Source organism: Syzygium oleosum, unplaced genomic scaffold, assembly GCF_021117445.2.
Source record: "Syzygium oleosum isolate NSW1041296 unplaced genomic scaffold, Sole_v2.1 Sole_v2.25, whole genome shotgun sequence".
Lineage (NCBI taxonomy): Eukaryota > Viridiplantae > Streptophyta > Magnoliopsida > Myrtales > Myrtaceae > Syzygium > Syzygium oleosum.
The window spans coordinates 2073940-2213853 of NW_026607509.1; the positions used below are offsets into that span (position 1 = coordinate 2073940).

The window sequence follows — 139914 nt, forward strand, 5'->3', positions numbered from 1 at the left end:
ATTTACTTAACTTGGCAGAGGGTATTTTTTTCTTCATATATTTTCAAGAATACTCAGAGATCGTGGATGAACTTTAAGGGTCTAATCAACTAGAAAATTAAAAAGCTGCGAAAAGATATTTCGGTTTTCCTTCAAATAAAATATTATATATGATTTTACATGTCAATATTTAAATATTTTGAGAGATTTTGTTCAATTGTTTTGTGTTAAATAAAAGCCAGAGTCAAAGTGCCCCAAAATCAACGAAAAGTCAAGTTTGAGAGTAGATGGACATGGAATTCCATGTGCTACTAGTACATCTTATCTTCCCACAAAATTTCGTCCTGCATTTCCGATAAATGTAGATAGTTCCATCAAATATATTATACCACTTCAATACTAACCAAGGAAGAAAATTTGTGATGCCAGTTTAAATGGACTAGGCACTATGACCAAGACAGGGTGAATAGGTCGTCTTGAGAAACTTGAAACTTTTTTTTTGTGAAGACGTAATGGACAATGTGTAAAAGGTGCACATGTGCTATATAATCGTATGTACTTATGCAGAATCACAAATCTTCTACAAGCAGAAATTGACAAGAGTATTTATAGTGGTTTTGCTTTCTACTCGGCCTACTCCACTTTTCGCTGCTCTTACAGCCTCAACAAGGCTGAAGTCCATTATGTAATCCGATGTTACAGCCTATACAGAATGTGCTACTTCCACTCGAAACTTTTGGAGTTGCTTCTACGGGCTCGAGCACCGCTCACAATGCCGTCTCATTTTCATTCCAGATTACAAATATCCATGCCCACTATAGTGATTCACAATCATAAATCGCTCTGTTTAGTAGTCTTTAACTATTTAGTCATCTTCAAAATATCATGGGAAATCTTCCGAAAAAAATGAACTAAGCCTAAACCCTGAAAGTGGCCAAAACAAAGAGTGATTGTCATGGCCCGGAAGGAGGGAAAAGTGCCAAAAAAAGTCCTAAACCTTTTGCATTAGTGCCAATTTAGTCCTAAACCTTTTTTTATGCCAATTCAGTCCTAAACCTTTTGCATTGGTGCCAATTTAGTCCTAAACCTTTTTGTGGTGTCAATTAAGTCCTAAACCTTTTAAATTGGTGCCAATTCAGTCCTAAACCTTTTGTTTTTGTGCCAATTTAGTCCTTCCGGTCAATTTTGATCGGAATTTGCCGACGTGGACGCCTGCCGGCCGGCGGCCGGTCACTAGCGCCGACGTGGCGCTGACGTGGACAACTTTAATAATTTTTAATTTTTTTTGAATTTTTATTTTTTTCCTTTTTTTTCTTTTTTTTCACTTTTTTTTTTGGTCCCCCCCTCCCCAGTCGGGCCTCGCCCGACCAAGGCGAGGCTAGCCCTCGCCGGGGGAGGCCACCGCCCTCGCCGGACCGGCGACTGGCCAGAGGAAGGAGGGGAGGACCAAAAAAAAAAGTGAAAAAAAAAGAAAAAAGAGGAAAAAAAATAAAAATTCAAAAAAAAATTAAAATATTATTAAAGTTATCCACGTCGGCGCCACGTCGGCGCCGGTGACCGGCCGCTGGCCGGCAGGCGTCCACGTCGGCAAATTCCGGTCAAAACTGACCGAAAGGACTAAATTGGCACAAAAATAAAAGGTTTAGGACTGAATTGGCACCAATTTAAAAGGCTTAGGACTTAATTGGCACCAAAAAAAGGTTTAGGAATTTTTTGCACTTCCCCGGAAGGATCGTAATCAGAAGACTTCATGGGATGTCCTCTTTTCACATTTTGTTTAAAGAGGGGAGCAACCGCTTTGTCAAAACTGTCTCGGGTGGCAGTAAATGAATCGGTCAAAGAATCCACTTGTATATCCACTCTAATCTCGTGAAACGGCAGATTAGTTAAGTTAGAAGCTTGGCCATGTAAGAGCATTTCCAGATGAATCCTCATTTGTCGTAGAGAATTCACTCCGACATTGCCCAACCAAAAAGGAAAATTGCTACTAAAAATATCTTTTTTTTCATCATAATCTAGATTCGTCAATCGACTAATCACATCAATTAGCGAAACATTGTTAGTCACACTGTCACTCGACAAAGAACATCGTAGGATCTTGTGAAAAACATAGTAGAATGGTGAGTTAATTAGGACTGGCAGTGGTACGTTTGCTGAGACCCAAATAACATTATAGGATCTTGTGAAAAACATAGATAAGCAAGGTTTGCTTATCTGCACAGTTGCACTTGGTAGCATTAATTGTTGGACGTTTTCTGTTCATGGGTACATTCAAAGCGAGTTAATGCAAGTCTCTCGTAACTCTTCTTCGCTAGATTGTGTTGAGTATGAGTTTCTTTTGATCCATGTAACTCCCTCTCTCGGAATGAACGAACCTTCAAGACGGTGACGCCTATATAAACAGCCGAAGCCCCAGCTCACGAAGCGAGAGCAGAACAAATCAGGCACGAGCTTCAGCAAAAGCAAGGAATAGCTTTTAGGCTAAAACGGTGGCGGCACAACGGGCATCGTTGCTTCTGACCTTCGCGGTGGCCGTGATGGCCATCGTCACGCCTGCTCTGTCTCAGGTCCCGGGCATTGGCCTTCCCGGGTTTCCCCTTACGAGTCCATTGGAATGTTGGAAGATCATCGACGGCGTGGAGGGGTGTACCGAGCAGCTCCTCAAGTCGGTCAAAGAGCTGAACGTCAAGTTCTTGCCCGACTGCTGCAAGGCCATCGTCGGCATCCCCATTACCTGCGCCCAATGGATTTTCCCCTTCGGTCTCTCCTTCGGCGACCAGGTGAACAAGTACTGCAACAATTTACTTGGAACAGTGCCTCCTCCTGCTTCCTAGATATTTGGCAGCAGAATTTGATCAAGGAACTTCTGAGGTGTTTCGTATTGTGGCATTGTTACCTTTCGAGTAGCGTGGGTTTCGGGCCGTTGGTTGAATGAATAAACAATAAGATTTTTCTAGGATTTTAGCATTAGAGATGACGGTTCGTGTCGCGTCCCATGCTTTCGTGCCGTTGATGTAGATGTTTTTCGTGATACAGATATCTGCTGCTCGCTTTTTCGACATTACATGCTACTTCCCCATGTTTTTTGGTACGCATGCTTTCCCCGACGATATGCTTGCAATAGCAGCGCTCTGTTATCGCCATCTGATCAGATTCAAACAAAAAAATCCGAAAGTGCAATATGACAGAGGATTTTTATTAAATCCACCGCCGTTGAACAGGGTATTACGATTTTGTTCAATGCGGATCATGGCTCTGTTTTTTTTTTTTCAATCGGTAAATAAACGATTTTGTACGTATACTCTCTCGTGTACCAGAATGCAGTATCAATTCGGGCGTATATTCCCTCGCCTTCGCTTAAGAAGATAATTATGTTGAGAGTCAGCTAAACCTAAGCATATGCAACTTTGGTTCCTTCAGACCATCTGCTGATTAAAACACACTCCCGCTTCGACAAATAAGGCAGCAAATGCAAGGATTTATCAAAGGATTACCAAACCGTTTCAAGTCGAATAGGAGATTTCAACATTTCGCGATTGCTCATTTTCTCCTTCAAATGTCGTAGAGGATGAAACCCGCCTCCGCCTTAATGTCATGAGCACGACTATGTCACAGTCATCAACTAATGCAAGAAACATACCATGATGTGAACGCGTAGTATCATTTGCCGGCTCCACTGTAACAGAGTAGTTTTCTGTAGCATCCTCCGCCGTCTTTACAGCACCAGAAAAGGAGGAGGAAGAAGAAAAGTGCAGAAAGTAACATCCTTGGGTGGTTTTCCGTCTGAAGCTTACCAGTGAGAGTGAAGCACCATGTGAAAAAGGTAGAAAGTTCATTGTGGAGGAAGCTTGCAATAGTAGGTACAAAAACACAAGCCGTCGCTTCTGCATTTTCCGACCCCATACACTTCTTTAAAGCACACATCGATGCATTTCTGGGGGCTGCACTTATGGAAACTGATCAGCTTGTAGCACGTGTGCTCCGGAATCCTTGCTGCATGCGCACCCCGGGCCGCCATGGCCAGGAAAAACTCGGCTGCTCGAGGAAGAAGACTGAATGAGACAGAGATGATTACGTTCGACTGATCTATGCTATTCAGGGTATATTTCCATGGAAGAGGGTGTGACTGATCCATGATATTCAGGGGATATGTTTTCATGGTTTCTTCCCTATGATTTCTTCTGCAACTAACAAAAAGTAATTGAAATCTTGTGCGCTACTGCATCGTTGTTTCTTTTCTTTTTGTTTTCTATCGGGCAAGATGGTTAAGCAGTTCAGAGGACCAACGAACCGCCTTCTACAGACCGTGAGCACGGCAGAATGGGTTAACGCGAAGCAGTTAACAAGACGATCATGTAAAGAACACACACACTTATATGAACAAAATACAAAACCTGAGAAAAGAAGCAGCAGAAGAAGACATGGGAATGCCAGAGACTTCTTCATCAATGAGTTTCAAGTTAGCGGTCCAGCCCTGGTTAGCTCCCTCTCGGTCTAAGGACTCTTGCAGTTTCACGTCCCCACGGGTGAGCATCTGAGTGCAAGTTCATCCCAAGTCCATGGCGAACCGACAAACGAACCAGAAAATCGGGAATATCAATTGGAAAGAGACGAGAAGAAAGTGTTCTGAGATGTCCCGTTAGTGAATTCAACGCGGAACCTCATATATCAAGCAGAGAGTGTGCGGGTAAAGCTAACTTTTGCTCCGAGTCACTGAGAAGCCAGAGAGCAGTTTCCAAGCTTGTGATAGACTGCTTACTACAGCACATATACTTATCTTTACACACACTTCACTGATCATGTTCATGCCTATCAGTGACTATTTGAAGGTAATCAGCAAGCAATGTCGATTCCAACCGACAATTCAATTCCGTTAATCCAAATCTCTGTGTTTAATAATTGAGAATCTAACCAAAGAAAGTAAAATTTTGAATAATCCAATAACCATATTCCACCAAGAAGATTCTATAGACCAATCATGCAGCATGAGTTCATCGGGGACGAAGGATACCACAAGATCAGAAAGCAGATTCTAATAGTCATGGCTGAATCAGACAAAACACCTAAGAATGATTGGGGAAATTATCGGTAGCCTTCAAAGGGGCATTGGAAATAAAAAGAAAGACGACTCAATAGTAGTTCTTAATTTGATACTATTGCTTCTGCAGCATTCAAAGAACAGCTCGAAACAGATAAAAAAATCCCCCAAAAAAAATTGAGAAGCAAGTCAAGAAAGAAGACTCGGGATTTAGATCATGAATATAACTAAACCAGCTACCACATGTATGTGGCTCACAAATCACAAATCAGAGCTAACCAATACAGATCAGCTCTAGTAACCACCCTTAAGGTCATTTACGACATCATACGGGATAGGAGTAACAGTTTCGAGGGTTGCCCCCTCCACCATGAATCCTGGTTTGGGGCCCTCTGGCTGCCTCTTGGTGCTGATTTTCTCGCCTCTTGCCTTGGCCTCAGCTTTCAGCTTATCGTTCTGGATCTTTCTCAAACGGAAATCCTCGGTGCATCTTGAAGGCTGAACATGTTCGATGCGCACATGGATCCTTTTCCTGATTATTCTATTGCCCACCTAATTCGTGACAAAAGAAATTGCATTTCAGTAAGACAATAAACAACCATACTAGAGTACAAAGTGAACCTAGTTTAAAAACTAACTACAGCACCATGTCGAGACATGGAAAACAAGTAAAACATCCACCTAAATAAACCACCACAGAATTAAAAATGGCAAAGTCAAAGCATATCAACTAAAATGGCCTCTTTCTCCAATGCAAAGCACATCAAGCAATTCCATGCAATCTCCAAAACGAATCAAAATGAGACATGAGCACCACAATGACGAGAGTAAAGTAGCAGAAGAATTCGAATCGCACACGAGTTCTATACATGCAACTGGCTCGACGTCTGATGTAGCAATGCATAATTTCTTCGTTTCGATAGACAATCGTTATTATGTCATCAAAGTCGAAATTACTACCTACGCAAATATGAAGGCATGACACGAATTGCCACCCCTAGGACTGGGCTTTATCTAAAATGATATACAAGCAGCAGACAATAATGGCGAGATCAGCACTTTTCCAGGCGCAGGAGAATTAGGTCTGAACTTAAACAAGCTCGAGGGGGACAATGCGGTTGAAAAATCCAACAGTTGGAAACCATCCAAACGAATTGAACTACCTCAGTCGAGAGACGGTTTCAATGCCCATCACCAACCCGGCACAGATAATCGCAGGTGCAAAGACCGAGCAACTCAACATAAGGCACGGAGGAACATCGATTCTTAATATGACCACAACGTGCCACGAAAAGAAACATCATTCAGACACAAATGGCCAAAGCATGCCACCATTTCCGCGGAAATCACACGAGCCAACAACTATACCGCAACAAATATCCAGACTTTCCATCACCAACGCTTCCGTCGACCACGATTCCATCGCCGGATCACACAACAGAACGCGAACGAACCGTGCAATCGAGCTCGAAAACAAAGAAAGAAAAATTGCAGTACCCACCTGCTTGTTGACCTCGACGCCGATGGCGTGCTTGGTGACGTTCCAGATGCGGCCGGTGCGGCCGTGGTAGAACTTGTGGGGCATGCCCTTGTGGACGGCGCCGTTGACCTTGACGTCGACGTGGTCGCCGATCTTGTAGGTCCTGAGGTAGGTCGTCAGGGGGATGTACCCCTTCTTCCTGAACGGCCTCGAGAACGAGTCCCTCGTCCGGCACCGCACGCCGTGACCCGCCGGCATGTCTCCGCGAGCTGCTTCTTCTCTTCACGAGGTTCGGCTGCGCCGCCGGCCTGGCGTCTCTGCAAGAAGCCGCCGCTGGAAGCGAAGAAAACCCTAGCGAGGAAGATGGGAGGGGCGGAGACGAGGGTGGGTTTTATACGGATGATCGTTGGAGAGCTTGGGCCGTTGGGCCATTGGGCCTCTGTGTGGTGCGGGCCGGGAATTGGGCATTGGATTGGGCCGGGTCGGATCGGTTTGCAATTGGGTCGGGCAGTTCGGATGGCTGCTCTGGGGCCCTCTAGAATTAACAAATTACCCTGCCTCTCGGCAAGTTTTAAGAATTTTTGTGCACTAATCTCTATTTTCTAAAGCAAAATCGAATTTAATTTGATTATCTTGAAATCATTGGTTTGAATGGAAATCGACGATTGTATTATTCAATCTGCTTTTGTTTGTTCTGGGCGATGGTATGATCAATTTAGTTAAAAAAAAATAATTCCTTGATTACGTCGGTACGATAATAAAGATGCCTTTTAGAATTTTGTTTGTTCCCGCCACCGCCTTGTCAATTAAACCACCCGATTGATTTACATCTCTAATCATGCTTTGCGAAATCTTTTAATATTATGATGTTAGAACGAATGAATATAATAAATAAACACGAATCAATATAGTGTCATTCATAATCAAATTCGTACTTTCACTCGTTGTTATTATCGAATAGAGAAATCGATAGTACTTAATGATCAAAACGACTCGATTCCCTAAACACCAACACGAACCGTTTGCAATGATGAAAAGCGCAGAGAATCACTTAGCTTATAAATCAGTATAGCTTGCTAAAAAAACACAAGACGACATTTTTAGCACCTTCAAATCATCAAAGAGAAAAAAAAGGACATTCACAAAATTAAAATTCAAAGATCACCCAAAGATCTGATAAAACCATAATCTTAAACTTTATAACATCAAAGATTTATATCTGATTTTGCGAAATACATCTGTACCTACAGCTGCCCCTACACAAGTATACGTACACGTACACGTATACGTACACGTACACGTATACGTATACGCCCTCCCCCGAGTAAAAAGTCCACCAACAGTAGGAGCAGCACCGCCACCGCGATCAGTCGGCACTCGGCAGCAGTAGCGGCAGCAGCAGCGGCAGGCGCACGTACTCGCAAATCCCATCAGTATCACCACCACTCCTTGACTTCGCTCCTTCCCTTCCTTCCCTTCCTTCCTTCTTCCCCCCCTCTGCAAAACCCTAGAAATCGAACCCCCCCCCCCCCTCCCTCCCTCTCCGATCTCCTCTTTCTCCGTCGATCCATCGAATCCAGCCCTCGATTCTTTCCCCAATCTCTGGCACATCGAGAAATCGCGCGCGTCGCGGCGGCGCTTGATCTCGGGGCTGCGGTTGTTGCCGCCTACGGTTCCGCGGGCGCAGGAGGGAGAGAGGAGGAGGGCTTGCGGGGGGAAGGTCGGATAAGGCTGGCGGGTTCCGGGGCCTCGTAAATGGCGGATCCGCCGCCGCCGCCGGGTATCCGCCGCCGGGTGAAAGACGCCGCCTTTGTTCGATCGGTTTCGCCAGAGTTCGAGCGCCGTGACAACCCCGAGGATTGAAGTATGCTGAGCGTGCTCCGCGTGCACTTGCCCTCGGACATACCCATCGTTGGCTGCGAGCTCACGCCGTACGTGCTGCTGCGACGACCCGACAAGTCCCTCTCCACCGAGGATGTCCCCGAGTCCGCTCCGGTGGACGGCCACTTCTTGAGATACAAGTGGTAAGTGAGTTCGGCGATGCTGAGTGACGTGTTTGGAGTGGCAATTGGATTTATGCTATTGGGAATTCCGTAGTTCGTAGTTCTTTTCTATTTTGGTTTTTTGAGAGGCAATTGCATCGCACCTACTTGAGCTTGAGGGTTGTTTGTGCATTAATAGTTTTTTAGTTTATTTGTTTCTCTGTCCCTTTTTGTTGCACTGAGTGGATCATCTGGTCTTATCTATGAGATGCTGGTTTGCTTGGTTTACTTACTTAAAGTGACATTGCTAGCTTGGGGTATTCAAATGTGGTGTAGGAGTTTGTGAACATTGATGTTACAGTTATTATATTCCTGTGGCATAGACTTTCCAAAAGCAGTTTTTGCTCAGTTAAATATCCTCCCTGTTGGCGCAACATGAACGTTTTCTTCTGTAACTTCTGGAAGAATAGGACGAGCCTCCTGTGTTGGGTTGGCGTCCCGAATTAATCTTTTTCGACACGTGGCAGAAGTGTTTGTGAACATGGTGGATTTATCTTGTACCTGCCATTTTTGTCTGTTTGGTTACAAAAAGGCACGTGTGAGCCCCAAATGGGAAGGAGTTAGCCACATCCATCCTGTTAACAGTTTAGTCGAATGTCTAATTATCGGTGTAACCAGAATGAGGCAGCTGTGATGGCTGTTCTGCTTGTCGTGGCAGTCTTGGCTTGCTTGGTGGGCAAAGTATTGGATTTTTTAGGCGGATGGAAAAGAAGGTTACAAGCATGTAAAATTTATGTCAATTTGTCAAGTGGTAGGTTTGTCTCGTGATGTATGGCTTTTTATGGGTTTGCGGTTTGAAGAAATTGTGCTGTAAATTAGTATTACTTGTAATGAAGATTTTCAAGACTTAAAGTTCTAAACTTATGAGGTGAAGCAGGTCAGAACTGTGGTTTTTTTTGGCTTTGTTGGCAATAATTAGCCAGCTATCTATCAGTTTGCATTTATTTTTGAACAGCACGCATTGAGATGCGAATAGATTAGATCTTTATTCTTTACAGGAATTAGGTACATTACGATATCATTTAGCATTCTCATCACTTTGTTGTTAACGTCAGGTTTCTCTTAGTTCATTATGCATTATTGATGCAATGGCTGGGTAAACGTGTCATAAAATCACCATCGTAATTAGGCATGTTCTATTGTGAAGTGTGAAGTCTTATTTTGGTTGATCATCAGTTATTGATGATCCCCTAGTATGAGCGAATTTTGGCATGGTTACTGAAAAATGCGGATTGTAGACTGAACCTTGAAAGTGATTCACAGTAATGTTAATGAGGTTAAACAATGTTTTTACTAGAGAAGTGACAAGAATGAGCGATTAAGATGAAGGTGAAGAGCTCGCTTGTGATGTTAAATCCTGGGGAAAGACCATGCAAGAGAGGCTGTTAAACTCTATGCTTATGAAAAACATTACATTATGTGAAATGTGATGGAAGGATGTTAAGTACACGTAAAACTTTTAGAATAAAGCTAGAGATGCAAACAATAATTTACAAATCTGGTTTACAGAGTGATGCGGTGAGCTCTTGCCATCTGGATGTGTATGCTCCACTTGTTTAATTACTCGGTTATAATGGACCAAATCACTTAATAAATTAATTCATAAATCAATTTTAGTATCTTCAGCATACTCAAACTTTCAAATAATGTGAAATGGCAATGAACAACAAATAGGAAACAACATATGTTTAGAATCAGAAGCATTAGGACATGAAGAGAAACGGTAAAAGAAAGACATTTAATATGGCGAAGAGAACATCGAGTCAGTTCTCGTTAAAACAAAAAGGAAAGGGTAACATTTTCTAAATTGATATTTCCTATAAATAAACTCTACTAACTTTGATCAAGATCTAATTACATCAATACCAGGCATTGTTGCTACTTATTTAAAACAAATGGAAGAATGAAGTAGGTGGGGTGCATATATATATATATATATATATATATATATATATATATATATATATATGTGTGTGTGTGTGTGTGTGTGTGTGTGTGCGTGTGTGTGTGTTTGTGTGTGTGTGTGAGAGAGAGAGAGAGAGAGAACATGCTGCATCCTAAAGTGGACCTTAACGATCTCTCGAAGAATAGTAGAACGTGCCATAAATTGTTTTTTGCTGGAAAGTGTCAAAGAAAGGCCCCCTATGAAATTTCGGGAGATCGTTAAGGTCCTCTTTAGGATACCTATGAAATTTCCCTGCCTTTCTGTTACAAAGAATGGTTAAAAATTGTAACTTTTGCATTTCATTTAGCGTCAACGCACTTTGCCTATAAGCTTAAATAAGGCGAACATCCAAAATGGTAAACATGTATCGGCTATGTCTGACCATATATTCCACCCACCCAATGGTACAAACCTCTCTATTTTAGTCCAAACCAAGACTGTGTATTATCCTAGTTTGCCTAGCCAATTTAAGGACTGTTGAACTTTCTGTGTATAGCCAATCTGGTTGGTAGCATAGTATTTTTAATCTCATCTAGCGTCCAGGCCCCCAAAAAAAGTTTCATGCATTGTAGTGATGTCCTTTCATAAGGACAGGCTCTCTGTCGCTTTTTTTGCTCTTTTGTCGTGATTCATTGCATTTTTTTGTTTCTGTTGAATAAATTGCTAAACAAAAGTTGTTCCCGGACACTTTTGTCCTAATTAATAATCTCCAATCATATAATGTTTGAAGATCTTAGACCAGTCATCCGCAGGAGATTGTGCCGTTAATATTCTTCAGCCAACAAGACTCATCACTGGCAAACTAGTTTTGATTCTTGATAGCATTATTTACTTTTTGTTAGATATTTAGTTGGACAATGATCTGAAAAAAAAAATGACTGAATTGTGAAATGAAATGGCGTCAGTGGGTTCTTTCTTTCACTTGCAGGTATCGGATACAAAGCGATAAGAAAGTTGCAGTCTGTAGTGTACATCCGTCTGAGCAAGCCACGTTGCAGTGCCTAGGTTGTGTTAAGGCCAAAATACCTGTCGCTAAAAGCTACCATTGTTCGCCTAAGTGCTTTTCAGATGCATGGCAGCATCATCGAGTTCTGCATGACCGTGCTGCAAGTGCTGTCAGTGAGAATGGGAATGAGGAGGAAGAGTTATTCGGACGTTTCAATAGCTCAGGATCTGGAGTTGTTAATACTGCTTTATCTGGTTCTTTATCTAGTTCTACCTTGACAAATGGATCAGCGCCTTTGTATCCGCAGACAGTTACACAGAGGAGTGGTGGTGTTACTTGGATTGAGGTAGGACGCTCTAAAACTTATACCCCAAGCGCAGATGACATCGGTCATGTCCTTAAGTTCGAGTGCGTGGTGGTTGATGCGGAGACAAAACTTCTTGTTGGACACGTCAACACCATTTTGACTTCTTGCGTCATTCCTGCTCCTTCTCCTAGTCCACGACGATTGATCCCTGTTAGTGGAGTTGATATGGTGGGAAATGTAGATTCAGATGATCGTGTTTCCTCTGGAACATTTACTGTGCTTTCATACAACATTTTGGCTGATGTTTATGCCTCCAGTGAGTTTTACAGTTACTGCCCTTCATGGGCTCTTTCTTGGCAATATCGCAGACAGAATTTGCTACGGGAAATAGTTGGTTATCGTGCAGACATCGTCTGCCTTCAAGAGGTACACGAGCGCTTTCTTTAATGTTACTTCTTGATGTCTTGTCGGACTGATAGCTGGAGTTCCATCATAATTCTCTGGTATACATTGATATAAAATCTTGCTCTCAATGGAAGTTCCAGGTCGCGGACATCTTAGTTTCGTTGTTCATGTAATCAAAGCAAAAAAGCCCTTTGTAGATAATCTAGTTTCTTTCTAGATGAAGCTGCTAAATTACTGTTTTTGTTTAACTATATTAGCCGTTGTGGTAGATTCTTTACTTTGTAGACAGAGTGATGGGAAGGGATTTTATAGTAAGAGGATGTATGTTTATCAGATCTACTTTGTTTGGAAGAACAAAACGTTAACTAGGCCTCCTCCTCATGCATCGATGGAGATTGGCTATAAATTTGTTGTTGGAAAGAAGAAAGTTATCGACATGATTTATCTCCTTGCCTTTTGGCTCATTTGGAAAGGAGGAAACAAGAGGGCAATTCAAGGCATCGTTAGGATTTTTCTTACGTTAATTGGTTATACACTCTTTACTTTTCTTACAGCGGGACAGTTCAATTTCATTCTTCTAGTTATATGGAAATGTTAGAAGCAATCTTTTATGCATAATTTTTTCTATTTGGGTGGCTTCCCTTCTGGAGCTAGTATGTATGGGGGCTGTGTATCCCCTTAGTACCTTCTTAATGGATCTTTGTTAAGTTGGAAACAAAAAAGACAAATTAAAAGGACATTTTGTCCTCCCTTTTGGCATGTTTGGTATATAGGAATTTAACTTAATGTGTCCCAAATGGGATGAAATCAATTCATAAAGTGCTCGGTATAGTCATTCTCGTTTCTTTTCCAGGTTCAAAGTGATCATTTCGAGGAGTTTTTCGCCCCTGAATTAGACAAACATGGTTATGAAGCTTTATACAAGAAAAAAACAAGCGAGGTTATTCATAGACTTCCCCTTTTGTGTCGTTTTAGGTTTCACCTCATTTCATTTATTTATATGTCTGTCGTCTGCAGGTTTATGGTGGGAATATCAATACAATAGATGGTTGTGCTACATTTTTTCGCAGAGACAGATTTTCTAATGTAAAAAAATACGAGGTATAAGAGTTTCTGCATTTGATGTCTTCTCCATCTCCCTATCATCTGAAGCTAAAGGCTTCAATGTGTGTATGCAGGTTGAGTTTAACAAAGCAGCACAATCCTTGACGGAAGCATTGGTTCCAAGCACCCAGAAGAAAACTGCTTTAAATCGATTAGTTAAGGTGGTGGTGGTTTTTTTTTTCCCTGTTATTTCCAATTGCGTTATGCTCACATTCTTTGCCTTTTTTCCGTTTATCATTTCGGACTCTAAGTGCTTCTTCCATATCCCACAGGACAATGTCGCTTTAATAGCTGTTCTGGAAGCAAAATTTAGTAATCAGGGAGGTGATAATCTTGGAAAAAGACAACTTCTTTCCGTGGTAAGTGCTTTCATTCTCAATTGAGGATCAGCTTGAACATAATTATTGTTTGGATCCTTTGGATTATATTGCGATTTGTAAATACCTTCTGAGCCTGTTCTAAAACTTTGGTACCCTTGATACTGTCGGCTTGAGTCTTACTCCTTGTCTCTGCCGTCGTTAGATAAATTTTGTGGGCTATAGGGAGGTTTCTGTCATTTATTAGGCCAGATACCTCTGTTGGCCTGGAAAATTGAAGTTTGAGACTAGTGGAATTCCAGTAACCTCATGTCACATGTATGTCTGTATGTATGAATGTATGTATGTATGTATGCATGCACTTGTGAGTTTTTGCTGGAGACCAACTGAAGATAAGCCTCATTCCTCCTCCTTCCGCCATTTAACTTCATTTGACCAAATCCTGTTTGCGGTGCTTTTTGTCGACAGGCGAATACACATATTAATGTCCCACAAGAACTAAAGGATGTGAAGCTTTGGCAGGTTCTCACCTCTTTCTATATTGCATCATTTGGTCAATTTATCTGTTCCAGCATTGACGTTTATATCTAATTTTGCAATTTTAATATGTAAATCAGGTCCATACCCTTTTGAAAGGATTGGAGAAGATCGCTGCCAGCGCTGATATTCCAATGTTAGTCTGTGGCGATTTTAATTCAGTCCCAGGAAGGTTTGTCATGATCTCAATTTGGTTCAGAGTTGCAGATATCTAAGGCTGGTCATTTGTGGACCTGCTTTCTTTCTTTGGTCATCTGATGAATCTGGTGAACATAAATGCAGTGCGCCTCATTCACTTCTTGCTATGGGAAAGGTTGATCTGCTGCATCCAGATTTATTGATCGATCCCTTGGGTATCTTGCGCCCTCCTGGCAAGCTGGCCCATCAGTTACTATTGGTAACATCTTTTATTTCTATTTAAACATTAGCCTAGTATTTCTTGAAGAGATTGCTTAAAGTAGTGAAGTGAGCAAGATCAAGCTCTTACTGTTACCTTCCAGAAGTCTTTTGGCTGTTTTTGACCTCCTGGACGTTACAGGTCAGTGCCTACTCATCCTTTGCGAGAATGGGTGCTGGTCGTGGTTTGGAGCAGCAAAAGAGGAGGTTGGACAGCACAACAAATGAACCTCTGTTCACCAATTGCACCAGAGATTTCATCGGCACATTAGATTATATATTTTACACCGGTAACGCTCTCTGCAGAATTTTTAAGAAGGCCATATCAATCATTTTAAGATAGATCCATGTTGTATCCTTTCACTTATGTTGCTGCTGATTTGTCGTTGTAGCGGACTCTTTGACGGTGGAGTCTTTACTGGAGCTCTTGGATGAGGATAGCTTGAGAAAAGATACAGCACTTCCTTCTCCAGAGTGGTCTTCTGATCATATAGCTCTTTTAGCAGAATTTCGTTGCAAACCAAGACCCAGACGTTGACTCTTCAGGTGGCAACTGTCTTCTCTATTTGGTCTGATGAGTTAACTCTCTCCCTCTTACTGTAAAATAAGACATGAAGCTAAAGAGAGAAATTTTACATAGGGATCCAACCTAAGAAAAGTTCTCAGCATGCTGTCAAAATCAATGTCATCTGAACCGTAATTTCTATGGAACAAGAATTTTAGTCAAACAAAACATCGGAAGAGACAGATGGTTGGGGCGTGGGTATCTACTTGTCATTTTGCAATTTCGTCTGTGAGTAAAGCTATTGATGGCTTTCAAATGCTAAGCACAGGGAAATACTTCTTTGAAATGCTGTAGATCTGTACTTCCCCTTCTCTGGCTCCGTTCTTTGCTTGAATTGCTCATATACTTGCAAGTAACCATCTGCGAGTTGAGTTCTTACACAAGGATGATATCTCGTAGGTGAGGGATGGAGACACCTAAGGCCACGGAAGTACAAGTTAATAGATAAGGATGAAGGTGTTCCCAAATGCATGTCCTCTCCTTTCCAGGTAGATCCCTGTGGGATCCTCACTATGATCTCTGCCCGTGTAATGTCACCTTTGTCACATAAAAGAAAGTGAAACTGACGTACTGAGAGCGTCCTCTTTTTTCTTTTTAACCTTTCCATCCATAGAAATTTGTTCAGCACCAGCCTCAATAGAAGGTAGTCATTATCCTGTACTCTATTTTATCAGCAAAGCAAATGGTTGACGGACTGCATTTGCATGTCCTTTTTACAGTGTTCCTTATATTTACTCAGTTTCTTCTTTTGATCCAATCGGCCTATCGCATCTGAGCTAGTCCAGCATGTTTGAATGATATGGAGCTGAGCAATACGAATACGGATTTGCCTCTGCTCTCTGTACAATCAACTGTGCATCTTTCTTGAGATACTATGTAGAGTAACCGGCTATCATATTATTATCGCACATTCATTGCTAGCTATACGATAATTATTAGCACATTCTACGTGGTTCTATCATACCTTTTGGATATTGCTGATCATGGATAATCAATGCGTGATTTCATTCATCAGTGAATCACTAGACTAGAATAGACCGACTCAGGCCACTTTCCTGAGGAACCTAAAGTGTACCGGACTTGAGCAGCCCCAAGGTGGCAAGAAAGAATCCACAATATAAAACATGTTGCGATTACGAAGTTCAATTTTAAGACTAACGAACACACCGACTGTCCGTGAAGCCAAATGAAACCAAGTGAAAATGTGTCATTCATTTAATGAGCGTAGAGTCGTCTTACTTGAGCTGTTGAGACATTCATTTAACGAAGTTCTTTTATGCAGGACAACCTTTCAAATTTGAAGGATTATGTGCAAGGGACAAAATGTAGATGTACAAATTTTTCATCATACAATATATGAATCTTACAACATATATATAATTCATCGTCGTGATTTCTCAAATTCACGGTACTTAAGCCCATAGAAATGTTAAGAGATATATTGTGTGACACAATGATAGCTAATAATCAATGATAAGATCTTGGATTATCCGTGTCCTTCTAATATGTGGTCATCCCATGTCCTCATGACATGTGGGGCTGTACCATTCGTTGATCTCCCTATGATAAGATTGCCACTTGGTAAGATCTCGCTCGCTTATCATATTGACCACATTTCTATTGTCACTCGGTAAGATCTCGCTCATTTACCATATTGACCATATTACTATAAATTCCTCACTTGTTATTCTTTTAAGGAGGGTGAGTCTTGGACTTGTTAATTTTTATATTTAATAACCACCTTTTTTTAGATTATCAAAACATATCCCATCTTTTGAACTTTTATCAAATCTAACCCCTCCAAAAACAAACAATTAATCCTCTCTTTTTTCCGTCAAATGGTAAGGGTTTGACGACAATCTTGAAAACGTGATTAAAAAAACAGATGGGGACAAACATGATGGTCTCCATTGATTGACCGGCCAATGGTGAAAAGAAAGGGAAAAAAAGAACAAAAACTTTAAAATTATAAAAAATATCGATGCAAGTGCTGGCCATGCTACATAGGTCACCGACATCCACGTCATCGATTTTCGGACAAAATTGTTCGGAAAAAACTAAATTGACTGCCTTACATGCCCCTCCTTGCTTAAAAATCAGATGTTTTTCGTGATGTTCCCTATTTAGAAGCTGTTGCCGATGCAGACAGAGCAATCGAGTTAGATAAAGCATCCTTCCACATGGCTTATTTATGAACTTGAAAAGTAGACACTGCCAAAGCAGCATTGGATAGGGTTCTTCTCTTGCTCTTGCAAATGCAAGTTTCACCGATTTAATTAGAAAGTGTGATGAGTATATTGCAGATACTGAACTAGCTAAATCGATAATGATGAATAACTCTACACAAATGTGTAATTAAGACAAGTAGACGGGACAATATGATATTGAAACTTGACTATAGAAATAAAACTTGATCGGAGACAAATAAAGCTTGATTTTTGTTATCTCGAGGTTTATTCTGTAAGATACTCGCTCAACTTGTCTCGATGGATTAATATGAGCTTGAGTTGAGCTCAAACTTGGGTTCTCACCTAGTTATGCTAGTGAGAAGAAGTGTGATAGGAATGTTTCATTCATTCATAGGTGAAAATCTATTTAAAAGAGATCATAAACCTATCAATTGATTAGGTGCACGAGCTGCTTGAGGATTACGAAAAAGTCTAGCTAAAATTTTCGTGTGCCTTGCGTGTGCCGTGTTCTGTGCTCATCTTCTAGAATGGATAATTGTTTTGAGAGGAGAGCATGGGTTAATGTTTGAGATGATTTTGATGTTCTCGACATAATGAATAATATTTTCCAGTCGATCTACGCGCCTACAAGGGCAAAGAGCTTAAATGGCTTCAAGTTAAGTTGAAGGATGATTTGTGTGGGAAGAAGTTTTTTGTGGTTTAAAACATGGCTCTTTTAGGGCGTGAATGATAATCATTCTGTTTTTATGTTTTTCTATTTTTTTGTTTCCAGGAACAAATTTGGAAAAGAAATCATTTTGGCAACGCAATTTCATTTTTCTACTTTCGGGATATATTTATAGCTCAAAAATAGGATTAGAACAAAAATAATAAGTATAAATTTTTCACATTTCAATTTCTGCAACAGAAACAAAAATAACAATTCTTTTCAGAGCTTGCCCTCACCGCCCAGGCTTGCTACCTGCCGGCGGCCGCCATCACCCATTGCTGCCACAGCCGCCTGTCGCTCGCCCGCTGATGTATGAATTTTACATCAACGCTATCAAATGAACTTCTGTTCCGAGAACGGAAATTGTGTGTCGTTATCAATTCTACTTTCTGCTCAGAAACTCGTCTAATAAATAAAAATATAAATTTCTTGCCAGAAATTGGGTCTAGGAACATAATGATTATCATTCGCGCCCTTATAATTATTAGAGGGCTTTTTAGATGGTCGAAAAGCAAGGAGAATATCTCAAGATTAGGATAGAATTACTTCGATGAGTTAGTAGTATCCATATCCTTTTACCAACAATCAAGTACTAACACATTGAAGTTCTCGATGCACTAATGTTTGAATGACCTAGCAAAGTCAATTGCAGATGCGACGTCCTTTACCTCTAGGGTGTCCGGTTGTTGGGCAATGAAAATGATACCTCTCTTGAAAAGAAAACTCGTCATGCATCATTGATCTGACCTCTATTCGTTACATCAAAAAGCTTGAGAGGATATGGTGAAATGAAGATACTAATGCTATCGAAAGTTGGATTTCAGATAGGAAGATTCCACATTTCCATCAAGGTGACACATGACTTGCTAACAAAATTGAAGTACTTGAAGGTATTTCCGTTATGTCATTGTTCCATCATTGTATTGGTGAGTTAAAACATTTTTGATATTTTATACACTAATATCGAAAGGCTATTTACGTATATTGGTGCCTTGTGCAAATTATGGTTGAGCGCATAACCACTCTTTTTTGCAATAGCCATGGTAAAGCAAATATCAAATGAGTTCACTTGGTAAAGTGATTTGTTTAACTTTAAATGAATACTTAAGCGAGTTATATTTAAAAATCCGACAACTCTTCGAAAATTTCATTTTATACATAAAATTTTGCTAACCAATCTTATATTTCTCGTATTATTCAAGGGAGAAATAGCATGTGATCAGCCTCTACTGACTGATTAATTGGAGGAATTGGATCATTGAAACCAGGAGGGGCAAAGAGAGCTCCCGCCAATTTTGCAGGTGGTGACAATTCCCAAGAGAATGGCAAAAAGAGAGCCTCCACGAGAGACTAAATAGGGGCCTGAAGAAAAAGCTTCAACATTTACCTAACTCTGATCTCCCATTCGCTTGAAATGCATTATTTTTTTCTCTTCCTATAAAACCAAATCAAACCCAACTCTTATCTTATGAACAGAGTCTGTTTACTTACTAAGCTTTTCCCTTTAGTCAGAGTGTGTGTAGCTCAGTTTCAAGCCAACCAACTTCAACCTGACATATCAAAGTCTGCCATCATTCTTTTGCATTTGGAATTTTCTCATTCTTTGAGCTAAAAAAATGGAGGCTGTATCCTTCAATTCTCTCTCGGTTGCGCTGGATAAGCTAGCAAGAAGAGTGTCGTGTAAGCATGACCGGTACTCATTGAGCAAGAAGAAGAGTCTAACATGCTGCCAAGGCAGTGGCAATGCAATCAAGTCCACCGTTCCGAAAGACAGGTCTGTGTCGGTTTGCGCCAACCAAAGCAGTGCTCTGATAGATACAGGAAGCATGGTTACGTCTCCAAATGGGAAGAGTCAGGCAGAGATTTGTGTGAAGGATTTGGCGCCTTATGCTGGGCACACCCACTCTTTAGTGGAGATGGATGATGGCATTGGAATTGTCAGATTTTTTAGAGGGAAGAGATTTTTCATTACTGGTGCAACTGGGTTCTTGGCAAAAGGTGAAAAGTGAACCTTTTTCCGAGCATATACCTCTTGTTTGTAAAGTTTCTCTGTTCTTTTTTTTGCTGGAAATTGTTAAATATCTCTATTGTTAATCATTCTCAATGTACTGATGTCCAGTTCTTGTCGAGAAGATCTTAAGGACCGTCCCGGATGTGGGTAAGATATTTCTCTTGATGAAAGCGAAAGACAAGGAAGCTGCGATGGCAAGGCTATCAAGTGAAGTATGCCTCTCATGCTTCTGAATTGTCTAAAGTTACAGCCTACATCTTATCAACCATATTTATGTTATTCTCTAAAGATTAAATTTTTCGTGCATGGTTGGGCGCAGATAATATATTCAGAGCTCTTCAAGGGCCTTCAACAAACTTATGGAAAATCTTATGAACCTTTCATGCTGAGCAAGCTAATACCTGTGGTTGGAGATATTTCTGAATCGAACCTTGGGTTAGGAGATGAGTTGGTTGACTTCATTGCAAATGAAGTGGATATCATTGTAAATTCAGCTGCGAATACCACATTCGACGAGAGGCATGTGATTTCTCTTTTTTTTCTCCTTCAGCCTCTTGGTTACATGGATCCATTGATAATGTCATCTACTGGCAAATTTTTCTGCTTGGCTGAAAAAAGGGGGATAGGAAAAGCTATACACGGCACCCTTCCCCTTATAAAGCGCCAATGAAATGATCCATTTCTATATAATCCTACAGGTACGACATTGCTATCGACGTTAACACCAAAGGCCCATACCATCTCATGAGCTTTGCAAAGAGATGCAGCCAATTAAAAGTCTTCTTGCAAGTTTCTACAGGTAAATATTGTCGGGACGACTTTCTTGGTGTAACAGTTATGGCCTAAGCCTTTTCTGAACATTTTTAAGGTGTATCTAAATAGTTAATTGATATCTTTTTGGTTAATAGCATATGTCAATGGACAAAGGCAAGGGAAAATTATGGAAAAGCCATTCTGCATGGGAGATAGCATAGTCAGAGAAAGTTACAGTGCTGAACCACCAACGTCTCTTCCTCAATTGGATGTGGAAAGTGAAATTCATTTGGCTCTAGAGTCAAAAAAGGCTTTGGAAGATCACGCAGTGGCTCAAAAGATGAAAGAACTGGGTCTGAACAGGTGATTTGTAATCATCTTCTGCTTGCTACTTAACTCTTTCGCACTTGATTTATGCATGACAGACAGATATCAATGAAAAGTGATTGCTTTAGGACTAGGAATCCGAATGACATTGTTATTGATTTATGACAATGGCCAAAATCAGGGCGAAGAAGTTTGGATGGCAAGATACTTACGTGTTCACCAAAGCTATGGGAGAGATGCTTATTGACGACATGAGAGGAGAGGTTCCGGTCATCATAATCAGACCTAGTGTCATTGAGAGTACTATAAAGGAGCCATTTCCAGGATGGATGGAAGGAAATAGGTACTTCATCATCTATTCAAATTATGGGACTGTTCTGTTGATGCCATATCCCCCAAAAACAAAAAGAAGAAGAAGCTAATCTTTGTTATTAAATTTCAGGATGATGGATCCCATCATCTTGTACTATGGGAAAGGACAGCTCACCGGATTTCTTGTCGACCCGGATGGAGTAATCGATGTCGTAAGCAATAGCAACCTCTTTGATGATCTCTCCAGGACTCCTAAAACTGTCAAAACATTCAAAATAGCAAGAAAAAAAAGAATGGTCGTTTGTTCACATGATACAGCCATTACACTTTGCTAAGAAAAAGTTGTGTTAACAAGAGCTAATATGACTTGGTTTACAAAGTTCAAGGCCAAAAACTGTCATAGAAAAACTGCCAAAAATGCTAGCTTCTTCACTTATTAGGAAATGTTACATATCTTTGACATACTATTAGTTGAAACATTAACAAGGGATGTCTACCATTCTCAAGGTTCTTGCAGAAATCATCGTTGAAAAACATAACTTAATCAGTCTAATTGGCCAACCGGTGATGTTTCTGCTACTAATCTTTTAGGTACCGGCTGATATGGTAGTCAATGCTACCTTAGCAGCCATTGCAAGACATGGAATGGCCGGAAAGTCAGGAATTAACATTTATCAGATCGCTTCATCGGTCGTGAACCCACTTGTTTTCCAAGATTTGGCTAGACTGCTCTATGAGCACTACAACACTTCGCCGTGCTTAGACTCAAAAGGTAGACCAATCCCGGTCCCATCGATGAAGCTATTCACTTCCATGGACAAATTTTCAGCTTATCTTAGTGGAGATGCTAGTCAGAGAAGCGAGTTGAGAGCCATGACCTCAAACTCAAAGCTGTCCAAAAAACTTGAAATTGTGTGTCGTAGATCGGTGGAGCAAGCAAAGAAATTGGCCAACATATATGAGCCCTACGCATTCTACCGCGGAAGGTTAGTAACTCAAGCTCTCATAGTTATATTAATCAGTGATGAAATCAACTACATGTTGGTCAAGGACAAAAAGGATAGTTTTTAAATCAGCCAGCCCAACTCTACATTTTATTCCACTATTTTCCCCTAATGTGCATAAAAAGAAATTTTTTCTTATCTTCTTTAAGAGAATGCACTGAACTTAACGTGGATTTCATTTCTACCTTAACAATCCCAGGTTTGACAACAGCAACACTGAGCGACTGATGGAAAAAATGTCTGAGGAAGAGAAGAGGAGATTCGGGTTCGATGTTGGGAGCATTGACTGGAAAGATTATATCATTAACGTCCATATTCCGGGTCTGAGATGGCACGTGATGAAAGAGAGAAGGACGTTTAGTTAGAAGGAACGGCACACCAGGTTCTATAACAGTATTTAATGTAATAAAATGGGTGTTAATTACATCTGAAAAGCAAATGAAGACAAGAAGTAGTCAATTTTTACCATTGCTAGACTATGGTCCATCCGTTACAGACACTCATGTGGCCATTCTTAAGTACTTCTACTAGGATCACTCAATTATGTTTCACAATAACAAATAATTGATTATGTTTATGATGTCATCCATTGGATAATTGGCTACTGAAGAGAATCATATCAAACCTATACCCATAGTTAAATCTGATGATCTCCTGTTCTTTGCAACAAGCACAATGTTATTGAAATAAGAGCAGAAACAGAACTGCACAAGGGGGACTTCACTAAATTTAAGTTGCTCGAAAGGCTTTTAGTTTTACTGAAGTTGCATGCAATGCCTAGACTTTTGCGCAAACTGAAAGATAAAAGAATAGCAGCAGAATTATCGCTAATGAATGCGAGAGAGTAGGAAAAATCTCATCTCCTTTGCCAATATTTCATATCAGAAATCCTTCTAGTCTCCAGATAAACACCGAGGGCAGTCACACCTGAAGCCAAACCCTTGGGACAGAAGACTTTGCCGTGCATCCCGATCAAGACTTGCATCAATGTAGCAAATTCTAAGTTCTTCGCCTGCAAAATACCCTTCTAAGATTGCAACACAGAATTGACCTTGCTAAAGAAGAACCAGACTGGGCAACATAACAACAGTCAGCTGGACAACTAGCCTGTTATTTCCCATATAATTGTTATCATAATAAATTATAGTGAATTGTAATAGATGAAGCCAACAGTCTGACACATGACCACAATGGACAGTCTAATCTCAAGCTCCATCACGAGACCCATAAAACTATAATTGCTAATCCATTCATCTCATGAATTACATAGCAGGTACACGGGTAATATTCCATGCTTTTCTACACCATGATTATATCCTCCCCGTTTGGACATGATGATGGTATCAGATCAGACCATCCATCGACATACTCTAGCCTCCTTGTCCTTGCAAATTGTCAAATTGCAAATCGAACGCTTTCTGTACTAAATGCCCACAGACTCACAAATGGCCCATATGCCAAAGGAACTGATGAATTTGGACACTATATAAATACTGTCTCAGGCTCTCCGCATCTTCATACCCAATGAAAATACAAAATCCCCCTTTTCATGCATTGTACGAGATAACTTGGCAGTGCATGGGCTGCACTTTCAGGAAACTGACAGCCCAAGGGAAAGCTACTAATGGCTAGAGTAATAATACAATCTCCTCCAATAACTTACTAATCACAAATGACGCCAGTGGAAACTAAGATACTATATGGACTCGGACAAGAATGTCCATTTGAGCGATAAGCAAGAAAGAAAATGCAATATACTAAAGTGATGCTGCATAAATTTACTGTAAATGAGACAAACCTGGCTCAATATCTCGAAGGGCCTTCAATCTTGCAACTGCATCTTCTAACCATATAATATGCGTATTTGGATCTGCAAGGAAAACAATACAATTCTTCTAAATAGCTGATTACAAACAGAGGCCAAAAAAAGTTCAGTCGCTCCTTGGCAAAACTTTATCCCAGAAAACTCCAGTTTCTAATTCAAAAATCAGACTAAAAACGCACTTTTTTTCACAGAAACATCAAAAAGCAGAGGCCAAGAAAAGCTCAATCACTTCTCTCATCATTCTGCCAAGGTGCATGTATATCGTTTTTTCCTCAGTAGCATGTAAATTTATTATTTAAATTATCAAATTTTTATACGAAAAATCTACATTTGCTATTTTTTTTTTTATTTTTTTTTTGGGTCAAACATTTGCTAATTCAAAAGTCATGATTAACATACACTTTCTTTCACGGGAGTTGGGACTTATGTGGCCAGCCATCTAGGGGCTAATTGATCAAACATCCACCATCGTCAAAAGCGACCAATTTTGAATATCTCTCTCTCTCTCTCTCTCTCTCTCTCTCTCTCTCTCTCAAAAGTTTGTGCTGCACCGCTGCAACAATTATCAGGAAAAGGAGCAGGGAAGTACCACAGTCATGATTGTAGAATGAAGGAAGCATGTAAACCGCATTTCCAACAGCAGCTTCAGCTTCTACAGATGCCGCGGCCATTGAAAGTAAATCCTCAAACAATCCTCCAACCACCTCTACACGAAATGCATTTATACGAATCCGTGCAAGCAACGCAATGTACCATTGCTTAGTCAGAACTAGAAATGTCAAAGACAATCATTCTCATAAGAATGACAAAGCGTAGGATACGAAACAAAGAAGGAAAAATGAAAATTAGTGTTGCATGAAGGATACATGCTATCTGCTCATCCTTCACATGAGCATCTGTGAAGGCACACTTCAGCAATCTGAACCCTTCCTCCATCTAATCACATTAATTCGGAAGTCAAAGGAAGTCCCACAAGATTTCCTGCTAATTGTTAGTCGATAAATTCTATACATAAGCATTGAGAGTATAGAAAGTGAGTCTTCCTTATTGTTGTTGCAACTATCTTATGATACAAATAAAGATACAATCTGCAGCATCTCTAAATCTGATGAATTCTTTTTTCAAATGTTGAAGACAATTTCCAAAATTGGTCTTAAAAAGTTTCAAACTTGCACCTTACAAATTCATAAAGGAAAGCACATTATGCTTTTCATGGAAATGGTAACGCTGCACATAGCCTTTTTGAGAACCAAAACAGCACCAAACAAATTTAAAGAGAAGCATTCAATTGTCAAGGGCTAAGGCTTTTCATTAAAGAAGACACGTCAACAATATGATAAAAGGCTCCCATGCTTCTAATTTAGTCCCAAACATTATTTATTACAATAAGAAAAATCAGTGCAGAAGAGGAAACATTATAACAGTTTAATAAAAATTTTATAATAAACCACACATCTACAGACTTGAATTTTCAGATTAAAAGAAGTCAGCTACAAGGTTCTCACCTCAGATATCATCTCAGGAGACAAATAAGCAGGTTGAAGTATGTCAAGGCAGTCGCTGGATGTTGCGCCTGATATAATCATACAAGCTAGCCGTTTTACCAGGAGGGGATATTTCAAACCTTGGGTGCTTTGCAGAGCAATAAATTAAGTTATAAATCAAGATGATAAAAACCCCTTAAGAACTCGAGCTATTTCATCACAAGATAATAATACCAACTTAACTATTGAATGCTATTGAATGCTCTTCGACCAAAAAAAAAAATATTGGATGCACTACTCTGAAAGGAAAGTTTTTCCACTCACACAAAACATAAAAACTGGTGCTTTGATGGTCTTTGCTTGCTTTCAAATTTCATAGAGAGGAACGAAACCATTAATTCTTTTGTTAAGAGGTTGGACTGTAAACCACGCTTAACCAAAATTTAAAGCAACTCTAATTAGGAAAAAGCCATTGAGGCTTTGACAGATCAGACTAAAATCCACCGTGCTTCTTTTATAACAGCTTAAATGAGACCCTTGCATGGTCGCTTTTGCTAGATATGGGCAATTACTTTTCATGAATCATACGAGAACCAGCATTGGGTCCCAGGAAAAGCACCTGGGTTGATGAGATTTCTAAACTGTAGTTAGTTCTCTTCTGTCAGCAAAACACTAACCAAGACCATACCAGATTTTTCTGCTACAACCATGAAAGATTGACACGTGACCTGCACATGCAACCTCAGCAGCATATGCAGTCAAAACAGGTGAACCTCAATCAGGATGCAGATAGGCAGACAGAAAAGGAACAAAAAGTTCTCGTGGTGGCTTCTGTCTGTTGCCTAGTCGCAGCCACATGTAGTACAGCGTGCGAGTCACCATAACTGGCTGGTGATGGAATCTACTTCTGGAAGCCAACAACAGCAACAAGACTAGAGATACTTCGTACCGACAATAACCATCGTGGAGTGACCAGTCTGCCCTTGTCTCGACTTCATGAAATGCCTGTGCACCAGTATCGAAAATGATATCGCATAAGATTCATTAGAGCGACGAAATGTAAGATAAATTCAAAATTTAAAGCCGTTCTTTTGTAAGTGAACCACAACTTGCTATGAAGACAGTAAGACAATATATATTGCGATTAACGTCATGACCATCCACGTATCAAAAGTCCCTCCCCCCAGCCCGGCCATGCGAGAACCACTCTACAGCCGACTCGCCAATTTACACAGTCACTAGCCGTTCAATACGTCTTGGCAAAACTACAAACAGCTCGCGCGCGGTCTTTCGAACAAGCGAACTTATTTGGCTCGACTTATCGACTGCACGCACAACCAAAAGCTTAAGCAGCCACTATACCTGGGAGCGTGCTCTGCAGTCATCGCTGCAGAACGACGCCGCACGAGCCGGAGAGCGCGAGCTGTTCAGTTTCCTGAGGCAGAAGTAGCAGACGGCGTGGAGAGAGTGGAGAGAGGGGTGAGACACGACCGGTTCGGCCGTGTGGATGAGCTCGCCGGCTCCGATCCGCCGAGCTGCGTAGACCCCTCGGCCGGCCGACTCGGTGAGCCCGACCCGTACCGGAGGCGGCCCGGGTCGAGCCGGAGTGCGGGCGCCGGGCGAGCCCGCGGATGCGGCGGAGGAGAGGGAGGCGAGCCGGGGGAGCGCGGTCGGAGAGCGCAGCTTGTGCGAGCGCGAGTGAGCGCGGCGACCGTAACGCGACAGCAGCGACATTTCGTTCGCGACGTACGCGGAGCGACGGAGCGACGGAGACGGAGACTGCTTGCTCGCTAACTGACGTCGCTCCTGGTCGTTACTTACTGTTTTCTTTCTCATTTTTTGTCGAAATGTGCCTGATTCGCAAATGATTAGTACAATGATACCTGAACTTTTAATTTATTTAATGTGATCCTTAAAATTTTGGTGCACGTTCAATTTAGTCCTTGCATTTTATAAAAATATTTAGTGTTATCCCTAAACTTGATTTAATGGAAAGAAAATATTGAATATTTTCATATAGTTTATAAATTAAATTGAACATATATCAAAAATCGAGGGACCGTATTGAACAAACAAAAAGTTCATGGATCATATTACATATTAGGGTAAAGTTTAGAGATCACATTTAACAAATTAAAAATTCATGGATTACATTGCACATTATACCAGAATTTATGGACCATTTATGTCATTATCTATTTAGTATTTAGCAGGCAAAATTATACATGCGCTCTTCCAAATAGAATCGTTGAATCGAGGGTCGCATCTCGGTCTCTTGCATTATGTTCTCAACGTCCTAAGAATTCGAGGATCATATGACTATATAAGACAGATACGCCATCTCACGTGAACACTCACTTTTAAAGGATTGGTTTTTAGTCTTCACATGCCATTAATTTATGACGTAGACCATCTTATACACAGGATCCATCCACATAGCGGCAAGTACAGAGCATACCTGCGGAACCAATCCTTCTTGTCGGACCAAAGGTGTTAGTCTAAACTTCTAGAGGCATCATTCGGTCGATCGAAACTCGTGAGATTCGATGATACGACTGTACTTTTCGTCCTGAAATTTGAATCGATGCGGGTTATCCATTCCGGAGGAGAATGATTCCTATCCCGACCAACGAATGTCCCTCGTGTGGGGGAGATCAGCTGTCTAGGGGACCGACGTAGGAAACTGAAAGTCGGGGAAAAGTCGAGCAATGGTGGGTACAAAAAACGGGTGGTACCATGAGGGCGGGCAGCAGTTTCCAAAGCAAAAGCAAAAGAGAAAAGAAGTGGAGGAGGAGGAGGCTGAGCGGACATGATTACAAAGACAGAGAGAGATGTGGATGCGTGACCCGCATTGCCTCCCTTCCAAGTTCCCTCCTAAGTTTTCTCTCCACCTGAAGTGAACCCAGAACCGGTCTTCGATGGAGACCGGAGGAGACCCAGGTAAAACCCTTCCCCCACGCGCTCGGCGGCATCTGCCACTTACCTTCTTCGTTCTTGGTCCCGAGTGTTTAAAAGTGTTGTCTGCAATTTGCACGCCTAGAACCAGATTAGCATCACCACTTGGCGCAGAAGAACCATGTTTTTTGGCCCAAAAAAAAAGAGATAGAAGGGCTCAAGGAATTGAGTTGAAGATGCTATTCTCTAACGTGACCAAGTGCACTTTTGTGGTCATTTGGTTTTTGATCGCTTTGGTGTTGTCTGAGATGGGGAATGAATGGGAAGTTTCCATCTCAGTCATTCCCGTCCAAATGTGGAGAATTCTTGACCTTGCACCGTTTTGCGTTCTTGGGTGGAGATACTTTCGGACCTCCGGATGGCCGAGGGATTGGGATGACGGGTTCGTCAATCTCCGACGTTTGAGTTTCGAGTGAATCGATTGAGCCGTGGCTCAAATCGAATATTAAGAAGCAAATGTGAGATCCTTATAATAACTCTAAAGAAAGTACTTAAATTATTATATTTTGGTTCTCTCTCTGACAACCTACACTTGAGCATGGTGAGGGTCATCAAATATATTTGAAGATAATATTCGATAACCCATATTTAGGCTAGTAATTTTCGATAGTGACTCTTGACAAAACATACAGAGAAGAGTACACATGTTAATGCACTTGTATAATCTCAATCATGCTGAATAACATGCATGTAAACTATGAATTGACCATTTTATCCGTTTATAACACGTTTGGACTGTTCAATTAAATAATTCAAAATGTTCCTTGCATGTAACCAGAAATAAGTATTTTTATATATAATAGCATATCTTAAATATATTTGTGTTGTTTAATCCATTGAATTAGCATGTTATGTTTGGGTTTTAATGCCATGGCATAATCAATTAATCTTTTGTGTTGGGATTAAATCTAAATTTGACATAACCCAAAGTATATGAACGAAATTGACCAATAATAATGATAAGTTCTGAACTAAATGAAATATTCTTTTCATGTCAGCAAGTTCCGTCAATACTTTTTAATGGAAGACCACATCAAACCGCTGAACCACTTTTTAAAAGTTCATAAAAGGCAGTAAACAAAAGAAAAGATTATAAATGACATAAACAATACATAAATGGTCAAGGGCTATTAGTGTTATTACCCCTATATATTAATATCGGACATTATTTTTTTTAAAGTGTCAAGTTATAGAAGATTATGTACCGGTGGTATCGTGGTCACCAAGTGATACCAAGCTTTTTCGTAAGTGTTTTGGGGGCATCTCGATTTAAGATTTCAATCGCAATAAATTCTCGATGTTAGAATAACCTTCGTTAATCTGTAAATATGGATTAAGTTAGCGTTAAGCTTGCAACTCCGTACGCAAGCACTTATATCATGATGCGATTGTGTTTACGGATTTATCCTTTCGATTAATAGTTCTGGCTTGCTTAATTTTTGTCAATTATCATGAGGGGAAACCCACACCCTCCTCGCTTGCGCTAGTAGCGGCGGGTGTGGATCTCTCACAGAGTGGTATGGGGGGCTCAACCCCTAGCTTGAAGAAAGTTTGAAGAGCAATGCATGTCGAAGGAATCGAACTCGTATCGGGATTCAAATCAGCACCGCCAACTGCAACGCACCTCGCGGGCCTTCTCTTGTCAACATGCCTGATTAATAGCTTCAAGAAAAGAGCAAATCTCGCTCTCAGATCGTAAAATCTTGTAGTTTTTGGTACTTTATGATATTTTTATACGGGTGTTACCGAAAATATAAGTAGTTACCAACTTAGCACCGGTTACGGTCGGACGAATGAACTATGTCACCGTAAAACCACGGGCTCTTGAGTGTATAAACAAGTAGTGCTGCGAAAGAGAAAGCTGCTCACCAATGGTGCGCCCATTATCTTTTCTGTATAGCCCCCCCCCTTTTATCACCATTGGAAAGCAACGTGACAGCCATCATTTTGATTCCCTCCTCCTCGCTAGAAAAGCCATTCTGGTCAAGTCGTTTTTTTTAAGAGGCAACACTGTTCTAAGGTAAAAAGAGAAGATTGCATTTATAAAGAAAAGCTCTCGCTCCTTTTTCCTGAGACCGTGTGAACTGATGGTCTGCAACCTTTGCCAAATTCCCCAATTAGCAAAAGCTCCCCACTTTTCTCTGCTTTTTTGGCTTTACAGCCACCAACTCTACTGAAGTGCACGCGCCAGTAACTGCGTTTTGTGCTCTGAAAAGCCTCTTGACTCTCTCTCTCTCTCTGCCTCTCTCTCTCTCTGTCAAGTACTCTCCTTCCCACTCGGTTTCTTTGAGGATCCCACGGTTTCCCACAAGACAAGCGCACACGCGCACTGTGTCTCGGTCTCCGTGCAAGGAAGATGAGTCGTCTCGCTCCGGTTTCTGAAGAGCCCGTTGACGAGGAGAGCACCAGGGACTGCTCCAAGAGAGGCCGGTCATGGAGGGGCTGGCTCAGGACCCACCTGTCTTTTGCGTTCAGCAAGAAGACCAACCACCTCAAGGTCCTCCTCAGCGTCCTGGGTTGCCCTCTTTTCCCCGTCTCCGTGCATCAAAGGACGCCGGTCAATGAGGTGAGTTGACTCGACGAGTCGTTCCTCTTGCTGTGTTTTCCTCTGTTGGTGGTGTACTCTGCGACTGTAAACATGGCATTGCATGTTTTCGGAAGGCAAAGGTAGGATAGGCAGGATTTTTCTTTTCTGATGGCATCTTTCTTTTTTGTGTTTCCCCTCGCTGAAATGAGAAAAAGGTATTGCTTTCTGTTTGTGCGTTTTACACTTTGATCAGTAAGAAAAAGTTCTCGTGTCCCATGAAGAATTACTGAATCTGAATCATTTTAGCGAGCCAAAATTCAGATAGGCGGCCTAACATGGGTTGAATGCAAATCAATGCAATTGTGACAGAAAGCAGGGGAAGGGGGAAAGAATCATAAAAAGGTCTCGAACATTTTTGTGCTGCACTCGAAAAGTACTCCTGCTAAGCAAAGAGGGGTTAAACGAATTGTCCTGTCTTCTTCTTTTGTGAAGCTTAAATTGGAGTCCTGAGCTTGAGCATTGAATTAGGATCAAGTTGGGACGAACCTGACTAACTTCCTGGATGCTCTCTGGTCAGCAATTGAAACTTTGAAAGCTCGAATTGTATAAATTTTCGTCCGCTTGTATCGACTCGCATCATATTGGGACTGACTGAACTAAGCAACAGACATGGTTTTAGTTAAAGAGCTAATGTGGATTGATATTGCTTGGTTACCAAGTATTTCTCAACAAACTCCGAAAAATGTTTTGAGACTTAAATGTCACCAAGAGACCTTCCTTTAATGTCAGGCAAGGATAAGTCATTTCTTCTGAGATGACATTTGATGCATAATGTATATTGCCGTGCCCGTTAGGTGTCGTCCTCAGCACAGTACATCGTACAGCATTTTACGGCCGCTACAGGCTGTCGGAAGCTGGATGGGCGAGTGAAGAACATGTTCGCCACGGGAAAAGTCGTGATGGCGATGGCCGAGGAGGTTGGGCCAATCGGGCCGTCAGCAGCCGCCGCCACTGCTGCCATGGCGAGCAGTGTCTCGCAGCAAAAGGGGTGCTTCGTGATGTGGCAAATGTTGCCCGACAAGTGGCTAATAGAGCTGGTGTTGGGCGACCAGAAGGTCGTGGCCGGCAGCAACGGCAGCATGGCTTGGCGGCACACGCCGTGGCTCGGCACGCACGCCGCGAAGGGCGGGGTCCGACCTCTCCGGCGAGCTCTTCAGGCAAGTTGCTAAAACCGACACTGTTTCCTTGAGTGCTAGCTTAGCTCTGACCCAACCGTACTGAAAATATTTAGAAAATACTTTTCTTCAAGATCAATATTAGGTTCGGATCGAATTACAGATTAATATGACGAAGACAAAAAAATAACGGTGGACATGCATTTGCATTGCTCAACATCCTATGACATCTAAATACAGAATTGAAAGTAGCTCGCGTTTAGATTAAGGTTATATGACAACTCAATTAAGTGCCGAAATTAAAAATTCGGTACATTATGAAATTAAGTTATGAGAGGTTACTTAATTCGTTCGGTAATAAGAATAATTGATGGTAATAAAATCTTGTCAAATATATTAATAAAATCTATCCGTAATGGTCATTTTTTTTACATTTATTAAGAAATTAATGATATTCAGCTATAAGTTTTCAATTATCAGGCCGGAATATTCTTCAATAAACTTGTTGCATTTCTTTGATGTTGCTCTGCATGTGTTTTTTCCGTACTCGGTCGCGATGATCACCATGAAATCAATTAGGACGTACCGATGCTCTGTACATTGTGTCCACAAAAGTCAACACTTGAAGGAGATCTAGGTCCCATGTATCTATGGCCATGACCAAGCCGGGACTCTCCTGCACTTTGAATTAAATTATAGTGGGGGTTAGACATTATTGTGCCGCTGTCAGAAGTGGTTAATTTCTGCTAAAAGAACATAAAAAGCTACCAAAGTTGTTGCCACAGCACAGTACTAGGGTTTGGACCAGTGAATGTCATGTCTCAGAATAATGAATGTTCATGTCGTGGCTGTATATAATTTGTATATCTGTATTCAGTTGAAATTTAAGTAAGTACTTTTACTTTTCTAGCCTAATTTAATCCATTATCTGCCGGGCGCGTTTTCCAAAAAGGAAAAAACTCTGCTTTTCGTCCGCTGCTTTTTTTAATCAAGTCTCTGCACTTTCGATTTCTCTGATCGAGTCTTTAGGTTTATACAAAATGTCTAATCAAGTCCTTACAATACAAAATCCGGCCATCTCCCAACTGGCAAGTCTGGCATGGCCGTGGGTGGATGCCGAAGTATGACTTAAATTGTATATTGCTTACATGACCGTAGGTAGAGAATGAGTGGAGGATTAAAGAATTTAAGCAAATTTATTATACATGCCCCGTTGTGGGTGTCCATAGAGGCAATGTTTAATTCGCGTCACATTCCGGCGTCCTCCGACGGCCATGTCAATTGGATTTGGCCAGAATTTGTGTTACAGGGACTCGGTTAGAAATTTGTACAAGTATAAAGACTTGATTAGAAAAATCAAAGTTTTAAAAGTAGTGATAGCACATGTTCGAAAAGGGAAAATTTCCCCTTTTTCCCTAGTACCTCACTGTATGTAATTTGAGGAAGTGCTCTGTGTCTGTATCAGTTCTAATTTCCCACCGAAGCATCAGTCAGTTCAAGTCAATAGAATTCAGCTTTGTTGAACAACATGGCTACTAATGGCCATAAATGCACATGGGTATTATTTCTTTTTAGATTTTTTTTCCTTTTCTTGATGGACCCCTCCTAACTTCCACAGAACCTTTTGTACTGATTTGCTACATGTTGAAACGTACCTACAATTTTTGTCTAGATGCGCAATAATTTTGACATGTACCATTGAATTTGGGGTCTTGACTTCTAGAGCCAGATTAAAATAACCATGGAAAGGAAGCGGACAAGCTAAGAAACTCTGAGGACATTGGTCAGCTCAGCCCAATAGCGTTTCGGGAAATCGAAAGCAGCCTAAATTTGACAGATGAGCACTGAGTTCGGGATTTGAATGCAACCTCTTTCGAGTCGGACCAATGTTTTTACATGGGAAAATTGACAGCCTGAGCTACATAGTGGTCCAAAAATCACCTTCACCTAATCCTGCCGAAGTCAATATCGTTGCAGCCAATATAGCGGATCATGTCTCCTAGGCCCAGTACCATGCATATCCTGGTCTTTAATCTTTGAAAACAGTGCGCAAATGATAGGAGTTTTCAGCGCCATTCGTGTAGAATATTTAGTGTGTGTATTTGTGCGTCTTCGCCTTATATTACCATGTCTGTGTGACATAGCGTCCCTAAAACTTGGGGAGGAATAAATCATGAATTCATGCAGGGACTAGATCCAGTAACGATAGCGGCCATATTCTCTACGTCGGAATACATGGGAGAGAAGAAGATTGGGGATGCGGATTGCTTCGTCCTCAAGCTGTCTGCAGATCAGACGGACCTGTCCAACCGGAGCGACAGCACGGCGGAGACAATCAAGCATGCCGCTTTCGGCTACTTCAGCCAAAAGAACGGACTCTTGGCGTACTTGGAGGACTCTTACTTGACAAGGATACAATCCCCTGGGACACACCCCATGTACTGGGAGACCTCGATAGCCACTCAGATCCGGGACTACCGCGAAGTGGACGGCGTCATGATCGCTCACTCCGGCCAATCGAGTGCGATCATCACACGTTTCGGGGATGATAATCTACGGGCAGGCCCAGCAGTCACTCGGTTGGAAGAGACGTGGATCATCGATGATTTCGCGTTCAACGTGCCTGGTCTATCCATGGACAGCTTCATTCCACCCAAGGACGTGAGGAAGGACCATTTTCCGTCAGATGATGATTGGAAATCACCATTAGACTGATACATGTTTTTTTCTCTTTTGCCTCTTTATGATCAGGAGTTAGTGTTGATGCAAGGAAAAAGGGAAGGTGCATCTTGTTTAGTGTCATTGACCGACAAAATTGAAAGTCTAATTCATTTGGGTGTATATGGAGTATAGCGATTGTGTCCAAAACTGCTTCCAAAGCCTTTTTTTGGTCCTGTTTTGGTGCGTACCCAAATCATAAAGCAGATTAATAAGATCACTAGCTCTTAGACAGATACGCATGATACTGTTCCGCTGACACTAGGGACCGCTGTTGGCGTTCGGACAGGCAGCGCAAGGGCAAGAATGCACATGCTTCCATTCTTATATGTTTTGTCAATCATGCATTTTGCCAACATTTGGTGTATCAGTGCGTCTGCACGGAAGCATCGAATCAATGATCCTAAGGCTTCCTATTGCTTTAGAGGATCCAGATCGGGGGATTTCATGCTAACTCAGGAAGACGTTGCTGCATTCTTTCATATGACCACTAAGATGTCTATGCAACGGGGAAGTGAAACTGTCCCTTCAATTTGTTCAGACATTTGCAATGGGGACAAGTTCCTAAGAAGTCGGAATTTGACGAAGGGCGACAGGAAGTATAAGATTGAAGTAACCGTACAAACTGTAGGTGAGCAGGATCTAGATGACTTCTTCATATATATACATGTATAAGGTACCACCTATAAACTTAAGTTATCAAGATGAACACGGAGCTCTCAATCTGAATAAACATTTAGGGTTTCGATACTGCTTTCCCAAATCAAATGAGTACCCAATCCTTGAGGTTTTCTACACCAGCCCGAATATTATGCGGAAGGATGAAGACAACTCATGGGTTGAGCCTGAAAAAGAATAATGCCTAAGAAAGTGATGCGGTTTACACGTCAAGATGCAGAAAGTCTACCTAAGGTTGGGAAGAAAAGGAATACGGGGCTTATTGCAGAACTCCCATATCTTGATTTACTTTTAAAGCAAGATACAACAGAGAAAAGATCAACAAGATGGCAAACATGAAAGCAGGAGCAACTATTAACGATGAACTGTAAATGAAGACAGGTACGCCTCCATGTAAAAATAACACTAAACAAACCGCACTAAAGTTGAGAGAGTATAATACGATCCTACGAAACAAGAAAAGTTTTAACATGGATCATACCTCAACCAATACATTACACTGTCTCTGCTGACATTCGTTAATAGGTCTTACACTACTTAATTACCTAGAATAGTCAAGACTACAGCTCCTGCTCCTGCTGGAGCTCCAGCTGCGACTCTTTGAGCGGTAAGGTGAACGTGAATAAGATCGACCTCGGTCTCTTCGACCTCTTGGTGATACTGACCTGGATCATCAAGAAAACTTCTTTAAAAAATTGATGAAATAAACTAAGCTCCAAAGCAGCTTGGTGGACACAAAACAAACAACTAACAAGGAAAGAAAAGATTATACAAAAGCAACCGAAACTCTGAATACCTTGAGTAACAATGACGCCTGGGAGAAGGTGAATTATAGTATGCATCCTGTGAGTAAGTGCGTGCATCTGATGGAGATAGAGAATAACCCCGGGGAGAACGTCTCCTATCATACGAACGACCCCTGATAATAGCACAATCAAATTCCCCGTGAATCTCAGCTTCTACCAGGAAACTCCAATAGCCCGTTACATAAAGGCTTTTAATTTTTAGTGATGCAATTTAGCTATTCCAACCATAAAATTTCCAGAAAAGAAAGTGCAAAAACTGATTGTGGATAATAAGCACAGCCTAATGTTGCCATTTTCTAGTCAAATGAAGATAAGAAAATAGTAAATTGCTTTCATCGGTCAGACGTCTACTCGACAAAATCACATAAGGAACCCAATCATCCTCAATAGATTAATGAACTTTCGAAGCAAAATCAAGGGACTCTTATGAAACCCATGCATTAAGAATATGATAATACAAGTAAACTAACGTATCACCAAATATATCAGTCAACCAAAGGACAAAGAACCTTCAGGAAAGGGGCAAAAATGAAAACCCAATACTGTAACAGCCCTGTCGGAACCCCTCCCTGGTCATGCTCAATAACTTGAACTACTACCGTAACATGATACAGATTCCCCACATCGTTAAACTCATCATCTCATCACAATTAACACAAACTGCCCTTGCAATGTTATTATTTCACAAACATTCCGTGTAATTGACAAAGAATATACTAGAATTCTCTCACAAAACAACCACCTTCATTGCAGTGGCATACCTCTAAGCACCCCAATACAGTTTCCAACCACACATTTGGCCCCAGCTTAAAGTACTATTGCAGCCTTGGAGAAAGTTCCTATATATAAGAACTATGTTCTCCCATGCCCTCCCACACCCACAACATAAGCATGTGCTCCTACAACCTCCTATCCTACGTTTAGGGTAAAAGCATCATAAAAGCACACAGAATTCATGTTCGATTGTCAGGAAAAATCCTTAATTACCTGAAGCGGTCTCTCGCTCTCATTTCTGAAGGCTTCTTCCTATTTTCCTCAGCAAAAATCACTCTCATTTCACGGCCAAGAAGCACTTCACCATCCATGTAACGTTTAGCATCTGCAGCATCTTCTGGGTATACATACTGAACAAAGCCAAAACCACGGGGTTCCCTGCATCAAAAACAGATCATCAGCCACAAACTAGCAACGAATGCCAAGGACACAGGTGAATTTGCAAGTCATCTTTGAAGATGAAGAATCACGACAGGAATTCTGCCCACATTCCATTCAATTCGAAAAGGCAGTCATGCAGCTGCTCACCTTGTGCGAGCAAATCTTAATTTGTTGAAATTCTTCAAGAATTTGCACTTCTTCATAAGAAGTCAAATCCACTTTCTTCAAATCTTCATTGACATTAAGACAACCTTGAACGATACTCTTACCATTTCGATAGGTGTCTTCAACAAACTTTCACCTCATTACTTCACTGGTGTCTTCAAAACTTTCAATGACAAAACCAAACTCTCATAAACAACTGATGAAAAAGGTAACGATCTTGACAAGAGGCCAAACACATATAGATGGAACAACCACAGGCATTATTTTATTTTATTTTTAACATTTTTTGAGTAGTTGCTATATCATGAGTACTTAAATTCATCTAGGAACATTAACCCACACAATAAAGAAACCTCAACCTATCTCTCCAAAGGTTGTCATGACTTACCCTGTATAGTAATCACGAGGCAAATAAATGTCCTTGAGAGGACCAAACCGCCCAAATGGACCACGTAGGTCTTCAGCCCTGCATAAGAAAATTTTGTTTTTAACTTTGCTTAAATAATAATTTTTCTGCAATGCGGCGAGATAATGAAAATCAAGCTACCATGCATCACAAGGTTATAATATCCTACAGGGGGTCATTCATTTACTAACAGAAGCAAAGCATCTTATTCTTGCCTCACACAAATCCTAATCAGCAATTCAACTATGATAGCGGTAATTACCCTGCTAGTACTCTGATATGCTAACTTGATTAATTCCATCTTCTGAAATGTAAAGAGAGAATATTTTGCAAGAAGCATAGTGCCGGTGCTACAAAGCATATACCAAGGAATGCATGAATCTGACCTGCAGTCACGTTGGAGGTTGCGAACCAGAAGGCTAGTAGGAAGGTCTTGGTCACGACCGCCATATCGATCCCTAGGACTAGGGCTTCGGTGCCTCCTGCTATAACTCCTTGGTGGAGATGGACTGTAGCTATAACTTCTTCCCCTCATTGGCACCAAAACTTGAAGCCCACTACCTACAAAAGAAGAGCATTTGATCCACTCGAAGAAATATTGCTTTGGAGCAAAACCACTTGACTTGCTAACTATTAACGTGAAGAGCATCTAAAAGTAAACCTTATGCACCGAAAGAGTTTTTTATGCCGTGAACTGGTATGCAAACGAGCCCCCACTAACACTCTTAAGGCTCCACAGCCACTCCAAATATAAATGCAAAGTATCAAAACAATAACTTTCAAGCCTTATCCACTCATATATCAAGAGAATCCACAACTTAAAATCTTCATCTAATTAAAAAAGAAAATCCTAGATAACACGATTCTGCCACCAATGATCGTGGTGCCAGAACAATGAAACCTTGTTTTAACACCAAAGCCAGTGAAATAATTCCAACTTCAAATTGTGCAGAGAGGACCATTCTCACCCTGAAGGATTTCTAAAGTTCCCATACTGTCTTAGAAGAAGTCTGAAATTTAAAAAAAGAAAAAGAAAAGATGAAATACAATAAAAGAGTTAAAGTGTAAGGTGAAGTTGACAAAAAATCTAACAAAAGCAACCGCTTTTAAAGCCGCTTTTAAAACATTTTATTCATACAATTAACTGGAAAAACAAAAGGCACGAACTTCTCATCTGCAAAGAAGGGCGCTCCTAAAGTTCGGTTTGGAAAACACGGGTAACCGGTAACACCTTCTAAGATTCATCTAAAGGAAGACATTTTTCCATTGGACGTATTCTACAAGGGACTGACCCCGTAAAATACCCCGCCGGACCTTAGATCTATCCCTGCAAAGAAACACGACCACGCGCCACCGTTTCCCCCAAGAATCACCACGCACCCTTGCCCCGTTCAACCCCGACTATTCAACCGACCACGCGCGAAGCCTAGAAATCGACAATTCCAAGCACGAGATCAAACGACGACGACGACGACGACAACCTCGAATCGAAACATGACCGAGGCGAAGAGAATCCGGCAGCGTCAACAGACGCCGGACCCACGGGAGAACGTCGGAGCTCCGCGAACTCGACACGCTCATCGACGGGATCCCGTCGCGCCGGCGCCGGAGCTAGGAGACCGAAAAGGAAACGCATTCACGAGCGCATCGGAGGGGGGAATCCGTACCTGCAGCGCCGGCGAGGCTCGGCTCGGCTCGGCTGGTTTCGATCGTTCTCGCGCGCTGAGATAGAGAGAGAGAGAGAGAGAGAATGAGCGAAGGTGATGAGGCCGGCGAGGTGGCGGGTTTATGAACGACGCCTGCGGGCCAAATGCGTTCGAGAAGGTTCTCACGGTTATTCGAAGACCGGGGGTTTTATTCGGTGCGCGCGATGACATGCTTTTCCATTTGGGCTTGCGGATCTAACCGTTGGTGGATTGGATGATGGAAAGGATGAGATGACGGAGGCCCTGAAAGCTGAAGGCCAGGCCCATGACGAAGGCGAAATGTGGAGGCTGTTTGGTTACATTTTGCATAAGTAAATTTTTTTTTATATTGAACATTAAAAACTAGCACGTGAAAATACATTTAAATTGGGTATAGATAAAAGTGGCTTTTTTTTTCAAAAATAAAAATCAACACATTTCATCTCCTTAAGAGCAAGAGGCTTGTTACGTTTACATAAAACCATTTATTTGAAGCCGTTTATATAAATGTAGGCGAGCGACACTTAGAAATTTTTCTTATTTTCGTAATGAGAAATGCGAATTTCATTTTGTCTATTTTTAGATTATTGCAAAAAAAAAAAAGCATTGGCGCAAGAATCCTACAAATCACTTACTAAATCGAATATGTACCAAAAATTCGGTAACGGCATCGAACAAATCAAAAGTTCATGGACAAGGTTGTATATTGAGCTAAAGTTCAGAGACAATATTGAATTAATTTAAAGTTGATGGATCAAATTAGACATTGACTCAAAGTTTATGGTCCATCACCAAGAAATAGGAGCCGAAACTCCAACTTGGGCCCCCTTATCTGTTCAGGATTGACAAGACTGCGTACCTTATTTTAACGTATCGGTATTTGCACGCTTAGCCCACTAATCAAGAAAAAAGTTTTCCTTTTTTTTATCCAGTGTTTAATGTTCCGAAATTAAGACGAAATAGTTTAAGGATGCACTCAGGTCTAAGCCTTCCAGGTCATGCTCAGGACCAAATTTTTGCATCATCATCCCATGAAAGAAAATTTGGCCCATTCGGACCGAGCACACAACCCGACCCGATCCACGCCCCGTAGTGCCCTTCCTAAAAGGTGAATTACCAAACAGGCTTGGCCTGAAGCCTTGAGGTCTCTCTCTGCTCTACAAAAACCCTTCCAAAGCCCCCCCCCCCCCCCCGAAGCCTCTCTTCCAGAGCTTCATATATAGCTCCACCACCACCGCGCTCAGCTTCCCCCCGCTCCGCTCCGCTCCGCTCCAATCCAAGCAAAGAGACAAAGGGGTCGTTCGTCTCTCCGCATCGTTCTCTCGAACTAGGCCGCCGGCGAATTCTTTCCACCCCCGAGAAAACGATCCGTCGGCATGGCGGCGCCCAAGTCCCGGAAGGCCCCGTCGCGAGACGGCCCGAGGCTGTCGAAGGACTCCAAGAGACCGTTCAAAGCCAAGAAGAAGTCCGGCGAGGCGACCGGGCGAAAGCCCGCCGCCTTGCAGCTCGAGGACGACGTGCCCGATTTTCCCAGAGGTTAGAGGGCTCCGGCTTTCCCTTTTTGTGTCTGTGGAGGTTTCTCATTCGTCGGAGAGGACAAGGAAGAGTAACGCGAGTCGTCTCGAACTGCTTCTTTTTTCTTTTCTTGAACTGTCGCGGTACGGTCGGCGCATTTGTGATGGGAGCTTGGTGTGGATTGTCGTGGGTAATCTAGTTCTAGGCCTATTGTCGGAAGATGGGTTATCTTCTAATGTGTTGAGGTTTAGGTACATTTGTAAGTTGTAACTATCTGATGTCCCAAGAGAGGAACTTTGGCTGTCAATTTTTTCTCTTCGAAGCTGTCTGATTGGACTTCTCCGCATTTCTGTTGATAAAACAAAATCAAGAAGAAAACTTTCGGTGCATTTTGATGGCTAGTATCTACCCTGATCCAAATCATCCAGTTCCTATGCCTCTGAGTCATTTCATCACTTATCAGCCTTTAACAGTTTGTTCACCGTCTTCATAATTTATTTTTGGCTGGATCCTATTTGATTGAAATAAATGGCAACAGTAGCGTTGGATAACTGCTCAAGGTTCTTTTAAATGTTGTTTGATTTGTGTCTTCAGGTGGAGGAAGTTTTCTCAGTCGAAAAGAACGTGAGGAAATTCATGCGGAAGTCGATGCACAGTTTGAGACTGAGGACAGGGAGTCAAAGAAAAAGAAAACGAAAAGGATGCAGAAGAGGGGGCCTACTTCAGAAGATGATCTGGGTTCACTTTTTGGGGATGGAATGACTGGGAAATTACCTAGATTTGCAAACAGAATCACTTTGAAGGTACTTGTCTCTGTTCTCTTGTTGTCCGTGTAGTAGTAGTTAGTAAGATATATATGATGCTCTTTAGTTTGATCAAAAACCCAAATACACATTACGTTTCTTCACAGAGAAATTCCTCAATTAAGAATTGTCATGGCTCTGGAAATAACTTTTGCACTATTAGTGGGCAAGACTGTGAGAGCTATTACCATGTCAAGCTTCTTGTGACGTACACATTTATATTTCGATAAGCCATTGGCTTAATGTGGCCTTTTTTCCCTGACTCCCTTTCTTCAGCCGCTCCACCACCCAAATGCAATTCCACAACAGTGGGCTGCATCTTAGTCATCAATCCTTGCATGAATTTCATCAAGGCTATATTGACTAGTTTAGGTTTAGTTTCATGGTATCCAAATTATTCTTTCCCTCCCTATTGTTTATTGTACACTTTCCTTCCATGCTCCTCGGCCAATTTTGGTGGACAGTTTTCATGTAATATTTGTTCATCCAGAATATTTCTCCCGGTATGAAGCTTTGGGGAGTCATCAGTGAAGTCAATGAGAAAGATCTTGTTGTTAGTCTTCCTGGGGGATTACGTGGTCTAGTTCGGGCATCAGATGCAATCGATCCTGTTTTAGATGGTGAAACTGAGGTAATTGTTGCGTGTTGTTGACTTTTATGCATTTCCTCAATTGCCATGGCCGTGGTTTTTGTTATTTTAATAATTTTGTGCACCCCTGATACTTCACCTTGTCTTTTCCTTTTCTCCTGTAGGAAAGTGAAAATAATTTACTGTCGAGCATGTTCAGTATAGGGCATCTTGTATCTTGTGTAGTAATGCAAGTCGATGATGATAAAAAAGAGAAAGCAAAACGAAAGATCTGGCTCTCGTTGCGTCTCTCTTTGGTGCAAAAGGGATTTACACTAGAAGCCATTCAAGAAGGGATGGTAAGCTTTCTGAAATTTCTTAAAAGACAGGTGAAAGGAGTTGATTTTGAATATTCGTCAATGGACCATCTTAATCTGAACCATGAACAAAATAAAAGTACTGGACTGGCATTTTTTTTTACTTACTTGGACATTCTTCTCGAGTGCAAATATGTCAGCATGCATGCCCTCAAACTTCAGGCGAATAAATGGGAGCAATATATCTTAGCATGCAATATGTGAGTCATCATAGTTTAATTGTTTTATGTTAAAACATTCCCAGCTTGGATGGATTATTCAGCTATACACTGGGAAAAAATGTAAGCTCATTCTTTGTGGTTTACAATCTCATGCTTGGTTTTTTTAATCATTTTTTATTACTTGCCCAGCAATCATAGTTCAGTATTGGGCTGACTCATACGCATACAATAATTGTTTTATCTCTCTCTCTCTCTCTCTCTCTCTCTCTCTCTATACACACACACTATATTTTTTTTAGCGATTAGCGATATGTAAAGAGTGCATTAGGCTTTGCTGTTCAAATCGGTATTGCGTGTGTTGGACTTATATTTTGATTGTAAACTTGTTAAAATGGAATCAATACTTTGTCATACAGAGGATGACTCGGAAATAAATGTATATGCAGAGGATGAGTCAGAAACAAATGTATACTATTGCTGCAAGCTTGTTATCATGAATTTTTTGCCATTCATGTGGCATACTCAAGGCATCATATACTATTGTTGCAATGGTGATTTTTTTTATGGATACCTTTACTCTCTTTTTTTAACTAGCATATTGATGTTCAATTAGGAAAGTATTTGAAGAGTCTGTCCGGCATATGTCAATATAAAATTATGGAGATTGTTGTTTTATGTCTGTAATACCATTAGAATTGCGTGGCTTTCTCTTTGACCCTTTTGACAGACGAATAAATAATTGGTCCAAATTGCATGATCATTAAAGTAAAATAATGCTATTTGTATGATATTGGCAATCATAATGCGGTTATTTGGCTCAATTTTGTTATCGCTAGGGATAGCAAGTGTCATTTTTTGAGGCAGCCATGCTTATCTCTGGGTGGTGGTTTTCTTCATAGACCGGCTGGCTCTTCCCAGATTAACTATCGATCAGAATTGTATGCTGGAACTAATGTCCCTGGTTGATATTATAGGTCCTCTCAGCATACATTAGAAGTATTGAAGATCATGGTTACATTCTCCACTATGGCTTGCCTTCTTTTACAGGATTTTTGCCAAAAGCCAGCGAAGATGGTATTGCCTCTAAAACTTTTGTTTTTGTTTGTTGTTCTATCTTGTTCATGTAAGCTTCTTTGCTTTTACAGTTTTCGTTGGATACTATGAAGTAGGTACTATTATTGAAGTATCTGATAATTACAAGGCAGTCTGATTTTCACTTTAAACGCATCTTCATTGCACAAACATTTCTAGGAGCAGAATTGACGAAAGTTTGCATTATCTGACATGATTTAATAGCAGCAAGAACTTGACACATTGCATATGACAGGAAGTGAATCTTCCTGACCTATGTTTGAAACAATCCTTCTTTAGAGTTTGCAGTGGTTTGGCAATCTCACAGAGATTGAAATGAATTAAATGAAAGGGGAATATTGGCTCGAGTAGCCACTTGCAGAAGAAAACTTTAAGGCAACCCCTCGCCATCAGTTAGTGAAACTTTTGAGGACATTCAGAATACCACAAATTGGATAGCATTCTGGTTTAACTGAAAATAGTAAATAGTTAATTTATCAGGGCTAGGAATGATGTCTATGTCACAAGCTTTAAAAGTATCAAGCACCTCTACCACTTTAGAAGTCCTCATTCTCTATTTCAAGCGTTTTAGCTGCATTAATGTTACTTATGTAGGCTGGTCAACTGTGGCTATAATGTCACTTGCGTTGACTTATAGCATTTGACATTCATAATGATTTAGTTTGAAGTGTATATATTACCTATGTAACTCACCTGTGGTGGGCATCATTTCAAGATTCTTTCAGATAACATATTTCCTCTTTTCCTTTGGCAGAGGTATATATCTGTAGAAGTTTGAAAAATGACATAGTTAGACGAATTGTTTCTCACAAAAGTTTGTCATCTTATTATATATATCTAGCATAGTTATCAACGCTACCCTCTTTGTAAGCCGGGTTTTATATGTAGAAGACAAGATTAAATAGACAACTCCAGACAGAAATTTATAACAGAATTAATTAGACAGAACAACAGGAAGAGGGAAGTTAAGATTTGAATGTGTAACAGTACTCTGATACCAAATTCTGCAAACCCCTTTTTTCCCAATAAATTAAACTGTTGTATTTCTAGCTTGCTTCAGTGAAGTGCGCTTCTTTGCTTTGGTTGATGTAATGGAGATTTTGGCTACAGTATTTCTTCCTTTGGGTTTTTAGGGCTCGTGTATATATGTATTATAGTTCTTTTTGCATCAATTGTTGCTTCAGTAATGTCTCCCATATGTGATTCTCATGTGGCTTTGATGTATCTTCTTTCATTTTTCACAGAGAATAAGGGTTCTGAATTAAAAGTTGGGAAACTTTTGCAAGGAGTAGTCAAAAGCATTGATAAAGCTCGAAAAGTTGTTTATTTGAACCCTGACCTGGATATGGTGTCAAAATTTGTGGTAGCTATTTCTTCATCATTCATTCCAAACGAGTTGTCAACCTATCTTTCATTCGAAGGTGATTTGCTTTTGCCCGTATTTCATATTGGTATTTACACAGACAAAGGACGTGAAGGGCATCTCAATTGATCTTCTCGTTCCTGGTATGATGGTTAATGCTCGTGTACAATCAACCATTGAGAATGGAATCATGCTATCATTCCTCACATACTTCACTGGAACTGTGAGTTTTATGGTCATTGGTTCTCTTATTGTCGAGCACTTAAATTATTTTTGACTAAATGAGCAGGGTTTGGTATTTTATGAGGGTAGTGAGTGCTTCTTGTCTGGTTACGTGTCATTTTATTAATTTACAGGTTGATATGTTTCACTTAGAGAACGCTTTACCTACAAAAAGTTGGATGGACAGTTGCACTAAAAATAAGAAGGTTTGGTCACTCCTCTTTATTTTCACTCTTGTTGTGTAATTATGTCTAAGCTCGTGACTGTTCCTTTTTTTGTTCACTCTTGATTGTTGCCTTTTGACAAAACTTTTAACAACCGTTATATGAGGACATAATCTTAATGTTGCTGATCATGTCATATTTTCTGCTGAGTGCATGTCTACTTATGCTCTCCCTAGCACATCAGAACTTCCTAATATGCCGGTAGCTTTGTTTTTGCGAGCTTCATTTGGACGGGAATATTGCTTTGATTCTCAACCTCTTACTTGGACATTGGGTTACATTGGGGGGTTTTCCAATTGTTTGATATTTCTGGTGTGGAAAGATTGTCAACGATACTTTTAGTTTCTTGTGAGGAGTATATATTCTTAAAGATCAATAACTATTTGCACTGATATAATTACTGTACTTGTAGAAAGAACAAATAATTGACCAAGACATCATTAGCTACTCTTTAGATGTTCATCTGCATAAGTAGTTTCAGATAAAGTGAAGACTATCCTGATAGACAAGGTTGGCTATGGAAGACTCTGATATCAGCCAAAGTATCATGGATTGACATTTAAGTATTGTAAGCTGACTGTATGAGACAATGACATTCTAAGTTTCCAATGCTGTAAGCTGACCGTGTGAGACAGCGAACTTGTTGACGGTTTTATTGCTGGAACTTGCATTTACATCCTCCTTCAGGCTTGGTGAGCATGCTGCCTATTTTGGCATGCTGGGTGCTTGGTTTCTCCTTCATAGCGCATTTATTGATATGACTGCTGGCATTGAAATTGGTGTCGCCAGGGTTGATGGGACTTTTGACATATGATTGCTTGCCAATGATGAGTTCCATGGTTTTATATTATTTGTACCACATAATGTGCTGGCTTTGGCTATATTAGTAGTTGCAATTTATGTCTACGAAGTTCTTTATCCTCGAAACTTGTTGAGATCTGATCAATGACCTGTTTGGCCCATTATATTTTCAGCATGTTAACACGTTGTAAGAACAATGGGATCTGGTCCTATCATCTTTCTTTGTTACTAATTTGGGCTGTTACCTTGCTGTATCAGGTTATTGCTCGGATTTTATTTGTCGATCCTTTTAGTAGAGCGATCGGTTTGACTATGAATCCGTATCTTATTCAAAATAAGGCTCCTCCTTTGGTAAGCTTGCACACATTATTCTCCTTTAGCCTGAGGAATGTCAGTGTCCATATGTTGTTTATGTTCTGAGTGATTGTGACTATTGATCTGGCAATTAATTAGGAATCCTGTTACTTGGTTTCTGAAAGAGGGATGTGAATTTTACTTAATGCATTAATATAAGACAATTTCTTCCAAGCTTGGTGGAGTGCAAGTAGGTAACTTCTTTGGAACTAGCATTTCTGCCCAATCCAGTTTAGGCTATCGACATAAACTTATGCTATGCTTTTGCCCTTAAAAGAGATAACAGAAACAGTAGATGCTCTCTTTGCTTCCAAATTTGTCCATTTTGCTGTATTAGGATACCGTGGAAGTTTGGCTGGCACTGTTGAACTGCTCTACTTCTGTAAAAGAATAATTGCAATAAAATTTCTGTCTTGCTCTTTCATCGACCATAATTGCGTTAAAAATTAAGGTCAGTGTCGTTTTTGAACGACACCATCAAGTCAGCCTGTAAGGGTTTCAACAAGGATTTACATCAAGGTTTTGAGGTTGACCTTTTTCTTGCATGGAATCTCATGCATCCTTTTCTCCTCTTTTTTTTTTCAATGAATATGGAAATATCAACTCCATTGATATTTTCCTTGGTGCAACAGTAAGGTTATTCTGTTGTGACCTGGACGCCACAGGTTCAGGTCACGAGAACAGTCTCACTGTGATAGCAACGGTAGGTCTTGTGAACCCTCCCAGACCCCACACAATGGGAGCCTCATTCAACGGTGCCATTTTTTGTTGATCTTCGAGCTGATAGGGAATAAGAAGGAAGATCTTTGACCATGAGGCAACACGAGATATGAGTGTGGCCCCTGTTTCGATGAGGCTTTTATTGTCAACGAGTTTAAGATTTGTCCTTTACAAGTCTTTCCACTTTCACATGGGGCCTTTCAATCTTTTCTCTCTAATTTGGCCTTTTTAGTTATCTGAACTTTTTCTTTTTGACCTGTTCTTCTATAATCATGGTGTACTTGAACAATATTTTTAATAAAATCTCTTTATTTGTTAAATACAAAAAAGCATGTGTATAGGCATGCTTTTTAATTTACTACCTCTTTATTTCACTTTGGCAGCATGCTAGGGTAGGCGATATTTGTGAGAACGCAAAAATAGTCAGGGTAGACAGAGGGTTGGGCATTTTGCTTGAGATCCCTTCTACTCCTCAGTCTACTTCAGCATATGTTAATGTAAGTTCATTTTGAGGATTTTCTTTTTTTTTTCTTTATTAATTGCAGTTAATACTTCCACTTCAAACGTAGATGCTATCTTGCTCCCAATGGTTCCAGGTATCAGATATTGCTGAAGGGGAAGGTCATAAACTGGAAAAGAAGTTTAAGGAAGGAAGTTGTGTACGTGTTCGGATTTTTGGGATTAGGCATTTGGAAGGGCTAGCTGTTGGAGTTTTGAAGGTCAGTCCTTTGTAAAAGCTCATAAATTTAAGATGGCATGGCTACTTACACTGGAGGCTGATTGTCTCTGATATATGACTGTTAAACTAGCTGTTAACATGAAGGACATGCCATGGTATAAATGTCTGGATATTCATTGTTTGTGGGGACCGTTGCTACTACATGGTATATAATGCCCCTTTTTATGATTTCCAGTGTATATGGATCTCCTTTTGTTATTACCCTTTCTTCAGTACACAAGTTTTTAGTGGCTTCTTTCCATCATTTGTACTCAAATGGTGGTTTGCTCTCCCGTTCGCAGTCAATAAATGGTGTTTGTGACTCACTGTAGCATAGATATGTATATATGTATGTGTGTATTATGGACCAAGTAACACTGCAGCCTTTATAAAAGCTACTGGAGTATCACTTATACATGTCTATGTTATCTCATGTAAATTTTGAAATATTAAGAGGAAGTTCCTTTGGTTGGCCACATATTTTTTCCCTTTCATTTTTTTTGTTGAATTTGACAATAGGGAAGCTCTATTGTTTCAAGTGAAAGGCTCTCTTTGAGGTGCTAATGTTCTTCATGTTCTGCCAGCCATTGAGCTAAATATAGAAACTTTGACTATCTAAGGCAAGTTTTTGGGTCTTCTTGAATGCGCCTTATAGACTAGATTTCTCGTCTGAATATTTGCTTGGAAATAGTTCTTTTTAGTGCAAGTTAGCTATCCTGTAATAATCTTTTTAATAGTAATTTAATTCCGTTAGTGACATTTTGTTAATAACCCGTATATTGTGCCTCTAATTGATATCAAGCAGGCCACTGCATTTGAAGGATCAGTTTTTACCCACTCTGATGTCAAGCCTGGGATGGTGGTGAGAGCTAAGGTGTTAGTTGTTGATACCTTCGGTGCTATTGTTCAGTTTTCCGGTGGCGTAAAGGCACTTTGTCCACTTCCGCATATGTCTGAGTTTGAAATTGCAAAACCTCGAAAAAAGTTTAAGGTAATTCCAGCAGCTAAGATCACTTGCCACATGGTTCCCTTGATCTCTTCTAAAATTTGAGGATGTGCACTTCTTTCCTTCATTTCTCTCCAGGTTGGAGCTGAGCTGGTGTTTCGTGTGCTTGGTTGCAAATCTAAGAGAATAACTGTCACCCACAAGAAGACACTTGTATGCTCCCTTTCTTTCCTTATCCTGCTTCAATTTGGTTTTGCTTGCTAGGGTAAAGTCTTTGCAACTTTAGTTTGTGTGTGGTTCAGCTCATTAAGTGTTGAAAAGAGTACCTTTTGTCTTTCCCACCGAAAACAAATTTTTTTCCAAATTATTTATTAATTAATCCTGCATGACCCCAATGACATTAAATGCCTATATTTACTTAATGTATTTCTTTGGTACGTAAAGAGAAGTTTGCTAAGGGCACCAAGACTGTGCAGCCCAAGGAGCTCAAAGCCAAAAAAAAAAAGAAAAAGAAAAGAGCTCATTTTCAAGACAAAGAATCTATAATCAATCAAACATTAAATTAAGGAGTAAATCCAACTGTAAAAATAGGATAGAATTTTGGAACATTTGGCAAGTGCTTAGACAGAAGAATCTTCCTCTTCAGAAAATCTCTCATTTTGTTCCCTCGAACCAACCAAAAATAGCTTAATAGACCCAGCTATGCATGAGATTTCGCACAAAATTTGAAACCCTTGAAAAGGTTGGATATTTTTCTGTCATTGGCCGGAAAAGTTGAAAACCCTTGAAAAAGTTACATATTTTTCTTGTCTTTCGGATGGAAAAATCAGTAAATGACGCTCAGAATGCCTAAAAAATGCAAGATATTGGATAAAAGATACTCTGACAGAAGCATCTTAGTGGAAGGTCTAAAATCCAAGACTGAATTGTAACCATCACTTTTATTCCATTAAGAAAATCGCGTACTATGTACACTCTCGAAGTTCTTTCTCCAGAATATTTAGATTTACGTAAGCAAAGCTTGAGAACAAAAGAAACTTTCCACTTGTGCGCTGATTTGGATCTGCATGGAAGACTAGCTTTTTCCTTTTCCCAAATGTTACTTTTCCATGTGATGTTTGCAGCATCTGATCTGTCTAAAAATTAAGTTCTGGCAATTCTATAGTCAAAATCTTAGTCTTGCTGCTGAAAATGATTGTCGATTTTTTGGCAGGTGAAATCAAAACTTGCAATTATTAGCTCATATTCAGATGCTGCAGATGGACTTATAACCCATGGGTGGATAACCAAAATTGAAAAGCATGGATGCTTTGTCCGGTTCTACAATGGCGTCCAGGGATTTGCTTCTAGGTAGTTTTAGATTGTTAAGGATATTCTAGAGCCTTGTAGATTGTTATGTTGATTCTATCATCTTACTCTTCTTTCCTTAGCATTTGCTGTGGTCTTGTTTGCATGTTCCAAGTGGGTTCTCTTCTTCATACTGAATTTTTAATTAGTTGTTTGGCGAAACCATACAAGCATAACTTACAGTAGTGGTCCTCTAGAGTGTCCACCACTTGAACCTTCGGAAATTCAAATTGTTTCATTCATATTACTTTTGTTGTTTATGAAAGTTACTTACTCACTGTTCCACCAATTGTACTTGAGAAAAGATAATGTAGTGCCTAATACGATTAGAGTGTATATCTTGTTCAAGGTAGGTCGTCCAGACTGTCTCTGGACAATGGAGTGATATAACTGTCAGCAGTAGTTATATTCAATTTGAGGAATGAAACAAACTGGTTTGGGTAGTAGACATGAAATTACCACAATCTTGGATGGCCATTTATACCCATTGCGAAATAGAACTGTATGATCTTAGTACAGGCATTTTCAATGTAAAACTTTATAATACTGTTTCATTAAGAATAGTACCTGTAATGCAAATACTGATACCAGCTATATAGGTAGCAAAGGTTATCATACTTCAAGTTTGTAAAGTGTAGTGTGATTTCAATTTGCATGGACATTTGTTGTATTACTTTTTTATGACAAAAAGTAGTTATAATATAGAAAAAAAATACACTACCTATACAGAAGCCATTTAACTTCATCTGGACACTGATATAAAGCGCTAACGGCTAGGCTTATCTAATATAATATTGTGTGATCGAGTTTGTCAAAATATAGATTGTGTCATTTAACCAGACTATAGGAATTTAATGTGCTGCTTTAGCAAAATAATATTAAGTGTGGTGAAATGAGGACTATCTTGATTTGAGGTGAATTCAGTAATAATTTTTTTTAATTGCAGATAAAAATTTAAGTAAAAAATTTGAGGATGTCTTTATTCAATAATTATACTAGACCAATGTATAAATGCATTTGTGGTGGGTTCATTATTGTTCCACATTCAAGTTTGATAAGAACATGTTTTATTTGGATAAGTATCTCAGTGGTGGGATAACTCCATGTAGTCAGTGGTTTATATCTAATTAGGCTTATAATAATGTCATTTGATGATGTTCATGAGGACTTCATTTTACTTAAAATTGAGTGAATGTCCGTGTCTTTTCCATTTGGAAGCGAATGTGTATTCGGAATATGATCATATTAGAGGACAAGCTGAACAAGGTTGAATGGAATATTTTTTGGTGGAGGGGCAGGTTCATGTGCCCTTATACTGTCATGTCAAACCCCTTGCATACGTTGCTAGCTGTTATTGTTTGATAATTGTCAAAGTCTCACATTTGATTTTTCTCCTCCCAAACCAGACATGAACTTGGGCTAGAACCTGGATCTGATCCAAGTTCAATGTATCATGTCGGACAAGTTGTCAAGTGTAGAGTAACTGGTTCTGTTCCTGCGGCACGAAGGATCAATCTAAGTTTTCTGATGAAGCCTGCGAGGTTAGTCTCACCTGATGTTTCTTTTTTCTTCGCAATGCTCATGCAAACAAACCAAGTTGCACAAGTATCATGCATTTGATGGGCATGTGCACCAAGAGAGAGAGAGAGAGAGGGAGAGGAGGGGGGGGGGCACCTCATTCAAGCACACACTCATATCAGCAAAGCTCCTTGCACTGCTCATTTATTCTGCCATTTTGATGAATTCTACCATTTGATTTAACTCTGGAGTGTGAGAGGGAGGGAAGGAGGGGTTTCATTCTTGCATACACTCATACTGGCAAAGCTCCTTGCATTGCTCATTCTGGAGGGAGGGAGGGAGGGAGGGGTTTCATTCATGCATACAATCATACCGGCAAAGCTCCTTGCACTGCTCATGAATTCTACCATTTGATTTAACTCTGGAGTGTGACAATATCCAGTCTAACTCCCAGGCAGGATTTCTGATGGAAAGGGTGGGAGGGGTTTCATTCATGCATACACTCATACCGGCAATGCTCCTCTGCTCATGAATTCTTCCATTTTGATGAATTCCACCATATGATTTAACTCTGGAGTGTGAGAGAGAGGGAGGAAGGGGTTTCATTCAAGCATATGCTCATACTGGCAAACCTCCTTGCACTGCTCATGAATTCTACCATTTGATGAATTCTACAATTTAATAACTCTGGAGTGTGACGATATCCAGTCTAACTTCCAAGCAGGATTTCTGAAGGTGACATGGTCAAGTTGGGTAGCCTTGTTACGGGAGTGGTTGAGGCAGTAAGTCCTCGTGGGGTTGTTATATATGTTAAGGCAAAAAGTTTCTTCAAGGGTACAATTCCTACTGAGCATTTGGCGGATCACCATGGTACTTTGTTAGTTTCTATCTCATTCATACATGCATTACCATAATAAGATCCTTTTATTCTGTTGCTTATCTTATGCAGTCACCTTGCAGAGCATGCTATGTTGATGAAATCAGTGTTGAAGCCTGGATATGAGTTTCAGCAGCTCCTCGTTCTAGGTATTGCTACCACTCCCCCACCCTCCACTAGATACATAGGACATATGCTTGTTAAGGCTAGCAGCTATGTGATCCAACAGGAAAAGTAAAAACTAATAATGAATTCTGGAATTGGAATAGTAAAAGAAATGAATAAACAAAACCCATTGTAATTAGGTTTGACAGAGAGAGAGATAGAGAGAGAGAGATCAAAAATGACCTTGGAGGTCACCTCAGAGTGCCAACCATCATAACGCAACCACCATGGCAGTGGTACAGCCATGGGTATGGTCACCTTTCGCAGGGACAACTGCCGATCTCCTTCCCCCTTCGCTCTCTTCAATGCTCAGGATTATTATATAAAAATTGGTTTTCAATCCTGGATAGGAGAAATCCTGTGTGCGTTCATCTCACCCCTTGGTGGTTTTATTTTATCTTGGCTCTTTTATATCCACGTATGTAGCATCCTGAGTGATCACCAAAAGCTGGATAGGATAGGCTCTATTTTTAGGCTGTTGAAATAGCCTAATTGTTTCTCGGAAGACCACATTATTTTATTAGTTTTTATATTTTTGTTGTAGACTTTGCATTTATCTTGCAAAATTTTCCAGGCTGATACCTGCCGCATGACTGAAATAAAAACCATTGTAAAAAATAGCTCCATCTCTTTGTCATCATTCACTTCCATATGCTGTTCCTCATTCTAATTAATCTCACTTCTTTTAGTTGAACATGTTTTCTCTCCAACATCATTCTTTAACTTTTTGCACGAATGGTCTCTTGGTATTAAACTTCTTCCATTGTAGACATTGAAGGAAACACTTTATTACTTTCTGCCAAGAGTTCCCTCATTAACGCAGCTGTGGATCTTCCTTCTGATCTGCATCAAGTACATCCAAATTCGATTGTCCATGTGAGTTGTGATTTCTAAGATTAGCTGTGTAGCTTTTAATTTTCAAATATCGCTGTTAAAGATTGATAGACTTATCATGTAATCCCAGGGATACGTCTGCAATATAATTGAGACGGGTTGCTTTGTTCGTTTCCTTGGCCATTTGACTGGTTTCTCTCCAAGGAAAAAGGTGAACACATCATATTAGTCATCTGATTTCAGTGTTTCTTTAGTCTTATCCTGTAATTACAGCCCAAGCAATTTGATTCTCTCTTTTTCCTTGAAAGGCGATGGATGTGCAGAGAGCAACTCCTTTGGAAGCCTTTTTCGTCGGGCAGTCTGTTCGGAGTAACATACTTGATGTTGGTGAAACCTTTGACAGTCGATTGTGATTCACCCTTTTTTAATAGCTGATTGCTCATTTTTCGTTTTCAATTTTCTTCTTCTCCAGGTTGACAATGAAACAGGTAGAATAACACTTTCGTTGAAGCAATCATGTTGCTCTTCGACTGATGCATCCTTGATTCAAGAATACTACTTCTCAGAGGATAAGGTAGACAAAGGAGCACTTTAACCTGTTTTTGGATACTTTGTAGTGTCTTCATTTTGGTTTTCACTTGTCTCAGTTGGCCCTTGATCAATATGCTGGAAATGAACATTTCCACTATAATTTATATGCAGTCCTGTTCTCTTTACTTGTGTATTGGGACAATCTTTAAATTGCATGGTATTATTTAGTAGAAAATTTCCTCATAAATTTTCACTCCACTATTTTGACTCTTCTATAGAGTTCATATACCTGCATCAATGGGTTGTGACATGGATATGGGCATGAATGTGGTTATGCTCCTCAACATTGGATATTTGATGTCCATGCTTTATTGCAAAACTTTTCTTTATTAAGCTATCCTTCTGTGAAGACAAATAGTTAAAAGAATTAAAGTAGAGATTACTAAAAATATAACCGAAAAGAAAACCAGCCGAAAAAGAATGGTTGAATGTACTAGAAAATTGTATAAATCTTGAGGGTGAACTGTTTTTTGTTCTTTTCTTGAATTTCCAGATATCGGCATTCAATTTTTGGTTCTTTTATATGCCAAGCTCACATATGACGTGGATAAGTAGGCTGTCAAGCTTAGTATGCTTCCTGCTTTTGGTGGAATATGAAAATATAAACCTCATGACTAATGCCAGACCACCATCCCTGCATATCAAAGGAAGAGGACAAGAACTATTTGTGTTTTCACTGCATATTTATGACTGCAATTTGATCTTTTTCTTTCTTGGGAGCCATGTAGGATTCTTTCTTGGGTTTCGCTAGGTGCAGTAATTGTTTCACTGGTTGGCTTTTGTAAACACACAGAATGACAATGGAAATTTTTTCTAAAATGATAGGGTTTCAGCATAGGCAGAAAGCTTTATATGTAGCAATATTATATGTGTATAATAGTTAGTGATAGTTGCCTGGTTGTTAAACCAGTTGGCTGTCATGTGGCCATCTGATCAGTACTTTCAGCACTTTGGTTGAACGTTTGTAGGTCTCTGCCGGACTTCAATTTATGTTGTCTAATTATATTAATTTTGGTTGTCTCATTTTTTTCTCTGTTGGACTACAATTTGTGGTTGTAAACCAGTTGGCTGGGTGATTGTTTAGTATTGCTTCCCAACTGCTCTCCCAACCAATATGGGGATTGGGGGCTTACATGTCGTCTTCTCGATTGTGAACTATGTGTCTTTGCGTTTTATCTTCCGGACGCAAATCTAAGCAGCTTGAATCGCCTTCATCAACATTCTCAGATATTTTGTTACATGAAGGTTCCTTTCCTCTTGGAAAAATTGGCTTAGCTATCTTAGTCAAGTTAACATTGCTCTAGCTGGAATTCATATAAAAGGGAACTCTGGTCACCAGATGCTTCAATACATATTTTATGCTTGTGGGTACTTGGTTGTAAATTGTTTGATGTTCTGCACTACGTTTTCTGTTTGGAAGTTGTCCTTTTCATTTGTCTACAATTCTTCTTTTTGTTTTAGATTGCTAAGCTCCAATCTCCAACCTTAAGTGGAACTGAGATAAAATGGTTCGAAAGATTCAAAATTGGCAGTATTGTTGAGGGAAAAATCCAGGAGAAAAAGGATTATGGAGTGGTCGTCAGTTTTGACGACTGTGCTGATGTACTTGGTTTTATTACTCACTATCAATGTAAGTTCTTTTATGTATGTTTAGTTAGTGACAATTTTATACCTTTCAACTGTTGACTCCAAAAGACAATTGAAACTTGTGCAGTAGGAGGAAGTTGTGTGGAAGTAGGATCTGTTGTTGAAGCTGCAGTTCTCGATGTTGCCAAAGTGGGTCAGCTTGTGGATTTGTCTCTAAAGCAAGTGTTCGTTAACAAGGTCAACAATGAAAGTTCTAATAGCCATTCTGAAAAGAAGGTTAAGTTACTTCCATCTCTTTATATCCCCTCAGTTTGTCTTGATAAACATTTACAAATTGTTTCTGCTTTATTTTTGTAAGAAACGTTGAACGTGAGTGAGTAACCATTAACCGTATCTTGCCTTTATCAAATGAAACCTGTTGTCCTTTATATACCTAACTTAATTCTTTTTTACTTCTCAGAAGCGTAAGAGAGAAGCGAAAAAAAATGCAGAGCTGAATCAGACTGTCACTGCAGTGGTAGAGATTGTGAAAGAAAATTATCTGGCAAGTGTTGGATGTTATGTTGACTTTATTCAGCAAGGAAAAGTTTTCATCACTATCCATGTTACTCCCGTGATTTTGGCTTCTCTTCATTTTTATGTACTTCATTCATTCATTGTTCTAAGGTTAGCATTTACCAAATAAACAGGTTCTTGCAATTCCTGAGTGTAACTATGCTGTGGGATATGCACTGATATACGATTATAACACGCAAAAGGCCCCTCAGAGACAATTTCTGAATGGAGAAAGGTGATATTTTCTTGATATTAGGTTATTTATTTTTTTCGTGTTGTTTTTTCTGGTTTAGTATTATTTCATTTTATAGGAGTGAGTTTTTCCCAGGCTTCTCAAACTGCAGTCTGCATCTATCTCTGATACCTTTGTCTGTTGTCCCCACCCAACACACCACCCCACCCCCCCCCAAACCGACCCTCTCTGTTCTCTCCGTTGGGCTGAGATGGTGCAGAAGATGTTTGTGTTTGAGCTATTTGTCTTGCTTCTGATGATCTTTAGATCGTCTGTGACACCTTTTTTGAAGTTCAAATTTTCAAATCAATTATATAGTTGTCTAGTTTTGATACTCATGAAGGATTGGTGGCATGTTGTTGTTACTTGTTTCGGTGTCTCTACCACTGTTGTGGCACTTCCTGCTTCTGACACGACTTTATGTTTGGCTTATTTGTCTAGATGCTGATAGTCTTTTAGATGATTTATTACTTTGTTTGGTTGTACTTCTTGATTTGATTTTATCTCGTCTGATTATAATATTGATGATGGAATCATGACATGACCTTGTTTTTACTCGTTTCAGTGTCACTGCCACTGTTGTGGCACTTGCTACTCCTGCTACCATGGGAAGGTTGCTCTTGCTTCTTAAATCTGTTGCTGATGTCAGTGCCACATCGAGTTTAAAGAAGGCTAAAAAAATGTCAAATTTCAATGTGGGATCTCTTGTACAAGCTGAGGTAGATGCTCATGAATGTTTGATGTTCTCTAATTTGATATTCTTGTATTTGTTATTGCATATTGTCACAAGGAGTTCATTGAAGTTCTTTTGCAATACACTACATGTAATCTTTCTATACTTGTTTATCATTTACCAGATTACTGGAATCAAGCCTCTTGAAATGCGACTAAAATTTGGGGTTCATCTGCATGGAAGAGTTCACATAACAGAGGTACTTTATCAGTATGTTATTATATTGTTTAGAGCGCATAATAATTGCTCTTCATACTTATACATTAAAAGCATGTGCATTTTGTGTGTTGTTTTCTTGGGCAGGTCAATAATGATAACTTTGTGGATGATCCATTCAAAAATTTCAAAGTTGGGCAAAAGCTAAGTGCGAGAATCATTGCAAAAGCTGACTCATCAAATAAGTGGACAAACAATCAGTGGGAGCTGTCTATAAAACCATCCTTGCTTAGTGGTAAGATTAAGCACATTTTGATGTTGCTATGTAAGTTTTGCCCTGTATTTAATTTGTTTTGAAAGTTATGCTGTGTCCAAAATTCTTCTAAACCGTGCATCTCTGAGCTTGACCTGACAATTTTGTCTTCTAACAAGCTCTTTCGTTTCTCATTTTCTTTTTATTGTGAAATGTGTCAGTCACCATGTAACATCAGCACTTTGTTTTGCCTGGCTATACATGTGCACATTTAAGTTGCTGTGTTGTTGGACAGCCCTTCTATTTGTTAAATTGCAACTGTGGCTCTATAATTTAAAGAATTATTATGGCAACCTATCCATAAAAGTAAAATAGATTAAATGTGCTGAGAATGCTTTAATTTCTCGAGACTCTAACCGATGATATAGTTCAATATCTTGTGCCACTATATTATTATACATGTGTTGTCAGCATTTCTAGTTTTTTTAGACTTACCTCAATCCCTTAAATAATGTATTTAATCATAAAGATAATTCATTTCCGCGATTTTAGTATAAAGGAACTCAGAGAATGTCATTCATATTTGTTTTTTTGATTTCTTATTTAGTACTCCAAGGGGGGTTTTAGAGTCAATTCAACGAAAAACATGACATGCATCATAGTAATTTCAGAGAATGTAAGGGATGTTGTGCTCAAGTAATTTATACAATACTTTATTTTGTGGAGGTTATTCCCTCTTTGCCGCAGTTTTTCTTGCTTTACTGTCTTAGTCCAGCATGAGCATTCGTATGGCGCTACCTCCATCACTCGGTACTCTGAAACTCAATGTGATCCAACTCTCTCCACTATTGGAATTTCAAATCCGCAATATAGATAAAAATTTTCTTCCGTCTAGTAATAGATTATCCTTGAAGGCGAACCTATGTGTAATGGTAAGGCTGCTCTATTGTAACCTGGAGGTCCCAAGTTCAAGTCGCAAAAACAGCTTTCTTTGCAAAAGAAGGGGTAAGGCTGCATAAACGTAACCCTCCTTTGAGCCCAAAAGTTGGGAGCTTGTGAGCAGGGTGCCCTTTTTAGTAATTTAGTATCACCTCTCTCTGATTTTTCTGTACTTATGATTTAAAGGTGCTTTTGACTTCTGGTACTAGCTTCTCAGTGCTAACTGTTTGTACAGATGCTCGTGTAATTGGGGAAGATTTTACCTCTGAGGATTTTAATTTCACTGCTGGACAACGTGTCTCTGGTTATTTATATAAGGTGGATAGTGAATGGGCCTGGATATCGATATCTCGTCATGTGAAGGCTCAGCTATTTGTTCTTGATAGTGCATGCGAAACAAGTGAACTTCAAAACTTCCAGAAGCGCTTTCATGTGGGAAAAGTTTTTTCCGGATATGTTTTAAGCACCAACAAGGAGAAAAAATTGTTGCGGTTGGTACCATGTCCTTTCTCAAATAGGAATAATCATCGTGAACAACAAAAGATTGATGATTCAAGTGAGCAAAAGCTAAAAGATGATGTTACAGCACATATGCATGAAGGGGACATCCTGGGTGGCAGAATTTCCAAAATTCTTCCTGGTGTAGGTGGATTGGTCGTCCAGCTTGGCCCTTCAGTTTATGGTCGGGTTCACTATACTGAAATAACAGACTCATGGGTGTCTGAACCATTATCTGGGCATCATGAAGGACAATTTGTGAAATGCAAGGTTATTGAAATCGCTCGCACAGCCCAGGGAAGTGTACATATTGATCTGTCTTTACGAGCATCACTGGATGGAATGGGTGTTCATAGTACTGAGGATCTCTCCGACAGGTAAACATGAGTTTATGTGAGTTTTATTGGGGAATACCTGATCTGTGTCCTTAAGTATATGTATTTGGTCTTGAGATTATGCTAGTATCTAAATTGTGACCAAATAAAATCATCAACGATATGCTAATAAATGTTATATCCCAAACTGTTATTTGCACTTGCCTTAACAATGGTCCGAGTTGTCATGGGATGAATATACATAAATTCCCCACTATCAAATGAGGACACACTGGTAGAATTTTGTACATATGGCAGAAAATTATCGGTGGATTAGTTGTCCCTGGGACCATTCATTTTTTTTTTTCAGTGTCAGGCTATTTCTTTGATGCATTACTTTAGAACGTATTTTGTTAACCTATACTCTTATCTTTTTTTTTTGGTCGGTATGCTCTTATCATTATGAACTATGAAGACCATCTGTTAGTGTTTGCATTGATTTGGAATCCTGTTATGGTAAATAAAGTTAAAAGCCATTCAGATAAGAAGATGATCTTGTCACAAATTAGTCCAGTTATTTTTGGCCAATCTGTTATTCATTCCACACATTGTCTCCTGTAACTGGGAATTGGTTCGAAATTTTTCTCTCCTAGAAAATGTGGACAGCTTATCAATCAGTTTTGACTTTATCTTAGAGCAGTTACAAAGTATCTTGATGAGGATTTGTTTGATGCCTGATATTTTGTACTTTGATGAGTAGTCATGTTTCTCCTTTTTCATGGTGTTTTAAGTTACTTATTGCATTCTTATATATTGATTATTGTATTCCTCATCCATCTGTCTAAAGAAGATGAAAATTGTTGCTTTTCGAAATTATTCCTAGGAATGGTAATTGCAAATGCATGGAAAAGATTGAGGAGCTATGTCCTAATATGGTTGTACAGGTAAGAGATGCAACAGCTGCAGTATTCTTCGTGAACGTTCCTTGATGCATTTTGTAATTTTTATTGGGTTTGATATGAGGTCATTTTATGTGGGTGGATGCTTGTCTGAGTGTCACTTTAGATGATTTTCCTTGCACTTCTGAATAGGTGCAAATCAGAGATTTCCAGTAAGCTCAGCATCTACATTTTTTGTGTGTAGTTATTGTAGTTGCGGAAATTCAAATGAAATTGTATTCAATCTCATGCTAAGTGTCGAAAATGCATTTATGGCTTCCTTTTATGGACATGTGCAATGACACGAGTGGAAAATAAAAACTCTACTTTAATGTCACCATTGGTCTGTAAAATCTTTTTATTCTTGATTTGAAATAATCTACATGTTATTGCCTATCAACAAACATGGGAAACAATGGGTCTACTCGATATGTTGTTCCAAACCATAGAATCACTTTGCTTATGCTTACGTTAAGGTGGCAATGTCTGGTTTATTTTTGTGTTTTCTTGACGGATTGTACTTATTTTTATGATATAACTTTCTCTTTTTCCTGGTTCACGCAGGGTTATGTCAAGAATATTACGCCTAAAGGATGTTTTGTTTTGCTTTCTCGGAAACTCGATGCAAAAATTCTTGTATCGAATTTGTCTGATGGGTATGTTGATAATCTGGAGAAAGAATTTCCTGTGGGAAAACTTGTCGAGGGCAGGTAACTTCCATAAGTTCTTTGTTCCTTTTAATTGAGAGTAAGAATTTTTATTAAGTGATGTTGGAAACATTTCGTGTACTAAGAAGATTTAGCACAGGGTGTTATCTGTGGAAACATTATCAAAGAGAGTTGAAGTTACTCTGAGAGCATCCAATGCAGCCAATGATGAAAAATCAAGAATTGACAGTTTGTCGAGCCTGCAGATTGGAAGTATTTTATCTGGGAGAATAAGGCGAGTGGAGTTATACGGTCTTTTCGTCACAATCGACCAAACCAACTTGGTAAGATCATTTAGCATGGACTAGTGAGATTTGATGTTCAGACTCCTTTTGTCATATATAAGGAACTTTGAGTAGGCACTTCCATGCTAATTATTTATAGCTGAATAGTAGAATGGAAGACACAAAAAGTGATCTTGAGAAATTTTGATGAAAAATCTTCTTTTCTATTGCCCATGTCACTATTTCATGGTAATGATTGTCTGATTGACAATTTCTCATTTCTTTCCTTTCACTGCTGATGAGTGCATCGACTTTTGTTTCTATTATTTCTTAACACCATTTTTAACATTAAGACTTGGTCATTTGCTTCCTGCATTACTGACTTATGACTGAACTCGAATTTAGGTTGGACTATGTCATATATCAGAGCTCTCAGATGATCCTGTTGACAATATTGAATCTAAATACAAAGCAGGGGATGAAGTTAGGGTGAAGATATTGAAGGTAACTTTCTTATTTTAAGATGTTGGAACAGCATGGAATTCTCTTTCTGTTCCTTTGATTACACATGCTACCTCTCTTAGTGTTCAGACCCATTTTGAGTGTAACTGTGTTCTATGATGGATATCCTTATCAGGTCGATGAGGAAAGACGCCGAATCTCTCTTGGGATGAAAAACTCATACTTCACAAGTGTCAATGGTATTCAAGTACCTTCAGACGAGGAATCTGATGAATTGATTAGAGAAAATGGATATGGAGATGAAACCAAGCTGATGTTGCCATCCAGCAGTTCTCATGGGATCCAGCATATGATCAGTGATAATGAAAGTGAAGAAGATGCTGCTCTTGCACAAGCAGAATCTAGAGCTTCGATTCCCCCACTTGAGGTCACTCTCGATGAAATTGAGCACCTAGATGAAGATAACATGATCATCCCGGAGGAAGGTCATGATGATGAAGTGAAAAACGTTGAGAAGAACAGGAGACGGACAAAGAAGAAAGAGAAGGAAGAGAGGTCATTCTGCTATTAAGTTGGTCCAACTTACTTTAGAACTTAACTGCCCATTCCCTCATTTTGCAGCTTTTGATTCCTTTATCGTCCTGTGCAGGGAGCAAGAGATCCGAGCTGCTGAGGAGAGACTTCTGGAGAAGGATATTCCTAGGACGGCTGAAGAATTTGAAAGGCTTGTTAGAAGCTCTCCTAATAGCAGTTTTGTTTGGATAAAATACATGGCCTTCATGCTCTCTTTAGCCGATATTGAGAAGGCTCGTTCCATTGCTGAAAGGTAATAGCTCAGTTAACCTAACCAATGTCTGTCTATCACCGAAGTGAAAGATAGCAAAAGATGGCAAAGGTGAAGTAATTTGTATGGTTCTCGGCCATGTGCCAGTTAAGTAGAAAGAATTGCCGTAGAAGATTTGATGTTGATAAAAATAAAGCTAAAAGAAGGTTTAGCATGGAAAGGTCATTGCAAAAGTTGACCTAAAGTTGATTTCATGTGTATCTGCCGGTCAACACCAGTAGCTTGTTTGCTTTCTTGCTTCTTATGTGAGTAACGCTAGGAAGAGCTGCCTTTTTTTGTTTGCTTTCTTTTGATTTATTCTTGTCCATGAATGAAGTTGCTATAACTTTGGTGTTCGAGTTATGGCATCAAATTATGCCATATGCTGAGTTACATCATTATGCATTGCCCGGTGGATATTGGAAACACAGACAGCCTCTTATCTCTACAAACCTGAACGCAGCATTCATTTTGTTCCCTCAACTTCTGTAATTCTTTGTTTTTCTCAAACTTTATGACTTCAACAAGTCCTGTGACAGTTCGCCCTTTTCTGAGGTCATGATGTTTTTTTTTGTATATTCATGTTTAATATTATAGTTGAAATGGAGTTAGGTAGCAAAAAATATCGTTTTAGCTCCCTTTCAAATTCATTGTATTGTTAACATCTATATCATCTTGTTTTTGTTTGAAGGGCGCTGCAAACAATTAATGTACGAGAAGAAAATGAGAAGCTTAATATCTGGGTTGCTTACTTTAATCTGGAAAACGAGTATGGAAATCCTCCCGAGGTGATTATTATCTTATGATTGTTTTATGTGCTATGAATCTTACTTATCATTGCTTTTGAAGTTACTGAAATGGTGTTTTCCTCAGGAGTCTGTTCTGAAAGTATTTCAAAGAGCTCTACAATACTGTGATCCTAAAAAGGTCCATCTAGCTCTTTTAGCGATGTATGAAAGGACGGAGCAAAATAAGTTGGTCGATGACCTCCTTCAGAAAATGGTTAAGAAGTTTAAGCATTCATGCAAGGTAAACTAAATGTATCATACAATTCATTGTCTTATCTTGTGGCTTTAAAACTTCTTGCTTCATATTTAACGGGATTGCAGGTATGGTTGAGGCGGGTGCAGTGGTTTTTGAAACAGCATAATGAAGGTGTTCAGCCTATTGTAAATCGCGCTCTATTAAGTCTTCCTCATCATAAACATATAAAGTTCATTTCACAAACTGCGATTTTGGAGTTTAAATGCGGAGTTCCCGATAGAGGTCGCTCTCTGTTTGAGGGAATACTGCGACAGTATCCAAAGAGGACTGATCTTTGGAGCATCTATCTTGACCAAGTGAGTCCCTTCGGCTTAGTAGTTCAAAAACCTGAAGTTTTTTCTAACCTACTTATGTTCCGAAATTTGCAGGAGATGAAACTAGGAGATACAGATGTCATTCGCGCACTCTTTGAGAGAGCAACTAGTCTAAGCCTTCCACTTAAAAAGATTAAGGTGGGTTTCAACTAAGTGGGTATCTTTTTCTTTTTTGGAGAAGCTTGACTTTCATTCTTTGACTAACGTGTAAATCTGCATGTTTCCCGCCTTGCAGTTCTTGTTCAAGAAATATCTTGCTTTTGAGAAAACCTTGGGTGATGAAGAACGAATCGAATATGTGAAGCGCAAGGCAATGGAATATGCTGAGAGTACACAGGAGTAAAACAAGTTTGTTTCTCACTGGCAGTGGTTTCTTGTGCAATATCTCGATAAACCGCCATCGAGATGCTTCAGCATGTGGTGCTTCAGCAATACTGCTGAAACATCGCTGTGGCAAAGAGACTGATTTTTCTTGTTTGACAACCCAAAAGATGAGTCGATCTATCACAAGGATGCCGCATCTTGTTTCTTGTTCACTTGTATCCGTAGCAGCTAATGTGCCTATAGGGTATAAACATTTCTCCATTTAACTCTTATTTCAGGGTTTAGTTTTTTAGTGTAGGAATTTTGGCAGCTTAAATCACCAGCGGATATTATTATGTACGAGTAACTGCACTTCTGGTCTTCCTAGGGAAGAAAAATCTTGGAGCAGAGTCATTTATTCTTCTATCTCTCGTATATAACAAGCTTCTTTGTGTTCTCTTTACGCTTCCAAAAGTGTTGGCGTGTTATCAATCATTGTTCGACCTTTTCTTATAAAATACGAAGTTCTATCTGACTGGTGTATGCCATCTCAATTTGTTCTGATGGATGGAATACAGTCCGCGTGACTGCAGAAACGACGTGAACACGGGATTTCCTGCATTCCGGTTTATTGTTCTCCTTAGAGGAGGCATACAACCTCATAATATATGCCAAGCAAGCTCCAATGACCACGACTCTGCTTTCGGTTGGAGTCACTTCACTTGTCCGTAAACGATGCTCAATTTATGTTTTAGCCGAAAATAGGGAGCCTTAGCTGGCCATGAAAATGTTTATCTTTACATGATTGTTTTTCATTACCTGTGATATCATTCTTTGAGATTGGTTTGTCTATCGGAGCAGGCCTGCCCGAGTTAATTCTCGCTGAATGCTTATTATGACAGATGACATGAATATGCCACTACTCGATGCTTTGTACAAACATTGTGCAGAACAACAGGCCCAGAAACCTTTGGAACAATACAAGAACGCGGCTCCATGAAAATGATAGCAGATTAGATTTGATTTCAGCAGCTAACGCATCCTAATGGTTAGTTTTAACTTTCCAAACAAGTCGGATCATCTACATCAGCTAAAACTCAACAGCATATTTTAGACATAATTGAAATTCACCTCCCAAAGAAAAAATATTTTGACAGCATAAGAAGAAACTATTACTCCTACATGATTTTCATGATGTGCCTCATTGTAATCCAATTGGCAAATCGCTAAATGACCAAATGCAGCTCCGTTTGTTTGCATTGTCTTCTGCTAGTGGCCATCCAAGGTTCCCAGGGATTCTTTGAGGAGTCTCTGTACCTCCTCTCTCCTCCTACAAAAGTGTCAAAAAAAAATTGTCAGAATCTAACCATGGGCAGACATACGGAGGTATTACAGTCGCTAGTTTCTTGTGCTCATGATACGGCTAGCAGTAACATGATTTCGGAAAAAGCAATTAAAGCCCACACTTCAGAAATATGCCTTTAAAAAATATTTTACTATTCAGGAACAGCACCAAACCAGACATACCTCTTAATGTCTTCAACCGCCTGTTTACGCCGTTGTATCTGGAGTTCCAGGATGTGTATTAGTGTCGCTCTGGCCTGAGGGCAGAAGAATCTTCGATGAGGGGTTGATACTCAAAGATTGCTAAAACACATCATAACTGAACTCTACCTGATGGGGACGTAATGAATTGAGAAGGTGATGTACATTCTTGAATATAAGAGAGATTTCCTCCACCCTCCTAGCATACTGTGATGGTCTCTCGACAAGAACATCAGCCAGCTCCAAAAGGTGCAGTTGCAGTTCTCTGTTCAGCGATCTCAGTTCCTTCTTGAAATCTGAAGGACAATACTCATGACTTAGCATTCATAGCATAACCAAACTATGGTTTGAAATAAGTGTTAGTATTAGATGCACAATAAAAGGAGATGAGGTAGCATGTACCCCCACGCAATTTTTCTCGTGCTCACTCACCTCCCTCTCCTCTCCAATACGAGATCATTTTGATTATTGCTAGCTACTATGTGATAAGAGAATAACAAAAACGACAGCTAGAGAGCCAGAGAGACCAACACAAATTCAGACAGGTTAGAACAGTTAAGCAGGTAATTATGTCCCTGATATCCCCTCTTTTTAGACGCAGACTAATATCTGGAAGATGTAGAACGTGGCAAGAAAAGGTTCCAAATCAATCAGGTCAATAAACACGGAGAAGATATTTTCACCCTTGTATCCAAAAGACAGCATAATCAGCATTTGCCATTTTTCAGTCTACTTAGCAATAAAGGCAGAGCCTCTAATAACACATCGCTTCAGCTCTTTCAACTACCGCGTAAAAACAGTAAAAGAAATTAGAATGCAGCCAAAGTTCCAAGACTTGTACAGGGCCGAAAGACCAAAAATCAGTGAGTAAGTCACAGATAAAGGGAGAAAGTCCATTCTTGTATACACATATGGCCGATATATCATACACATGCTAGCTTATACAAGTGGCCTTTGGAAGGGACGGGACAATGCCAGATGAGTAAAAGGAGTCAGTTGAGACATGGCAAGATCAAAAGGAATAATGCACCGCTTTAAAAGTCAGGGGAACTAAAGCGACAACAGCTGATGCCTTAAAAGCGAGAATCATGCAGTCTAAGCAATACCAAATCCCAGAATACATAAAAATATAAGAAACGCAAGCGAGCTAGGAAGCCATCACAAATAACTCTTCTAGCCGATTGCATATCCTCCAATCAACACCATCTCTTCTAACCCATCCACCACGATGACATATATTATGTATTGACCAGAAAGACTAACTAATGGCAATGCAAGGTAATGACATTAATGCTTCTATCAGTGAAAATGTTCAAGAAAAATATATACTTCAATTTCAAAGAAAAGTTATCACAAGAAAAAAAAATCAGAAGACCTTAATTGCAAATATCTGCATCTTACTTACATATTTGGTATCAAGTATCAATGATTTACAGTGAGTTATAGTTAATTATAAGATAAAACTCATATCCCGTTGTAAACAGTTACGACTTAAGTTAAGAGCTAAATTGCGGTTCAAAGCCACAGTTACCCCATATACACATTATCAAAGAGATAAAGGGGTTAAAGGAAACCATGATTTGACACTGATGCAACTTGTTTCGATAAGGGTTCCACCACTTATGAAATGGCACAGCATTCCCGCAAATCAAGTCAGCACAATTTCTGTTCGTAATATTATCAAAGCGTTAAGCTGGAAGCTTAAAATGTTCTCAGGATGCTATGGAATGATGTGGGTGAAGCTATCAGCTAATTGATTCCATCACATAATTGCGATAACACGGTAAAACAAGCAGGCATTATACAGAATATGAAAATGGGCATTACCAATATTAGGCCCTTTAGGGTAAAGCTGTCTCACCCCCTGCTCTTCCAAGCTGGGAAGCACGTCATCGGTCTGCAAACATACAAAAGGGCACAAACAAGTCTGATCATCATCAACATAACATGTAATTCCACAGCCGAACCATCAGCTTCGAAAGGAAAAACAGTAAGAATAGAAACAGAAACAATCAACTGGCGACAAACTTCCTCTTTCCTTCCCCTTCTAGAAAACCCCACAAACCATACGAATGAATTTCTCAAAATGCACGAGTAAAGCACAAGACTTTGACACCGGAAAGCATCAAAACCAAACCAGGCACATCCATCACCAAGACCCGCGATCACGAAGACTAGCTTGAGAGTAAGACAATCAAGAAATGGGGGCAAAACTCACGGTGTAAGTTCCGCCGAAGCACGTGTAGGTGCCCTCGATAGGAGGGGGAGGCTCGGGAGCCGATTCCGGGTCCTGTGCGTAATCCTTGTAAAGCCTGTAATACGGTGGTGGCGGTGGATACGTCGCCGTCGCCATCGCAGCGGGGGGGACGACTCCTTGCCAAAACCTACAAGAACCGAAATGAAATTCAAGAAGTTCAAAAGAAAGAACTCCGACGATTGACAAAACTCAAACGTAAGGAGTGATCACAAGAACCCATGTAAGGAAAGGAGAGATTCATCGGAAAAAGCGAACCTTTTTTACTTTCAATCTACTGAGCAATTGAGATTGTCAAGGTGTTGATCGAAGCAACCACGGAGAGAGAGAGAGAGTTTCAGCTTCGAACTCTGCTGTAAATTATGTCTGCTCGTATCTGGCGACAAAAGAGACAAAGCCGCACGTGCCTGCCCCGACCCGTTTGTGCGGTTCGGGCCTGCTTCATTTGAGATCCGGCCCGAACTTCGAAAGCCCGGACCTGCCCGAATCGATTTCAAAAGCTAATGTAGAATTAAGAGAGTTTTACAAAGAAAGAAATCTTCGAATGATCCGAATAAATGTGTATTAAAAAAATATGCAATTTAGAAAACGATATAGTTGTCTTCTTGTTTTGGTGTTTTTAAGCATAAAGTAAGTTTTTGACTTTCTTGTCATATTTTTAATTAGATTTTGATACGTCGTATTGATAATATAATCACTTTGTGATCAAAATACGTGATGTGTAGGCACGGTGACCGAAATTGTTCTCCGATTTGAATTTCCTACATGGACATTCCTGGAATAATTTGGATGATGATGTAACTATCTTGTAACAGGACTTGATCATGTGCAAGAATTGTAATTAAAATTTCACTTTTTACAATCAATCGTTGATGTTATTTTTGTGTTATAAAAGATACCTCCATCTTTCTTTTGTTGTCTTGTTGGCCAAAGGCCCTAGCTCCATTAATGGGGCGTCGAGATATTTCATTGGATTAGAATCCAAAGGTCATTTATTTAAATCCTATCAACTGAGTTTAAAATGCTTTGGATAAGAGTAATTAGCACAAATTAAAAATCTAGTTTTTAATATGTCTATGAGGCCTCTAAGGGTGCGGGAGGGCATTTTGCCATAGCCTTAGCATTGATTTTAGGGCAAAGAGTTTTTTTATTTTTTTTGCATTTAGTATTTAATACATATTATTTGCATCAAGGAGTTTGCTTTTTTTCAACAAAAAAAAAATGCCACAGCAACCCTCCTTGATAACTTGAGCGATGCTAGAAGCTCCAACAATGGCCATGGCCTAGGTCGTGCAACCCCAAGTGAGCCAAACTAGAGGGCCTTCGACGTTGTGCAACCCAAGCGATGGATTGTCTAGGTTGTGTGACCTCAAGTGATGGGCCACCAAGGTCGTTGCACCCCAGGCTAGGCAATGTCGAGATCGTGCAACATCAGATAAGCCAGATACAAAGTCCAACGCCACACAAGCAGGGCATTGGATCTTGACTCCAATGCTGCACGAGGCAAACGATGGGTCGCGAGACCCCAGGCAAAAGACGTCGGCATCTGCTCAGCTCCTTCAAGCCACCTCCACGAATCCTAGATCTCCGGGATAAATACGACGAATAGTGTAAAATTAAAGGGATAAAAGAGGAATACAAAAAATTGGTGAGGCAAAATGATTTTGAAAAGGCATCGAGAGAAGGGCCTTTTGAAAGGCATCGCATTTCCCAAATGATTTTCAAATTTCTTCACCAAACACCTTAGCATTTGCACAAGTCCTTTGGAGGCCCAAAACCGTTAAGTGTGTGTTCTCAAAATGTTATTCTGTCCGACTCTTTCCGTTAGGTTGACTCAGCACAACTTGCAGGCCCCAAGAGATTCGCCGTCCATTGCGTTGGTGATTGGAACATCGGTAATGGGTTCCATGTTTGGACAATTTTTATTTTATATATTTACATAAATTCATTCCTATATATAATAAATAAACACACGCTTAGGGCACGTTTGGCAATCATTTTGTTCTCGAAAGCTGATTCTGCTCAGAAATAATTCTTTTTTATTCTGTGCCCGGAAACAATTTCTAAGCATTTGAAAGCGTTTAATAACTGCCCAAAATTTCTATTTTTGGAATAGAAAAAGAACAGAAACGCATTTAGTAACTGCACAAAATTTCTTTTTATTAATAATATGTTAATAATATTTTGAATTTTTTAATATTTCTTTCTTTTTTTTCTTCTTTTTTTTTTCTTCCCCTTCCCCTTCCTTGGCCATGGCCAACGAGGGCTGACCGCAGGCGATTGGCCACAGGCCAGGAAGAAGATGAAGAAGACGACGACAAAATTTTTTTTATTGATTCTTGATTTTGTTCCAAAACTGATTCTGAAAACAAGAAGCTACTTTTTTCTGCTTTTTGATTATGTTCAAAAATTGATTATGAGAACAAATTTTGGCAAATTTGTGCTCGGAAACAAAAAATTTACCAAAGGGATTTCTGTTCCAAAACTGATTCTGGGAACAAAAAAACAGAAATTTTTATTATTTGGCAACTTGCCAAACACGCCCTTAACACGTATTAGTTCAAAACACGTGCATTTAATAATTTTTTTTAAATTAATTGATGATTACACGCTCCATTTGGCGCTGCCCTTGTCATCATCAATCGATCTCGTTAATCTCGTCGTTAACCCAACAGCGACGGTTAAAAGCCGTTGACCTGGACATCACAAAACATCGTTTTTTCCAAAAAAAATGAAAGGGCAAAAAAAAAAGGAGAGAAAAAACTCAAACAGCGAAAACTCTCAAACGTGACTCCCCCCCTTCTCTCTCGCTCGCTGCTCGCTCTGAGAGGCATTGGGTTCCTTCGTTGCACGACAGCTCGTTCCGGATCTCGTCCTGATCGCGTCGCCCCCTCCGTCTCGTCGTCGGATCCCCGTCAGAGCAATCTCTTTCGCCGGAAATTTTTCCCGTCCGGCGGCGGCTGGAAAATGCGGTGATCGACGAGGTTTCGTACTCTGATCTTCTGTGATCGAGCTGATCGTTGCGCGTTTTCGTTTCGTTCGAATTGGGTTGTAACATGTCGGGCTGATTGCCGCGCGCGTGATTTAAATTTCAATCATTTGTTGACATCCCCATTTCTTGGGGGGTGCTACTTGAAGGGGTGAATAAAGGGTCACTGATGTGGGGCAGATGTATGCAAATTCTATCTTTTGCGGTCAAGTTCATCTTTTTTTTGGGGAATGCATGGAAACAAAGTGCTTGTGATTTACCAAGAATTCAGAATTCCTGGTTTCGCTTTTTTTTTTTTTTTTTTTTTCTGGTTGCGAATGGTTGGCATCTCTCCTAACAATGATCAGCCTCAGGTGGTTTCTTCATTTCGGTTAATCTTTACGCTTGGATGCTTCGGCGAGCGACATGGAACATGTGCACGAGGAGATTGGAGATGAGAAGAGGGCTCCCTCAATCCATTGCGATCTTTACGACACGGAGATATCTCGCAAGATAGCTCAAATGCTGCTCCCTGGGCTGGCCACGGCTTGCGTGGACAACACGACGGGCGATATCTTCAGGACCCCGGCTTTGGTGGCTGTAGATTTGAGGAAAGAGTTCGTGGAGTATCTAACCCAAAGGAGCGAGTCGTTTGTGGCCGAGACCGCTATCCTAGAAGGGGATTTAGCTGCCGAAGCATCTGATGATCCTTATGAAATAGTAGCTGATTTTGCTGACGACTTTGCAACTTTGAAGATGAACTTGTTCGGTAGGATTTCGGGATGGCTGCTGAGTGAAAAGAGGGAGGACAAGATAGATGATATTGTCCAGGAGATGGAGCTCAGTAAATTTTGGGCTATAGACAGGAGAGAAGCAATCGCACGGACTTTGCTTAAAAATGTTGATTTCAAAGGTGCATTTCATTGTGTCATGAAATTTCACACTGCTGAAGACCTGGCCGAGCACGTTGCCAGTTGTGGATTCAGGTCTATGATCTGCACTAACGAGGGCTGTAACACTAGATTTACAGCAGCCCACTTGGAAAAACATGATTTAGCTTGTCCGTTCAAAATAATTCCGTGCGAGCAGAATTGCTCGGAAAGTCTCATGCGACGTGACATGGACAGGCATTGCATAACCAACTGTCCAATGAAGCTTATGAAGTGCCCTTTTTATCAAGTTGGCTGTCAGTCAACTGTACCTCAATGTACTCTCGAGCAACATAATCATGATAATCTCCATGACCATGTGCTGCATGTTCTTCAAAGATATCGTAAGGATGCATCAGCTGATGATCTCAAACGTCAAGCGGAGCAATTAGAGGTTAGTTTATTCAGTTGTGCAATGTTAGTTTTCTTCTTGCACAGAATTTGCATGTCAGAACATCCTATAAGCAACTGTCTTATTCTTTCGCACTTTGCCCTCCGCAAAGTTCTTAACAAAACAAAAGAGTTGAGAGTTCATGAGGTAGCTCCTCAATAGTTGTATAGCTTTACCAGAAAAGATTTCTGACAAGCTTTCATATTGCAGCATGCCAAGTTTATTTTAGAAGACTTCACCAGACGGTTACACTATAATTTAATATCGGAAACCTTCAAATTTTAACAGCATTTTGTTTGGATTTCATTTCCTGGAAAATTACACTAAGAAATTACACTCTGCTGATTATTTATTGGAGTAGCATGATGTAGCACACGTGACACAGTACTAATTGTCAAGCATGGACACTGATATTTACAGTCATTCTATACAGTTGTCGTTTTCCGGTGAACTAGCCTTGGCTCGCGATGTGAAATCTTTAACCCTGGCTCTCAAGGATTTGGAAGCAAGGTTACCGCAACCAGAAGCCTATATGACTAGTGGTCCGCAACCGGATGCCTACACGACCACATCTGATGCAGAGCAGACAGAGGTTTCCAGTTCGGCTCGCTTAAACATAGACTATGAAAGTTAACATCATGTCACCATCTTGTTCCCAGGCACCTTGTGAGATGAAAAAAAGGTTCAAATTGCGGCATATTGCAACTTCTCAATTTGAGTGATGGGTCGGTAGATTATTTGGTCTACGATCTCGAGGTTTTGCTTTTGCTCATCTGTGCAATTTTTGGTTCATATAGCTTATCATCTTTTTCTTGACCTCTCTTGTTTTGTTCAACTTACGAAGAAGCCTATTTGTTTCTCTACTTGTGGAACGCATAGATGGAGGGATGTGTTTCCACGTTTTGTTTTTGTCAAAATGAGGATCTTCTATTCTATTTTTTTTTTTTTGGTCAAAGGATCTTCTATTCTATTTGATAACATATATGTTTGACTATTTATCCTCATCAATTACGCAGACAAATTTGGCTAGTGTGTCGCTATTCGTGTTGTATTTCATAATCACCTGCTACCTCTACAGATCTGGAAGATGAATGATTCACGGTGGAATTCAGAATGTGCTCTTGGACTGCAGTTTCCTGAAATTCACTCCAATATTAGGCTATAAAAAGTTGTCATATTCTTACTCATCTAGGCTAGATTACCCAGCCACTTCGAAACAGAACCTTCATGTTCATCATTGCATCTGTACGTTAAGCTAAGAAGTCAGTCCCATCGTAGTCTTCATTTTGTGAGCCATTTTACGTGCTCTAAGTATGCTTAATCAGTCTTTGGCAAGAAAGAAAAGATTGCTTAATCGGTAGTTGTTTCTTTTTTCTTCAATGCTCGAGAACCACCCGAGATGGAAACTAGAGTTCATGATATCTCACTCCGTGGCGTGGATGCAGTTTTTTGATCCAGGTCTGTGAAATGTTTGCCCTAATCATATTGACAGCCTCACTCTCAATGCTTACAAGAAGTCGAGACGGTTGCTAACACTAAACTTGCTTATCCATTTGCTTCCGTAACATCCTGGTCCGAATCCATGATACAAAAATTACACTGGGGGCTATGATATGCTCAAGCACCACCGAACAATACAATGCTCATCATGTTAATGATATACGCCAATGACATGCAATCAAAATGCAATACCCAAGTTATGCTCTTCGACTATATGGCTACGTCACAAGTATCTAGCACCCGATTGACAGAGTCCGAAATGTAATTCCAATGATCAAGCCCATGGAAGCTACTCAATTCATGCGCTATTGAACTCTAGAGCTCTTGCGGCCCCCCTATCCAAATTGATGGCATGAAAATACAAATCACAAGATGCATGGGTTAAAATTCGGGTATAATGTCGTCTGTATCTAATCGTACCTGTGGTTTGTGTGCTAATTTTGCTATAACAGAAAGATACTATTATTCTCAGGGTTTCCCTAATGTAACATTAGCGGGCACTAAATAAAGTGATAACATTAATAATACAACATTCCACATTGAGGATACGCCCACAAAAAACTCAGATAAACAGTTTTTGAGCGTCAAAACTCAATTAAGCAGAAAAAAGTGCTTTCTACTTGAGAGGCCCACGTATCAATCAATGCAAATTGCCAATATATCCTTGTCTTCAGAGACCAACGGAAGTTCCTCTTAGGCACGAAGTCCCCGGTTCAGACTTACCATGCGAGCCGAACCATCCAGATGAGACGCCCTTGCTGCAGAACCAGTCTGATAAGCAGACCTCCCTGATCCACCATGAGCAGAATCCTGATACCGGTTGCCACCAGAATATCCACCTGTGCCACGAAACTGCCTGGAATAGCCACCGCCACCGCTTGTCATTTGCCTCCCACCGCCGGCATTTCCTGACCTCCCCTGAGTGAAAGACGAGCCATCTTGCCACCTACCACTACCTACAGCTGAGCCCGCAGCATAGTCCTGGCCATCTCTCCTTCTCACAGGCAAATCCAAACCACCACCGCCAATTCTAGCTTCTGCAGCCCTCTCATTACTTTCTGCCAGAATTGCCAGTTTCTCCGTGAGATGGAAAGCTAGGGCCTGGAGCCTCGTGTGCTCAATGTCATGGAAGATAACGGACCGGGTTGGCTGGTCCCAGCTAGCATGAAGCTCCTCATTGATCATCATCTTGCTTACGATGCTGTGTGCCTGTGCCTCCGAGAGGTCAAACATTTTGGTAAGCTGATCCAAGCTGAATGAATCATAGGAGGATGAATAGGTAAAGAGATAGGTCCTCAGAGCCTCTTCCTTAATCTTAGCCTTGACCATCTCAAGGACAGTGTCCTTGTTTCTGAGGAGTTTCCAGATGTCGAGAGACTGGACGACATCGAAGGCCTTCTGGAAGTCTCCCTTGCTTAGGGCCCTCGTGGCTGCCATTACATGGTCCCTCACATTTTCTGGGGGTCCAGTGAATGTGTGCCTCTCGCTCACCTCGAGCAATCGCCGGAAGTTCTTACTTAATACTCTGCGCTTAGCATCGAGGTTGTTTGCTGCCATATTGGGGACTTCTAATAGCATGGCACAGATTAGATGGACGGCTTCGAGAAGCTCAAGGTTTATGTGCATGTGATAAGGCATTTGACGTCTCCTTTCCATTCTCTCCTAAAATGAGAATAAAGAAGTTTCACAGCATGAGCTCCCGCACAAAAGTGAATCAAAGGAAAGGGAAAGAGAGAAAAGAGAAAAACTAAATAAAATTTTTTGCAGAGCAGAGCAGGTCTTTCTCAAATGGCAAGAATCAAGTTATTCACTAAACCAAAGCCAGAGGGTAAGAGTTGTATATAAACGAAACACTTGCTTGGAAATTAGAAAATCCCATTCACAATTGATTATCAAGTAATACAGGGTTGTTCATAAGCATAAAATTCGACAACCATCCACAACGGACAAGGACTTCGTACCTGCTCTGGGGTCTTCTCATGATACCGACTTTGAGAAACACCTTGTGCAAGTAATTCCTTTACCCTTCCACCTGAATATAATTCAGAAAGGCAACCATGTCCTTCAGCTATAAGGCCAACCCGAAATGCACACAGACCAAGCTGTGCCATAGCCCTGTTAAAAAGTATCTGGGTCGAAATATCCATATGCTGGATGCTATCCTGCAGGTGACTCATCAACAACAGGTCGCGAGAAGTTGAGAACTCATCCAAGAGAGCATGGTGATAGATGTCGCAAAGCATTGCACGGGCCTTAGTTCGCTCATCTCCATACTTGTATATAAGGGACACCAGAATATCCATCAGTGTCCTGCTATTCTCAGGGAAAGTTGGTTTCCTCGGCACAAGTTCAGGAGTATCAACAAATGCAGGTGGGCCCCTGCTCTCCTCAACCTTAGGCTCTTCCCCTGTCTCATCGCCATCATCTTCAGTCTGCTCAGCCAATTTCCTCATAGCATCATAGACACCCTGAGGCTTATAATATACAAGCTCCACCCGCCGTAAAGCCACCTTTGAAGCAGCTTTAAAATCTCCAACACGTTCCAAGTATTCTTGAACATTTTGAGCAAGGACTAAAAACATGGGCTCATCCCTAAGCCTTTCAACATATTCACGTGTGTGAGGATCAATGCATTGCAAGCTCTTAAAAAACTCGGAATCTATCCTCTCTAGAAAGGCTACCAAATTTCCCCAAATCCTAATTGTCCCGTTATGGTCCGGACCCTTCTCAGACTCATTCTCATCAGGCTCCACTGAATCACTAACTACTATGTTGGAATACTGCACAAGAATGTCAAGGATAACAAGCATATTCTGCACGCATTTCTTCCACACATTGATTGGCATGTGACCACTGAGACCCGGATTAACATCAAACTGAGCAGATACAACACTAAAAAGAATCTCCAGCTTCTGGGCAGGGGTCTTAGCTACCTTAGTCAAAAAAGTGAGCTGTTCAACCTGCTCAAACCGACCAGTCCCCTTCCTCCCACGAGCAGCCACGACCTCTTTAAACTTCTTGTTAACAGTTTCCCATGTAATCTCGCTAGGATTCTTAAATTGCCTATCCATTAGCTTGTCTTTCCGGCTCATCTTCTTCTCCCAGCCATCATCGAGACTATCCGCAGCCACATCATCCTCATCATCCTCATCCTCATCAGAAACATTAATCTTGGTAGGGTCCTCAATTTCTGAATCTTCTGATTCTTCGTCCTCTGATTCCTCATCCACCTCCGCCTCTTCCTCACTTTCAGGATGCTCTCTATACTTATTAATCAACTCTTCATACTGCTTATTATTCTTCTTGAGCTTCTGCTTCATTGAATTCAAAGCCTTGGCATTGCTGCTACTCATCTTCTTCTTAGCATCCTTATTTGCTAAAGCCTGACTCAAGAAGTCTTCCAACATCACAAGGGCTTTAATGTAAAGACTGGGAACCTTCTGAGACTCAGTGACCCTCATGACTTTCTCAAGCTGCTTGTTAATCTTGTCAAAGCTCTCTTGCAAACTCACCCAATCATTAATCTTCATAGCATTTTTCATCTGGTCAACAGTGGCAGACATTTCCTCAAAACGCTTATCTTTGGCAGACTTAACAACCCGGTGCTGACCATCAGAAGCATCACTGTCACTCGCATTCCCCTGGAGGTATCTGCTTCCAGCAGCTGGAGCAGTGGACTCACCTGCCTCCATTTCTTCAACATCACTGCCATAATCGCTGCTCTCCTCCTCAGTGTCGCTTCCACCCTGTTTTTAACAAAATATATTTATGGTGAGAACTCTCAGTAATGCTGGTTATGAGTCAATAAGGTGTCTGGTCGCGTGAATATGGTGCACATGAGTGCACCATGTGGGCACGTGTTTGTGAGAGAGAGAGAGAGAGAGAGAGAGAGAGAGAGAGAGAGAGAGAGAGAGAGAGAGAGAGAGAGAGAGAGAGAGAGGTACTGTGTCCACAATTTGTACTCAAAAACAAAAGACAAAACATAGACTCAAACCTGTGTCCAGAAACGCGATGCCATTTTCTTTGGGCCCAAATGAAATCAGTCAATGACCCTCAGATCTGCATATTAACAGGCCACCATAAGGGCATTGGCAAATCAGATAGATCTAAATAGAAAGATACATAACTAAACAGAAAACATCCATATAGCTGAGAATAATTTGATGGGATCTTATTCAAACAAGGTTTTCTTTTCATAAAAGGAAAAACACCAAGCATTTGTGCATTTGGAAGCACGAAATAACGAATAAGAAGTGCATCGTGGGGGTTGGGGGAGGAGACAGAGACTACTCTGCTAGCACCGGGAATTGAGCTCTCTCCATCACACAGACAATTACAACCGGAAGACGAATCCCTAATTTGCAACTAATATTATATACAGTGTCGGGACGGTCAGGGACAGTCCCGGGCCAGGGACCATGTTTCCCTTTCCCGCCCCATGGGGTGGAAAACTGCCCCTTGCGGGTGCAGGGCACCGCTATCCCACAGTGCAATGCGGGGCGCACCGCCTCGCGAGGGGACAACAAGCAATTTTGCCAAAAAATTCTAACTTTTACCTGCATAAACAAAAAAAATCCCTCAAGAAGTTGAAGCATCAACAGACAAGTGCGCATCCCACACTGACAATTAAGGAACTTTTAGACCCGAAAGATCGGAAACGAGAAGACACGCAAAGAAGAGGTCAAGGAAAGTCCAAGGCAAACTATTCAGGCCTTCGGCGAAAAGGCGGATGGTCGTCTATTCAGCCACTATCCACGCCACGATTGCACAAACGAGATAACAGAGGAGCGACCAAAACACAAGCACGCGCACGCACAGAGACGCGCCGTCAGCTTCAGCAGTCGGAGGTGCGACGGCCAGGTGGAGCGCCGCAGCAAAAGAGGGTTATAGCCAGAGAGAGAGAGAGAGAGAGAGAGAGAGAGAGAGAGAGAAAGAGATATGTGTGACGGACCTTTGAGGACGAAGGCGAGCGGCCGCGGCGACGACGAGCTCACGGTGGCGCGACGGCGCGCCGCGGCGGCGGCGGCGGCGGCGGCGGCGAGGTGCCTGAAGCGAGGGAGGCTGGCTACGCGAGGAGAAAGTGCGAAAGAGCAAGAGACAAGCTCGCTGCTGAATTAGGGTTTCTCTATTTTAGTTTTCCTTTTTTTTGAGGTCTCACACGTTACTTTGGACATGGTCGGTCAGTGAACCGGTCCGACCGTGGGTCAGCCGGTTCGACCGCCGGATTGATGATTTGCGTAATTTACAATTGAATTGTGTAACATATATATTTATCTAGGTCATTGGACAAAGTAAAAGTGACTAATAAGTTTGGCTTGGATCCTAGGGGTGAATAGTTGAAGTCAGGTCCTCCTCGATTGAACCGGGCCAATATCGAGTTTTGACCGGTTCTTGACTGCTTTGGGACCGGACCATGGTCCTAGTCCCGATTGAATTGGGCGATCTGGTATGAATTTAAAAGCACCGAGGTAGGGGATAATACCAACACGAAGCAAATAAGGTATAAGGAAACGTTTATTAGAAAAACCGATTAAGGAAAGTACAATCTAGAGTGCGATGGTGTAATTAGTACCGTGTTATCATAAATAGTAAGATACCCTCTAGTGTTATCCTATTCATAATTATATCGGTTTGCCGTGTAATCTTTCTTAATTATAAAAACAATGTTTCAACTTTCAACTTTAATAAAGAGAGCTTTTATTTAAAGTATGTAGATTCATTCGTGTCAATCTTGAACTAATCATATTTATTTCGTGTTTGATTCAAGTTTCTCTCTGTATATTCATGTCGTATTCGAGTCGAATTCTCATGCGTCGTCAAGAATTTTCACCTTTACTTGAAAAAAGAGTCGCTTAAGAATGACTATATGCGAGGCCGTCTAGACTTCTTTTGGCATGAATTGGACATTTATATATACTTCACCTTTGTCTTTCAAATTCGTAGCTAGTCTTGCAAATTTATTTAGAAGACTTATTCCTATTTAAAGAGGGAGTGGATACTTTCCTTATCTATACTTCCAAGTAGCATATTGAATTAGTACGTGGATTTCCCGCGTGAATTTTTGAAGTTCCATTTTGCATTTATTTCGAATTTTGTAATTCCAAATTGAACTATAACATATAATATATAGAAATCGGCTTTAGCTTATGTAGTTAAATCATGTTAATCGACTTTATCATAAAACCTTCTATTAGGGTTGGTTCTCCTTATACAATTAATAAAATTAAATGAAAATTCATCAACCACAATTGACTATTAATAGTGATGGAGAGATGCCTATGGGGGACTGTTTTTTGATGCCATATTCCGAAAAAAATTAGCTGATCTTTGATGTTAAATTTCAGGATGATGGATTGCATCATCTTGTACTATCGGAAAGGACAGCTCACTGGATTTCTCGTCAACCCGAGTGGAGTAATCGATGTCGTAAGCAATGGTAACCTCTTTGATGATCTCTCCAGGACTCCTAAAACTGTTAAAACATTCAAAATAGCAAAAAAAAAATGGTCGTCTGTCCACATGATCAGACATGATACAGCCATCACACTATGCTAAGAAAAAGTAGTGTTAACAAGAACTTATCTGACTTAGCTTACAAAGGTCAAGGCCAAAAACTGCCACGGAAGAACTGCCGAAAATGCTAGCTTCTTCACTCATTAGGAAATGGTACATATCTTTGACATACTATTAGCTGAAACATTTGCAAGGGATGTCTACCATTCTTGAGGTTCTTCCAGAAATCATCGATGAAAAACTAAACTAAATTAGTCTAATTGGCCAACTCGTGATGTTTCTGCTACTAATCTTTTAGGTACCGGCCGATATGGCAGTCAATGCAACCTTAGCAGCCATTGCAAGACATGGAATGGCTGGAATATCGGGAACTAACATTTATCAGATCGCTTCATCGGTCGTGAACCCACTAGTTTTCCAAGACTTGGCTAGGCTGCTCTATGAGCACTACAACATTTCGCCGTGCATTGACTCAAAAGGTAGACCAATCCTTGTCCCATCGATGAAGCTATTCACTTCCATGGACGAATTTTCAGCTTATCTTAGTGGAGATGCTAGTCAGAGAAGCGGGTCGAGAGCCATGACCTCAAACGCAAAGCTGTCCAGAAAAACTTGAAATTGTGTGTCGTAGATCGGTGGAGCAAGCAAAGAAATTGGCCAACATATATGAGCCCTACACAATCTACCGCGGAAGGTTAGCAACTCAAGCTCTCATGGTTATACTAATAAGTGATGAAATCAACTACATGTTGGTCAAGGACCAAAAGGACAGTTTACAAATCTGCCAGCTCAACTCCACATTTCATTCCACTATTTTCCCCTAATGTGCAGAAAAAGAAAAGTTTTCTTATCTTCTTTAAGAGAATGCACTAAACTTAAACGTGGATTTCATTTCTACCTTAACAATCCCAGGTTCGACAACAGCAACACTGAGCGACTGATGGAAAGAGGTCCGAGGAAGAGAAGAGGAGATTCGGGTTCGATGTTGGGGAGCATTGACTGGAAAGATTATATCATTAACGTCCATATTCCGGGTCGGAGATGGCATGTGATGAAAGAGAGAAGGACGTTTAGTTAAAAGGAATGGCACACTAGGTTTTATAACAGTATGTAATGTAATAAAATGGGTGTTAATCACATCTGAAAAGCAAATGAAGACAAGAAGTAGACAATTTTTACCGTTGCTCCTCTATGGTCCATCCATTACAGACACTTATGTGGCCCATCTTAAGTACTTCTATAATGATCACTCAATTATGTTTCATAATAACAAATGATTGATTATGTTTATGATGTCATCGATTTGACAATTGGCTATTGAAGAGAATCATATCAAACCTATACCCATAGTCAAATCTGATGATCTCCTGTTCTTTGCAACAAGCACAATGATATTGAAATAAAGAGCAGAAACATAACTGCACAAGGGGGACTTCACTAAATTTAAGTAGCTTGAAAGGCTTTCAGTTTTACTGAAGTTGTATGCAACGCCTAGACTTTTACACAAGCTGAAAGATAAAAGAATAGCAGCAGAATCTATTGCTAATGAATGCGAGAGAGTAGGAAAAATCTCATGTCTTCCTTTGCCGATACTTCATATCAGAAATCCTTCTAGTCTCCAGATAAACACAGACAGCAGTCACACCTGAAGCCAAAACCTTAGGACAGAAGACTTTGCCGCGCATCCCGATCAGGACTTGCATCAATGTAGCAAATCCTAAGTTCCTCGCCTGCAAAATACCCTTCTAAGATTGCAACACAAAATTGACCCATGCTAAACAAGGAGCAGACTGGGCAACGTGACAACAGTCAGCTGGACAACTAGCCTCATATTTCCCGTATAAGTGTGATCATAATTTTCTTCTGCATTATTATACTGAATTATAATAGATGAAGCCAACAGTCTGACACACGACCACAATGGACAGTCTAGTCTCAAGCTCCATCACGAGACCCACAAAACTATACTTGCTAATCCATTCATCTCATAAATTACATAGCGGGTACCTGTGTAATATTCCGTGATTCTCTACACAATGATTACATCCTCCTCGTTTAGACATGATGTTGGTATCAGATCAGACTATCCATAAATACAGTCTAGCCTCTTGTCCTTGCAAATTGTCAAATTGCAAATCGAACGCATTCTGTACTAAATGCCCACAGACTCACAAATGGCCCACATGCCAAAGGAACTGATGAATTTGGACACTATATGGATACTGTCTCAGGCTCTCAGCATTCTAAGATCTATTTCATAATGGACGATATTAAGGCTTTGAATTAGTAGAAGCATAACAACGGCAAAAGCATCACTAATGATAAGCTGCAAACTTTCAGAGTCCAGACTCCTTGGTACCATGATGATTTTGAAACTAACAGAAGAACAAAGTGCAGCTCATATACGATTGATTCGAAACATAATATAAATTGTTCAGTGTTGAGCATAAACTGTAAAAAGTGCAACGACCTGTATTTTGATTTGAAGTCGCCTGAGTGGGAACCTCATTCACAATGTGACCACTTTCCTGACCACCTTCCACGGGTACCACATGGGTTGAGGCCTTCCCAAGTGGGGGGTTGAGTATCTCACCATATGTCTCTAAAACATAATTCCACAGAGCAATTGATCATTAAGATATAATTCGAATTCCACAATTTCATCCACAAATACCAGCACAAGCATGCACACTCATGCACGAAAAGCGCCTAGATCATGCGAGAAGTTGGCCTGTTCGATGGGAAAAATACGAGCTCAGCTTACTCGTGCAATTGATCTAGATTCTCATCAATTTCAAGTAGCTCCAAAACTAAATTCTTCAATCTTCAAGCAAAAAAAATAAAAAACACTCGAGCAGCTCTTGCGCACCTAATTAAATAATTGGTTTATGATCTCTGTGAAAAAGATTTATATAGATCAATGATGGAACATCGCATCACACTATCGAGAACCCAAGTTTGACCTCAACTCAAGCTTATACTAATCGACTGGAGACAAATTTAGCTCAGGCATATCGAGTATCTTTCAGAATAAAAAACCTCGAGATAACAAAAATCAAGCTTCAGAGCTTTTATTTCTCCAGGAGAGTCATGTTCCGTCTCATCTAGGTTTATTCATCATTAAAGCGATTGAGCTGGTCTAGTACCTGCAATATGCTCGTCACACCTCTTGATTAAATCGGTAATTTTTGCATCCGCAGGAGCCAGAGAAGAACCTACTTCCAATGTTGCTTTGGCAGTCTGATACTTTTTGAGCTCATAAAAGGCATTGCTGTGGGTGAGAGAGAACATCAGCTCCGCATGCCCTCAACATATATCTTTATATAAATGAAGAAAGATGATCCAAATGCGAGTTGTTGTAGAGCTACATGGCAACTTTACATGTATTGCTTTGTAGGGCAGAACATAGCTCTACGTTAGATTTGCCTAGTGTTAGATAGGATTATACCTATTTTTTATCCCACAAACATGTAGATGACCTTCTAAACATCGAAGTGGCATGCAGTAATGTAGCGGAGAATGAAAATTAAAGACAAAGGATAGTCACAATGCATCAGTTAGAAACAGAAGTCTTAAAGTCTTGAACATTTTCAAAGAGGACCATCTCGGAGGACTATGCTAATCTACCGTTCCGTGGATGATTTGTTACTTTGACCAAACCACAATCTCCCTATTTTTGGTAAAGAAAAAAAAAAACGAGTTCCAACGAACCATTATCACAATTACCACTACCACATGCGCATGTAAAATGGTAAGAGGGGGCATTGAGTGATACTAACCCCAAGCGAAAGTATGCTTTAGACATTGAAGGATCTAACTCAATTGCTCTGCTTGCATCGGCAACCGCCTCTAGGAGCATCAAGACAAACACCCTCAGTAAGCAGATAGGTATTTTAAGAAAGACGAATACATTAAATGCTATGACCCAAGCTAACAGCAAACGTTCCTCCATCTTGGCATTCATCGGCAAATAAGTAACAACCAGAAAAGAAAAAAAAAAAAAAAGCTCTGTGCTCTATATTTTCCTTCCCTCGGACAAGCTCGAAAGGCGAACTCGAGATAAAAGCATAAATTTTTGTCCCTCTTTTTCTCTCCGCTTCCGCCAGTTTTTCTCCAAAACCAAGCAGGCTGAATGGAAAATTATGCAAATAGAAAGATCACCGGCTCTCTCTTGGTTAAGAAATCAGAGAGGACAATAAAGAAAGACTTGGCACTTCCTCTGTCCGTACAGGTTCACTATCGAGCAAGCAAGACAGAGCAACCAAGCTGCATACGAATCCCTACTAACAAAATCGCGTTTAAAGCCCTCCGAAACAGCGACCAAAAGACGCGCGAATATGACAATAAGAGAGAGGGGAGTAAAAGTGGCACCGGTGAAGTTGCCGAGCATCAGATGGGCCTCAGCGCGGTCGCTGAATAGCTGGGCGTCCTCAGGGCTCAATGAAATTGCTCGGGTGAACAATTCGACGGCGATCTCGTAGTCCCGCTCCACGTATGCTCTCACCGCATGGAGTGACAGATCCGACGCCGTGCCGAAGGATCTGAGAAGCAGAAGCCTCTCCATAATCGCAGCAAAGGGGAGAGTGAGAGGGAGAGGCTGGGCAAAATACAGATCGCTATTCGGAGGAGTCTTGTGATTCTAGCGTGAAGTGATCCTCTTGAATATATATATATAGGTTTTCCATGCCCAGAAGGCTAAAACGGTAATTTCGCGGCATGAAATCACCCAAAGTAGAAATCACCTCGAATAAACCATCGATGAAACCCTCTTCAGAGATTCTCTTGCTGACAAATTGGGCAAAAGGGAATATTTCGCTGTCCTCTTTTTATTCTTTTTGATGTGTTTTTCCCCCCTTCAATATATCTCCTTTCCCTTCCCATTCAATTTCGTAACGCCATAAAAGGGGACCGGGCTGTGCCGCTCTTTAATTGCCCCCTAAATTACTTTTATAAAATTCCGTTTCTCTTTTTAAAAGATTTGGTTTTTCTTTTTTGCCGCATCGCGTGCTCATACTAAATCATGAAGATGGGTCGTGTTACACCCCAACACCTATCATGATGAGGGGTGACACGGCCGTCCTTCCACCCGAAGGACGCAGCCTCAAACCACAAGGAATCCAACTCCCAAAATAGTCCCAACGACATCGCTCTCGCTCTATTGGCTACTAACCAAGGAACCTGGAAGATTAGGAAAAGAGAGGGGTGAGCAACTACAGCTCAGTAAGTAGTGCGTATCTCTTCTAATCAGATCGAGCAACCACTATGCATACATAAAGCAATACCAAAAACTCATAATTTAAAATCCACAATATCATATACATATCATATCAAATATGAGTTATTTTCCTTTCACAAAACTTGATACAAACCAAAAAAAATACTCATTTGATACACCATCACAATTCAATCATCAATGGTCAAGTCCATTGATTAATCTCGTCAAATCACACGTCAATGGTCTATTCCATTGACTAATCTCATTATAGAAGGCCTCGTTCGGGGTAGAGGCGCAGCCGCACTGCCATCCCTCAACCCGACCCGATATTATCCTTTTTGAGCCGCAGCCGCACTGCCATCGCTCTCAAGGATTTGCCCTGGCACAGCAGAAAACACATCGATGGTCTATCCATCGATCAATCTATTGCTCAATATCAAACCATGATCACGCATCTCACCCCGTGATAAGGCGACCAAGATTCCGCCTTGGTAAGGTCTCCACCTACTATAAGCCGGTGGCTCGGCCCACAAGGATATCCTAGACTAGTATGCGCATACCCACAAGCCCCACATTGGGCTCACAGTGATATTGAGCACCAACACAAACTCACAACAATACTCTTCACAATTCACAAAGCCAATCCAGAATAAATCACATTTTGGTTTTACAAACCACAGCATTTAATCTTCACAATACATTTCACATGGCATTTCTCAAGCTCTTTCAAAACTCTTCATAAACCAGTTCGTAAAACAGTTCATATATATAACTTTCTCAATACCTTTCATAATTCGTTTCTCAAATCATTCTCAAATGCAAAATGGTAGTAATTGCTCGATCTTGATTTTTATGCACAAAACATGCTTATTAACTCATACAATACTCAAATCTTTATCACTTCCAAGACATGAGTTTATAAATTCATAGAAGAGATAGCACCACTCACCTGGAATCTCCAAAAATCAAGCAATGACGCTCATTCGAATCGACGATCTCGTAATCCTAATAATTAAACAAGAATCGACGTTAAAACCAACTAAAATGCTACGATAACTACGAAACGGCTAAACGACGCTTAAACGTTAATAGGACCAACTCAAAGGCGCCCACAAATTGCTCATCCAAAGCGATTATCCAAACCGTCCGAAATGCCGAGCTTGAGCGCGAAACTTGGTTGCGCCATAACTTTCTCCACTAAACTCCGTTCCAAGCGAGCTTATAGTCAAAAGAAAGCTCATTTAGAGCACTATAAGAACCCCAACTTTGCCGTCCCAAAATCGAGCCTAAAACCGACGAAAATCGGCCTAAAAACCGCTGTTCGCGCACTGTTCACCTTGTGCGGCCAACTTCGAAAATTCATATCCGGCAAACCAAAAGTGCAAATCGAGTTCCGTAAAATCTCATGTCCTCACAGCACCCTAAACTACCAATTCTATATATATTCACAGCTCAACGACTCAAAAATCGGATTTCGCCGCTCGAATAACACAACTCCGAAATTCGTCCCGGACGAACCATACTACAAAATAGCTACTCGACAAACCCCACCACTCTACAACACCATAAACCATCATTCCACACAAAATCACAGCTTAATAACTCCTCGATCGAGCCTCGCAAATTCAAAATCGATATTCCTTTAAATTTGTGCCCTAATTTCCGAAATCAATTCGATTAGACGAACAATTGGCTCGAATACTTACCAGGCGTTGCGATTCATAGTTGATTCGGCTAGTTGGAGTGTCCGGGTCGGCTATGCGTGTCAATTTCGCTCTCCTCTCTTCTTTCCCTCTTTCCTTCTTCACGGTCGTGCGTGCGTCTTCTCCTGCTCTCTTCGTTTACTCTGCTGGCTTCTGCGCTTCATTTGCTGAAGCAGAAATAAATTGGCTGGGATTGGGCTTTTAAGAGACATGGCTGGGTTTTTATGGGCCCAAATATTACAGGTCGAACGCACTTTAAATGGATTTTGATTCATATTTACATACATAATTTCCATTCACTTATCGATTTAAACTTTTATGTTGGATTTTTTTAAGTTTATGCTCCTTTTCGCCCCGTTCGTGTCAAATTTCATGTGCCGCTTGTAATGCGGCTTGCACGTGAGAGAGCGACATTTACATGCTCTTTTATACATATGTGATCTACTTCACACTCATGGATTAAAGCTTTTTGGTTGAATTTTTTTTATACGATATAAACGAAAATGAATGCGAATTATCAAGCGAGTAAAAAAACCATATGGGATAAGATCAATTATAATTGGAATTCATTAGACTACTCTCCCTCAGCTATTTCACCGGGCAAGACAAGGGAAGCGGCCTCTTCCGATCGACCGACTAAGAGCATGCCAATTGCCGCATTCAAAATCCGAAATGCAGAAGAGGTGGTGGTGGTTCAGGTACGATATCGCTTGCATTTCACCATGTCTCTGTTTTGCCTGTGTGTTAACTAAAATGTTCAAAAAGAAAGATGGACGAAAAGAAAAAAGGAAGAACAGAATGCTGTCATCCTGCCCTTTTGTAATCCAACACATATCCCAAAAATGTAACAACAATGTGGACGATGAACAGAGTTCTAATATTAAAAGTAATATAACAGAAATATTCAAAACTTAGGCTATGCCCGCCAAAAAGAAGAAATAAAACAGAAAAATCAGGTGAATAATCTTCTTCAAATCAAAACGCAGAAATAGCAGAACTGCTTTCTGCTCGAAAAGCTTAAGGATCAATCAATGACAGTCGATGTGGATCCTTTTCTTCAGAGATGACCAACAAGAAGTTCCACTTATGCACGAAGCCCCCTGTTCAGACTCACCATGCGGGCCGAAGTGTTCATCTGAGATGACCTTGCTGCAGACCCAGTCTGATACCTCCCCGATCCTCCATAATTAGAGTCCTGATATCGGTTGCTCGCGGTATATCCACCTGTGCCACGCAACTGCCTAGAATAGCCACTTCCTCCACCTTGGCCGGTTGTCTGTTGCCTCCCGCCACCAGCACTTCCTTGCCTTCCCTGAGTGAAAGACGAGCCCTCTTGCCACCTACCGCTACCAACAGCCGACCCAGCAGCATAGTCCTGTCCGTCTCTCCTCCTCGGTGGCAGATCCAAACCGCCGCCAACCCTAGCTTCCGCAGCCCTCTCATTACTTTCTGCCAGAATTGCCAGTTTCTCTGTAAGATGGAATGCCAAGGCCTGGAGCCTCGTGTGGTCAATGTCATGGAAGACAATGGACCCGGTCGTCTGGTCCCAGCTAGCAAGGAGCTCCTCATTGATCATCATCTTGCTGACAATGCTGTGCGTCTGTGCCTCCGAGAGGTCAAACATTTTTGTAAGATGATCCAAGCTCAATGAATGATAGGATGATGAATAGGTGAAGAGATAGGTCCTCAGAGCCTCCTCCTTAATCTTAGCCTTGAGCATCTCAAGGACAGTGTCCTTGTTCCTGAGGAGTTTCCAGATGTCAAGAGACTGGACAGTATCAAAGGCCTTCTGGAAGTCTCCCTTGCTCAGGGCCCTTGTCGCTGCCATTACATGGTCCCTCACATTTTCTGGGGGCCCTGTGAATGTGTGCCTTTCACTCACCTCGAGCAACCGTCGGAAGTTCTTACTTATGACTTTGCGCTTAGCATCGTGGCTGGTTGCTGCCATATTGGGGACTTCTAACAGCATGGCAGATATCAGATGCACCGCTTCGAGAAGCTCGAGGTTTATGTGCATGTGATACGGCATTTGACGTCTCCTTTCCAATCTTTCCTGAATGAGAAGAAAAGAAATTTCACAGCATGAGCTCCCGAACAAAACTAATGATCCTCTTATTTCAAATTTCCACCATAATTTTAGAAGAGGTAAAATCTAAGAGACTCTTAGACAAATCATATGTTAAATAAAGAACTTACAAAGAAGTTGATATTATGGGTAGACCAAACACCCAAACCCCCTCAAGGGATTTGTGAGAGGAAGAGGGGGAAGAAACTAAAGAGGCTAAAGAAGATCATTAGCATGGTATAACAGATCTTCCTCAGACGGCGAGAATCGGTATTCCACTAAATCAAAGCCAAAGGATAAGGTTTGCCAAAATTGAATAGCCTACTTGGAAGCTAATAGATCTTGTGCACAACCAATTATCTGGTAATAAATATGGTGTTATTCATAAGCGTGGATATACACAATCATGCAAAACGGGTAAGGACTTTGTACCTGCTCTGGGGTCTTCTCATGGTACCTACTTTGAGAGAAACCTTGTGCAAGTAACTCCTTCACCCTTCCACCTGAATATAATTCAGAAAGGCAACCATGTCCTTCAGCTATAAGGCCAACCCGAAATGCACACAGACCAAGCTGTGCCATAGCCCTGTTAAAAAGTATCTGGGTCGAAATGTCCATATGCTGGATGCTATCCTGGAGGCGACTCATCAACAACAGGTCACGGGAAGTTGAGAACTTGTCCAAGAGAGCGTGGTGATAGATGTCACAAAGCATTGCGCGGGCCTTAGTTCGCTCATCTCCGCACTTGTATATCAGTGACACCAGAATATCCATCAGGGTCCTGCTATCCTCAGGAAAAGTTGGTTTCCTCGGCACAAGCTCAGGAGTAACCACAAATGCAGGTGGGCCCCTGCTCTCCTCAACCACCTTAGGCTCTTCCCCTGCATCAACCCCGTTATCTTCAGTCTGCTCAGCCAATTTCCTCATCGCATCATAGACCCCCTGAGGCTTATAATATATGAGTTCAACCCGACGTAGAGCCACCCTTGAAGCAGCTTTAAAATCTCTAACACGTTCTAAGTAGTCTTGAACATTTTGAGCAAGAATTAAAAACATAGGTTCATCCCTGAGCCTTTCAACAAATTCACGAGTGTGTGGATCAATGCACTGCAAGCTCTTAAAAAACTCGGAATCTATCCTCTCGAGGAAGGCTACCAAGTTTCCCCAAATCCTAATTGTCCCATTATAGTCTGGTCCCTTCTCCGACTCATTCTCATCAGGCTCCACAGAATCACTAACTACAATGTTAGAGTACTGCACAAGAATGTCGAGAACAACAAGCATATTCTTCACACACTTCTTCCACACATTAATTGGCATGTGACCACTAAGACCTGGATTAACATCAAACTGAGCAGATACAACACTGAAAAGTATCTCAAGCTTCTGTGCAGGGGTCTTAGCAACCTTTGTCAAGAAGGTGAGCTGTTCAACCTGCTCGAATCTACCAGTTCCCTTCCTCCCACGAGCAGCAACAACCTCTTTGAACTTCTTGTTGACAATTTCCCATGTAATCTCATTAGGGTTTTTAAATTGTTTATCCATGAGCCTGTCTTTCCGGCTCATCTTCTTCTCCCAGCCGTCATCGAGACTATCTGGAGCGTCATCATCCTCATCGTCATCCGCCTCCTCATCAGAAACATCTATCTTGGTTGGGTCTTCAATCTCATTCTCTAATTCTTCATCCTCAGACTCCTCATCCTCTTCCACGTCTTCCTCACTCTCAGGTAACTCCCTGCACTTATTAATCAACTCCTCATACTGCTTATTATTCTTCTTGAGCTTCTGTTTCATTGAATTCAAGGCCTTAGCATTGCTGCTACTCATCTTTTTCTTAGCATCCTTATTTGCCAAAGCCTGAGTCAAGAAGTCTTCCAGCATCACAAGGGCTTTAATGTAAAGAGTGGGAACCTTCTCAGACTCCGTTACCCTCATGACTTTCTCAAGCTGCTTATTAATCTTGTCGAAGCTCTCTTGCAAACTAACCCAATCGTTGATCTTCATAGCATTTTTCATCTGGTCGACAGTGGCCGACATTTCCTCGAAACGCTTATCTTTGGCAGACCGAACAACACGCTTCTGACCCTCAGAATCATCACTGTCACTAGCATTCTCCTGAAGGTATCTGCTTCCAGCAGCTGGAGCAGCAGACTCAACTGCCCCACTATCTTCAACATCACTGCTATAATCACTGGTCTCCTCCTCGCTGTCACTCCCACCCTGTTTATATATCAAAAGTCATTCCAGTAAGAATTTCTAAAGGTGCGCGAATATTGGGTCGACGGGTGCCTATGAACGTCACGTAAGTGACATGCGCGCGCGCGTGTGTGTGTGAGATAGAGAGAGTGGTCATTAGTCCATAACTTCTACAAGCAACAAAAAATTCAGCTCAAACCTGTGTCCAGAATCGCGACGCCATCTTTTTTCAGCGCAGGTTAAATCAATCAAATCTCCCTCGGATCTGCATATTCACATGCCACAATAAGTTCACTGGGACATCAAACAGAACTATCCAAATAGAAAATGCCAATTCTGCTGATATGTCCAAATAAGTAAGAGTACACCTGATGAAATCTTGCCATCTCAAACACCTAGCTAACCATTTTTTTCCCCTTTTCGAGACGAAAAGATACAATTTTTGCGGCCCCCTAGACAGGTCAATGGATGCACGATACAATCAAACCCAGCCGGCAAAACTCCCAATGAGAAAACAAAAAAAACTAGATCATCAACGTCGATTGTTAACAAGCCCTGAGGGAACCCTAGAGACTTCCCCAGAATCGCCACCAGAGTCGCGTCCTTTTTTTTGGCAGGGGAAAAAAATCGCCGTGTATCGGATATGAGAGAAGCGAAATCCAGAGGAGATACAGCTCCTCGCGCTTGATCTCCACCGCCGAATCAGCCGCGACAACGACGGCGGCGGCGAAGAGGCCGTCGAACGACAAACCCGAACGGAAGGGGAAAACGGAGACGAGAACAGAAAGGCGTACCGGCGGGGTTCCGGCGGGGTCCGGGGATTCGCCGCGAGCGACGGGGGGGCGACGGCGGCGGCGGCGGTTCTTTGAGCTCGGTCGGCGGACGGCGGACGGCGGAGGATGGAGGAGGAGCTGGAGCTGAGGCCGAGGCTTGGTAGGGAAAGTTGAGTCTTGAGACGCCGAGGCGGTGGTGGAGAAGATGGGTCAGGGCAATAGTAGGAGCAGTGTAGGGAAGCCGAACGGATTTAATCCAACGGTTGTCAATATTCGGAGTGGACGGCGGAGATTGGCGCACCTAAGTCGAAACTGAAAAAGAAAGGAAAAATTACAGAAATTGTTTCCACAGTTTTATTTCCTCCTTTGAAATTCACCTAAAAACATGAGTAATTCATTTGTGGGGGAGGAAACCACTTTAACTGAGAACCTAAATCAAAATAATCTTTCCACTTAATCGGAAATTGCAATGAAATTCTTGAATTTGAGACGAGAGAAGTTGTTTTGTTTCGTATACTTTTTACTAGTTTTCATGCGCTACGGCATTTATTTTCATTTCTTGTCCGACACTGGAAACTAATAATAAAATTTACAACTTTAATTGTGTGGACAAATATTCCGACCAAAAAAAAAATCGTACGGAAATAATAATAACAAAATTGACATTATTATCTCCTTTTTACCACTATATAAATTCTATTTTCAAAACAAGAAAAGTTAAATGAAAAATTTCCTATTTTTCACTAATTGAAAAGAAACTTTTATCAAAAGGTTAAAAAACTAAAAAGAAAATTAGAGATGCGTTCTAACTTTTTCACAATGAAAGCAAGGATGGGGTCGATTATTAAACTATAAGAGTAATTAAGTAATTTTACCAAATGCATTTCTTAATAGAAAGTGGCTAGTTAATTTCTTTATATTACCTTTTTATTTCGTTATAGCCCATCAAATCTGGGAATGTGAACTCCGTTGCAAGCAGATTCAGAAAACTTCTGTAGCGGAACATCTTTCAAAACAGCAAAATGCTGGTTCCTGTAGCTTGTTTCCATTGTTGTGAGAAGAGCTAGAAACGCAAAGAACGAGTTTACAGAATGGGAAAGTTAACTTGATTTGGGTGCATATCATCGGTTTGCCGAGGTTGATGGTGGCCAATGTCGTCCTCCATCTCTCTCTCTCTCTCTCCTCTCGATCTCTCTCTCTCTCTGCATCCCTAGAGCTATCTAGTGCCAGAGCATCACTCATCATCTGTCGCCGTCCACAATTCCTCGGCTGGCTGAGGAGGGAATGGGACACCTAACACCTTGTTCAACCTTGTGCCTATGAATATGCTTGAATATATCGAAAAATTTAACAGGTTTGTGTACTTAAGCAGATAAAGAAAACGAAAGCTTTATGAATAAGCCATAACTTCTGTTCTTTATCCAAGGGTAAGATGATGGTGAAACCAGAATCCTGAACTGATTTCTAGAGAAGGCTATGTATCGTATCATATGCGGCAGGTGACATGCAGGTCTGCTCGTACCCAGGAGATGGAACAGACAATCTCAAGATGCAAGATCACTGTAGAATTGGAGTATATTTTCAAGACCATGCACGTAATGGCTGCCATGACCGCAAGTCTATCAGCTTCTCAGGTGAATAGTTTGCTTAACTTCAAGATCTTAAGGGCCACCACCTCATCGCAGAAACAGACAGCAAAAATTGAGATGAGGAAATGGCGCCGTAAAAGCTGTTGAGACAGATACCGTTGTCTTAATACGATGCGGCAATTGGTTTTCATATGGTAAATTTGAGTCAACAAGGTCAAAAAGAAGGTTGGGCAAAATCAATTGAACTTCTCCATAAGACTCTTTTTCAGTTTCTGCAAATTTAACAGGTCTTAAGCTAATTCATAGTCCAGGCAGGCAAATTTACAAATGTTCAAACATCTGCTATCGCAAGATGATAAAGGAACCAGGAATTTCTCTTACATAGCTTGTAAAAAAATGACAGATCTACATTACAGGCAGACATGTACAATTAGCAGAGAAGCATACAGGACTCTCTCTCTCTCTCTCTCTCTCTCTCTCTCTCTCTCTCTCTCTCTCTCTCTAAAATATGTATGGAAGAAAAAATCTTCAAATAAAGGGGAATATGATGTACTCTGCATAAAAGAGATTCCATATGAATCGATAGTATCCAGCAATTGCTTCCTGCAGAATGCAATTTAACGCCCATGTCAGAGAACTGAGATATATTAATCCACGAAAATCGGGACCATGGAATTTTGTCGGTGTAGAAACCATATTAGACGAAGAAATCATAGATATATAAATATAAATTGGAGACTTTGATATTTCCAACAACAATTTTCAACATAAATAAGGATGCTGAAGTATAATTAGGTGATCTGTGGAAAGGGTAGTCAACAACAGAATAGTTCAGAGTAGTCGTTCCCTCTGTTTGCCAACAAGGAGGCTCATGAATGTAGAGGTGGAAACCATATGTGGCCTGCATGGTGTTGAAGGTCTCCACTGCTTTTACACGTTGACATTGAGCAAAAACTAAAATAGTTTTATTTGTCAAATCTATCAATGTTATTTGAGTAGCTGTTCAGTTATCATCCACTAGCAGCTATGAGATAAACTTATACAGCGTGATTTTCTGATTGTCATGACAAGTGTACAAAGAAAACTATTGTCAAGAACAATAAAATTTCTTATCTTTCATAGCTGTTGTTAGTTTCACGACTATATACTTTACGATTTCTATTTCGATATTTTGTTATGATTTCTGCACAATGCACAGGCTTAATACTGGTTTCATTCGTTTTTAGAGCTTAAAATCATAGTACTCTATTAGCTGATAGACGTATGCATTGTCAAGCTGCAGAATGATAACTACCACTTTATCAATTTCTCAAGGCATCGATAGAGGGTTACTTATCCATGACATGACAGAATCAGAAAACCCAGAGACACCAATTAAATCATTCCCCCTGTATAGTCATGGGAAAGAATTACTTTCTGTGAAAAATAAACTATGCCTTTACCTTTGTGTAGTTTGCTCGTTCTAACACCCATGCCTGAAAGAAATAGAGATAACTCCTACTTCAGAGCACAAATAAATGTAAGTACAACAAGGCACCACAAGACTATCATAAGAGAGCAAAGTTTTTTGAACAGTGCAATGGTGCATCAAATAAAGGGAAGCATAAACAGACATATCACAGTCATAGCATGAGATGCTTAACATTATCTGTTTCGGAAAGGCTCTCTATCAGAAATATCGTCATGGTTATTTATTGAGACCTACAACCCTTGCATTAGATGGTTTAAAAGCAAGTCAAAACTGAGGTGTATTTTTTTTTTTTGGGTAAGGAAACTGAGGTATATTTTTCATACTTAACATCCTCAATATATTGACATCTCCTCTGATTTCATTGATTGATTAAAGTGAATTCTTTTTGAGCCAAAAAAGAGAAATTTTCCAGTTGTGTTTGACACAGGAAGCATTCAAGTAAATGCATTGGTTGAAAATCAAACACGTGCATATCACAGATATGAGCAATGCTAATGCACACGCACATAGAAATTACAAGTAAGATGCCAATATAATTGTTGGCAGATGCATCTTTTTTCTTTCAACACAGTAGAAACAGCTAACTAATATGATTTTCTGCCACCATAAATTGTATAGCAAGGGGATAGCAGAAGGAACAGTCAAATTATATAAAGCTGATAGAATAAGCAATCTTCAGTGCAGTCGTACTTAATAAAAACATTGCGTAACAGAACATGAATGGTGTGGTACTGCAACAGAAATAGAACTATTAGTAGAACCAGGCGTGTGGACCAGCGATTGTTAGATATTTTTTCCTTTAGGTTTCCTGGACTACATTAGAAAATCTAGTTCTTTCATAAAGTAAAGGAATTGAGGCTACATCAAATTCACATAATGGTGGAGAAGTGAAAGAAGTGTTTTTGTCCTTCTTGCTTCCTTCCTTTGTCACGGAAACTATAATGGAAATACATACAAGCAGGGAAAGAACCTCACATGCATCAGAATAATAGTAATTGCATGACTATAGAAAGAAAAACAGGATTATTATCTCCATGGAGTGATAGATCTTAAACAAACCTGGAAAATCAAGCCCAACGCCAGGATTGAATGTGCAGGTATCATTAGGCTACGCCTGAAAGCCTGTACAATGTCCACCGTGGTAGTCAACTTTTAGGCTCTATTTGGAAGAGTTGGGAGGCGGGTGTGGAAAATGAAGAAGAATTTAAGATTTTTATGAGATGAAAAAGGAGGGGAAAGTTATGTTTTTCTTCCCCTACCACAATTTCCCACCCTCCCAAACAAACCATTAACTGTCATTTTTGTCAAAAAAACTAAAGATAGTGTGTACAGTACACACCTGAGGCATGTAAACTGCAGCAAATATAGCAGCGACATAATTTAGCAGAAGCAGCCCTGAACCAAGGAAAGCAATGTTTCTAACCCCAAGCTTGGTTGCAAAAGTTGATATCTGGAACCTACAAAAAGAAACTATATCAGCCATTTTGAAGATTCAATTTGCAACATCATTTTCGAAAGTTTTGTCCATCTGCACAAGCAGATAAAGAAGCCATAACTATTGCTTGAGCTTGTTAGTGATAGCAAGCAGACGAAGATCCCAAGACAATTTCAGAAACTGGAACTATCTACCACATTTGTTGATTGGCTGCTTTATCCTCAGCATAAGAACTCATACAACCTGATATAGTCGATAAATTGATTTTTCCCATACAAAATTACAGGGAGAGAAGACATAGCAGCAATTGCAACATAAGGAAGCAACTCACTTGCGATCTCCTTCTACATCTGGAAGATCTTTAGTTATGGCAATGACCAGAGCAAACAGACTAACAAAGCTTGTGATGAAAGCCACGGGCGAGCTACACGATGAAGTGTAGAGACCAGAGTGCGAGTCAGAATTTAAGAGATGCAAAAAACTGATTGGAGATCCAATTGAACCAAAACATTCATGAGCCAAGGAGGCTTCCAACATAAATATGAAGCATGCATTAAAAGAATCCACCATGGTCAGACACAGAAGCTCCTTTTCATACAAAAGTTAGCAATAATTGCAGCAAGGCATCACATGGGAAGGAACTTAAACTGCACAATAGCTGTCCACTACGGCACTGAACTTCTTTTAATTATTCTGAGACATAAGAATCAGACTACAAACTTGGTACATATTCTACAAAAGATGCTTACAAGGACTAAGATACTTGTTATCGTATGCTGTCTCAGCACAGGTACATCACCTTTTCGTTTTCGTAAATCTTCAAGTCACAAGGTTCGGCCTAATTTAGCAGGCTTATATAAGTCAACTTCAGTCACATGCGCTACTCTACATTCCAGTATCTAGAATATTAAAGTACCAACACAGTGTGCAAGGCATAAACACACCTCCACTCAAACTGTAGTCCAAGCGCGGCTCTTGTAGCATGATACACACCAAAATTTAGAAGGAAACCTCGTACCTGCAGATACCAGTAATGGGTATAACTTGTTTCTGAGACATTAGATAGTAAGATTATTTATACATTATAGTATGTGGACGTCAAATAAGAAGCTTCTTTCTCACTGATTCCGATATTTTATTCATCGCCAATCAGGATTCACACATCATTATAAGAACCCAGAATAAAGATAATATTACGCACTGGTCAAACTGCTTTAAACTGAAATAGCCACAAAGGAAGACATTAAATTTGAAAACTAGACAATGCATGCACATGCAAATCATCTCAGAGTCGCATAACCAGACATGTAAGAGAAACTGCCAAGTCTAAGGTTCACGACAGTAACTTGAAGTACCAGACCAGGAAACACCTCCCGTTGTATAAACAAGTTCCCTTTCAATTTTCTCAACTAATGTCCTGCATCTGACATTTGCTAAGCCAAAAATCACTAAAAACTAGCTGGATGTAAACAAAAAACCGACCTTATATCAGAGTAGAAAATACTTCCCAATTAAATTGAAGACACATCCCAATTAGATAAAGGAAGTTATTAAGTCCGTCTCATAGCATATTCTTTCATTTCAGCCCATTGAAATATAATCCTCTACTCATTGAAAAAGCCCACTGAGCCAATGATATGGAAACACTTTCAAAAAATGTATTACAAGGCACTCATACAAAAAAGTTATAAACAGCCAAAAGTAGAGAGGGAGTTCATTAATTTCATGCGTGAAGTTGAACAATGAAACTAAGAGCTAAAAGTAGAAATGGCAGGAAGAATGTGGAAAAGGAGAAAGTGAACAAGGAGATAGCGAGCAGAAACACCACAGCTGAATATCCTTTTTCCCCCTTTGTATTAAAATGCTCAATTTTTTGAAGAGTGATTTGATAGAAACATGGACATATATGAGATTCCATCACCATGTACACCCACCAGAGGTTACTTGTAATTGAGTTCACACAACAAGAATAGCATGGCAACATTCACTGATAAAGGTATAAACACGACCAACAACATTGACAAATTTTTATTCCATATACTGCCCTTCCGTATGTTATGTACTCTGACCAGATTGCAGGGTTTTGGCAGGTGCAAATGGGTGCTTTAACTCCTTCATACCTCTGAATTTGGGACATGTAGACTGTGCAAAAATATCGCAATGTGGAGAGGAGTACTTGGATAAGTCATTGTATAAAAGAATACACTATTTTGCATTTTACATGCAGTATCATAAGTGTGGAGACTGTGGACAAATTAGGCCTTCCCAAATGTTTTGACCATTTTTCTTCTAAGATTTTGCAATGAAGTATCTGTTATAGCCTTAAAGGTCATATACCAATACTTTATCGGTTATGGTGCCAATACAAGTACAGTATCCCCTAACAAAGAGTAGAACATAGCACAGAGCTATAACTACAGTTACACCCTATCTATTGTTCCACATGGTATTCCCATTGTGAATGCTTATAGATAAACTGCTTCTTCCATGTGATTTGGATGAGTGAATAGTTCAAGGATTGAGCGAAATAATCAGGCAGATTTCCAACTTAACAGTTTTATCCTTGTTTCACTTTCAATTTGCAATACCTTAACCATTTCATACTAAAAGAAGAAAGTAGCGAAGAAAGTTTCTACCCAAAGCAAAGCTCATCAAGTTGTACAGCCATAATCTTTCAGCAAGGCACAAAAAGATCAAGCGACTTTAAACTATTCAATTTTTAGAAAAATAAGGAAGAAAATATACCGTGGCAATAATAAGAAATGCTGCAACAGGAAATCTCTTCATCCTAAAAGGAGGAACAGAATAGATGGTTCCAAGAAAAAGACCCAGACTGTAAAGAGAAGTAATGAATGATCCAAAGTTTGAAGCAACGATCGACAGGCCAGTCACTGCAAAAAATATCACCAAAAGCCAGGCATGTTGAATAGAAAGATCTCCTGCTGCTATAGGCAAATAAGGTTTGTTGACCCTGAAATAAGATAAAAAAGATACTAATCATAAAACTGGAGGGTAAGCTGGGGACATTGATCCTCAAAAGCATAGGCATGACAAGAAGGTTAATTAAAAAACACTGGACCTCCAAAGAACCGTGAGTTCTTGCATGGTACCTCAAACACTGACCTAAATCTGATGTCCAGCAAAAATTGGGATGTCACATTGTTTCATTATGAACACATGCATTCTTTCTCACTTTAAACATCTATGCTGAAGTCGGAAGAACTTTTGCTCTGTTTCTCAGTTCCAATACCTTGGTAGTTTTTCATTTCTTCTCATGCTAGTAATAGTGACGCCGTAACCAACGCCCATCTAGCCAGATATAATTTAATAAAACAATGTTCAAGCAAGCACCACGTACTTGTCAATGCCGATATCATATATCTGATTGATGCCGACAATATATCCATTCCCACATATTAGAGCAAAAAGACCAGAGAATGCTTTAAGCAGAAGAGACCACTTTATCAGGTGCGAGTTCTCGATCAGAGCTCTAGCCACCAATGAACTGTTGATGAGCAAGAGTAAGTTCAAGTAAACTGGGGCAAGCAGGGAGAGACAAAACATAAGAAAAACTAAAGTGTTATGATCAGCTAATTGTAAATAACTATGGCAGGAGGAAAAGAATACTTACAAGGAACCCAGAGCTGTTCCTCTTATTGTATGAGGTCTTAAAAATCTCCAACATGCATCTTTAAAATCAGAGACTTTACTCGATATAGGATCAGATCCAGCTGCTCCAACTCGAGCACAGGCCTAGCAGAATGTGTACACTCAATTATGGCACAAGTAAACTAGAAAGACTCTAGGACATGAGGAATGTCGGATGAACGGAAGTGTGTGATCATCCATCTTCCAACAGATATGTAACTGAAGCTTTGTCAAATAGTTAATCGAGAATCATGCATAAGAAAACTCTTCAATTGACTTTTTAAAATCTCAGCTGTGATTTTTCTTCTTATTCAAGGTGGATTATGACAATCGTCCAACTATTATATTGGCTCGGATTAAAGAACAACTCCTCATCACGTTGTCCATTATAGATCTTCTTTAGTCTGATATCAAGACACACTATAGGTATCAAAGCTTTTTTTTTTTTTCTAGTGAAAACTGCTGCTACACCAAATCCATGCAGTGATGGGAAACCCTTAGTAGAGAACTGCTACTACACTAAATCCACTTTGATGGATAATTCTTAGTACACACTCAAGCCTATGCAAGAAGATGGACAATTGCCCCCCACCCGCTAACAACTAAACTGTTTTCCCTCTTTTCTTTGGGTGTTGGGCCAACAAATCACATATCTTCATTAAGCAGTACCCCACCTATTAGAGTCTTAATGTTGAGCTGTTCACTTGCTTTTGGCAACGTGATAACTAGGACAATGTATTCCAGTCACATTCACATCTCATCCCAATCTCCAGGCAGATCCAGCCGCCACCCCCTCATAGTATGGCACCAATACTGCCAAAGCTACACGCTTGAGAGCAGCATTCATCCATTCCATCCAACACCCAATATTCTCATCCTCGCACTTATGCAAATTCAATGATATGTTGCCCAACTAGTCATCTAGTGAAATGACGAGTATCCTGCGACGTGCATCTTCCAATTAAACAAGCGGCCGCAACGAATTCACTCCTCTTCGTCCAAGGAGAAACGGACACTTCAGCTTATCTATCGCACCTAAGAGCCCAATCGACCAAATATCTCGCTAATTCAAAGATCACACGGACCTGCACAGCTAGCTAGCACCCGGAAGCTCCGCAGCGAAAACTTGACGCGAAGCAGAAGAGTGAGCGCGTACCCGGATAAGGTTCTTCCCGCTGTATCTTCTCGGGGCAGGTCTCGACCGGCTTTTCGGGCCGGACGCGCGGAGCGACGGCGAACTCTGGGAGAGCTTGAAGTAGGGACCGGCGGAGCATGGGCACGTCGGCTTGCCGCCGCCGCGGACATCCCGGCGGTGAGACGAGGCGGAGCTGCGGAGAGGGGAGATGGCCGGGATACGAAGGGAAGACGAAGGAGACACCGAGAGCTCCATGTGAGAGAGAGAGAGAGGGGGGGTCTGTTTTGGGCTCGGCTTCTCGTCCACGAGAATTTTAACGCGGGACTTTTGTATTGTGGTGGTTAATTTACCCCTCAACATATCTTATTTTATATAAAAAAATATTGTCGAAGCACCTCAAACGAGGATTTAAGTGGAAATATGCAAAACAAGTGCGCGCGCGCGCACATATATATAATTAAAAAAGAGAAAATGATACAAATAGTCATTGACTTTTAACTCAATATGTAATGTGGTCTTTAAATTTTTAATTTATTCAATGTCGTCCCCGAACTTTTGGTACATGTTCAATTTAATCTCTAAACTATATAAAAATGTTCAATATAGTTCTTTAATTAATTTAAGTTCAGGAACTACATTGAACATTTTCATATAATTTAGAGACTATAATTGAACTTGCACCAAAAGTTCAGGACCACATTGAATATTAAGTTAAAGTTCATGATTATATTGAACAAATTAAAAGTTCAAGAATCACATTACACATTGGGCAAAAGTTCAAGAACTGTTTGCGTCATTATCCCTTTAAAGAATCATCTATCTTCTAACGAGGATTTGAATAGAAATAAATGATAATTGACTTGTGTAATTCGAAATCTTGCTTCTACTATGGTATCTTTCCTTTTCCAATTTGGTTGTTTGCCTGACCAATGCTCTCTTGCTCTAGGAAGCAATGCATAGAGAAGTGATGAAATTTCTTAATAACTTAGATTTGTATATTTAAAGGATTACAATTCTCTTCACAACTCAATGGAGCTGCCTTATGTTAGAAGACATCTCACACTAAAGTTCACTCCTATTCATCGCTTTCGTACACTAATTTTATCGATTATTTCTCATACTCCTCGTGTTCTTTTCCCCTTCCTTTGCAAGTTCTTTTCGATTTATTATGAAATCACAAGTCAGGTATTCCTTGAACGATTACGTTCGGTAAATATAAGCGGAAACCATAAGATCGAGAAACTCCCTAAGTCGGCCTGCGAGTTTCGCCATTTGCAGATCTTAGGATATGCCGGGGGTGAGAGACTCGAGCAATTGCCCGCAAACATCTAGAATATGGTCAGCCTCTGCTTTTTGTGGACAACCACGAAACAGCTGCTTTTGTCGTAGAACGGAATGGGATGCTCGATTTCTCTTGTGGTGTCTACTCATTAGAGAGTGCAAGAATGTGGAGGCCTGGTTCGACGATATGTGCTCACTGACAATGCTCTGTATATTATCTATGGGGGGGTTGTCCCGAGTTGGCCTCCTTACCACAAAGGCATCAAAAATTTTGAAGGTATTTGAGAATCTATGCATTTGCAGCTGCAGTAACTTGAACTCGCCAGACAGCGAAAGTAATGGACCACTCTCCATATCGAGGCTTCAATCCCTTGATGTCTGCGAGATTCTCGAAAATGGCTTCTTTACCCCGGTGGCTCGAAGGGTCCGCGAGTAACACTTCAGAGGATAGATATTGCTGATTGCCTCAACTTGAATGTATTGCCGGAGTGGCTACGGAAATGTTCTTCACTGAGAAAACTGAAGATCGAGGACTGTGCCAGGTCTTCTTCTTCACCAGATGGCCTTGGCCGCATCACACTTTGATGGAGTTGAGGATTTGATGCACGCAGGGGATTGAGTTGTGGAGTTGCAGCGTCCCAGAGACTAATATCGATGGAGGGAAGATCAAATAGATCAATTAATTGGTACAAGCAAACTCCCCCTCTCTTTCCCTCTCTCCCCCTCCTAACTTTTGACAAGTTTATGGATTGAACGTCGAAGTTTTGAAATCATGTTTCTTTTACTGTTTTCATGTCCTAGTAGTGTCAACTGTCTCTCTCCACCTTCAAATCAGCATGAAAGATCATTTCCACGAGAGATCGCCGGATATTTCAAGTCCGAAGGTTCTTAAATGGAGCACATAATGCTTTGCATCACCAGTCGTGGAAGATAAGACTCATGCTCAAGAACTTTATGTTTGGTATCACATAGGTGAATTTAAGTCAACGCCAATGTCCACGAACTTTAGTAACTCCATGGTTGTTTGTCACGTTTTCCCTCTTAGTGTTCTGGTTCCATTTCTTCGGTGTGGTTGTGGACTGGAGATATTCGAATCTATGCTTGTTTCAGCTTTATGGCTCTCTTCTGAGTTTTTTCTTTGTGCGATGCACTTCAAAGTATACATTTTCAAAGTCAAATGATTGCTTTTGCTGGTAATTTTCGGTTTGTTTCTTGCATAAAGTAAGTAATGTACTCGTCGAAGGCTTCAAGAAAGGATGAGATGCAATGGAATAGGCAAAGTGAATCTGATTATAGTGCACTACGCTGCACTTTATCTTGAGCTTGACAAATTAAGTGCTTGTTTCTATTGCATGCTTGTTACAAACTTATTTCCGTTCATCTTAGAATGAGTTTCCAGGAAAAATTACTGGATTTCTCCTGCTTAACCTTGTATAGCCATCAGCCACAGGTTTGACAGAGAATTATCTATGAAGTCAACATTCCTAGAAACTACATACACACATCATCACATGCCCACTTGATTCAAAGTCAAAGCTTGTACGAAACCGGTAAATCTTCTGTACATAATCGATCCAAGCCCAGATGCTTGGTGAGCCGAACTTCCATTGATAGCAATCCTGTGCGCAGCACGTGACACTAATCACAAAGCCTTATCTAATTACTCCACCTGGATCTCCCCGGTTATCGGTAGACTGTCGGTATGGCTCCCTTTGTAGCATTGTATGGCAAAGCTCTTGGAACCCCGATATGTTGGAATGAAGTGGGTGAAAGAGGACTTACAATTGCACGGATCACTTCAGATATAGTTCCAGTAATTTGTGATGGGCTTAAAATTGCACGAAGTCATTAGAAAAGTTAGCGTATAAGCACCGAAGACCATCGAGTATTTGGAAGCACCTCTTGACCAGAAAGTCGCTAATACGAATGCTGATTAATATTCTTTTTTTCCCTGTTCTGTTGGAGTATTTAGGAACCAAACCACCAACCATTGCCAGCAAAGAATGGTGGGAAGGAACAGAAACAGAGTTTCAGGCATGGCCTCAGACAGTAGGCCTGCCGGTCATAATGAATCCCATCAGTGGTCAAAACTTCATTGCAAAATCCCGCCCTGAATCTTGATAGTCAACTGTCATGAACTCTGCCTTGTATCTAATGCCTTGCCAACTGGTGTGCCCAGTAGCGACCGGCTGCCAATGAAAGCCATTTCCTGGCTTAAATATTAGGTTCAATTTTAATACTCCTCAAGTTTGCCCTGTCCTATTGTCTAACAACTCTCTATAAGCTGTGAAGTACTAGCATCTGATCGATTTTAGTGGATAGTGTTGGTGTCCGATGCTCAGTATCTTTCAGCACCAATGGGGTTGATGAAAAATATCATCACTCAGTTTTTTCTGTGGATAAAGGTAAAGGCCAAACATTATTTGCTGGCACTCCCACACCTCTTTTCAACACCAGAAATCCTTCGTGTGCATTGAGTATTGTGGAGTGTTCTGTAATGAAATTTTCTGATGCATTGTCCATTTCAAGCAAATGTGTAGTTGCTACCTTGCTTCGAACTTACTCTATTAAGCATCAATATTTGGGACTGGAGAATTAATTCAAATCAGGGACATCATGAAGCAATTCTAAGTGATGTTTACTTTTTACTTCCCGTTTTCTGTAGCAGTGTATGCAATTCAACTCTTATTTAATATTGAACGGCACGCAGCTATACGAATATCGATACCTAGAATCATTTAGAATTGTCCCATTATTTTCTAATATTCAGAAACTATTGTTCCAATTTTCAAAATTGTGGACGGAATACAACACATACTTCTAAACCAATCATTCTCATTCTTGTAAAAGGGCGAAATAGCGGGCATCTAATATAGGGATCAAGCAATGAAAACTGAAAAGGAGCTTATTATTCTCTGTGCACATATTTATCTTAAAATAAGCGGAGAACAAAGAAAGGAATGTAGTAAAGATTACAGAGAAAGGTAGCACAATTCAGGCCGCTTTTGCTTTATCTTTCATCAGACAGGCTATTCCAAATCTAATTGGAACAGCATCGAATGGCTTGCAGATTTCCACCAAGAATTGAGTGAACTATGTGACAGTTTGGAATAACGTTGGACATACTACATCCCACCATGTGTATTCCTATGTCTCTGCCTATATAAACGGGCCAAAATCATACTTCTTTGCTATCCTTCTTCTCATAACTAGTTTAGTTCCTGCACAGCGGTTACGCTAAACCTCCTCGTAAACCAATAACACCAATCACAACCATGTCTGAGGTCGTCTCTAGCATCCTCGGACCTCTTGTGGAGAAACTAGATTCATCGGCTGTTGAAGAAATTCAACTGAAAGGGGGCATCAAGGATGACCGAGAGAAGCTCAAGAACATGCTAGAGATGATCAAGAAGGTGCTCGCCGATGCTGAGCAGAAGCAAACAAAAGAGGAAGCTGTGAGGCTTTGGTTGTCAAAGCTTAAAGACTTCTGCTATGATGCCGAGGACGTGCTAGACGAATTCGAAGCCAGGGCTTTGTGGAGATGGGCGAGGTCAACCGAGTGCTTGACCCTTAAAAGAAAGGTACACTACTTGTCCTCGTGGCTATCCAACTCCATTTTCCAGTTTAAAATGACGCATAAAATGAAAGAACTAAGAAAGAGACTTGATGGGATCAATGAAGAGAAAACTCGGTTTAATTTTTCGAGTGATGTTGATAACAACACTATAGTTCCGCGGAGGGAAACTCATTATTTTGTATGCCCTTGGAATGTGATTGGAAGGAACGAAGAAAAGGAAAGAATAATTGAGCTGTTGAGCAGATCAGATAATGGTGGAGCTGGAACGATAGCAGTCGTTCCGATTCTTGGAAAAGCGGGTACTGGAAAGACGACTCTCGCTAAATTGGTATACAAAGATGATAGGGTAAACGAACATTTTGATCACAAAGTTTGGTTATCCAATTCAAAGTTGAGGAGATACTAAGAGACATCGTCAAGTCTCTTGGTCATAGAGAAAAATATGATAGAGTTGAAATGCTGCAAAATTGCGTAAGAAGTATTGTGGAGAAACAAAGATGTTTGTTCGTAATGGACGATATGTGGGAAGTGACACGGAAGGATTGGGTGGGACTGAGAGATTTGTTAGGAGGCGTTTCCGAAGGGAGTAAAGTCATTGTGATTTCACGGAACAAATCGACCGCCTCAATCATGGGCACTGTCCCCCGCTCAATTTGGCTGACCTTTCGCTGGAGGATTCTTTTGCTTTGTTCGTGAAGTGAGCGTGTGATCAAGGGCAAGAGAAGAATCACCCGGACCTTATGGTAATCGGCAAGGAAATCGTGAGCAACTGCGGGGGAAATCCTCTAGCGGTTAAGATTTTGGGAAGCTTGTTGTATTAAAAAAAAAACAACCGGAGCGACGGGAAATATGTAAGAGATAGTGAGATGTGGCAATTACAAACTCATATTTTACCTTCACTAAGGATAAGCTACGATTTAATGCCGCCTTACTTGAAACAATGTTTTGCTTATTGCTCAATATTCCTGAAGAAACGCACGTTAGTCAACTTTGATTTGATCCAACTGTGGATCTCGAACGGGCTCATCCAATCCAGCGGAAATAGTCAGGAGCTGGAAGAGATTGGATGGCAATACTTGGAGGAGCTGTTGTCGAGATCCTTCTTCGATGCTGTCTAGGAAAACTATCCATTCCTGATCTTCGGAATGCACGACCTCATTCACGAACTTGCCATTTCGGTGGCACAAATGGAATCGTCAAACATGAAAGTGTTCACGCAGGATATTTCCCCGATGACTCGGCATACATCATTTCCCGACCCATCTCATGTACCAAAAGATGAATAACGCAGCTGCTTGGGCAAACTCAGCTGCATTCGTACCGTCATGTTTGAGGAGGGTTCCTCTGGGGAGTTCTTTCTGGAGATGTGCATTTCACGATTCAAGCACTTGCGAGTGATAGATCTATATGGCTCTAGCTTTGACATACTGCCTAGTTCCATTGGCGGTCTAAATCATTTGAGGTTTCTTCATTTATCCGACAACTGTAATATCAAGAAACTCCCCCAAATCGTTCTGCAAGCTTCGCAATCTGCAGTGCTTAGGTCTTGGCGGGTGCAGGGGACTCGAGGAATTGCCTGCAGACATCAAGAATATGATCAGCCTCCGCGTTTTGTTCATAACCACCAGACAGTAGCGTTTCCCGGAGAGGGGAATAGGATGCTTGACATCTCTGCGGTGGCTAAGCATTGGAGGGTGTGAGAATTTGGAGGCCTTGTTCGATGACATCCAATCGCTCACGTCGCTCCGTAAGTTGCTCATTGGAGGTTGTCCAAAGTTGGCCTCCTTACCATAGGGCATCAAGAATCTGAAGGCATTGGAGGATCTCTGGATTAGCGGCTGCCGGAACTTGAGGCCGCAAGAAGGCAAAAGTAATGAACCACGCTCCGTGTTGAGGCTTCAATCCTTCATATTCGGGGGATCATCGGAAATTGTTTCTTTGCCCGGGTGGCTCAAAGGTTCTGCATGTACATTGCAGAGGATAATGATTGGAGATTGTCGCAACTTGAGGGTATTGCCCGAGTGGCTGCAAAATTGTTCTTTTTTGAGAACTCTGGGGATTGAAAACTGTCCTAGATTGTCCTCTTTACCAGACGGCGTTCGTCGCATTGCCACATTGACATATCTGCAAATAATTAATTGCGGGGAAATTGAGGAGGAAATCCGATGTTGAAGTAGAATATAATTGCGAATAAATATCTCAACATGTAAGATATTTTCTTATAAGAAGAGTGCCGCAATGTGTGGCTAACGGATTGGCCACTCTAGAAATATCTGTGTGCTTATGTATGAGTATGGAGTTCTCTCGACTGATATTGTAGAGAGAGTCTCTAATAAAAAGGTGTATGTATTTTCTTTAAGTGAGTTGGGCAGTGCTGTTTCCACCTCGTTTCTCATTTTTAATTAATGTGCGATGGTTTTTTTTTTTTTAAAACGAGAGTTGGTGGTTGGGAATTCGCAATATTTCCATGATCTAACTTCAAGATAATGGGGAATTCACACATTACATCTGTTGATGTAATTTACTTGGTAAAGAAAATACTATTTGAGTAACTCAAGTAATTATGGTTATATACAGTATGATACAATCCACGAATGCCCCAAATTACAGCGACTATAACGTGTTTTCTGACCAGAGTGAAACGCTAGTAATGTATACACAAGATTCAACAAATGCATGTTGCGATTTTTTTTTACTCGATTAGGATGATATTTGGAATTGTTTTCTGCTATCTGAAAATCATCATTTTATGATGTTTGCGAGCAAAGAATGCATGGTCATTGGTTCGTTTAATAGTTTATGCTGTTGTAAGCTCTGATATTTTTTTCACACAAATAAATACTATAACATGAGGATAAAAAAAACTATGTATCTTCCCGAAAAGAAAGATCTCCATTTACATTTCTAACCAAAAAAAAAAAAAAGACATGTCTTTTAGTTAGGATTTGAGTGGAAATAAATGATAATTGAGTTATATAATTTGAAATCTTAATTATACTGTTGTATTTTTTTCTTTTTCAACTGATTGTTTGCCTGACCAACGATCTCTTGCTTTGGGGAGCAATGCACAGAGAGGTAAAGGAAATTTCTTGATAAGTAAGAGACTATTTGGCAAGTTGCCAAATAGTAAAAGTTTCTATTTCTTTTGTTCCCAGAATCAGTTTAGGAGCAGAAATCCATTTGTTAAATTTATTGTGCCCGAGCACATTTTTGCAAAAAATTGCTCCCATAATCAGTTTTGGAACAAAATCAATAAGCAAAAAAAAGAAACTTCTTGATTCTGGAACAATTTTTCCATTTCTGATTTTTCTTGATTTTCTTCTTTTTTTTGGTTTGTTGTTGTTCTTCGGAATGCCACCCGCCGGCCACAGGCCAGGGCCGGCGAGGGCGGCTCATGGCTGCAACGGCGAGGCAGACCTCGCCGTCGCCACTCAGGTCCGTCGCCTGGGTGGCGACGGTGGCGGCGAGGGCCGCGACGTCCTAGCCTGTGGCCGGTCGCCGACGCCGGAGACCGTCCACAGGCCAAGGAACGGAAGGGAAAGAAAAAAAAAAGAAAAAAAAGGAAAAAAAGAAAAAATATATATTAAAAAATTCAAAATATTATTAATAAAATGAAATTTTGTGTAGTTACCAAACGCATTTCTATTCTTTTTCTATTATAAGAATGGAAATTTTGTGCAGTTACCAAACGCATTCAAATGATTAGAAATTGTTTCCGGGCATAGAATAAAAAAGAATCATTTCTAAACAAAATCTGTTCTCGGGCACAGAATGATTGCGACACGCAGCCTTAAAATTTTTTATATTTAAAGAATTACATTTCTCTTGACAACTTAAAGGAGCTGCCCTATGTTAGTACACATTTCACACTTGATTTCACTCCTATTTATTGTTTTCGTTAACTTATTTTATTAATTAATTATCATATGCCTGATGTTTTTTTTCCCACCTTGTAAGTTCTTTTCGATTTACTATAAAATCACAAGTCATTTTTTTTATGTTCTCATCACTTTAATGTGAGTATTTCATTCAATAATGACGTCGCTTTAATTTAAAGTATTCCTTGCACAATTACATTCTATAGGATTAATATCACGAAAAACTCCAAACTGATACATCTGTGATAATTTTACCCTGAATTAATTTTTTGACCACCAAAAATCCCAAATTGGTACATCTGTGACAAATTTACCACAAACTATTTTTTTTACCGCAGAAAATCTCAAACAGGTACACCTATGATAATTTTATCCCGAACTATTTTTTTGATCACGAAAAACCCCACACTGGTACATCTGTGATAATTTTATCCCGAACTAATTTTTTGACCACAAAAAATCCCAAACTGGTACACCTGTGACAAATTTATCTTTTGTTTGTTTCCGTTAAATTTTACTGTTAAATTGCTAAGTTTGATGACACATGGTAGTTGACGAGTGTACCAGTTTAAGGTTTTAGCCCTCTGTTTGTCACAAATTTACCAATTTGTGATTTTTCGTGATATTAATTCAATTTAACGGACACTAACGAAGGGTAAATTTGTCACAAATGTACCGGTTTAAGATTTTTAGTGGTCAAAAAATTAATTGGGGGTAAAACTATCACAGGTGTACCAATTTGGGGTTCGTGGTGTTCAAAAAAATAGTTCGGGGTAAAATCATTACAAGTGTACCAGTGTGGGATTTTTGACGGTCCAAAAAATAGTTCGGGATAAATTTACCACAAGTATACTAGTTTGGGATTTTTGGTGGTCAAAAAATTAGTTCGGGGTAAAATTATTACATGTGCACCAGTTTGAGGTTTTTTTATGACATTAATCATTTTTTTTGTGTTATTTTCCCTATTTAAAAAATTGAAAAATAAATCAATTCGGACGGGTCTGAATCGGAAATCCAACAAAAGATACGGACCAAATAGAAAATTACGTGCTTCAAAAAAAGGGCAGGAAAAAAGTTAGGCCTGCGCACCGAAAAGAAAGCGCTTCATCAGAAAACATCAGAGCTAGGGGTGAGCGGTTCCCGGTCCGGTCCGGTTCCAAGGTGGAACCGGGAACCGGACCGAGAGAACCGGTTCCCAATTTTGAGAACCGCGGACCGGACCGGTTGGTTCTAGGACCGGGAACTGGATCGGACCGTCGGTCCGGTCCGGTTCCGCTCCGGTCCAATGGAACCGGTTACTTAGAGTTTAGGGTTTTTTTTTTGTCAAACACTTAAGATTTAGTTCACATTTTACTAATTTTTGTCAATAAATTTATGTCAATGAAGTTCACTTAGGGTTTAATTCACATTTTACTATTTTTTATCAATGAATTTATGATAATAAAGTTCACTTAGAGTTTAGTTCACATTTTATTAATTTTTTAAAGAAAAAAATAGCAAAAATATATATTAAATAGTCGGTCCGGTCCGGTCCAGTTCTCCCTTGGAACCGGGAACCGGACCGCCCGGAAACCGGTTCCGCTTTTAGGAACCGGGAACCGGACCGATAGTCCCGAGAACTGGACCAAACTCGTCGGTCCGGTCCGGTCCGATCCGGTCCCGGTTTGGGCGGTCCAAGTTGCTCACCCCTAATCAGAGCCACACAGGCGCAGCAGCAGCTGCAGCATAGGGCGCAATGGCCGGTGGAGGAGGAGGGAGACCAGCGTCCGCGGGGGGACCCGACCGCTATGATTGCGCCAGCTGGCAGGTGCCTTTGTGGCAGCCGCGTGATCTCAAAGCCCCTCCCCTTCGCCCGAAAAAGGCGTACGGTGCACCTGCGCTGCGCGGAACAGCTGTTAAATTAGCCTACGGCGAGAGCACCGCAGCAGCAGTAGATTGCTGCTCTCGTCCGTACACCTCAGGGCTCTAGCCTTCCAATTCCAGCCTGGCGTGCGCTGTCCAAAACCCTTTTTATTTTCAGGATAATTCCAAACCATGCTCCCCCAAAAAATAGTTTTGTCGGAGCATTCACCCGTGGAAACTCCACGTACGGCTCGTCCGTTGTCCTTCTTTCTTTGTTTTTTTTTGGTCGAAATATGCTGTCTTTCTACGTTTTCGATTGGATTAATATCATGAAAAATTATAAATTAATATATTTATAATAAATTTATTATAAATTAATTTTTTTATCACAAAAAACCCTAAACAGTACACCTATGACAATTTTATTTCGAACTAATTTTTTAACCACCAAAAACTCCGAACTGATACACATGTAACAAATTTACCCTTTGTTAGTGTTCGTTAAATTTTACTATCAAATTATTGAATTTGATGATACGTGGTAGTTGATAGATGTACCAGTTTGAGATTTTACCGTCACAAATTTACGAATTTGTGATTTTTCATGATATTAATCCAGTTTAACGGAGGGTAAATTGTCACAAGTGTACAAGTTTAGGGTTAAAAAATTAATTTTGGGTAAATTTATCATAATTGTACAAGTTTGGGCTTTTTGTGCTTAAAAAATTAGTTTGGGGTAAATTTTTCACAAACGTACCAGTTTAGGGTTTTTTGTAGTTAAAAAATTAGTTATGGGTAAAATTGTCACAGTTGTACTAGTTTGGATTTTTTCGTAATCAAAAAATTAGTTTGTGGTAAATTTGTCACAGGTATACTAATTTAGAGTTTTTTATGGTCAAAAAATTAGTTCGGGATAAAATTATCGTAGATGTATCAGCTTGAGGTTTTTCGTGATATTAACCCTTAGAAGTGTGTGCAGTTTTTCATCCACAATTTTGAAAATTAGAAAAAGACTTTCTGAATATTAGAAATTAATGGAATAAATATTAAATGATTTCAGGTGTCGATATTTGTGTAGCTGCTATTCAATATTAAATAAGAGTCCAATTGCATAAATCACAACATAAAAAAAGGAAGTAAAATGTAAGCATCACACTTCGAATTGCTTCATGATGTCTCTGATTTGAATTAGTTCTCCAGTTCCAATTATCGATGTTAAATAAAATAAGTTCGATGAAAGTTAGAAATTATTAAAATATATTTTGAATTTGCGCCAGATAAAACCCAACACGATGAAAATGTGCGAACGGTCCACTGCATTATTGAAGTAAAGAAAAGTTCGCAACACAGCTGTCGGCCAACTCCAATTGTTGATGGTCTGCAAAAGAAAAGAAGAGAAAAGAGAGCTGTTCATTTCTCCTTTTTAGGCCTTTCCCGTTCTCAACATGTGTGGAGCTCTCCTTTCTTTCTAGGGGTGAGCAACTTGGACTGTCCAAACCGGGACCGGACCGGACCGGACCGACGAGTTTGGTCCGGTTCTCGGGACTATCGGTCCGGTTCCTGGTTCCTAAAAGCGGAATCGGTTTTCGGGCGGTCCGGTTCCCGGTTCCAAGGGAGAACCGGACCGGACCGGACCGACTATTTAATATATATTTTTGTTATTTTTTTCTTTAAAAAAATTAATAAAATGTGAACTAAACTCTAAGTGAACTTTGTTATCATAAATTCATTGATAAAAAATAGTAAAATATGAATTAAACCCTAAGTGAACTTCATTGACATAAATTTATTGACAAAAATTAGTAAAATGTGAACTAAATCTTAAGTGTTTGACAAAAAAAAAACCCTAAACTCTAAGTAACCGGTTCCCGGTCCTAGAACCAACCGGTCCAGTCCGCGGTTCCCAAAATTGGGAACTGGTTCTCTCGGTCCGGTTCCCAGTTCCACCTTGGAACCGGATCGGACTGGGAACCGCTCACCCATATTTCTTTCGTTTGTTTGTTGTGCAAGTGGAGAGCTGGCGTGCATGATTAATCGGTACTGGCAATACCTTTCATTAAAGGGTTAATACCACGAAAAACCCTAAACCGGTACACTTGTGACACATTTACCCCAAACTATTTTTTTGACCATAAAAAATCCCAAACTGGTACACCTATGACAATTTTACCATGAACTATTTTTTTGACCATCAAAAACCCCAAACTGGTACACCTGTGACAATTTTATCCTGAACTTATCACAAAAAACCCCAAATTGGTACATATGTGACAATTTTACCCTGAATTAAAATTTTAATATTATTATTTTTTTATTTTTTTCGAATTTTTATTTATTTTATTTATTTTTTTCCTTTTATTTTTTTTTCTTCATCTTCCAGAGGCGGAAGCCGGCGAGGGCCGCCCTCGCCGGCGTCGGGCGAGGGCCGTCCTCGCCAGATCCGGCGAGGGCGACCCTCGCCGGTATCGGGTGAGGGCTGCCCTCGCCTGCGTCGGGCGAGGGCCGCCCTCGCCGGCGTCGGACGAGGGCCGCCCTCGCCGGCGTCGGGCGAGGGCCGTCCTCTCGCCAGATCCGGCGAGGCCGACCTTCGCCGGTATCGGGCAATGGCTTCCTCTCTGCGTCGGGCGAGGGCCGCCTCGCCGGCATCGGGCGAGGGCGTCCGCCGGCATCGGCGAGGCGACCCTCGCCGCGTGCCGGCGAGGGCGCCTCGCCCGCCTGTGCGACGGCTATCCTCGCCCGACGCGGTGAGGTCGCCCTCGCCTGGGTCAGGCGAGGGTCGCCCGACACAGGCGAGGGTCGCCCTCGCCTGGGTCAGGCGAGGGTCGCCCTCGCCGGTGTCGGGCGAGGGTCGCCCTCACCGGCGTCGGGCGAGGACAACCCTCATCCGTCGCCGGCGAGGGCCGCCCTTGCTAGATCCAGCGAGGGTCGCCCTTGTCGAGTCGAGCGAGGGCAGCCCTCGCCGGCTTCCGCCTCTGGCCGGTCGCCGGACCGGTGACCGGCCAGAGGTTGAAATTGAAGAAAAAGAAAAGAAAAGAAAAGAAAAGAAAAGAATAAAAAATTCAAAAAAATTAAAAATAATATTAAAAATTAGTTCGGGGTAAAATTGTCACATGTGTACCAGTTTGGGGTTTTTTGTGGTATGTTCGGGGTAAAATTGTCACAGGTGTACCAGTTTGGGGTTTTTTATGGTAAAAAAAATAGTTTGGGGTAAATGTGTCACAAGTGTACCAGTTTAGGATTTTTCGTGGTATTAACCCTTCATTAAATGAAGAGGACCTGCGGAGACTTCTATAATCGGTGGAAAGGGACATCCACAAATTGCTTTTACAATGACGATGTAGCCTTTTTTTCTACAATTTGAGATTTTTTAAGATCAAAAAATTAATTTGAATTAAAATTATTATATGTGTATCAGTTTGAGATTTTTTATGATATTAATTATTTTTTTATGTTATTTATGCTATTTTAAAAAATAAGAAAATAAATCAATTTGGACGGGTCTGAATCGGAAATCCAACAAAAGATACGGAATTTGTGAAGGATGCCTTTACTTTTTTTACTTTAGACATAGGGCTCTATCGTCATTGTAAAAGCAATTTGTGGGTGTCCCCATTCCACCAACTATAGAAGTCTCCGCAGGTCCTCTTCATTTAATGAAAGGTATGGCCAGTGGCCCAGTACCGATTAGTCATGCATGCCAGCTTTCCACTAATGGCTAAATTCAGTTAGTTTACCATTCATGTGATTGTCCATCCTCTCACTTGGGCTTGGAGAGAACACTCAAGCGACTACATTTACTTCTTCTTCTTTTTCTGGTTTCACGTTACTCAGTCATTAGGATTCCCCCATGGGCACATTGAGAAAAATTGACGTCATATAGTTTCCGATCCAAACCATATCAACTCGGGAAAACAAAATATCGAGGCTTCATTCTGATCTTACTTGCAAGTTCACTCTTCTCTCTCTCTCTCTCTCTCCCTCCTCTGCTGATTTTGTGTAAGGATGAAGGAGTCTCCTCTCCATTATTTTGCCCCCTTTGGGAGGAACCGAGTAGCCAAAGATTTAGTAATTACAATATACAAATTAAGCGCGAAAGATATCACCGTAAAATTTTCTTTACACTACCGCTGAATGGTCTATTTTCCTTTCTTTTTTTGTGGTAAAAGATGCAGAAGCCTAAGATGCAAAGCCGTTGGCAATGGGTATATTTTTTGTGTGACCTTGGTCCACTATAGACTCGATGAGTCCTAACAATTGATGCATTGGGGAATTTCTTGCTTGTACTAGGTCCATTAAGTCGAGTCCATGTCGATCGTTGATTGGCTAAGCCTATATGTGACACACGTGAGACTTACATGAGCAATGATTATAACGGACCCAATCTGATAAAGTGTAACCCAAGCCCAAGAATGCATGTACTTCGTATGATAAGTCCTACACAATTGGCAATGACGGACCCAGGGTACCAATTGCACCTTTCCTTATTTTTGCCTCTTTTTTTGTTATGAGCGATATTTGGATTCAACGCATATCGTTTGGGTCTCATATGAAAATCATGTAATATAATGAGTGAGAGCTTTTGGGTTCATGCAAACCGGGTCATTGCAATAAAAAAGCCTCTTTGTTTCTTCAAAATTTGGCTCTAATGGCAACAAGGAACATCCTTCACTGCATGCGTGATGGATTTTTCTAAGCCATGGGTATGGTCGAGTTCAAGTTGACCTTTTCTATTCTTCTTATCTTTACAATTGTTTGAGTCGAAATAGCTCATCTTTTTCGAGTAATCCTATTTTTCAAAGTGTAACGTTTTCTCGTTCTGGAGTTTAGAGTAAGGTTGCGTCTGGTCAGGCACCAATCAAAGTAAAAGTTTTCAATTTTTTACACACATGTCGTATGAATATTATCAAGTAAGAGTAACACTGCAACTAAAAGAGTTAATTCATAGAATTGCTATACAAAATTGCGGGTAAGACTATCACATCATTTTGTCAATTATTTCCAAACGCATTACTCTTATGAAAACGAGCAACGGTTATTCACATTCAAATCTGCACTTGCACGGAACCACCTTTTGGAACCTATTCCTCAAATGACCGCATAAAATGTAAAAGTTCTTAATTCTATGCCTTTTTGTGCTTTTGCACTTTGGATCTAGCTGTGATGAATGAGTGCCCTGAACTTACTTTGAGTTGGGTTCTTAATAGGGAACTCCAAAAAGGTTCTTGAAGGAGATACGGAAATAATCTCTCTAAGTCGATGCTTCTCAAGGTCCCAGACGGTTCGACCTGGGCAGTAGAACTAGAAAAGAGTAACAACGAGGAGGTTTGGTTTGTGGAAATCTATGGAGCGTTACTCCATTGGTCGGGGTCATCTCAACCTTTTCAAATATGGAGGCAACTCTATTTTTCAGGTGATGACATTCGATAAAAGTGCTCCCGAGGTAGATTATTCCTCGAGCATTGGTGAAATACCAAACCCCTAGTATCGATTTCTCTCAAGCGAAAGGGGAAGACATTTGTCGAACTTGAAGATTTAGAGAGCTTTACACGATGTCGAAAACGAGGGATCAATCACTTTTACCCTGTACTAGCCAAGTATCCGAACCCCTCATCCCTCGCTCATAATGAAAAGAGTTTTTATTTCTCTTTTCGTTCCAAAAAAAGAAAAGTAGAAAATTTTTACTTCTCATTTCTGTTCCAAACCTATTTCTAAACTAAAAATTTGTTCCAAAAATAGAAAAAGGAAATTGTATTACCAAACGGATTTTTGTTCCAAACCGATTTTCGGGAACAGAAAAATAGAAAAACAAAGAAAGATCCTGAGCTTAATCCATCCCTGGCATATCTCAAATTGCAATGTTGATGCTATTTATACTGCCTCGTATTCTGAGTGGTCTTGCTAAGTTGATTTGGTTTGTGTAGGAAAGCATGTGACATGTTTTTTCTTCAGATTTTTCAGCTTAATCCAAGGTGCACCTTTGCCTAGCTTGAGGTAGCTTCCCAGCTATGCCTCCGTTATGCAGTTGTGATGAACGATGAAAAGTGCAACTCCTTCAGCTTTTGTTTTCTTCCTTTTTGAGCTAGTTTCAATTTATTCGTTCTTTCTTTTTTTTTATCTTTCTTTCTTTTATATTTTATATTTTTGAAATGGTTCTCTCAACATCGGTGCTTCTCGTGTTTTTATTAGTTATTATTATTTAATTTTTTTGGGGCAATCTCTATTCCAATTCGTGGCAATTTCATGATAGGCCTTTTGGATGTTGGTTGATGACATGATGATTTGGGAGTTGCAAATTGTTGTTAGTTAGTCACTTCTAATTTGAGGGACAGGTAAATGTTTAGTTATTTTGATATACAAACAACATCTTTGATGTTTTCATGCTAAATGAATGATGAAAATTCAGACCATTGTTCCTTTCTTTGTGTAGTAGGCTGGATCAATCTAAATGGCGAGAGGCCTTTTGAAACGTAACTTATGTGATGTGGTAACTTTTCATTTATTTGTAGCATTCGCATGTGATTAGTGATTTGGGTTAATACCACAAAACACCATAAACTGGTACACTTGTGACACATTTACCCCAAATTATTTTTTTGACCATAAAAAATCCTAAACTGGTACATCTGTGACAATTTTACCCCGAACATACCACAAAAAACCCCAAACTGGTACACATGTGACAATTTTACCCCGAACTAATTTTTAATATTATTTTTTTTATTTTTTTTGAATTTTTTCTTTTTTCTTTTCTTTTCTTTTTTTTCCTTCATCTTCAGCCTCTGGCCGGTCGCCGGTCCGGCGACTAGCCAGAGGCGGAAGCTGGCGAGGGCCGGCCTCGCCCGACGCAGGCGAAGGTCGCCCTCGCCCGGATCCGGCGTCCGGCGAGGGCGACCCTACCGCTGCGCGGGCGAGGGTCTCCCTTGCCCCTGGGCGAGCGAGGGCGGCCCTCGTCCGACGCAGCGAGGGCGGCCCTCGCCCGACGCAGCGAGGCGGCCCCGCCGGCTTCCGCCTTTGGCCGGTCGCGCAGACCGGCGACCGGCCGAGTTTGAAAATGAAAAAAAAGAAAAGAAAAGAATAAAAATAAATAAAAATTCGAAAAAATAAAAAAATTATTAAAATTTTAATTCATGGTAAAATTGTCACATATGTACCAGTTTGGGGTTTTTGGTGGTAAGTTCAGGGTAAAATTATCACAGGTGTACTAGTTTGGGGTTTTTTGTGGTCAAAAAAATAGTTCAAGGTAAAATTGTCACAGGTATACCAGTTTGGGGTTTTTTATGGTCAAAAAAATAGTTTGGGGTAAATGTGTCACAAGTATACCAGTTTAGGGTTTTTCGTGGTATTAACCCTAGTGATTGTCTTATACATCGAAATAACTTTCAAGATGCTTAGTAAATTTTTTGACTAAATATTATATGGTCAGTAAATTTTATTATGCTTGGATAAGTCGCGTGTGTATTTGGAGTTAATTTGGCCGTTGAATTCTTCCACGTGTCACCCATCCAATAATGAATGTGAAAATTATATTTTAGATTGATGGTGGGCCTAATAAAAGCCGAGAAAGTTACTAAAATTAATATGGATAGCACATTTCCAGCTAAATTATAAACTCCATCTCAAATTTAAGATCAATTCTGAATATGTTGACCTAATGTGTTGGGCCGACAAACATTACAAAAGTCCTAAAAAACGAATCTGGGCTTATTCTAGACACTTAATTGAGATGACGGTCCAACTTTAGTCTTAAGGTATCCTTATGCGACTCCTTTTTGCTTTTTCATTTAGGTTTCTGGCCCACTCGGAACCCTGAGAAAATTAAGTGCGGTCACTCTTCGCTTTCAAACAAGAGCCTTCAAGTTGGATAAACTAAGGTGCAAAAACGGAATCTTTCATTTGATTATAATTATCATGATTTCCAAAGCAGAGTTTAATAAACAAAAGAAGCCTTAAAAGGCACAAAGAAATAGAGATCGAAGTAGGGCTCCACAAACAACATAAAGTTTAAGCAAAGTTAATGCGCTACTAAGTAGATCCGCATTTCACGGTTAATGACAAACGAAATCACGTGAAGAGCAATATCATTGGGTACCACGCACTCGCTCACGTTACTAGTAGTAGTGGAACCGCAACTTGTTTGCTATTTGAGAGATCCGAGGCCGCACTCATTACTCTTGTCCGTTCGTTGCATGGGGTCTAAAACTATATTTTTCATGTATTATTCTAAATGTCAGTTTTAACCTATGTTGCCTTTGTTCATACTTCAAGTTAATTATTTACATTTTTAATTGAAGGAATTAAATACATTTGAAATCCTAATCTGTCACCTTATGTTGATTCCCGCGAGCCCCCACGTGCACATATCGATGAAAATTTTAACTTTGTGAAAAAGATTAATGATTCTACTTATCACGTGTGTGTGGGTGGTGTGGCCTGTCCTTGTCCATTTGTCTCGTTTATTAATTACATTTTGTTATATCGATAATGATGGACTATAAACAAGCGATAATCCTAGCCGAATCATCTTCTTACTTTAACATCTGGTAATCATTTGTTTTTTTCATTTTTTTAGGCCACTTGATGGAAGTGCCATTTAGATTTTATAAGGCGGAGAAATCAATTAAAGTTCACAAATTTTGTCTTGATTGAGAAGACCGAGAGCGGTCATTTTCTATTCTTATTTTTGGCCAATGACAAACTTGAAAAGTGTGCAACCAAGTTTTCAGCTTCCCAAGGATTTGATAGTGTTTAGTTCTAACTTAACTAAGGTTACATTGCGGATGTCCATAGTCGATACCCATCTCCTCCTTTCTAGTGGTTTGAATCTTCATTTAAGATTTTGAATCGTTGGAGCTCTAATACTAAATCTCGGCCATCGATAAGTAAAACATTATCAACGATTGCTATTCAATATACAAATCAATAACACGGCCATTTTTTGTTTTAGAGATGTTTCGAACTATATACCATTTCGAAAATTAAACTTCAATCTTTTTCTCGTTCAATTAGGTTAATTATAATGTTACTCCTATGTTTTTAATATGGTTTCATTGACCCACACAAGCAGAGGGTTTAGGACTACTACCTAATGAATATTTGTCCATTAGTGGTGGAGGTGAGGATGTCGAGACTTGGACATTGGTGATGGTGCCCAGTCAAGTAAAGAAACAATAAAACCATCTCTGTATAATCTAGCGAAGCATTTTATTATTACCAATTTCAACTTTTAATTAAAAAGTACGGGGATACATCGGAAGGAGATCTCTTACACGATAGTAGTAATAGATTATTTGCTCATTTTACCTTATAATTTGGTTGGATATGAGTCTGGTGCAAATCCACATGGAGTTGGCTTTGATTTTTTAATCTCATTTCGATCTGTTGTTAAAATATTTAGTGTCCTATAACCAATTAGTACACTAAAATTGAGTTAAAAATTGAATTCTGACACATATTGCCACCTCTATTTAGAACTCTGTGTCACATGGATCTGAATTATCCTTGACCGTTTGTTTTCTTTATTAATTGCATTTGTTATGTTGATGATGACAAACTGTATAAAGTACTTATTACAGCAGGGATGATTTAAAGGAATCATTTTATTCATTAGATCTTGATTCACACAAGCCCCCACATACAAATATCGATGAAAATATTAATATAATTAGAAGGATTAAAGATGCTACTTGCAACGTGCGTGTTTGGGTGTGGCCTGTGCTCGTCCATTTCTTCTATTAATTACAATTTGTTACACAGACAATGACAGACTATAATAAGTCCTTATTAAACAAGCTAATCCAAGTCGAAGCATTTTCTTACAATAACAGCTGGTAATAATTTGTTTTTGATTTTTTTTAACCCACTTGATGGACCTATAGCTTGATTCTTAGGGTTAATATTACGAAAAATCTCAAACTGGTACATATATGATAAATTCACCCAAAACTAATTTTTTTACTACGAAAAACCCCAAACTGGTATACCTGTAACAATTTTACCCTCCGTTAGTTTCGTTAAATTTTACTGTCAAATTTTTGAGTTGGATGATACGTGACAGTTGACGGGTGTATCACTTTACGGTTTTACTTTCTGCTTGTCATAGGTATACCGGTTTGTATTTTTTGTGATATTAATTCAATTTAACCGAGGGTAAATTTATCATAAATGTACAAGTTCGGGGTTTTTGGTGATAAAAAATTAGTTTGGGGTAAAATTATTACAGGTGTATCAATTTGGAGTTTTTCATAATCAAAAAATTAATTTTTGATAAATTTATCATATATATATTAATTTGAGATTTTTCGTAATATTAATTTTAATTTTTATAATACGAAGAAATCAAACAAAGAAAATCAATTTAAGTCCCCAGTTGATTGAGAAGATCGAGAGCGGTCATTTTTTATTTCTATGTTAGATCAGTGAGGACTTGGAGCAGTGTGCTATCAAGTTTTCAGCTTCCCAAGGATTTGACTAGAGCTTTGTTAAGGCCTCAATTAATTAAGGTGATACTATCGATGTGCATAGTCCATACCCCTTTCCTCTTTCTTTCTCGTGACGTGGGTCTTTGTGAAGGTTCTGAATCATTGAATCTCGGCCGTCGATAATCACATATGTCAGCAAAAAGTTGTTGTGTTCCTGCATATCACCAGAATCTGAAAATTATCGACCTGTCAAGGACCAAAATCCGACTGAATGGAAAAAGAAGAAGTAATGCTTATGTATAAAGACTCATTAAAAAAAACTATAAAAATTATCCACTAGATTTGCATTGCATGAAAGTGTTTTAGTAAAATATATTTTTTAAATCATAAAAAATAAATTTTCTTAAATTTGGTTAAATATGAAAGTGTTTTCGCAATAAAAATCGGGTCGGATGTGAGTTAGGTATGGATCAAAAAATTTATATTACGAATATATGAATCATAAATAGATTAATAAGTCAATTTAGATAGAATTATTTGTGATCCGATTCAAATTCAAATCGACTCATCCGTTTAACATGCGTGGTATCTTATAAGATACAGAGTAAGTAAAGATTAAAGAGAAAGGTAGCAGAATACAGACCACTTTTGCTTTACCTTAATTCAGACGAAGGTATCCCGAATCCATTTGGAACGGCATCGAATTGCCCCACAATCTTCTTCTTCAACATGGGTGCTCTGCTCAATTCCCCCACAATCAATTATCCACAGCTCTCGTGAAAATGGTTTTTTCTTCAAATTCCAAGGCATGGCGTGGCAGTTGACAATGCAAGTAAATCAAGACAATATAAGGAACATGATCTCAAAACATCGAATTTTAATTCATGAACGTGTCGAAAAAAAGAGGGGGAAATTTCCTACAACTTTCTCATTCGGCATTTTTACACTTCCACGACTTGGTAAACAGAAAAGACTAATCCGAATAAGTTAAGTAATCACCATTACATACACTATAATACAGTCCACAAATGCCTTGACTAACAGTCGAATTAATGAGTATTGTGATGAATGTGGAATACGAATAATATACGCATAAAATTAAAAAAATTTCCGATTCTTGGGATGGAGATTGTCACTGTGTGAAGAAATGTATGATGCGACTTTCCTTTACTAAGTGAGATTAAAATAAATATGTTCCTTCGGGAAAAGTAAGATCTCAGTTTGCATTTCTTAAAAAAAAAATCACGTGTCTTTTTAATGAGAATTTGAGTGGTTATAAATGATAATTGACTTGTGTAATTTGAAGTCTTGGTTATAATGTTTTGGGAAAATTTCAATTAAGGACCCCAAGTGGGGTCCTTTTCTTAAAAGAGGACCTAAAGTGAATATGGTGTCAAATAAGGACTTGAAATGCCCAATCAGTCTCAAATAGGGGTTCGAAGTGCTCAACTCGTCTTAGGTAAGGGCCTGGGTTCGCCGGCCGGTCAAATCTCGCCGGTCGGCGAGCACAGTTATTGTTCCGGCAACCGGAACAGTACATTTCATCTCTATTTTTTTTCCTTTTTCTATTTTTTTTTCTTCTCTTCCCTCCGCCGGCCATAGCCGGGGCCGGCGGAGGTCGCTGGCCTCAGGCGGAGGCCACCCTCGTCAGCGTCGGACGAGGGCCGCCCTCGCCTGGGCTGGGCGGGCGAGGGTCGCCCTCGCCCGACCCTGGCGAGGGTCGCCCTCCCCCGACCCTGGCGAGGGTCGCCTTGGCCAGATCCGGCGAGCGCAACTCGCCCGCCCGGCCCTGGGCCGAGGGCCGCCCTGCCGGCGTCGGGCGGGGCGAGGGTTGCCCTCGCCGAACCGGGCGAGGGTCGCCCTCGCCCGCCCACTCGACGCCGGCGTGGGCGACCCTCGACTGGGCGGGCGAGGGCAACCCTCGCCGGCGTCGGGCGAGGGCAGCCTCCGCCTGAGGCTATGGCTGGTGGAGGGAAGAGAAAAAAAAAACAGAAAAAGGAAAAAAAAAATAGAGACGAAATTTACTGTTCCGGTTGCCGGAACAGTAACTGTGCTCACCGGTCGGTGAGATTTGACCGGCCGGCAAACCCAGGTCCTTACCTGAGACGAATTGAGCACTTTTTGCCCCTATTTGAGACTAATTAGGCACTTCTAACCCTTATTTGACACTGTTTACTTTGGGTCCTCTTTTGAGAATGGGGTCCTTTTAATTGGAATTTTCCCTAATGTTTTGGCTTTCTTTTTCCAACCCGCTTACACCTATGCGGTTACATAGAAACGTCTTTAACTCTCCAAATCCTCTCCAACTCGAATCATCATTCACTTCTTTATTTTTTTTTAAATAAAAAATTTTGAACTGGGTAATGAAATAAATTAGGGTTAATACCACGAAAAACCCCAAACTGGTACACCTGTGACAAATTTACCCCAAACTATTTTTTTGACCACAAAAAACCCTAAACTGGTACACCTGTGACAATTTTATCCCGAACTATTTTTTTGACCATCAAAAACCCCACACTGGTATACCTGTGACAATTTTACCCCCGAACTAATTTTTTGGCCACCAAAAACCCCAAACTGGTACACCTGTGACAAATTTACCCTCCATTAGTTTCCGTTAAATTTTACTGTCAAATTGCTAAGTTTAATGACACGTGGTAATTGACATGTGTACTGATTTTGGGTTTTACCCCTCTGTTTGTCACAAGTTTACCAATTTGTGATTTTTTGTGATATTAATATAATTTAATGGACACTAACAGAGGGTAAATTTATCATAAATGTATCAGTTTGGGGTTTTTAGTGGTCAAAAAATTAGTTCAAGGGTAAAATTGTCATAGGTGTATCAGTGTGAGGTTTTTGGTGGTCAAAGAAATAGTTCAGGGTAAAATTGTCACAAGTGTACCAGTTTGGGATTTTTGGTGGTCAAAAAAATAGTTCGGGGTAAATTTATCACAGATGTACCAGTTTGGGGGTTTTTGTGGTCAAAAAAATAGTTCGGGGTAAAATTGTCACAGGTGTACCAGTTTAGGGTTTTTCGTGGTATTAACCCAATAAATTATTATGTTTGTTCACTGACAACTAAAGATAAGCATAATCTGCAGTCGAGCCCATTTTTCACTAAAAGGTCCATCGTGTCTCCCAGTCATGGCCACGGTTCGGAACCGGCGGTTCCGGTTCGTGGCCAAGCATGAACCGGAACCGGAACCTCCCCTGGCGGTTCCGGTTCCGGGCCGGTTCCGGTTCCGGTTCAGGTTCGGAACCGGTTCCGGGCCGGTTCATATTTTTTTTTCTTTTCTTCCTCCGCCGGCCATAGCCGGGGCCGGCGGAGGTCGCCGGCCTCGCCGGCGTCTGGCGAGGGCCGCCCTCGCTTGGGCTGGGCGAGGCCGGCCTCGCTAGATCGGGCGAGGGCTCGACCTCGCCGGTGTCGGGCGAGGCCGACCTCGCCCTGCAACCTGGCGAGGCCGGCCTCTGGCGAGGCTCGCCGGTCGAGGCTGGCCTCGCCAGTTGTAGGCGAGATCGGCCTCGCCCAACACCGGCGAGGTCGAGGCTGGGGGGTTTTTTTTTTTTTTTTAAAAAGCTTTGCCCGTCCGTTGCCAAGCAGCCAAGGGCTGCTGAGGGGCGGCAGAGGGCAGCAGTTTTTTTTTTTTTTTCGGAACCGAGCTCGGAACCGCCGGTTCCATAATTTCTGGAACCGGGCCCATAGGGCACGGGCCGGTTCCGGTTCCAAACCGCAGGCCCGGTCAACGGGCCGGGCCCGGGTTTGACCGGTCCGGTTCCGGGCCGAAACCGGCCCGTGGCCACCACTAGTGCCTCCCCACCACCCAAAAAAAAAAGACGTCTGATTGAAACCCTAAACCCACCATGTGGTACGCATAATATAAAAACACGAAACTAGGTTTTCGTTTCCCCATCGTCATTGACAGAGAGAGAAAGCTTCCACCTTCTCTGCTGCCTCCGCCATCGTCCTTCTCTCCAGAGTCTCAATTCCCTTCCCACTGCGCAAATACTGCCCCCACTCTCTCCGTCTCTCGTCCTTCGCCGTTTCTTTTCCATGCATGCTTACCGTGTTATCATGATAACAAGTTTGGTTCCTTCATAGCGGCTAGGCTAAACCTCCTTGAAAACTAATAACACCAATCACAACCATGACTGATGTCGTCTCTAGCATCCTTGGACCTCTTTTGGAGAAACTAGCTTCATCGGCTGTTGAAGAAATTCAACTAGTATGGGTCATCAAGGATGACCGAGAGAAGCTCAAGAACACGCTAGAAATGATCCAAAAGGTGCTCGCCGATGCTGAGCATAAGCAAACAATAGAGGCACCTGTAAGGCTTTGGCTATCGAAGCTCAAAGACTTCTGCTATGATGCCGAGGACGTGTTAGACGAATTCGAAGCCAGGGCTTTGTTGAGGCGGGTGAGGTCGACCGAGCACTTGACCTTCAAAAGGAAGGTACGCTACTTGTCCTTGTGGATATCCAACTTCATTTTCCAGTTTAAGATGGCACATAATATGAAAGAATTGAGGAAGAAACTTGATGGGATCGATGAAGAGAAAATTAAGTTCAACTTGTCGAGTAACGTTCATGACAAGACTATAGTTCCGCGGAGGGAAACTCATTCTTTTGTAGCCCCTCTGAATGTGATTGGAAGGAAGAAAGAAAAGGAAAGGATAATAGAGCTGTTGATAGGATCAGATGATGGTGGAGCTGGAAAGATAACAGTCGTACCGATTCTTGGAATGGGGGGTACCGGAAAGACAACTCTCGCTAAATTGGTATATAATGATGATAGGGTAAACGAACATTTCAAAGACAACAAAATTTGGTTATCCATGCCGGTAGAATTCGAAGTTGAGAAGATAATAAGAGACATCATCAAATCTTTTAGTGCCGAAACAAAATGTGATAGCTGGAGTCTTGAAACGCTGCAAAATCACCTAAGAAACCTCGTGAAGAGCAAAAGGTGTTTATGCATAATGGACGATGTGTGGGCAATGAGAAGGGAGGATTGGGTGGCATTGAGCGATTTGTTAGGAGGCGTTTCCGAAGGGAGTAAAGTCATCGTGACTTCGCGGAATAAATCAATCGCCTCAATCATGGGTACTGTCCCCCCATGTAATTTGGCCGACCTTTCGCTGGAGGATTCTTTGACTTTGTTTGTGAAGTGCGCGTTCGATCAAGGGCAAGAGAAGAATCGCCCGGACCTCATGGCAATCGGCGAGGAAATCGTGAGCAAGTGCGGAGGAAATCCTCTGGCAGTGAAAACTTTGGGAAGCTTGTTGTATTCGAAAAACAACCGGAGTGACTGGGAATACGTAAGAGATAGTGAGATGTGGCAATTACAAACTGATATTTTACCTTCACTGAGAATAAGCTACGATCTAATGCCGCCTTACTTGAAACGATGTTTTGCTTATTGCTCGATATTCCCAAAGATCAGCGGGTTCAGTAACATGTCTGCGATCCAACTGTGGATCTCGAATGGGCTTATCCAATCCAGCGGAAATAATCAGGAGCTGGAAGAGATAGGATGGCAGTACTTGGAGGATCTGTGGTCGAGATCCTTCATTGATTTTGTCGAGGAAGACTCTCTGGTGGTGAGGTTCCGAATGCATGACCTCATTCGCGAACTCGCCATTTCAGTGGCACAAACCGAAACGTCCACCATGGAAGTGTGGGGACAGGATATTTCCCCGACGACTCGACATATATCATTCCCCAACCCATCTCGTGTACCGAAAGACGAACTATGCGGCTGCTTGAGCAAACTTGGTTGCGTTCGTACCATCACGTTTGAGAAGGGTTCCTCTGGGGAGTTCTTTCTGGAGACATGCATTTCACGATTTAAGCACTTGCGAGTGCTATGGCTAGAAGACTGTGGCTTTGACTTACTGCCTAGTTCCATTGGCCGTCTAAAGCATTTGAGGTATCTTAGTTTAGGCCGCAACTATGATATCAAGAAACTCCCCAAATCGGTCTGCAAGCTTCACAATCTGCAGTTCTTAGTTCTTGGTGCGTGCACGGAACTCGAGGAATTGCCTGCAAACATTAGGAATATGATCAGCCTCCGCAGTTTGGATGTAACCACGAAACAGCGGCGTTTCCCAGAGGGTGGAATAGGATGCTTGACCTCTTTGCGGTGGCTATTCATTGAAGGGTGCAAGAATTTGGAGGCCTTGTTCGATGATATCCACTTGCTCACGTCGCTCCGTAAGTTGTTCATTGTAGATTGTCCGAAGTTGGCCTCCTTACCACAAGGCATCAAGAATCTGAAGGCATTGAAGGATCTCTTTATTGGTGACTGCGAGAGCTTGAGGTTGCCAGAAGGCGAAAGTAATGAGTTGAGGCTTCAATCCTTCGGATTCGTGGAATTACCGGAACTAGTTTCTTTACCCGGGTGGCTTGAAGGTTCTGCAAGTACACTGCAGAGCATAAAAATTGCAAATTGTCCCAACTTGAGTGTGTTGCCCGAGTGGCTTCAAAATTGTTCTTCTCTAAGAACACTGGAGATTGAAGACTGTCCTGCATTGTCCTCTTTACCGGATGGCATTAGCCGCATTGCCACATTGACAAAGTTGAGGATATCTGATTGCGAAGAATTGAGCAGTTGCGGAGAAGAAGAAGATTCAAATTGATCCATCGGTAAAAGCAAACTCCCCTTCTTTTTTCGACACGTTTATGAATCAAAAGTTGATGTTTTGAGATCATGTTCCTTATAGTCTTAATTTACATGCGTAGTTAACTGCCATGCCATGCCTTGGAATCTGAAGAAAATCATTTGCACGAGAGAACGTCGACGGAACCTATGTGTTGCATTGCCAGCCGGAACTTCCTTTTGGTCCCTCAAGATCAAGAACGTTCTGTTTGGTTGATCAATGCCAATGTCTCTGAAACTCCTGTAACTCCACGACTCTTCCTTCCTCTTATCGTGTCTCTTTCTTTTCTGTTTGTGTGGTGTGCACTGAAGACATCGTATTTGTATCTGTATGCCCGGTTGGTTTTATTGTTTTCTGAATTTCTTATTGGTGAGATAAAATTGGATTATGCATAACAACTAATGCGGGACTTCGTATTTTGGGGGATAATTTACTTCTCAACATAAATAATTAATAAAAAAATAGTCGAAGCATCTCAATGTTCATATTCTCATAAATTAAGAAGTTAGAAATTGAGAATGAAAAAATTTCAAGGCGCCTCCCATATATGGAGCCTCGATTCAAAATGAGGTTTCCTATGTCCATCGACATGTATGCGACAATCTATCATGCTTTCTTGATTGACACATATGAAAATTGTAAAATCTTTTCAAAATTGGAATTTGTCGACGACACTGACTACTTGAGGCCCAATTCCCTAAAAAACCCCCAACTTTACCCTTTGTACCAATTATATCCCAAACTTTTTTTGTCTTATAAAAAACCTCAAACTTTTACTTTTGTCCCAAATCTACCCAATTCACTTTTCGTCCAATTTTTTAATATTATTTTTTATTTTTTCGAATTTTTTTATTTTTTATTTTTCCTTTCCTTTTCTTTTTTTTTTTTGTTTCACCTTCTGGCCGGTCGCCGGTCCGGCGACCGGCCAGAGGCGGGGGCCAGCGAGGTCGGCCCCGCCGGCCGCCGGCGAGGCCGACCTCGCCAATAGCCGGCGGGCCGACCTCGCCAATAGCCGGCGGGCCGAGCCTCGCCGTGGCCGGGCGAGGCTCGGCCCCCGCGGCCGCCGGGCGAGGCTCGGCCTCGCGTTCTGCCGGGCGAGGCCGACCTCGCCGGTGCGCACGGGCCGACCTCGCCAATAGCCGGCGAGGCTCGGCCTCGCCCGGCGGCCGGCGTGGCCGAGTTCTCGCCAGATCGGCGAGGCCGACTCGCCAATAGCCGGCGGGGCCGAGCCTCGCCGTGGCTAGCGAGGTCGGCCCCGCCGCAACCGGGCGAGGTCGGCCTCGTCCAAGAACGGCGAGGCCGAGCCTCGCGCCCACCTGCGAGGCCGGGCCTCGCCCACCACGGCGAGGCTCGGCCGCCCAACGCCGGCGGGACCGAGCCTCGCAGCCCACGGCGAGGCTCGGCCTCGCCCAACGCCGGCGAGGCCGAGCCTCGCCCCCGCCGGCCCCCGCCTCTGGCCGGTCGCCGGTCCGGCGACCGGCCCAAAGGTGAAACAAAAAAAAAAGAAAAGGAAAGGAAAAAGAAAAGAAAAGAAAAAATAAAAAAAATTCGAAAAAATAAAAAATAATATTAAAAAATTGGACGAAAAGTGAATTGGGTAGATTTGGGACAAAAGTAAAAGATTGAGATTTTTTATAAGACAAAAAAAAGTTTGGGATATAATTGGGACAAAGGGTAAAGTTGGAGGTTTTTTAGGGAATTGGGCCGACTACTTGAGGCCCATCAATTGGGGATTAAGGACAAGGATAGGCATTATGGGACAAGTGACTACAACTTACGACCCATCGCACCGATTGAGGACCGACCCATTGTCGACCTAATGACCAACTGAAAGCTACTCAAGTCCAATCGATACTAATTGAGACTAACTGACTAACGCTTGGGATTGAGTAACATTGATCCAAGACTCTGCACGATAACAATTTGCAATGAAATGACAGTGAAATATGGGTTAGGACTAGTTGTCGAGGTGATTTAATCCATATTACCCATCAAAAAAGAGAATTTTGATTGACATCTTAGACTATAGAATACAAACAGGGCCATTTTGGTGAATGAACTCATTTTTAAAACTTTGTAAGAGTAGATTGACAATATATATCAAAGAGAAAAGTTAAAGGGCCAGTTCGCAATTTTTCTTTAAAATACACAACTTGGATAATTTTCACTACGAGTCTTAGAAGACTCTAAGCTTTTTTTCTTTTTAACATCTGTTTCGTCCACCACCAACCGTGTGAAGAGTTTTCTTTCCACAGGTGACGAACTCTATATGTCCAAACTGTAAATATTGAAATGAATAAGTTAAATTTGCTTAGTGATAAATAAGCTTAATGAAGGACCATATTGAAATGTGTATTTTCTTTCAGGGAAAGAAAAGAATTTGGTTCCCGACATAAACATGGAAAACCAAGGGGCACAGAGGATTCCTACAACTTTCACATTTCCACTAATATGCGAAGGCTTTTTTAAACTTCCATGACTTGGTAAACGGAAAAAACTATCCGAATAACTTAAGTAATCTTGGTTATATGCAGTATAATACAATCCATGTGATAATTACCCAAAACATTTCTAAACTTATTGCAATTGTGCCAATTTAGTCCTAAATCTTTTAATAGTCCTGCACCATTTCACATTTTGTCAATTTGAGTCCATCGGCCAATTTTGATCGGAAATCGCTGACGTGAATGCTAGGCATTCTACATGACATGGCGTAGGATGGCCAGTGCTGACGTGGACATTTTTAATAATATTTTAATAACATTTTGATTTTTTTATAATATTTTGTTCTTTTCTTTTCTTTTTTTTATTTTTTTTAATTTTTTTTTCTCCTTTCATTTTGGCCTGTGAGGATTATGTCCCTCGCCCAGGCCCTCGCCAGATCAGGGCAAGGGCCGCCTCGCCCGTAGCCAGTGGGACCACAAAGGCCTTGTTCGCAACCAGCGAGGCTGCAATGGCGTCGCCAGGGCCTTTATGGCCCCACCAACTGCAGGTGAGGCGGCCCTCGCCCAAATCTAGCGAGGGCTACAAGGCTCATAGCAAGCCATCGCTGGCCAAAATGAAAGGAAAAAAAAAGAGAGAGAAAAAGAAAAAATAATATTAAATTTTAAAAAGTTAAAACAAATTGCAAAAATTATCCACGTTACCAATTTTCAGCCAAAATTGATTGAAAAAACTTGATTGACAAATTGTGAAAAGGTTAAGGATTAAATTGGTACAATCGAATGGTTTATGACTGAATTAATATAATTATAATAGGTTTAAGACTTTTTTGGTAATTTCCCCTACAACCCACGAATACCCTGTCTAACAGTCGAATGTATCAAGTATAGTGATCAATGCAGAATGCAAATAATGTATGCACAAGATTAAAATTTTTCCGATTCTTGAGATGGAGATTATTATTGTGTGAAGAAATGTATGATGTGACTTTTCTTTACTTGACGAGATTATTATTGTGTGAAGAAATGTATGATGTGACTTTTCTTTACTTGAAAAAATCTAGGTTATAATGTTTTGTTTTTCCTTTTCCAATTGATTGTTTGCCTGACCAATGATCTCTTGCTTTAGTAAGCAATGCATAGAGAAGTGATGAAGTTTCTTGATAACTTAGATTTGGATTTTTTTTTTTTTGGTCAAAAGATAAGTTACTTTCATTACTGACTAGAACTTGAAAAACAAGAGCGTCCTATTTCTTAACATAACGAAGACCAAAGTGGTTGGAGGGGTTTTATAGCCAAAACGGACTAAGGAAGTCATTCCGATGGGCCTTTGCCACCCAATCCACAACATGGTTGGCCTTCCTTGACAAAAGACTAAGGAAATACCATTCTTCTAGGCCATCAATTGTTGGCACTCCTTAACAAGGGTTCTAATGGTCCATGGGCTCTCCTCAAGGCCTGCAATATACTTCATTGTAGAGAGACTATCGGATTATGGTCAGAACCAATAGTCCGCAATGCGAAGGCTTCAGCATTAGAAAATAGCAATCTCCACTCCATATTACATACAACTCTATCCAACCCTTCCTTCACCTAAGCTTCCCATTCTCTATTGTTGGATTAAGTATAAGCACAACCCTTGCTCTCAATATCCATTAGGGCAGAGTCATTCATCATTTCCCCAAACACTCTCATTCCATAGTAGCCCGCCGCCCATTTATCCACTTTCTCCCGGAGAATCTCGTTAAAATCTCCCATGCAAAGCCAAGGGAGGTTGTTACCTGGATGGATGAACCGCAATTTCTACTATGGACTCCGCCTCTCTTGAAAATCAGTAGAAGAATGGAGAAAGGATATCCGCATTGTAATGTCTCTAGAAAGGTCCTTGAATATAATGTCATAGCAACCCTGTGCAAACCTCAACTCCCACCGACACTTCCTCGTCCCACATGATTACTAAACCCCATGCTTTTCCTTGCGGATCAATAGTCACTGATTTCTAAAACCGGAGGCAATTTCCAATTCTATTCATCATAGCTCTTTTATTCTTTGTCTCCATCAAGAACAGAGCATTGGGTCTTTCTTGAGCCACTAGGGCATTAAGATACTAGAATGTCAAGGTAGAATCCAAACCCCGACAATTCCAGCTCAAAATCTACATATATCTCCCGGTGGCTTATTGGGCTAGCCACTAAAACCCATTCTTTTGAGCTATCATCAACCATTATCGGAGTTTACAGGAGTAGAGTTTCATCAAGCCCACTAATCTCAGCCCCTTGGGTGTTATGAGGGTTATGCCTTCGCAATTTCTTTGATGCCAAAGCATTGTGGTCCTTCTTGCTTTTCTTGGAGGACCTCCGCAATTTTCTCGAATACTTTGGCTACAACATCTTCTGACTACAATCTTCCTTTTCTTCTACACAGAGCTGCCAATCTTTGCTCCTTATCTATCGCACCATCCTTAATGTTCACTGTTTTGCACTTACAGGGTTGTAGAAACTGTGAAAATCCAGCTTGGTGGACACACCACAGAAATGGGGGAGAAAAACCGAGAGTGAATCCAGCCGCTGCTCAGGAACAAGTTTGACACCTCGCCTCCATTTTCCTCGAACAGACTAGGCTCAACGGAACAGTTCAGCACAGACTCGGGGAGAAAATTATCAAAACAGTCGTAAACTTATTGCAATTGTGCCTATTCAAAACTAAACATTTTTTTCGTGTCAATTCAGTCATAAACCTTTTGCATTTATACCAATTCAGTCTATGACGCCGGCCAATCAACATTGATGTGTCATATTTTAATAATTTTTAATTAATTTTTTTCTTCTTCTTTTTCCTTTTTTTCTCTTTTCTTTCCTTTTTTTTCTCTTTTCTTTCCTTTTTTTTTTCCTCCCTTCACCTTCAACCTCTGCCAGTCACCGGAACCAGCAACCAGCTAGAGGCAGGGGCTTCTGAAGGCGAGGTCGGCCCCACCATGCCTGGGTGAGGCTTGACCTCACCAAATCTGGTGAGGCTCATTGGCACTCGCAAGGTCGAGCCTCAGCCAGGCATGGTGAGGCTCAAACTCGCCAGCCACCTCGCCATGCCTGGGCAATGCTTGACCTCACCAAATCTGGCGAGGCTCGCTTTCACTCATGAGGCGGCCTCACCGAGCGACGACAAGGACGAGCCTTGCCATGGCTGGCCGAGGCTAGACCTCACTAGATCTGGCGAGGCTCGTTGTCGCCAGTGATTAGGCAAAGCCGGCCTCGCCCAGCGACGGCAAGGTCGAGCTTCGCCAGCGGCCAGCAAGATGTTGACACCTGATTTTTTAGTCAAAGTTTTCAATTTCAAATAAAATAAAATAAAAATTAGGATTTGGAACATTGGTCATGCTTAGGAACCTATTCCTAAACAAAAATAAATTTTTTAGATTTTTTCTTGAATTTTTCCTTAATTTCTTTTGTCTAAAAGGGGAGGAAAAATCAAGAAAAATACTCAATGTGTTCTAAAAATTTCACAAAAATAACCATTAGTCTTATTCTAATGCCAATTTCAGCCTTGAAGTTTCAATTTTAGAAAATTTCAATTGGGGATATGTTTTTCCCAAAATTGGGTAATTTCATACCTTAATTGAGCCAAAAATCCAAATAAGTCATTTTTAGTCTTTTTTGGGCTATGATGTCTTCACAACAATTGATTCTGGGACCTTGAATTTCATATTGGTCGGTCCAATTTCATAATTTGACAAAGGAATTGAAAAGCCCCAAAAATTAGTTGAAAATTAGGGATTTTAAGACTCAAATTGGGGATCTTATTTAATTTGAAATTTTCGATTGAAACCTATACCTTTCCTAAGGTTAATTGAACATGGGTAATTCAATTTTGGCCTCAATTTGGCTTAATTAGATCATTTGGACACTGAATTGAACAAAAGCCCAATTGATCCGAATCCAAATTTGGGAATCTTTGCTCTAATTAAGATAAAAATTCAAATTGATCTCACATTTCAAGGTAAAAAGTGTCAAGGAATCGAAACTTGGGATCAAAATCATGAAATTGGGTCAAAATAGGGTCAAATTTGTAAAAATTAGACCAACCCAGGTCTGCCGGGTCGGTAGAATCCGACTCGACGTAACCCGACCCTAGTTGGTCTTCTTCCTCACCCAGCTGGGGCACGCGCGGGAAAAGGAAAAGAAAAAAACCAGCTCGGCCCGCCCCTTCACCGACCTATTTCCCTCATTTTAGCACGTGAAAAAGGAAATGGTCCATCCTCATCCACTCTAACCAACTGGGGGAGTCGGTTAGAGGTCGGAACCGCCCCGGTGAAGGGATAAAAGTGGGCGAGAAAACCATTCCCAAAAGAGAGAAGTTGTTGGACGAAATTCCAGAGAGAGAAAACTAGAGAAAGAAAGAGAGGGAAACTAGAGAGAAAGGAAGTAGAGGTCCCCAAAGCTGAGTGATGGCAAATCAGTCTCTCCGGTGAACCTCATTCCCTGGCAAACTAGGAACAAGCTGCTCACGAAGCTCTAAATCCAAGGTTTGATCGTTGAATCCAGAGTTTCTCCAGCGAAACGGAGGTCACCAGTTCAAAGAGAGGTATCAAAGTATCATCCTATAGCCATCGTCCAGCTCGGAACTCCCGATTCAAGCTACGGCGAAGAAGGTAGAAACGACACTCACTTGCGCACCAATCATTCGTCGAAATGTCTGAACGATAGACCGAACCGTTTGATGCTTAGTTCTGCGATTTCCTTCTTATATTTGTGATTATTGATGATGTATACATGTTTATGATCGATTGTTAGTGTGTTTGATGCATTTTGGATCATGATTTGCCATAATCACCGAGTCGGCCCCCTAAATATCGTCATCGAAGCACATTAACCCTCGTTGGAGCCTCTTCCATGGCCATTGGCCATTCCAAGTTAGTCATTCTTGTCCCTTGATTGATCTGGTTATTGTTTTGATGGATTAGAATAGCTAGAATATTGTGAGAATTGAATTGGTTGTCGAACGAACTAGTTTAGAACAGTTCCGAATTAGGTTTTTTAGGCTCGATTTTCGCCGGCTGGTGGTGATCCGACGGTGGGGCTAGGTGGTTAGAGGGTATGGGATAGTTGATCTAGGAGCCAAGGTGGTGGTCGGAATGTCATCGGAGGGTTGCCGAAGATTGACCTAAAGTGGCGGCCCTGAAAACATAGGAATGAATTCATGCCCACCAAATGTTTGTCAATATGCCTAAGAGAAAGAGAAGAAACGGCGTCGTTTTTGGCATCGTGCTCGCCGGGGATTCGCCGGAGACTGATCAGTCTGGTCCCACCCGATCAGACTAGTTTGAACCGTGAGAATAAAAAATAAAAATCATAAAAAAATAGAAAATTCATTAAAAAAATTAGAAAATTCAAAAAAATTAGAAAATTCAAAAAATTCATAAAAAATTAAAAAAATTCAGAAAATTCAGAAAAAAAATAGAAAATTCAGAAAAATGAAAATTTAGCCTTCTGGGAAGTAAAAAATAATAAATAAAATTTTCCCAAAAAAAATTCAAAAAATGCAGAATGACTCAAAATGCTTATGGCCACCCCTTTCAAGTGAAATTAGAATTGTTGAAGGTGCACAAGTTGTATCTTTTAGAAAATCCCAAGTTTTAGGGGTAAAAGGGGCTTAATGCCTAAAAAAACCCTAAAAGGGGTCTAATCCCTAAAAAAACAACATAATCCTTTGATTGAACAAGCCCTTAGGGCTTTACTAGGGTTTTGGTGTTTCGATTGACTTTCATTTTAGAGACCATTTTAGGTTTGTTGTGTTTGATTGAAATTGTTTGTGCATTTCCTTATTGGTTGGTTGATTTCTCCTGATTAGAATGGTTAGAATTAGTAGATAGACCTTGCAAACTCGCGTGACACGTTTAAATATTTCGGATCGTTTTAGATACCAAAAGGGCGTTAGGGATCTCGATAGAGGGATCATTAGCGTAACCAAGTCCCCTTACCCATGATATTTTTGGTTCGCAGCAATCGAGATGGTTCTCCCCCGTCTCGATTAGGTGTCTAGTCAACCATTAAGGACTAGTAGCGATTCCAAGACAAAACACATACCAAATAGACTTTATTAGAAAGAAAACAAATACCCGATGTCTCGTGAGGTTTGGTTTGAGAGAGATTCTCGTTCGTCTAGTAATGGGATGTCAGTGAGACGTTTAGGCGAAATATCCGTTCCGAACCTTAGTAGTTCACTCAGGGACAGTTTCCTCATTCGTGACAAACGAGAGTACCTCCTTAGCTCGTGAAGAGCGCAGCGCGACACGGGGTCGACCTTGCCGACCCCCTCCTCTGGCTGGTTGCCGGTTCCGGCAACTAGCCAAGGTTGAAGATGAAGGGAGGAAAAAAAAAAGAAAAAAGGGAAAGTAAAGAGAAAAAAGGGAAAAATAAAAAATAAAAAAATTTATTAAAATATGCCACGTCAGCGCTGCCCAGTCAAAATTGGTCAGATGGACTGAATTGGCACAAATGCAAAAGGTTTAGGACTAAATTGGTACAAAAAAAAAGTTTAGGATTGAATTGACGCAAGTACAATAGGTTTAAGACTGTTTTGATAATTTTCGCCAGACTCAACGTAGTAAGAAAGAATAATGGATGAAGAGAGCTGTGACATCCGGAAATTTCGTAATAATATATATAATATGTACGTGACATTGAAAATTTTGTGTGTTCAATAATGATACTTAGATTATAAAGCTAAGTATTATTTAGCTTAGTATTCGTGTGGACGGGTAGAAATCGTTGTTGGATCATAAATTTGTGAGACGTAGATTCGGGAACATAATCGTTCCGAGTTCAACAAGTTTAAAATTTATAAATGTTGATGTGTACATTAATAGTAGAGCGGTGTTAATTAATTTACCTCTGTATTGGTAGTGATGTGAGATACTATTAGTTAAAAACTCTAGTTAATTAGTGTTAATAAATTATTATTTTCCAATTGGTGATAAAAGAAGAGGAGTTCTGGTTTTAATATAAAATTTCACTAAACTCCTTTTAAGACACCAAGAACTACGTGGCAATTGGAAGTTTAATGCCTGGCCACATGCCACATTTGGAGAATTCAAGCATGCCACATGCCCTTCTTAAGCTAAGCTTCTTACACTAATAAGACATATAGCCATAAGCCATCATTACCTTGGCTATTAGTCATCTCTAACAAGTCTTAACTTATGACACTTGGCCGTGGATTGAGTGAAGAAATGCCACCTATGAGTGTATATGCATTGATCCACCTAA

General features: G+C 40.6%; 14 protein-coding genes and 1 long non-coding RNA gene across 19 annotated transcripts; 6 read left to right on the plus strand and 9 right to left on the minus strand.

Moving 5' to 3' along the window:
* Positions 1–5105: 5105 nt before the first annotated feature.
* Positions 5106–6871, minus strand: LOC115671549 (60S ribosomal protein L21-2-like). Its single transcript, XM_030593169.2, has 2 exons — positions 6519–6871; positions 5106–5569 (listed from the first exon to the last, which is right to left on the minus strand). The coding sequence occupies exons 1-2, from the start codon at positions 6753–6755 to the stop codon at positions 5312–5314; spliced, it is 495 nt and encodes a 164-aa protein (XP_030449029.1). The 5' UTR covers positions 6756–6871; the 3' UTR covers positions 5106–5311.
* Positions 6872–7877: 1006 nt separating this feature from the next.
* LOC115671502 (carbon catabolite repressor protein 4 homolog 1-like) lies at positions 7878–15818 on the plus strand. Its single transcript, XM_030593090.2, has 12 exons — positions 7878–8521; positions 11413–12163; positions 12996–13082; positions 13160–13243; positions 13321–13407; positions 13519–13605; positions 14032–14085; positions 14181–14272; positions 14383–14497; positions 14639–14786; positions 14889–15042; positions 15461–15818. Exons 1-11 carry the CDS (start codon positions 8364–8366, stop codon positions 15032–15034), a joined length of 1809 nt encoding a protein of 602 aa, XP_030448950.1. The 5' UTR covers positions 7878–8363; the 3' UTR covers positions 15035–15042; positions 15461–15818.
* Positions 15819–18926: 3108 nt separating this feature from the next.
* Positions 18927–22951, plus strand: LOC115671635 (fatty acyl-CoA reductase 2, chloroplastic). The gene is made up of 9 exons (XM_030593261.2): positions 18927–19957; positions 20079–20182; positions 20290–20489; positions 20669–20769; positions 20879–21086; positions 21232–21393; positions 21493–21574; positions 21954–22348; positions 22566–22951. The coding sequence occupies exons 1-9, from the start codon at positions 19576–19578 to the stop codon at positions 22729–22731; spliced, it is 1800 nt and encodes a 599-aa protein (XP_030449121.1). The 5' UTR covers positions 18927–19575; the 3' UTR covers positions 22732–22951.
* A 20-nt stretch (positions 22952–22971) lies between these two features.
* Positions 22972–27525, minus strand: LOC115671596 (histone-lysine N-methyltransferase ATXR4). The gene is made up of 7 exons (XM_030593230.2): positions 27038–27525; positions 26625–26680; positions 25697–25823; positions 25058–25127; positions 24781–24960; positions 24165–24236; positions 22972–23378 (listed from the first exon to the last, which is right to left on the minus strand). The coding sequence occupies exons 1-7, from the start codon at positions 27509–27511 to the stop codon at positions 23260–23262; spliced, it is 1098 nt and encodes a 365-aa protein (XP_030449090.2). The 5' UTR covers positions 27512–27525; the 3' UTR covers positions 22972–23259.
* A 3246-nt stretch (positions 27526–30771) lies between these two features.
* Positions 30772–35288, plus strand: LOC115671442 (uncharacterized). The gene is made up of 3 exons (XM_030593006.2): positions 30772–31196; positions 32012–32374; positions 34520–35288. The coding sequence occupies exons 1-3, from the start codon at positions 30987–30989 to the stop codon at positions 35045–35047; spliced, it is 1101 nt and encodes a 366-aa protein (XP_030448866.1). The 5' UTR covers positions 30772–30986; the 3' UTR covers positions 35048–35288.
* A 767-nt stretch (positions 35289–36055) lies between these two features.
* LOC115671445 (serine/arginine-rich SC35-like splicing factor SCL33) lies at positions 36056–40069 on the minus strand. Of its 2 annotated transcripts, none has more exons than XM_030593009.2 (6): positions 39928–40069; positions 38647–38821; positions 38243–38320; positions 37522–37686; positions 36525–36647; positions 36056–36393 (listed from the first exon to the last, which is right to left on the minus strand). In XM_030593009.2, the coding sequence occupies exons 2-6, from the start codon at positions 38793–38795 to the stop codon at positions 36270–36272; spliced, it is 639 nt and encodes a 212-aa protein (XP_030448869.2). In that variant the 5' UTR covers positions 38796–38821; positions 39928–40069; the 3' UTR covers positions 36056–36269. The 2 variants fall into 2 exon arrangements, with proteins under 2 accessions (XP_030448869.2, XP_056158798.1); XM_056302823.1 differs by lacking the exon at positions 39928–40069 and adding an exon at positions 39575–39704.
* A 1061-nt stretch (positions 40070–41130) lies between these two features.
* Positions 41131–65686, plus strand: LOC115671435 (rRNA biogenesis protein RRP5). Its single transcript, XM_030592999.2, has 40 exons — positions 41131–41481; positions 42055–42263; positions 42754–42894; positions 43017–43190; positions 44344–44443; positions 45706–45824; positions 45925–46047; positions 46181–46252; positions 47330–47422; positions 48529–48642; positions 48742–48864; positions 49669–49854; positions 49948–50022; positions 51023–51159; positions 52563–52697; positions 53399–53544; positions 53635–53700; positions 54486–54592; positions 54681–54761; positions 54859–54933; positions 55023–55124; positions 56603–56771; positions 56856–57004; positions 57189–57272; positions 57418–57518; positions 58081–58234; positions 58373–58447; positions 58552–58699; positions 59832–60471; positions 61292–61352; positions 61911–62056; positions 62154–62337; positions 62683–62781; positions 62915–63294; positions 63389–63565; positions 64254–64350; positions 64436–64591; positions 64672–64902; positions 64975–65058; positions 65156–65686. The coding sequence occupies exons 1-40, from the start codon at positions 41322–41324 to the stop codon at positions 65261–65263; spliced, it is 5781 nt and encodes a 1926-aa protein (XP_030448859.1). The 5' UTR covers positions 41131–41321; the 3' UTR covers positions 65264–65686.
* A 530-nt stretch (positions 65687–66216) lies between these two features.
* On the minus strand, positions 66217–69376 carry LOC115671448 (mediator of RNA polymerase II transcription subunit 7a). Its single transcript, XM_030593011.2, has 6 exons — positions 69281–69376; positions 68987–69152; positions 68596–68665; positions 66898–67064; positions 66751–66824; positions 66217–66553 (listed from the first exon to the last, which is right to left on the minus strand). Exons 2-6 carry the CDS (start codon positions 69119–69121, stop codon positions 66493–66495), a joined length of 507 nt encoding a protein of 168 aa, XP_030448871.1. The 5' UTR covers positions 69122–69152; positions 69281–69376; the 3' UTR covers positions 66217–66492.
* A 3016-nt stretch (positions 69377–72392) lies between these two features.
* LOC115671633 (uncharacterized) lies at positions 72393–74248 on the plus strand (the record flags this gene model as incomplete). Its single annotated transcript, XM_030593259.1, has 2 exons — positions 72393–73313; positions 73744–74248. Coding segments are annotated over 2 exons (1122 nt in total), but the record flags the coding sequence as incomplete, so codon positions are not given.
* Positions 74249–75334: 1086 nt separating this feature from the next.
* LOC130134432 (eukaryotic translation initiation factor 3 subunit C-like) lies at positions 75335–79931 on the minus strand. Its single transcript, XM_056302727.1, has 4 exons — positions 79762–79931; positions 78805–78869; positions 76772–78556; positions 75335–76472 (listed from the first exon to the last, which is right to left on the minus strand). Exons 2-4 carry the CDS (start codon positions 78826–78828, stop codon positions 75504–75506), a joined length of 2778 nt encoding a protein of 925 aa, XP_056158702.1. The 5' UTR covers positions 78829–78869; positions 79762–79931; the 3' UTR covers positions 75335–75503.
* Positions 79932–82742: 2811 nt separating this feature from the next.
* LOC115671446 (protein SGT1 homolog) lies at positions 82743–85959 on the minus strand. The gene is made up of 5 exons (XM_056302752.1): positions 85695–85959; positions 85103–85172; positions 84470–84594; positions 83794–83925; positions 82743–83053 (listed from the first exon to the last, which is right to left on the minus strand). Exons 1-5 carry the CDS (start codon positions 85885–85887, stop codon positions 82983–82985), a joined length of 591 nt encoding a protein of 196 aa, XP_056158727.1. The 5' UTR covers positions 85888–85959; the 3' UTR covers positions 82743–82982.
* Positions 85960–89017: 3058 nt separating this feature from the next.
* Positions 89018–93377, minus strand: LOC115671436 (eukaryotic translation initiation factor 3 subunit C-like). The gene is made up of 4 exons (XM_030593001.2): positions 93297–93377; positions 92702–92767; positions 90739–92526; positions 89018–90294 (listed from the first exon to the last, which is right to left on the minus strand). Exons 2-4 carry the CDS (start codon positions 92723–92725, stop codon positions 89326–89328), a joined length of 2781 nt encoding a protein of 926 aa, XP_030448861.2. The 5' UTR covers positions 92726–92767; positions 93297–93377; the 3' UTR covers positions 89018–89325.
* A 1713-nt stretch (positions 93378–95090) lies between these two features.
* LOC115671441 (homogentisate solanesyltransferase, chloroplastic) lies at positions 95091–102850 on the minus strand. 4 transcript variants are annotated; one of them, XM_056302964.1, is made up of 10 exons: positions 102575–102849; positions 101402–101523; positions 101129–101275; positions 100516–100741; positions 98715–98788; positions 98102–98194; positions 97675–97792; positions 97395–97457; positions 96307–96339; positions 95091–95467 (listed from the first exon to the last, which is right to left on the minus strand). In XM_056302964.1, the coding sequence occupies exons 1-10, from the start codon at positions 102806–102808 to the stop codon at positions 95393–95395; spliced, it is 1185 nt and encodes a 394-aa protein (XP_056158939.1). In that variant the 5' UTR covers positions 102809–102849; the 3' UTR covers positions 95091–95392. The 4 variants fall into 4 exon arrangements, with proteins under 4 accessions (XP_056158939.1, XP_056158938.1, XP_056158941.1 ...); XM_056302963.1 differs by lacking the exon at positions 95091–95467 and adding an exon at positions 95562–95788; XM_056302966.1 differs by lacking the exons at positions 95091–95467; positions 101129–101275 and adding an exon at positions 95562–95788 and having other exon boundaries at positions 102575–102850.
* A 5370-nt stretch (positions 102851–108220) lies between these two features.
* Positions 108221–109456, minus strand: LOC130134921 (uncharacterized). Its single transcript, XR_008814449.1, has 2 exons — positions 109079–109456; positions 108221–108987 (listed from the first exon to the last, which is right to left on the minus strand). It is a non-coding gene; the product is annotated as an uncharacterized LOC130134921 (long non-coding RNA).
* Positions 109457–127700: 18244 nt separating this feature from the next.
* LOC115668689 (putative disease resistance protein RGA1) lies at positions 127701–130190 on the plus strand. The gene has a single exon (XM_030590098.2). The coding sequence runs from the start codon at positions 127701–127703 to the stop codon at positions 130188–130190; it is 2490 nt and encodes an 829-aa protein (XP_030445958.2).
* The last annotated feature ends 9724 nt before the right edge of the window (positions 130191–139914 follow it).

Coding starts and splice junctions, on each gene's coding strand:
- LOC115671635 (XM_030593261.2), top strand. CDS start 19,576: ATGGAGGCTGTATCCTTCAATTCTCTCTCGGTTGCGCTGGATAAGCTA. Junction 19,958..20,078: donor AACTGGGTTCTTGGCAAAAG/GTGAAAAGTGAA, acceptor ACTGATGTCCAG/TTCTTGTCGAGAAGATCTTA. Junction 21,087..21,231: donor AAAGAACTGGGTCTGAACAG/GTGATTTGTAAT, acceptor GGCCAAAATCAG/GGCGAAGAAGTTTGGATGGC.
- LOC115671445 (XM_030593009.2), bottom strand. CDS start 38,795: ATGAGGGGAAGAAGTTATAGCTACAGTCCATCTCCACCAAGGAGTTAT. Junction 38,321..38,646: donor AACCTCCAACGTGACTGCAG/GTCAGATTCATG, acceptor TTTCTTATGCAG/GGCTGAAGACCTACGTGGTC. Junction 36,394..36,524: donor AGGCGTCATTGTTACTCAAG/GTATTCAGAGTT, acceptor TTGATGATCCAG/GTCAGTATCACCAAGAGGTC.
- LOC115671596 (XM_030593230.2), bottom strand. CDS start 27,511: ATGAGAAAGAAAACAGTAAGTAACGACCAGGAGCGACGTCAGTTAGCG. Junction 25,128..25,696: donor CTCCTGAGATGATATCTGAG/GTGAGAACCTTG, acceptor TAATGTGATTAG/ATGGAGGAAGGGTTCAGATT. Junction 23,379..24,164: donor CCTTCGAGATATTGAGCCAG/GTTTGTCTCATT, acceptor GGTATTTTGCAG/GCGAAGAACTTAGAATTTGC.
- LOC115671442 (XM_030593006.2), top strand. CDS start 30,987: ATGAGTCGTCTCGCTCCGGTTTCTGAAGAGCCCGTTGACGAGGAGAGC. Junction 31,197..32,011: donor AAAGGACGCCGGTCAATGAG/GTGAGTTGACTC, acceptor CGTGCCCGTTAG/GTGTCGTCCTCAGCACAGTA. Junction 32,375..34,519: donor CTCTCCGGCGAGCTCTTCAG/GCAAGTTGCTAA, acceptor GAATTCATGCAG/GGACTAGATCCAGTAACGAT.
- LOC115671441 (XM_056302963.1), bottom strand. CDS start 102,808: ATGGAGCTCTCGGTGTCTCCTTCGTCTTCCCTTCGTATCCCGGCCATC. Junction 100,742..101,128: donor TATGATATCGGCATTGACAA/GTACGTGGTGCT, acceptor ATCTTATTTCAG/GGTCAACAAACCTTATTTGC. Junction 97,458..97,674: donor CTGCAGTTTACATGCCTCAG/GTGTGTACTGTA, acceptor GACATTGTACAG/GCTTTCAGGCGTAGCCTAAT.
- LOC115671435 (XM_030592999.2), top strand. CDS start 41,322: ATGGCGGCGCCCAAGTCCCGGAAGGCCCCGTCGCGAGACGGCCCGAGG. Junction 42,895..43,016: donor TTTTAGATGGTGAAACTGAG/GTAATTGTTGCG, acceptor TTTCTCCTGTAG/GAAAGTGAAAATAATTTACT. Junction 57,005..57,188: donor ATAGCCATTCTGAAAAGAAG/GTTAAGTTACTT, acceptor TTTACTTCTCAG/AAGCGTAAGAGAGAAGCGAA.
- LOC115671436 (XM_030593001.2), bottom strand. CDS start 92,725: ATGGCGTCGCGATTCTGGACACAG. Junction 92,527..92,701: donor CGTCGCGATTCTGGACACAG/GTTTGAGCTGAA, acceptor ATATATAAACAG/GGTGGGAGTGACAGCGAGGA. Junction 90,295..90,738: donor ATGAGAAGACCCCAGAGCAG/GTACAAAGTCCT, acceptor CTTCTCATTCAG/GAAAGATTGGAAAGGAGACG.
- LOC115671448 (XM_030593011.2), bottom strand. CDS start 69,121: ATGGCGACGGCGACGTATCCACCGCCACCACCGTATTACAGGCTTTAC. Junction 66,825..66,897: donor ATTCATTACGTCCCCATCAG/GTAGAGTTCAGT, acceptor TTCTGCCCTCAG/GCCAGAGCGACACTAATACA. Junction 66,554..66,750: donor GCGGTTGAAGACATTAAGAG/GTATGTCTGGTT, acceptor ACACTTTTGTAG/GAGGAGAGAGGAGGTACAGA.
- LOC130134432 (XM_056302727.1), bottom strand. CDS start 78,828: ATGGCATCGCGTTTCTGGACACAG. Junction 78,557..78,804: donor CATCGCGTTTCTGGACACAG/GTTTGAGTCTAT, acceptor TGTTAAAAACAG/GGTGGAAGCGACACTGAGGA. Junction 76,473..76,771: donor ATGAGAAGACCCCAGAGCAG/GTACGAAGTCCT, acceptor TTCTCATTTTAG/GAGAGAATGGAAAGGAGACG.
- LOC115668689 (XM_030590098.2), top strand. CDS start 127,701: ATGACTGATGTCGTCTCTAGCATCCTTGGACCTCTTTTGGAGAAACTA.
- LOC115671446 (XM_056302752.1), bottom strand. CDS start 85,887: ATGGAGAGGCTTCTGCTTCTCAGATCCTTCGGCACGGCGTCGGATCTG. Junction 85,173..85,694: donor GATGCTCGGCAACTTCACCG/GTGCCACTTTTA, acceptor TGATGCTCCTAG/AGGCGGTTGCCGATGCAAGC. Junction 83,054..83,793: donor GACTTCAAATCAAAATACAG/GTCGTTGCACTT, acceptor GGTATTTTGCAG/GCGAGGAACTTAGGATTTGC.
- LOC115671502 (XM_030593090.2), top strand. CDS start 8,364: ATGCTGAGCGTGCTCCGCGTGCACTTGCCCTCGGACATACCCATCGTT. Junction 13,083..13,159: donor ACAAGAAAAAAACAAGCGAG/GTTATTCATAGA, acceptor TGTCGTCTGCAG/GTTTATGGTGGGAATATCAA. Junction 14,273..14,382: donor TTTAATTCAGTCCCAGGAAG/GTTTGTCATGAT, acceptor ACATAAATGCAG/TGCGCCTCATTCACTTCTTG.
- LOC115671549 (XM_030593169.2), bottom strand. CDS start 6,755: ATGCCGGCGGGTCACGGCGTGCGGTGCCGGACGAGGGACTCGTTCTCG. Junction 5,570..6,518: donor GCGTCGAGGTCAACAAGCAG/GTGGGTACTGCA, acceptor GTCACGAATTAG/GTGGGCAATAGAATAATCAG.